At 42.5% G+C, this 121,896-nt stretch overlaps 1 protein-coding gene and 2 pseudogenes across 12 annotated transcripts; 1 reads left to right on the top strand and 2 right to left on the bottom strand.

Moving 5' to 3' along the window:
• Positions 1 to 381: 381 nt before the first annotated feature.
• On the top strand, positions 382 to 81,197 carry LOC130684014 (bromodomain-containing protein DDB_G0270170-like). 12 transcript variants are annotated; one of them, XM_057503305.1, is made up of 22 exons: positions 382 to 533; positions 11,942 to 13,121; positions 30,930 to 31,063; positions 31,475 to 31,596; positions 49,722 to 49,763; positions 51,094 to 51,225; positions 51,519 to 51,650; positions 53,150 to 53,281; positions 53,571 to 53,702; positions 53,996 to 54,127; positions 54,421 to 54,552; positions 62,990 to 63,121; positions 64,601 to 64,732; positions 65,026 to 65,157; positions 73,597 to 73,728; positions 75,208 to 75,357; positions 75,632 to 75,784; positions 76,062 to 76,217; positions 76,496 to 76,645; positions 76,897 to 77,040; positions 77,319 to 77,462; positions 80,659 to 81,197. In XM_057503305.1, exons 6-22 carry the CDS (start codon positions 51,110 to 51,112, stop codon positions 80,843 to 80,845), a joined length of 2,388 nt encoding a protein of 795 aa, XP_057359288.1. In that variant the 5' UTR covers positions 382 to 533; positions 11,942 to 13,121; positions 30,930 to 31,063; positions 31,475 to 31,596; positions 49,722 to 49,763; positions 51,094 to 51,109; the 3' UTR covers positions 80,846 to 81,197. The 12 variants fall into 12 exon arrangements, with proteins under 12 accessions (XP_057359288.1, XP_057359287.1, XP_057359286.1 ...); XM_057503304.1 differs by lacking the exon at positions 382 to 533 and adding an exon at positions 4,632 to 4,851 and having other exon boundaries at positions 11,947 to 13,121; XM_057503303.1 differs by lacking the exon at positions 382 to 533 and adding an exon at positions 4,632 to 4,851.
• Positions 4,867 to 7,121, bottom strand: LOC118920335 (cytochrome c oxidase subunit 1-like; annotated as a pseudogene).
• On the bottom strand, positions 25,465 to 27,405 carry LOC118920454 (calponin-3-like; annotated as a pseudogene).
• Positions 81,198 to 121,896: the final 40,699 nt, after the last annotated feature.

Genomic DNA, 121,896 nt, shown 5'->3' with positions numbered 1-121,896 from the left:
TGGCTGCGTATTAGCTGCAGGCGCCGCCGCCCGCCATATTCGTCAGTAGCATCGCGAGTGCCTGGTGGAGAGAGAGCCCTTGCGGCTCCCTCTGTGCTTCAGTCCGCTGGCCCTGTCCGGCGCGTCTGGCCCGCAGTTCCATTCGCTCAGGGGACCCCGCGGAGACCAGATGTTGATGGACCGTGAAGCTCTGGGCCCGCGCTTGTTTGGCTGCGCTGTCCTCCGGCGCGCATGTGGGGGCGGTACCGATCTCGCCCCGCCTTCTTCCGCCCACGCCCCCCAGGCCTCGGATCGACTCTTGGCGCCCGCTGGGCTCTCTTCGCCGGGCTCTCGGCGCCTCAATCGTCCCTTCTCGGCTCTCCCGCGGAGGGCGGCGGGCGGCGATCGGCTCGGACTTGGAGACGCTGGCCCGGCCGGACTTCAGAGACCTCGGCCGAGAAGCGGCTCCCGCTCCCGCGGATCTGCGGTGGAGGGTCCAGAGCGGGCCCCGCTTCAGGGGTGAAGGCGACAGCGACGGTTCTGCGGGCTGGAAGGTACGTGGCCGCGGGGCGCGGCGGGACCCGAACCGGGCGCGGGGACCCCTGCCCCCGCCTGAGGGCGCGGGGAGGCCGGACGAGGGGGAGACCGTGCGAGTGGCTCGGCGGGCAACACGTGGCCGGCGGGGCCGGGAAGCGGCCGACGCGGGTGCTGGGCTCGCGGGACCTGGCCGGGGGTCGGGAGTCGGCGCGCTCCGCCAGCGGGGCCTCCCGGGAAGGGAGGGAGCGGAGCGGGTGCGCCCGAGGCGGGCGTCTGAGCGGCCGGTGAAGTTTGCCGGGGCAGGTGGTGGAGGGGCCCGCCGGAGCCGCTGCTATTCCGTCCGGGTCCGGGTGGTGAGGGCGGCTGCTCTCCGCCCCTTGGCGCGCGTCCGCCCGGCCCGGGGCCGCCCCGCCGACTTGCTCCTGCCGCTCTGGCTGCGGCCGCAGGTGGAGGGGACGGGCCGGGTCGCGCAGACGGGGAGGCCGGTGGGCGTTTTGCCCTGTGTGGATTTTCTCGGCGGAGGCCTCGAGGGCGAGGGCCTGGTGGGCTAAGGTTCAAGTGTGACCCGCGGCGGGGCGGCGTGCGAGAAGCAGCTTGGAGGCAGCGCCTTCGAAATCAAAAATTTTTTCATGAGGCACTTCTCGTATTTTTAATTTGTGAATGAAGTTTCTTTACTTTGATTTGGGGACTGACAGTGCATGTTCTATATTTAGAAATTCATCTTTCTGTCTTTTCGATTTGTAATCTGCAGCTGAATAATTTATGACCAACCACAGATATTCTGAGACAGGGACCGTGGTTGTAGTCAGAGTAGGGTGAGGGCACCTGGAAAAAGACCCCTACCAAATCTCCGAATTAAACAATTCAGCAAAGTCAGTCACATTAATTCTCTAAAGTAGAATATCAAAGTGGGAGTATAAGCATTCTTCAGTGAAGATTAGTTAAAACTGAAAAGCCAGGAGTAACCTGGCCTGGAATGTTTAAACATCCCCTAGATAAGAAAATACCTCAGCATAGCCCGTGTCTTCATTGTGTCAATTAAATGAGACTATTGTAAAATTTACTTTAGCCTGCTAAAAGGCCCCGTTTATCTTTAACTTTGCCCACATGCTGCTTTTCCTCCTCCAGACCCTAATCAAGTAATGTATAACCTGGGCAATTAATACGGCAAGTAAGCCCAGCCATGAACAATGTAGTGAAAGGCAGGAAGGATCCCATCTTAAAGATAAGATTGCATTTTAACACCCAGGATGTTAAGAAGTAAGATTCTTAACTTATTCTTTAGCAAACAGACAATACCTCAGCCCACCTCGGGAGAACCGTCCGGAGGGGTGGAGGAGGGGGGGAGAGGGGTGGGTGGGGGGTGGGGGCTGAGCAGCGTTCAGAGGGGTCGTGAGATCAGGGTTTGGAAGGCCGGGTGCTGTCTTTACAGGTGCCTCCTGCTTAGGGCAGCCCGCGCGTGTGTGTCGGTCCCTCAGTCGCAGGACGGAGTCACCTGTGTGTAAAACCAGTTTTCATACTAGAGTCTTTACTTACGTACTTACTTACGTATCATTAATCTAGTTACATGAGGAATATTATGTTTACTAGACTCCCCCCTTCACTAAGTCCCGCCCCACATACCCCATTGGTCACTGTCCCATTGGCGTAGTAAGATGCTGTAAAATCACTTCTTTTTTCCTCTGTGTTGCACAGCCCTTTCCGAGCCCCCCCCCCCGCTACATTACGTCTAATAGTAATGCCCCCACCTTTTTCCCCTTACCCTCGCTTCCCACCCATCCTCCCCAGTCCCTTTCCCTTTGGTAACTGTTAGTCCATTCTTGGGTTCTGTGAGTACCGTCTTTTATTTTACATGGATGCTGCACAGAAAGGGGAGTGTGATGTTGATGCGCGCGCTCTCCGTCGTTGGGGCTTTGGGGGCAGCGCCAGAGGGGGGCGGGGTCCGCCCGCAACCGACACTGCGCACGCTCGTCCAACAGGCCAGCGCTGCCCACTTCCGGTGCCCGCCATCTTTCCTCCCCACTGCGCAGTCACCCCCCCCCCCCCCCCCCCCCCGCAGAGAAGGAAGTTTCCTGCTTGAGCTCCCCCGCCGCTCGCCTGTGCCTCACGCTCACACTGTCCCCGCCGGCTGCTGCCCCACTGCCGCCAAGGCCGCCTCCCGCTGATGTCGCCGTTGCCCGCCAAAGCCCTGCGCCGCTGCCGGAGCCCTCCAACAGCGGCCACCTCCCGCCAACTCCAGGGGCCCACCTTGCCAGGGACCCTGTGCCCTCTTCCTCGTGCAGGCCTGTCCTCGCAGCGGCAGCTCACAGTAAGCAGCCACCCCCTGGGGGCAGGCGGCGTCGGCTCGGAGAGGGATTGGGCGGGGAAGGAGTCCGCTGCGGGGAGCTGCGGGCTGGGGCGCCTCGGCGGCGGTGTCTGCGGCTGCGGGCGGGGTTTAACCCGTCGTCTGCAGGTGCGCCATGAGAGGTGGTGGAGGTAGAGGCAGCGGCAGGCGGCGGGGACCGGGGTCTGCAGTGGGCAGCAGCGTGGACGGGCTGCGCTCCATGGTGGGCCGTGGCGTCTGCAGCGGCGGGAGGCGCGGGTGTCTGTACCCGAGGCCGACCTCCGAAGCTGCTGTTGACAGGTGCGCAGCCAGAGGTGAGGGCAAGGCATCAGCGGCATTGGCAATGGGAGGGCAGCGTGCATGGCTGGCGATGGCGTCGTTTGGCGGTGGCGACTGGAGGTGGTGAGCGACAGTTGGTAGTGGCTGGCTGTGTCGGTTCCAGGGGCGGAGAGGCAGCAGCGTAACGGGCGGAGTCTGCCCGCAGCCGATGCCCAGCATGCTCTCCCCACCAGGCAAAGCCAACGGCTTCCGACGCCGCTTCCCTCCACCAAAGCGCAGCCACTTGTCCTAAAGCCCACCTCTCTCCTGTCCTGCCCGCCGGTGCCTCCCGCTGACACCTACCCCAGACGCCTGCCGCCACCGCCGCCCTCCAATGCCTTCTCCCGCTGACGCCGAAGTTGCTGCCTTCGCCGACGATGCTCACGGCCCTCAGACTCGTACTGCCGCCAACAGAGAACCCCCTTGCCAGGGACCCGGCTCCCTGGTTCCCACGCAGGCCTTGCCGCCTTGCAACAGCCTCAGGTCATAGTAAGTAGCCGTCCCCATGTTGGCTTTTTTATCAGGGAGTTTGGGGGTTTTGCATGGGGCCCGGGAGGAAAGTGGAAAGATGTGGGTGGGCAATGGAAAGCCGTGCGCAGTGCACGCACCTACCTGGCCAGGAAGGTGACTGGATCTCAGCCGGGAGCTCCCCAGGCCCGCCAGCTTCTCTGACTGCGGGTAATGGTTTGGATGTCTGGTTGGTGGGCACGCGGGCACGGCTGCTGCAAGGGTGCATCCGCGGGGGCGGGGGCGGGGCCTCCTGTGCTTCCAAATGGGTCAGCGCGGGAGTCCAGGGAGTGTGTCAAGGTCCCTGCGGCTGCGTGGTGGCGGCTTGGCCCACTGGTGAGTGTGTTGCTGTGGTGTCAGCTTCCCTCCTTCATGTGTGTGTGTTAGAGAACTGTGCGGTCTGGAACAGTGTATCTGGGTGCCTGTGCACTAGGAGAGCTTGAGGAATGCAGATGGCTTTCCATAACTGCCTGCCTATTGGAGAAGTCAGGTGGGGAGACTGGGGCGGGCTGCTGGGGAGATTGGCCTCAACAGGGAGGGAGGCCCCTGGAGCATGCATAGTCATAGGTGAGTGCATCCTTCCCCACCCCCTTCCACCTGGCAGGTTGCCTGCAAATCAGGGCTTCCCCTGTGACCCACTTTCTCTGCCTCAGAAAATCCATCTGCTAGTGGACTGTCCCTTCTTTGTGGGGAAGCCCAGTGGGTCAGGTTCACCCTCTTACTGACATTTTTGTTTTCCCTATAAGGTCTCCACAGGGAACAACTTCGTCTCTCTGAAGTCAACTCATGAAAAGTTCTACTTGATCCATTTCTGCAAACATCTGCTGTTCCCTTCCACCAGGGTCACACAAGGCAGATAGGTAATTCCTTTTAGCATCCTTAGCAAGCCACCATTCAGTGCCCTTCCTCATCCCATAGCATGGCAGAGAGCACAGCTGTTCTCTGAGAAATCTCCCTCCTGCTTTCCACAGTGGCTGCACCAACTTGGAGCCGTTGTCCTGCCAGCATTCCGTTGTCTCCACATCCTTGCCGACACCTGTTATTTTTTTTTTGTCTCTTGGATTTTGGACATTCTGACTGATGAGACGTGACATCTCATTGGGTTTAGTCTTGCATTTCCCTGATGATGAGTGATATTGAGCATCTGTTGGCCATCTGTATGCCTCCTTGGAAAAAATGTCTTTGAAGTAGGTGAGGGGTGAGAAAATGAGAATATTTGATATCTTGATCTAGGTGATGGTGGTGTGTGTACATATGTCAGAATTCATCGAACTTTACAATTTGTGCATTTTATTGTATGTATTTTGGTGTAAAGTTTCTTAAGAGCAAAAATTGTGGTCCTTTGACAAGGGTCAGTGTTAGACACACCGTGTATTCTGGCACTCTGGAGGTGAATGCGGGCTGCTCTAATATGCATCTGTGGGTGTAGGAATGGGTAGTTTCTGTCTTGCAGCCATCTAGGCAGGCTTAGTGAAGTGGTCATTCCTGCTTGCTGATGCAACTCGATCTAGTACATGCTATTAGAAAATTAATAAATATTGAAGTACAGTATGGGAGATAACATTTTGTTCCATGGTGCCATCAAAACAGAGGGTAGCTTTGGGACAGAGAAGGTGAGGAGTCCTGAAGTGCACAGAAACCCCAGGCCCCCTTCTCCTTGGTGTTACTTACAGACCCTGATGGGCACCGTGAAGCCCAGCCAGAGGGTCAGTTTCCTGGGGTAAACGTCAGGTAGCATCGAGTTCATTGTCCCTCTAGGCTTGTGGCTCCCAAGGCCTTAGCCTGAGTTGAAAGGGGCATACCATGGAAGTATAAAGGACTTAAACCTATAATTTAACTTTGACTAAGTTATGTAAATTTTGCTAATACTTCAAAAATTGAGAAAGAGGTTATGATACTGGCTTGAAACCATTTTTGGGTGGTTTGATTCCTTCCTTCCTTGTTTAAGTTTACAAAGGCAGGCTCCTCAAATGTATGGTAAGGTGGGGAGCGGCTGTGTAATCATTCAAGATCAGTATTAGTTCTACTTATGTGCATCTCTCATTTAAAAGCAAAAGTTTCTCATGTAATAAAATTATAATGGCACTTAGTGAAATAAAGGATCCTATGGATGACATAATATTTCATGTTGTGTAAGCATCTGGGTAATCAGAATAACATTGTGGTATTCCTGAAAGTCCGAGAAAATGTTGAGGGGAAAAAATTATATTAACACCCACAAATATAATTGTAAAGTGAATCTTTGCTCATGTAGGGTTGAGGGTGTATCCTGAAAATAGAGGAAATCAATGTACAAATCCCCCCATAATAGCAAAAACTGCACCTATGGAGAGCACATAATAAAATGGGCACTACTACATAGTAAGTATCATGAAGAACAATATCTAATGATGAATTAACTAGTACAATACCAGTTAAGCCACCTACTGTAAATAAGAAAATCAAGCTCAGGGCCCATAATATGGCCGGGGATCATTTTACATTTCTGCCATGCAGAGTTGCTAATCAACTGAATACTTTCACACCTGTTGGAATTGAAATAATTATAGTGGTGGATGTAAAACAGGCTTGTGTATCAACGTCTATGCCTACTGTAAATATATATGCTCACATAATGAAGCCTAGAAAGCCAATTGACATTACTGCCCAGACTATGCCCAAATACCCAAAAGGTTCTTTTTTCCCAGAATAGTAGGTTACAATATGAGAGATGATTCCAAAGCCAGGAAGGATTAAAACATATACTTTGGGGTAACCAAAAATCAGAATAAGTGTTGATATAAAATTTGATCCCCTTCCCCAGCAGGATCAAAAAATGTATTTAGTTTGCAGTCTGTTAAAAGCATAGTAATGCCGTCAACTAGAACAGGGTAGAGACAGTAGTAGGAGTATGACTGTAACTAGAACTGATCACACAAGTGGAGTTTGATATTGGCTTATAGTGGGAGGTTTTTTGTTAATAATAGTTGTGATGAAGTTAACAGCCCCTAGAATTGATAAGACACCTGCTAAGTGAAGAGAAAAAATAGTTAAATCCACCGAGGCCCTTGCATGTGCTAAATTACCTGCTAAGTAATTTATACGGTTCAACCGGTTCCAGCTCCTGCTTCGACTGTAGAGGATGCTAGGAGAAGAAGAGGGAGGGAGGAGTCAAAAGCTTATGTTATTTATATGGGGAAATGCTATGTCTTGGGCACTAATTATTAAAGGCACTAATCAGTTTCCAAAGCCCCCAATTATAATACTATCACCATAAAGAAAATTATTAAACAGTTGTGTGCTGTTACACTTACATTATAGATGTGATCACCACCTAAGAGGGTCCCAGGCTGGCCTAGTTCAGCACCATAAGAAGGCTTAGAGCGGGTCCCACTATTCCAGCTCAAGCGCCAATAAGAAGGTGTAATGTGCCGATGTCTTTGTGATTAGTTGAAACTAATCAACGATTGATGAACATGGGTAAGGTGGTTGAATAAGTATTAGACTGTGAATCTAAAGATATAGGTAAAGTCCTCTTCTTGCCAAGTCCTGAGGTGTTTTACATACTGAATTGCAAATTCAGAGAAGCAGCTTCAATTCGGTCCGGACTTCTTCCGCCACCTTTTTTTTTTTTTTTTTTTAATGGCAGGAGAAGTAGATTGAAGCTAGCTGATTAGGGTTTTTAGCTGTTAACTAAAGTTTCACGGGTTTGTATCCCATCAATCTAGTAAGAATTTGGCTTAATAAAAGTGTTTGATTTGCATTCACGTGATGTAGGATAGAGTCTTACAGTCCTTAGGATCAGAAATTAAGTGTTTTATACTTGCTTAGAGCTTTGAAGGGTCTTGGTCTGTGTAACCTAAATTTCTAGTTTAGAATTGATATGGTTGGAATTAGTGGAAGTATTATTGTGGATAGAATAATTAGGGGGGTTAATTTTATGTGTTTTATAGTTTCAAATTGTCACTTTTATGTTGTTGGTTATTGGGAATATTGTTAGTGTTGTGGAATAAGTCAGTGCATATAAAAATATAAGTTTAGTAGAGCTATCACTGCTATTATTGGTAATATTATATTGTTTCTGCTAAGTTCTTGAATGATCATTTAGGTAAAAATCTGGGTAATGGTGGAAAGGCCTCCAAGTATAGTTAGGATTGTGAGCATAATGGTTGTAATTAGCAGTGTCTTATTTGATAGGTGAGACAAAGATAAGGTGGTTGTTGATGAGTTGTGTACTAGCATTATAAATATTGATAGGGTCATTATAATATAAATTAGGAGATTTAGAATAGTAATAGTTGGATTATATGCTATTATTCAACCTACATGGGCAATTGAGGAGTAAGCTATAATTTTTTGTAATTGTGTTTGATTTAGACCTACTCAACCTCCAATTAAAATTGAGAGTGTTGCTCTAGGTATTATCAAGTTTATGTTAACTGTGGGTGAAATTTGACATAGAACTGAGATGGGTGTGATTTTTTGTCAGGTTAATAGTAGTATGCCCTATGACAGCAGGGTTCCTTGTGCTATTTCTGGAACTCAGAAGAGGAATGGGGCTATTCCCAGTTTTATGGCTATGGCTGTGGTAATGATTACAGATGCCATCACCTGGCATCCGGTGTCCACTTGATCTGCACGGCGTGAGAATTATATCCCTACAATCCCAGAATTTGGAGAGCCATGGAGCCCTGGATGGAGTGAGATTATGTTCTAAGAACTCCTTCCCCACTGGCCTTAAGTAAAACTGGGAGAGAGAAAAGGCTTGTAAAACTAGAAAGCTGAATTAAGTAGCAAAGTGACAGATGTTTACCTCTGGAGGTTGAGGTCACAGGGCTTTTGTCTCCATTAGGGTTAAGAGTTAATAGACAAGTCCAGTTGGCTTGTGCAACAAGAAGGTTCATTTACTGTCAGACAGTACACACCCAGACGGGAGTGCAGGTGACCTGAGAGAGGAGGCGCAGTTAAGGGCCTTTTGGGTAGCTGTGGGCGTACGGCATGCTGCATACAGGTGATTCCTAATTCCTTTGAAGTTTTGTCTTCAGAGTAGGGTTATTCAGGGGACTGTATTGATCCAGATCTCAGCATTTTTTATCCCCCTAGGTTCACTTACACTTTGGAGGTCTATCTCCGGTCCTGGTTATAAGGTTCCTTAATTGATAGAGGGGCTGGAAGAAGCAGAACAGCATGTCGATGAAGTTAAAGTATAAAGTGGGCTTTTCCTAGGCTGAGTATATTTCACAGTGTCATGACCCTCATCCCATTTCTGTGCTTTGTCTCACTGCGAATGCAGAGAGTAGATTGAGAAGGTGTCTCCAAAATTTGCACTTTTGTTTGACAGTCAAAACTTCCTAGTAACATCCAGCTAGTTCTCATCTTGGTCACCAGAGGCAGCAGCGAACAGGTAATGTGGGTGCTGTCACTCAGAAGTGGAACCTGCTGCTTAGACATTCTTTGTGCTCCAGTGTAGTCAGAGCAGCAGAAAGTCTACTCATACTCAGGAAATTAAAATTCTAGATTTGGGAAATTTCCCCCCTAACTACACCCTATCATGCTGTCTTGCAAGTGCTCAGACAGCCAGGAAGCATCTCCAGCGGAAGTGGAGCTTGCACTGCCCCATTCGACATGGCAACAGGGAGTCGCTGGACCACCTCATCTTCCCTGTTGGGTTTTTCCAATCTGAACCCCGAGAGGAGTGGAACCCCTTGCATTGCAAAGCTGAGCACACACGGCAGCTGTTCAGCTGCTCTGACTCCAGGATTTTCTTCGCAAGCCCCTGTATGTCAGGCTGGGTGGTGAGGTGACAGCTGAGGCTGGGTGAGTGGAGAGCGGCTGACAGGAAAACAGACTCCTGAAGCCATTTCTCCCATCTCTCTGCCCCATGTTCCTGGGGAGGAGGGCCTCCTTGGCCTTGGCATTATGCCAGAAGCCTTGACTTTATCCTCCTGAACGGGATCGTCCTCGGTGCAGATCAATGTCATGACTAGGAAGGAAATTATGGTGGAAGTGGGGAGCTCTATGCCTCGTCTTGGGGAGAGAGAGGTCCCTGCAGGCATTATGGGTATGTGGGGACACCTGTTGTGATATGATTGATGATAAGTAAATATTTGGTAATTCAGATGACCAAAATACATTTCCTAGGTATTTTTGCTCCTCATGCACAATTCCTGAAAATCCTTCTGAGCCATAACTGTCCAATGGGTGTCTTGTTAGGTTAATGCAGAGGCTTTGGGGCCCTATCCTAGGTTAGAGGCTGGTTGCCAGGGGCACCAAGCTTGTGATTAGAGGATGGGAATTATTAGCCCTCAGCCCCCAGGGAAGAGGAAAGGGATGAGGGCTGGAGGCTGAATCAGCAATGGCCAGTGATTTAGTCAGTCATGACTTTGCAGTGAAGCCCTCACAAAACCCTAAGAGAAGAGCACATCTCTCTCATCTCCTGTTTCTCTGTCAGAGCTTCCATGCCTGGGGAACCAGGTGGCCTGCACATACCACCATGCCAGGCCCCAAGCACCCCAGGAGGATAGAAGCTCTTTTATTTGGGACCTTGCCATATGTGTGTGTTCATCCGGCTGTTGTGTCCTTTATGGTACTCTTTATTAAACTGGTAAACGTGAGTGTTCTTCTGAGATTCTGAGGCGCCTTAGCAACTTGGGCAGACCTAAAGGGGAAGTTGTTGGAATCCCCACTCTTAGCCTGCAGGTGGGAAGCACAGGCTAATTGCATGGGGCTTGCAACCAGGCTCTGGAGCTGGGGTGGAGGGCAGTCTTGAGGATAGAAACCTTACCCTGTAGAATCTGGTGTTGTCTCCAGGCAGTTAGCCTCAGCACTGAGTTCTCAGACACCCTGCTGGTGTTCAAAAATTGCGTGGTGTTGTATGCATTGGAAACAGGTCCTGTATCCTGAAAGGAGTTACACTGCTGTGTATGAAAAAGAACGCTGGGTCATATGAAACCGCTATTAATATATTTAGGAACCTCCACACTGTTTTCCATAGTAGCTGCACCAATTTACATGGTCACCAACAGTGCACGACGGTTCCCTTTTGTCCACATCCTCATAAATACTTGTTATTTCTTGTTTTTTGGGAACTAGCCATTCTGACTGGTGTGAGGTGATAGCTCGTTGTGATTTTTTTTGTTGTTACCATTAGGGTACAATTACATGAGCAACATTGTGGTTACTAGACTCCCCCCCCATTATCAAGTCCCCACCCCATACCCCATTACAGTTGCTGTCCATCAATGTAGTATGATGCTATAGAATCACTACCTGTCTTCTGTGTGTTACACTGCAATCCCCGTGGCCCTCCACCCCTACATTATGTGTGCAGATCGTAATGCCCCCTTTACCCCCTTATCCCTCCCTTCCCACCCATCCTCCCAGGTCCCTTTCCCTTTGGTAACTGTTAGTCCATTCTTGGGTTCTGTGAGTCTGCTGCTGTTTCGTTCCTTCTGTTTTTGCTTTGTTCTCATACTTTACAGAGGAGTGAAATCCTTGGATACTTGTCTTTCTCCACCTGGCTTATTTCACTGAGCATAACACCCTCTAGCTCCATCCGTGTTGTTGCAAATGGTGGTAGTAGGATTTGTTTTCTTCTTATGGCTGAATGATATTCCATGCTGTGTATGTACCACCTCTTCTTTATCCATTCATCTCCTGATGGACACTTAGGTTGCTTCCATTTCTTGGGTATTGTAAATAGTGCTGCAATCAACATAGGGGTTCATCTGTCTCTTTCAAACTGGGCTCCTGCATTCTTAGGGTAAATTCCTAGGAGAGGAATTCCTGTGTCAAATGGTATTTCTGTTCTTTGCTTTTTTGGGGAACCTCCATACTGCTTTCCACAATGGTTGAGCTGACTGACATTCCCACCAGCAGTGTAGGAGGGTTCCCTTTTCTCCACACCCTCGCTGACATCTGTTGTCTGTCTTTGGGGTGGTGGCCATCCTAACTGGTGTGAGGTGATACCCCATTGTGGTTTTAATGTGCATTTCTCTGATGGTTAGCGATGTGGAGCGTCTTTTCATGTGCCTGTTGGCCACCTGAAATTGCTTCTGTGGAGAAGTGTCTGTTGAGAGAGCCTCTGCCCATTTTGTAATTGGATTTATTTGCTTTTTGTGTGTTGAGGTTCGTGAGCTCTTGATACATATTTTGGATGGCAACGCCTTATCAAATATGTCATCAGTGAATATATTCTCCCATACTGAAGGATGTCTTTTGGTTCTACTGATGGTGGTCAAACAGAATCTTATGCCCCCTACCATTTCATTCCAAATCTGACTAATTTTTTTTTTCCAGAACAGCAACCAGCCGAGAAAACTGGAACAAAGAGGAGAAGCTGTGATGCAGGAACATCTAGCGGAAAGCTGAGAGGTGAGATGGTGTGGAGACTGGTAGGTTGTATCTTTCCATGTGCTGCTTTCAAGGGTCATAGGGAAAAAAGGTTGCCAAGGAGATAAAGCCCGGGGTGTTGATGTCACCTGGTATCGGTGGAGCCACGTAGCCACTGGCCATTGATGGGAAGGCTAGCATGCGGCACTGTTGTCTTTCCTGCAGAGTTAGATGTGCGGCGTCCCCTGTTTGCAGTTCAGTCAGAGGCCGTGTGGGACTGTTCTGGCACTGGCCGGGGTGGACCCGAGAGCTGTGCCGTTCCTGCTGGGCTGTCGCAGCATCCCTCTCAGAACAGGGCCTCAGCAGCGCTCCCGGAAAAGAGAGAGAGAGAGAGAGAGAGAAGCGACAGGGGCAGGTTTTTCTGTAGGTCCATGAGCATGTTCCTGATGTTTATTTTGAGATCTCTTTCAGGAAGACTGATTTGAGTCCTGTTACCAGGTTCCTTTGACAGTTCATATTTGTAGGTAGCGCCCTCTAGCTCCCAGAAGCTTTACTCTCTGGAGCTGCTTAGCCCTTGTGGGGGATGGCAGGGGTCACAGGGGAGCCTCGCTGGTGCCCTCCCCTGCTGGGAGGAAAGAGGTCTTTCCTGCTTCCCAGCTGCAGTGCCTGTCTCCACTGCCAGGGCCAGTTTGTGGAGCACGCAGGGAGAAGCTGCCGTAGGTGGGGCCGTCCTCTCACTGGCCTGGCATGATGGTGGGGGCGGCCGGTTTGTAGGCCGGTGCCGGCAGGGAGGCAGGCCGTATATCAGTCACAGCATGGTAGGGGGCCTCGGAGTTGCGTAGCCAGCCAGGGGGATGGAGCGCCTGGAGCTCCTAAAAGTTCCCCCGCCTGCTGGGCAGAGTGCATCCGGGCAGTTTGGCGCACCTGTCCTTTCTCCTGAGTGGCAAGCTCTGTGGAAGCCTTGCCCCTTTAGCAGCTCTCTTGCTGTTAGGAAGTCTCTTAGACTGCCCGCCTTTCTTTTGTCCCACAGTGGCCGGATGTGGATCCCTGTGTTGTCCCACACGTGGCTGGAATCTCAAGTCTCTCGAAGTCTTCCTCCTGTCTTCGCTTTGCAGCCCCACCGACCCTCCAGAGTGCACCATGTACGGTAGGTTCGTGCTCCCAGAGCACATCTCCAGGGCTGGGTGTTCAGCAGTCCTAGGCCTCCCTCCCCCTCCCCAGTTCCGTTTCTCTTCCTCCCCCACGAGCTCGGGTGCAGGAAGGGCTTTGGGGTCCCTCTGGATCACGGCTTTGGTACGTCACCCTTCTCCTTGAGGTGACAGCCTGCCACAGCAGCCTTCTTCCCTGCTGCTCTTCCAGGATTTGGTGTAGTTGTTATATTTCCATATTGTATGTATGTATGTGGTTTTGGGAGGAGGTTTCTGCCTCCCCTCTCACGCTGCCGGTCTTTAATCCCATCAACCCATCTTCTTTTTTTTTTTTCCAGTTTCACTTGTGTAGGGTACCTTACCCCACCCCTTAGACTTGTAGTTTGTCTGTGTCTTTGGATCTCAAGCGAGTCTCCTGTAAGGGAGCATGTAGGTGGTACTGAGTTTTCATCCCTTGTTTTAACCCTGTGTCTTTTGATTGGAGCATTTAAAGTCTGTCCTTTTATTCTGATAATTGATAGCTATGTCCTTATTGCACTTTAAAAATTTTTTTTGTTTTTTTTTTTGTTATCATTAATCTACAATTACATGAAGAACATTACGTTTACTAGGCTTCCCCCTTCACCAAGTTCCCCCAACAAACCCCATTATAGTCACTCTCCATCAGCATAGTAAGGTGCTGTAGAACCACTACTTGTCTTCTCTGTGTTGTACAGCCCTCCCCATGGCACCCCCCCCCCCACATTATACATGCTAATTGTAATGCCCCCTTTCTTTTTCCCCACCCTTATCCCTCCCTTCTGACCCACCCTCCTCAGTCCCTTTCCCTTTGGTAACTGTTATTCCATTCTTGGGTTCTGTGATTCTTCTGCTGTTTTGTTCCTTAGGTTTTTCTTTGTTCTTATACTCCACATAGGAGGGAAATCATTTGGTACTTGTCTTTCTCTGCCTCGCTTATTTCACTGAGCATACTACCCTCTAGCTCCATCCATGTTGTTGCAAATGGTAGGATTTGTTTTCTTCTTATGGCTGCTTATTGCACTTTTTAAACTGGATTTCATTCTTTTTTGTTTGTAGTTTTGCTCTGCTTTCATCATTGCTCTCCTGGTTATGAGCAATATATATCTATATCTGTCATCTATCTATTTATCTATCATCTGTCTGTCTAATTATCTATCTGTCATCTTTCTATTATCTATCTCTCATCTATCATCTTTTTGTCTGCCCATCTATCCTTATGTACAGAACAGTTAACAACATATCCTATGTCACTTCCCTACATTATGTTTCCAAAAATCTTGCAAGGTAACTAGGCCGTAGAGAGAGCACTGGGTTCACCGAGACGCTTGCTGGTTGAGTCAGCTGCGTGTGCTTACAAAACCAGTAAATGGTGGTGCAGGGACTTCAACCTGTATCTCTGTCCTCTGTCCTCTTTTACCTCCTTATCACTTGCTGACTGTATTTAGCCACATTCATTGACTAAGTGCTCCCTGAAGACCACAAGTATCCTTCCTCTGGGCCTGTTGTAGACAGAAAAGTAAACTTGGTGCTTTGCTCACCACCATGTTTGAGGGACATCAGCGTGATCACCGCTGATAGGAGGAGGGACAAATAAAAAGGAACACCAATTTCTAGACAGGAGCAGTTGGGAGGAGAGAGTGTGTTGTGGAGTGACGTGTTTATTTGAGTGTCCAAACTTCCCTCTTTATCTGGTTGTTACTTCTTTACATTCATGAACATCATAAAATCCAGTGATTTCAAAAGCCCAAACATATATTACATCAATTCAGTTGTTGAGGTCAGAAAAAATGAGAAGGGCTTCGCTGTACCACTGAATCTATGACTGGATACTGCTAAAACCAAACAAAACGAATCCACCGTGGCTGGAAGGGCTGTTTTCTACTCACTGTCTCTCTGGGGATTCAAACAGAATCCCTTTTTTTTTTTCCAGTTTCACTTGTGTAGGGTACCTGTCCCCACCCCTTCAACTTGTAGTTTGTCTGTATCCTTGGATCTCAAGTGAGCCTCCTGTAAGGGAGCATGTAGATGATCTTGATGAGTGATAGCTTTGTTTAGTATTAATGATTTCCTATCTGCCTACTTATCTATCTATTTATCTATCCATCTATCTATATCTATCTATGTATCTATTTTCTCAGTTTTGTCAATGTTCTGTCACTAGGTGCACATTCATTCCTTAACCTTCCCAATTTAGCATGCAGTCTGTTTCCAGTGAGTCCCAGACTAAGACATATACATACACATACACAGTAATGGCATAGTGTCATGTCACATTTCCTCCTTATATTGACCTGCTTCACTGAAAGTCAGCATTTCTCTTGGATTTTTTATACAAGTTCACATATATGTAAATGGAAAATACACCACCAATATGCTGTGCTTGAGTGGACAAACTACCTGACTTTTATTTTCAACTAATTTTTGTGTCCAAAAATCCTATGATTAGCCACTCTAAAACAGTAATGAATTGAGAAAAATCTTTTGCAGCAAATATTTATTTAAATGCTTAGTATGTCCTTGGCACTGAGGTAACTGTATCAGTAGAAGACTCAGCAAGTATCATATATACTAGTGTAAGTGATGTATGTAAATTATTTCCTTTGATTCTCTCAACAACTCTGTGAAGTACATCGTGCACCAAATGAGTTTGAGGTTAGTGATTTTCCCCAAAGTTACCCAAAGCTGTTAAGTGAGAAATCTGGATTTGCACAGAGTGTTTGATTACAAATAGTCTACACTATTAACATCTTCAGCCTCTTGTACCTTCCTTCTTTGGAAATTCCAGCTTCAGAAGAGTGGCAGATATTGTTATGCCAATGATTATATCAAATATACCAACAGTTGATTTGGAACAAGGGTACAAGTGAGCTGAACAGGTGTTTTAGCAATTGTATAGCAGGAAGAAGCTAGCAGTTATGCAGTGATGGTACTTAAGCTAAAAAATGAAGATTATGAGGGAGTTAAACAGCAGAAGAGGGAGTGCAAGAGTATTTCTAATAGAGAAAATCAAGTGGCTAAAGGCCTTAGAGTAGGAAAGAGCCTGGGACATTTGAGGAAAAGATAGACTGGCCAGTTATAGCCTCAACACCTAGAAAGAGTGGGGAAAATAGGCCATAGATTGTAAGTTTAGATACAGATGGTTGTATGTGGGTGTCCATGTTGAAAATAGTGGAAACTTTTAGCAATTACCTGTGGCATGAAACAGCAGGATGGATTTAGGAGTAAGACTCCCAAAATGGGAAATTTTATTTAAAAAAAATAAGTAAATAGATACCTATGTTACTTTACAAGGCTCTGCTGTACCATAGTACTACACACTTGGTTTGTTTAAACCACAGACATGTATCCTCTCACAGTTTGGAGTCTAGCGGTCTGAGAGTGAAGTGTCACCAGATGGGTTCCTGCTGAGGGCTGTGGCTGGGGGTCTGCTCCATGCCTCTGCCCTAGCTTCTGGTGGGTTTTGGCAATATTTGGCTTATAGAAATGTTCCCCCAAACTGTCTTGACCTTCACATGCCATTTAGGCCTGTGTGCATATCTGTTCAAATTTCTTTGCTGTTGTTATCATTAATCTACAATTACATGAGGAACATTATGTTTACTAGGCTGCCCTCTTCACCAAGACCCCCCACACAGCCCATTACAGTCACTGTCCATCAGCGTAGTAAGATGCTGTGGAATCACTACTTGTCTTCACTGTGTTGCACAGCCCTCCCCATGCTACCCCCTACACGCTAGTTATACATGCTAATCGTAATACCCACTTTCTTTTTCCCCACCCTTATCCCTCCCTTCCCACCCATCCTCCCTAGTCCCTTTCCCTTTGGTAACTGTTAGTCCATTCTTGGGTTCTGTGATTCTGCTACTATTTTCTTCCTTCAGTTTTTCTTTATTCTTATACTCCACATATGAGTGAAATCATCTGATACTTGTCTTTCTCCGCCTGGCTTATTTCACTGAGCATAATACCCTCTAGCTCCATCCATGTTCTTGCAAGTGGTAGGATTTGTTTTCTTCTTATGGCTGAATAATATTCCATTGTGTATATGTACCACATTTCTTTATCCATTCATCTACTGATGGACACTTAGGTTGCTGCCATTTCTTGGCTACTGTAAATAGTACTATGATAAACATAGGGGTGCATCTGTCTTTTTCAAACTGGGCTGCTTCATTCTTAGGGTAAATTCCAAGAAGTAGAATTCCTCAGTCAAATGGTATGTCTATTTTGAGCTTTTTGAGGAACCTCCATACTGCTTTCCACAATGGTTGAACTAATTTACATTCCCACCAGCAGTGTAGGAGGGTTCCCCTTTCTCCACAACCTCACCAACATGTGTTGTTGTTTATCTTTTGGATGGTGGTAATCCTTACTGGTGTGTGGAGATATCTCATTGTGGTTTTAATTTGCATTTCTCTGATATCAGACTAGTGATGTGGAGCATTTTTCATGTGTCTGTTGGCCATCTAAATTTCTTCTTTGGAGAACTGTCTGTTCAGCTTCTCTGCCAATTTTTTAATTGGATTGTTTGCTTTTTGTTTGTTGAGGTGCATGAGCTCTTTATATATTTGGGATGTCAACCTTTTATCGGCTCTGTCATTTATGAATATATTCTCCCATACTGTAGGGTACCTTCTTGTTCTATTGATGGTGTCCTTTGCTGTACAGAAGCTTTTCAGCTTGATATAGTCCCACTTGTTCATTTTTGCTTTTGTTTCCCTTGACTTGGGATATATGTTCATGAAGAAGTTGCTCATGTTTATGTCCAAGAGATTTTTGCCTATGTTTTTTTCTAAGAGTTTTATGGTTTCATGACTTACATTCAGGTCTTTGATCCATTTCGAATTTACTTTTCTGTATGGGGTTAGACAGTGATCCAGTTTCATTCTCTTACATGTATAGCTGTCCAGTTTTGCCAGCACCATCTGTTAAAGAGACTGTCATTTCCCCATTGTATGTCCATGGCTCCTTTATCGTATATTAATTGACCATATATGTTTGGGTTAATGCCTGAGGTCTCTATTCTGTTCCACTGGTCTGTGGCTCTGTTCTTTTGCCAGTACCAAACTGTCTTGATTACTGTGGCTTTGTAGTAGAGCTTAAAGTTGGGGAGCGAGATCCCCCCCACTTTATTCTTCCTTCTCAGGATTGCTTTGGCTATTCGGGGTCTTTGGTGTTTCCATATGAATTTTTGAACTATTTGTTCCAGTTCGTTGAAGAATGTTGTTGGTAATTTGATAGGGATTGCATCAAATCTGTATATTGCTTTGGGCAGGATGGCCATTTTGGCGATACTAATTCTTCCTAGCCAAGAGCATGGGATGCATTTCCATTTGTTAGTGTCCTCTTTAATTTCTCTTAAGAGTGTCTTGTAGTTTTCAGGGTGTAGGTCTTTCACTTCTTTGGTTAGGTTTGTTCCTAGGTATTTTATTCTTTTTGATGCTATTGTGAATGCAGTTTTTTCCTGATTTCTCTATTAGTCATCGTTAGTGTATAGGAAAGCCACAGATTTCTGTGTGTTAATTTTGTATCCTGCAACTTTGCTGTATTCCGATATCAGTTCTAGTAGTTTTGGAGAGGAGTCTCTAGGGTTTTTATGTACAATATCATGTCATCTGCAAATAGTGACAGTTTAACAACTACTTCACCAATCTGGCTTCCTTGTATTTGTTTGTTTTGTCTGATTGCCGTGGGTAGGACCTCCATTACTATGTTGAATAACAGTGAGGAGAGTGGTCATCCCTGTCTTGTTCCCGATCTCAGAGGAAAAGCTTTCAACCTCTCGCTGTTCAGTATGATGTTGGCTGTGGGCTGATCATATATGGCCTTTATTATGTTGAGGTACTTGCCCTCTATACCCATTTTGCTGAGAGTTTTTATCATGAATGGATGTTGAATTTTATCAAATGCTTTTTCAGCATCTATGGAGATGATCATGTGGTTTTTGTCCTTTTTGTTTATGTGGTGAATGATTTTGATGGATTTTCAAATGTACCATCCTTGCTTCCCTAGGATGAATCCCACTTGGTCATGGTGTATGATCCTTTTGATGTATTTTTGAATTCGGCTTCCTAATATTTTGTTGAGTATTTTTGCATGTACGTTCATCAGGGATATTGCTCTGTAATTTTCTTTTTTTTGTGCGGTCTTTGCCTGGTTTTGGTATTAGGGAAATGTTGGCTTCATAGAATGAGTTTGGGAGTATTCCGTCCTCTTCTATTTCTTGGCAGACTTTAAGGAGAATGGGTATTATGTCTTCTCTGTATGTCTGATAAAATTCCACGGTAAATCCATCTGGCCTGGGGGTTTTGTTCCTGGGAAGGTTTTTGATTACTGCTTCAATTTCGTTGGTGGTGATTGGTTTGTTTAGATTCTGTGTTTCTCCCTTGGTTAGTCTTGGAAGGTTGTATTTTTCTAAGAAGTCCATTTCTTCTAGGTTTTCCAGCTTGTTAGCATATATTTTTTCATAGTATTCTCTAATAATTCTTTTTATTTCTTCAGAGTCCATCATAATTTTTCCTTTCTCCTTTCTTATTATGTTGATGTGTGTTGATTCTCTTTTTCTCTTAATAAGTCTGGCTAGAGGCTTATCTATTTTGTTTATTTTCTCAAAGAACCAGCTCTTGTTTTCACTGATTTTTTTTTTGCTATTGTTTTATTCTCAATTTTATTTAGTTCTTCTCTGATCTTTTTTATGTCCTTCCTTCTGCTGACTTTAGGCCTCATTTGTTCTTCTTTTTACAATTTCGATAATTGTGACGTTAGACTATTCATTTGGGATTGTTCTTCCTTCTTTAAATGTGCCTGGATTGCTATATACTTTCCTCTTAAGACTGCTTTCACTGCGTCCCACAGAAGTTGGGGCTTTGTGTTGTTGTCATTTGTTTCCATATATTGCTGGATCTCCATTTTAATTTGGTCATTGATCCATTGATTATTTAGGAGCATGTTGTTAAGCCTTCATGTGTTTGTGAGCCTTTTTGCTTTCTTGGTACAATTTATTTCTAGTTTTATACCTTTGTGGTCTGAAAATTTGGTTGGTAGGATTTCAATGTTTTTGAATTTACTGAGGCTCTTTTTGTGGTCTAGTATGTGGTCTATTCTGGAGAATGTTCCACGTGCAGTTGAGAAGAATGTGTATCCTGTTGCTTTTGGATGTAGAGTTCTATAGATGTCTGTTAGGTCCATCTGTTCTAGTGTGTTGTTCAGTGCCTCCGTGTGCTTACTTATTTTCTGTCCGGTGGATCTATCCTTTGGATTGAGTGGTGTGTTGAAGTCTCCCTAAATGAATGCATTGCATTCTATTTCCTCCTTTAGTTCTGTTAGTATTTGTTTCACATATGCTGGTGCTCCTGTGTTGGCTGCATATATATTTATAATGGTTATATCCTCTTGTTGGACTGAGACCTTTATCATTACGTAATGTCCTTTATCTCTTGTCACTTTCTTTGTTTTGAAGTCTATTTTGTCCGATACTAGTACTGCAACACCTACTTTTTTCCTCCCTGTTTGCATGGAATATGTTTTTCCATCCCTTGACTTTTAGTTTGTGCATGTCTTTGGGTTTGAGGTGAGTCTCTTGTAAGCTGCATATAGATGGTTCTTGCTTTTTTATCCATTCTATTACTTTGTGTCTTTGATTGGTACATTCAGTCCATTTACATTTAGAGTGATTATTGAAAGATATGTACTTATTGCCATTGCAGGCTTTAGATTCATGGTTACCAAAGGTTCAAGGTTAGCCTCTTTAGTATCTTACTGTCTAACTTAACTTGCTTATTGAGCTGTTATAAACACTGTCTGGTGATTCTTTATTTCTCTCCCTTCTTATTCCTCCTCCTCCATTCTTTATATGTTAGGTATTTTATTCTGTGCTCTTTTGTGTTTCCTTTAACTGCTTTTGTGGGTAGTTGATTTTATTTTTTGCCTTTAGTTAGTATTTGGTTGGTTTGCTTTCTTTGCTGTGATTTTATTTTCTCTGGTGATATCTGTTTAGCCTTAGGAGTGCTCCCATCTAGAGCAGTCCCTCTGAAATACCCTGTAGAGTTGGTTTTTGGGAGGCAAATTCCCTCAACTTTACTTGTCTGGGAATTGTTTAATCCCTCTTTCATATTTAAATGATAATTGTGCTGGATGCAGTATTCTTGGTTTAAGGCCCTTCTGTTTCATTGCATTAAATATATCATGCCATTCTCTTCTGGCCTGTAAGGTTTCTGTTGAGAAGTCTGATGATAGCCTGATGGATTTTCCTTTGTAGGTGACCTTTTTCCTCTCTGTAGCTGTCTTTAAAAAAACTCTTTCCTTGTCCTTGATCTTTGCCATTTTATCTATTATGTGTCTTGGTGTTGCCCTCCTTGGGTCTCTTCTGTTGGGATTTTTGTGTACTTCTGTGGTCTGATTGATTATTTCCTCCCCCAGTTTGGGGGAGTTTTCAGCAATTATTACTTCAAATACACTTTCTATCCCTTTTTCTCTTCTCTCTTCTTCTTCTGGTACCCGTATAATGTGGATATTGTTCCTTTTGGATTGGTCACATGGTTATCTTAATATTGTTTCATTCCTGGAGATCCTTTTATCTCTCTCTGCATCAGCTTCTATCGTTCCTGTTCTCTGGTTTCTATTTCATCAATGGCCTCTTGCATCTCATCCATTCTGCTTTTAAATCCTTCCAGAGATTGTTTTATTTCTGTAGTCTCCCTCCCTTCTTTGTTAGCTCTTGCATTTTTCTCTGCAGCTCCACCAGCATGGTTATGACCTTTATTTTGAATTATTTTTCAGGAATATTGGTTAGGTCCATCTCCCCAAGCTCCTTCTTAGTGGTTGTCTCTGTTAGTCTGGTCTGGATCAAATTCTTCTGCCTTTTCATGGTGATAGAGGTAGTTGTGGGGAGTTGGTGGGTGTGTCTGTTGGGAGAACATCCCTTCGTGTTAGTTTGTGGCATTCCTCTCCTGTGAGAGCGGCAACCACTACCGGCTTGTGCTGGGCAGCTGTGCACAGACGGGGCCTCTGAGTTTGGCCCGAGCGGTTTTAACTCGGTGTGGCCGGCCTCAGGTTGCTGCTCCACTATGGCAGAGCTGCCCTGGAGGGGGAATGGGCGAGAGGCTGTTCATTGTCGTGAGGGGCCTCCAAGCTGTGCTACTGCCCAGGGGGTTAGGGCGCCCAGAGTTATCCCGGATTCCCAGCTGCTGTGCTGAGCGCGTCGGGACACTTCTGTCCAGCTGTGAGGCTCCTGTCCCTTTAAGACTTTCAAAAAGCACTTGCTTTCTTTGTCCCAGGGGCGCCAGCTGCGGGGACCCGCTCGCAGGTTTTACTGTTCTGTTTCCCTACTATCCACACACCACGCACTGTGTGTCTGCGCTCAGTGTGGATGACTGGGGTTGGGTATTTAGCAGTCCTGGGCTCCCTCTCCCTCCCCACTCTGAATCCTCTCCTCCCGCCAAGGAGCTGGGGTGAGGGGCACTCTGGTCCCACCGGGCCGCGGTTTGTATCTTACCCCCTTCGTGAGGTGCTAGTGTCTCGCAGATGTAGATGTAGCCTGGCTGTTGTACTGTATCTTCTGGTCTCTCTTTTAGGAATAGTTGTATTTGTTGTATTTTCAAAAATATATATGGTTTTTAATGGAGATTTCTGATGCTCTACTCACGCCACCATCTTTGCTCCTCCTCTCTCTGTGTGTTTTGATTGGTGCATTTCCTACATTTACATTTAGTGTGATTATTGATAGATATGTACCTATTTCCATTGCAGGCTTTGGATTTGTGGTTACCGTAGGTCCAAGGGTAGCTTCTTTGCTATCTAACCATCTAACATTAACTCACTTATTATGCTGTTATAAACACAGTGTGATGATTCTTTATTTTCCTCCCTTCTTTTTCTACATCCTCCACTCTCTTTGTGTTAGGTGTTTAATTCTGTACTCTCGTGTTTCCCTGAACTACTTTTGTGGATAGCTGATTTTATTTTTTGCTGTTAGTTAGTATTTGGTGTGCCTTCTTTGGTGTGATTTTATTTTCTCTAGTGACATCTATTTAACAGTACTTCCATCAAAGCAGTTCCTTTAAAATACACTGTAGAGGTGGTTTGTGAAAGGTAAATTCCCTCAACTTCTGCTTATCTGGAAATTGTTTAATCCCTCCTTCAAATTTAAGTGATAATCTTGCTGGATACAGTATTCTTGGTTCAAGGCCCTTCTGTTTCATTGCATTGAATATATCATGCCATTCTCTTGTGGCGTGTAAGGTTTCTGTTTAGAAGTGTGATAATAGCCTGATGGGATTTCCTTTGTAGGTGATCTCTTTTCTCTGACTGGCTGCTTTTACTACCCTGTCCTTGTCTTTGATCTTTGCCATTTTAATTATTATGTGTCTTGGTGGTGTTCTCCTTGGGTTCCTTGTGTTGGGAAATCTGTGGGCTTCCATGGTCTGAGAGACTATTTCCTTCCCCACCTTGGGGAAGTTTTCTTCAGTTTTTTCTTCAAATACACTTTCTATCCCATTTTCTCTCTCTTCTTTTGGTACCCCTATAATGTGAATATTGTTCCATTTGCATTGGTCACACAATTCTCTTAAGTATTCTTTCATTCCTGTAGATCCTTTTATCTCTCTCTCTGCCTCAGCTTCTCTGTATTCCTGTTTTCTATTCCATCAACAGTCTCTTGCACCTCATCCAGTCTTCTCTTAAGTCCTTCCATTGTTTGTTTCATTTCTGTTGTCTCCCTCCAGAATTCATCCCTTAGCTCTTGCATATTTCTCTGCAACTCCATCAGCCTGGTTATGACTTTTATTTTGAATTCTTTTTTAGGAAGATTGGTTATATTGGTCTCACCAGGCCCTCTCTCTCTGGTGTTTGAGTGATTTTGGACTGAACCAGGTTCTTCCTTTTCATGGCGATAAAGTGATCGCCAGTGAGTGGCATGTTTGTCAGGTGGGAGGACCAAGCCCCTTCCTGTTTGCTGGTCGCCTTGCCCTTCTCTGCTTCCTGTGCTGGTTAACTGCACACAGCAAGCAGTCTCTGGGTTAATCCCTTGAGCTGCCGTTGGCAGGGCAGCCCTCAGGATAGCCTAAGGCACTGGCAGGGGTTGCAGGTGAGCCACACGTGTTCTGCGAGAACGGTGCCCCTTAGTTACTTCCGGACTTTGTGCTGGCTTCCTTAAGCCTGTGCCAGGTAGCTGCACACAGGGAGCAGTCTCTGGGTCTGGCTCGTTTAACTGTGCACTGGGAGAAGATTCTGTGTGGTTGCTGTGAGTGAGGCTTCTCCCTGGCTGGTCTGCAGCAATGGCGTGTCAGCAGTTTGCTTGCAGTGCCAGCTTGGGGGAATGAACAGCAGGCTGTTAATCACTGTGAGGGGCTTTGGAGCTGTGTTGGCACCGAGGGGGTTAGGGTGCCTGAAGTTCCTTCAGATTCCCAGCCTGCTTTTCTGAGTGTGCCAGGACAATTTTGTCCACCTGTTGAACCCTTGTCCCCTTATGACTTAAAGTGCATGTTTTTCTTTTGTTCCGGGGAAGCTGGCTGTGGGGACCTGTTCAGGGTCTCCGTCTCGGATTTTACTTTTCCGTTTCTCTAATACCCCGTATACCATGCAATGTGTGTCTGTGCTCCCAATGCAGAATACTAGGGCTGGTTATTTAGCAGTCCTGGGCTTCCACTCCCTCCCCAGTCAGATTCTTTTCCTCACGCCGGTGAGCTGGGGTTGGGGGAGTGCTCTGGTCCCGCCATGTTGCGGCATTATATCTTACCCTTTTCATGAGATGCTGGGTTCTCACAGATGTACATGTAGCCTGTCCGTTGTACTGTATCTTCTGGTCTCTCTCTTAGGAATAGTTGCATTTGCTGTATTTTCAAAATATATATGGTTTTGGGGGGATATTTTCGCCACCCTACTCACGTCGTCATCTTGAGTGGGTACCCTCTTGGTTTTAATTTGCATTTGCCTGATGATTAGTGATGTGTCACATCTTTTCATGTGACTGTAGGCCATCTGTACGCCCTCTGTGGAAAAATGTCTATTTAGATTCTCTGCCCATATTTTAATGGGTTCTTTGTTTTGGGGTATATTTATCCAATATGTATTGGATATCAGCCCCTTATCAGATATATCACTTTCAGATATTCCTTACAGTAAGTTGCCTTTTCATTTTGTTGATGTTGTCCTTCACAGAAACTTTTTAGATCGATGAAGCCCCTCTTGTTTATTCTTTCTTTTGTTTCCCTTGCCTGGGGAGATGTGTCCAGAAAAAATTTACTGTTGCTGATTTTCAAGAGATTCATGCCCATCTTTTCTTTCAAAAGTTTTGTGCTTTCATGCCTTTAGGTATTTAATCCATTTTTTTTTAATGTTCAAAAAAATATATTTATTTATAAAAAATACAATGGGATAAGTTTATGCTGAGAAATGCAGCAATAAATACAGTTGAAGGAAACAGAGCAACTCTACATTGAAACATTGGCACAAACAGGAAGAGCAAATGCACCGCCCAGACCTAACTGTCTGCGGGCCGATTTTATACACGCTACTTTAGAAACACCATTCTCAAAAGATCTTGTCAGCTTGGGTAAGAAGAAGTAAACATTTAATCACAAATGCACACTGATCATGACTTTATTTAAAAATCAGCATAACAATACTGTAAAAACATTGCTATGTAAATTTCTAAAATGCAGCATCTTAAATTTAGTTGGCAAAGACCACATTTAACTATAAGCATGAGTTTATTAGTCTTCCGTGTAGAAACCAGATACTAAACTGGAAAAAAAAAAACCCAAAAAACCAAAAACTTTCTATTGTTTGAAAATACCATTTTAAGTAGAAGATTGTAAAAATGCATAGATCTTCCATTACTGTACTGGCTGTCTCACAGTACTCCCCTTTCACAGTATTCCTTTTCACTGTGCATGCGAGTTAGTGGCTATGCTGTAAGATTTGACTGTTACAGCACTAAAAGGCAACTATTTAGGGAAGAGGCAGGAAAAGGAAGAGGGAATGTATGTAAGGCAATACTTCTTTTAGATACAATAAGCATAAGAGTGTGTGAGGAAGACAAGATAAAAATTACTCAAGGCTAGCTTGTTTCTCAGTGGATAAAAAACAATGGGCTAAATACTGAACTCTTTGTGTGACTAATAATCAATGCTTTGGTCACCATACTGGTAATCTCTGGGGTAGTCATCTTGGTATGCACCATGATACTCATCGGGGTATTCTGCCTGATAATCACTATCACTGATTTCCGACCTGTTTGTTCCTGTTCCTAGGCTTCCATTGTGAATGACAGGTTCTGTTGGAGCAGCACAGTATTTAGGGTCAGATACTTGCTGCCCAAGCCATACACACTCATTCCTTTCTGGGAGGCGACTTTGTTGGTACCCATCTGTAGGGAAATTGTTGAGTTGTCCACTGGTTGTAATGTTAGTTTCTGATCGTAGATGTCTCTTCTGGTACCTGGTGCTAACATCCCTGCCTGGCTGGCTCCTTTATTGGTGCCCGTCTGCAGGCTAATCGTGGACTGGTCAAAAGGTTTGTCAGTTTGCATTTTGGGATCATAAAGATGCCTCCTAGTCCCATAGGCTGTCATACCTGCCTGGCTGGTACATTTGTTGGTTCCCATCTGCAAACCAATCTCACTTTGGCCAGCTTTTAATTTTCATCAAAACTTGTTTTGTTTGCTTTTCTGCATACTTAACTCCAATGTCAATGGTTGTGTTGTTGTTTTAGCCAGACCTGCTAGAGCCACCAGTGTCGTCTGAACCTGGGTCATGTTTCCATTCTCAAAAAGATCATTTGCTTCAAATATATCATGTGGCTTCATACTGTAAGCCTGAATAGCTTTAATAAAGTTGCCAATATTCTCCAACTGAGGCCAGTTTAGTGAAGACTCATTAACCTTCTTCACTGAGCCTGGCTGTAGCTTGTTTATGAGTTCGCAGAGGATTATGCCATCTTTTAAGCCCAACTGAAAGTTGGTGCCATTGCTCATGCCTGTCACCTCTTCTATCGAGTTGCGAAGATCTTCTGCCTGATTGTCATACTTGGAAGCAATCTTGTTCTTGAGTTCGGCCGAGAGCCCATAGGATGGGCCCTTGTTGAAGTGGGTCATGGTGGTCCTGGTGGCGGGAAGAGGCTGCGCTTGGGTCTGATGGTTTCTTGCACTCAGCTTCCACGTTCCCAGAACCAAGGAGCGGCTGCAGTGGGAGATGCTCGGAGCTCGCTCTCCTGGGCAGTGCAAGAGACGCTGGGACGTGGCGGTGGAGTGCAGGCGGAGCCTAGGTGGCTCTGTGCATCTGGGTCCAGGGGAGCCTCCTGGTCAGTGCCAGATTCCCCCACCTAATCCATTTTGAATTGAATTTTGTGCATGATGTTAGAAAGTGATGTGATACCATTGTCCTGTATGTAGCTGTCTGGTTTTCCCAGCACCATTTATTGAAGAGACTGTCTTTTTCCCATTGTATATTCTTTCCTCTTTTGTCATATTTTAATTGACCATATTCGTGTGGGTTTGTTTATTAGTTATCTGTTCAGTTCCATTGATTCATATATTTGTTCTTGTGTCAGTACCATACTGTTTAATTCACTGCAGCTTTGTAGTATAGCTCTTTACCCCCAGCATTGTTCTTCATTGTCAAGATTTCTTTGGCTCTTCGGGGTCTTTTGAGGTTACATATAAATTTTAGGATTCTTTGCTCTAGTTGAGTGAAGAATTCCATTGGTTTTTTGATAGGGATTGCATTGAATCTATAGGTTGCTTTGGATAATATGGCCATTTAACAATATTCATTCATCCTATCCAGGGGCACAGGATAGCTTTTCATTTTATTTGTGTCTTCCTCAATTTCTTTCATCAGTGTCTTAGAGTTTTGAGAGTACAGGTCTTTATCTGCCTTGGTTGAATTTTCTTCCCAGTGATTTTATTCTTTTTGAGGCAATCATAAGTGGGATTCTTTCTTAAATCTCTTTCTGTTAGTTCATTTGTATGTGTAAATGCGGCAGGTTTTTGTGCATTGGTTTTGTTTGCTGTGACTTTTTCTGTGACATTTATTAATTTCAGTAGTTTTTTGATGCAGTTTTTAGGGTTTTCTCTATACAGTATCATGTCACCTGCAAATAGGGGAAATTTGACTTCTTCCTTACCAACTTGGATGCCTTTTACTTGTCTGGTTGCTGTGGCTAGGACTTTCAGGACTATGTTTAATAAAAGTGGTGACAGTGGGCATCCTTGTCTTGTTCCTGACCTTAGAGGAAAAGCTTTCAGCTTTTTTCAATTCAGTGTGATGGCAGCTGTGAGTTTGTCATATATGGCCTTTGTTATGTTGATGTATGTTCCCTCTATACACACTTTGTTGAGTTTTTAGCATAAAAGCATGTTGGGTTTTGTGATCCTTTTTAGTACCTATTGTGATGATAATTTTTATCCTTCCGTTTGTTAATGGGTGTGTCACATTGATTTGCAGATATTTCACCATCTTTGCATCCCTGGAATAAATCCTACTTGTTCCTTGTTAATGAGTCTTGTGTATTTTTTAATTCAATTTGCTGCTAGTTTTTTTTGAGGATTTTCACAAATGTGTTCCTTCAAGGATGGTGGTGTCTTAGTGTTCCTTTTTTGTACTGTTTTTGTTGGATTTGGTATTGGGGTGATGCCGAAGTAATGAAATGGCGTTAAGTTTTCCTTCCTTTTCAAGGTTTAGAAGTAGTTTGAGAAAGGGGAATATTAACTGTACTTTAAATGTTTGGTGGAAGTAATTTTGGAACCATCTGGTCCTTGTCTTTGTAAGGAGTGTTTTTTTGATTATCAGTGCAGTTCATTACTGTCAGTCTGTCAGTAGAGATTTTCTATTTCTTCTAGTTCAGTTTTGGAATATTGTGCATTTCTAGGAGCTTACCTTTTCTCCTATGTTTCCCAGTTTGATGGCATGATGTTTTTTATAACAGCCTCTTGCAGTCCTTTGTGTTTCTGTGGTGTCAGTTGTCACTTCTCTTTCATTTCTGACTTGAGTTGTCTGTGTTCATTTACATACACATGGCCGTCCTTTTGCCTTGTCTCCATTTGTTGATGGTGGTGAACTCTAAATAAGACAATGGAAGAATAAAGTCTAAAGGCCCTGTTTTCTGTATGGAAGTGCTTTTATTTCTTTGGCCAGGTTCAAGTTTCTGTAATTTGTTGGGTCCATTTGTGAACTCTCTGTTCTATTTCATTTATTTGTGTGTGTTCATATATATATTTATTTTATTAATCAGGAGAAAGAAGTGCAATTTATAGTGTGGCTTGACATTTAAATCATAAGTTTCATCTAAACACACCTGCCCAATAGAAGGCTGAATGACCTGTGGAAACCTCTGGTAGGTCTTTCTTCTAGACATCAACATCAAGGCAGCTGGGTTTTTTAAATGGAGGGTGTCAAGCACACATTTGGTTTTGACTGGTAAAGCAAATGATTAGAACTAGTTGAGTTTTAGGTGTTTGAAAATATTCAGGGTAATGAAGACAGGTTTACAGATCAGGATAATACTGTAGAATGGAAATACAGTTTGTTCACTTAATCTAGTGCAGTTTTATAACTATCTAATATGTAAGTCGCTTGCCTCCTGAAATTGGAGTAACATGCTTGGCAAGTCTGTTACCCACTTGCAGCCAGGAGGGTCCTTGTTGTTGGAGCACAGATAACAAACAGGGCAACTAGAAAGGCGTGTTCTGTTATTTTTTTCCTGAAGTTTGGTAGATTGATGATTTTTTAATAGGAAGGCAAAATCTAATTTCTCAGTCATCTTCTGGATCCATTAGGATGAAATTGCTGCTTTGGGCAATTACCATGAAGTCTCAATCAAGGGCTGTCAAGTTCTGTTTCTTCAGTGGTTTCTATCAGGGCAGAGAAGGTGTCAGTGCTTTTGTGGTTAGGAGACTTGTTGTTTTGGGTCACTCTGATGTCAGGGTTCTTGTTCACGAAGCCGAAGAATGAGCTTCATAAACACTCAAGGTAGGAGAGCGAGGTAGAGGCTTTTATTTAGAGATAAAGTGAATGGACAGAGCTCCTGGCTCACACAAGGAGGGGAAAAGAGAGTCCCTATGTGTATTCATTTTAAAAATTATGCTCCTTTAGTTATTGTAGCTGTGCAATTAAGCTTGAAATTTTAATGTTTGAGTTCAACTTTTTCTTTATCATTGATAGATGAACAGGTATTCAATTGAGTTGTCAATTTCTGCAATATAGTGTGGTAAGGTTATTATTGGGATTACTTGGGGTCTCTAAGTCAATTTGAGGAAAATGGACATCTTAGTAATGGAATTTTGATCATGGACAGTATATCTCAGTTGTTTTATTTTTTCTTTCATTGCTCTCAGAAATGTTTCACATGTTTTTCCCCAGAGATCTACAAGTATTTTGTTGCATTTATATTTGAGCATTTGTATTTTTGCATTTTTTATTTTTGGTGGATATAAATGATACTGTTTCTTACATATTCCAATCATATGTTAATGGTTGACTGAAAATCAGAAACTTTTATGTTCACTTTGAACTTAAGTTTATGGTATACGTGTAAAATCCCATCTGGGCACAGAACAACAGGCTCCATTTCTGTTTGAACTTAACCGTATATTTTCACTGAATAATCCATATATTGAATTTGAGCCCTTTACCAGGACTTCTAAGAAGGGGCCCAACCATCAGTAGTGACTATGTTTGAGCTATGGGATGCCTGAACCTGCCTTTTGTGGCACGCATTGAGCACGTGTGCTCCTCCTGTGCACTCTGGTACCTTTGCTAGAGTGAAGACTTAAGCTTTTGTATCTGCAGGACCCAGGAGTCTGGGCTGCAACTTTGGGATGACTTGGAGCCCAGTCCACCAGGAGGAAAATGCTTCCCGTGTGGGGTCCTGACACCTGCAGAGGGGGCTTTGCCATGATTTCTTCTGGATGTTTCTACAAGGAGTGAGTAGAGAACCTGCCATTTTCTATCATATTCCTAAATGCTTTCTTTATTAAATTCTCATATAGTATTGTAACTTTTTTTTTTACATGTGTTGTATAAAAATTTCTTAGAAAGGTAAATAGGGCTGGTGTTATCTATACAATAACACTGTTATGAAAGACCAGAATTAGATTATATAATAGCTCCAGGGTCTGAGGCATAGTGTGTGCCCAGAAAGAATAATATTTTGTGAATTTAAAATGCTTTATGGAAGCAGATAAGTGAGGAATGTGCCAGCTCTTAGAGCTTTGTGCTCTTCTGTGAATCATCTTTAAAGATCTGACCCTGTAATAATTAATGTGCAATGTTCCTCATTCACTGAGGGTTTCTAATGATTTAACTTTATATTATTCTGTATCATTTTGATTCAGGATTGTTTCTGTAGAGAAATCCCAATTCAGCATCATATTCACAGTCATAAAATTCATATCAAGAAATGGGACCAGCCAGTCTTCCCTACAACCTGAGGCAAAGAGAAAAAAGTCACACCCTAGTAAGTCCCTTCACTCACCTGTATTGTTACTTTTCCAACATTAAAGTAATTGAGATCCACTGAAAAGGGAAGTTTAAGTACATTAAAATTCAGAATATTATTTTGAGTTCTATTTTATTGAAGCCAAACCAGAATTTAGTACACTTTTATGTTCCTAGCTTTCAAAAAGCTAATTTATCAGTATGTTTATGTCCCCTGTAGCTTGTCATTTTCAAATGGGATTATCATTGTGCTTGATGATTTCTCCTGAATTAGTGTTGAACATAATTTTTAAAAATTATCTTCATCCACTAATATGTTCTTTACTAGACCTCTGTGTGAATGAATGTATTTGTTAAAACATACATAAATGAACCAAGGGAACATCTAACTGTTTTGATACATGATTAGAGTGAGCAAGTTTCATGAATCAGGTTTAGAAGATCAAAATATGATGATGTCTTTTCTCTTCATGCCACCTACTGCATGCTGCTTAAAACCATTTAAGGTTAACTTATTACCAAATGAAACAAACCTGTTTCCACTAAGCCAACATACAGCAAAGCCAAACACTGACATGAGCAGTGAAACCAAACCCTGACATTGGGATGTGGTGAAGGAAGGTGGGTGTTCCTCAAGCAAGGAGAGTGGATAGCTAAAGCTTAAAGCCCTGCACTCACTATTGGCTTATAAGCAAGGGCTTTTAAAGGTTATGGGAAAGGGTTGCAGGATGTGTGATGAGCTTGTGGCATTGTTCTGATGGGTCCATGGTGAGGTGACAGGGGACTGTTTCAGGAGTGTTAGCTGTCAGCCTTCTGACTCCACTGAGACTGGAGTCCATGTGCTCATTGTCAGGAGGTGGCATGTCTGGTGGGGCCTAAATTCCTGCAAAACAAGTCAAGGATGCACGAGTCAATAGTCTGTCTGTGGCCTTGAGGGGGAAATCAGAGTCCTGGGCCATTTTAGTTTGCTTTACCTTGGTTTGCAAACTCCCATTTTTTAAAATCTTAATTTACACATTCTGATTCCCATACTGTGGGTCATAATTGATGGACCCAGTCTTCTGTATCAATGAGATGTCTGAGGGCCTTTATCAGACAGGGAATGCCTGTGCAGTTACAAAACATCTTTAGGACTGAAATCATCGTAACGCTTAAGAGCCAAAACATTGGCTGCTTTTTCTAAATGAGATGCATTTATGGAAAACAGATTTTTCTCAGGTTCCAAGTAGAAAATCTGAAGGTACTTTACTTTTGTGTATCTTGGTTTCTGAGATGACAGTGAGATGTTTCTAGTCTTCCTTTCTTATGTGCTTCCTTCTTGTATCTCTTTAGCATGCTGATTCCTTTACTTTTTTGGTCTATTCTGAGCTTCAGAAAAAAATGTACATAAACCTTGCTTTAGCTTTACATTCCTCTAATATACTTTCACCTAATATTCTTTGTTGGTAAGCTACATGACAGGCATTCTAATAAGCATGAGGAATTACATATTGTCCTGGTTTTTCACTAGAGCTGTTTTTTAACCATTTGCTTATTCATATGATCATCTCATCATGATCAATTGCATTAAATTTGAGAGTCTGTCTGTGCCAGTGTGCTTCTGAGTCTAGCACTCTATTTTATGTGTTACAACTCCTGAGGAAGTTTTCTTAATTACTTAAGGAGTCTAAAATTTTCTGGACTATTAACACCGGTTTTGTTCTAGTCTCTCATAACTACTGCATATAATCTTTATTTTACAAGGGTGTCTATGTCTATAAAACCTATAGCATGCTGTAGGTTTTACTTCTTCTGAATTGTTTTCATGGAGGAAGCCCTACACAGATTCACACACAGGGGAAGTAGGTGTACATTCAGGAGATTGTCTGCTTGAATTGTGGACAGTATCTGACTGTGGAAATCAGATGCTTTTACCAGTGCTTCTATGAATTCTCACAATGGTTAATTTCCTATGACATTGGAATAATTGAAATTCTCTTAAATATTTAAAGAGTGTATGTATTATATCTCACAATTTAATATTTCAAGTTTACATATTTGTACTAAAACCAAAAATATTTTCTTTTTTTTTTTTTAAATAATTATTTTTTATTGAAGGATAGTTGACACACAGTATTACATTACCTGAGTTTCAAGTGTACAACACAGTGGTAGAACATTTATATACATAATTCTAGGTTCCAGCTATCACCCTACCAGGCTGTTACAATATCTTGACTATATTCCTTATGCTATACCTTACATCCCGGTTACTAATTTATTTTACCATTGGAAGTCTGTCCTTTTTTTTTTTTTTTGTGAGGGCATCTCTCATATTTATTGATCAAATGGTTGTTAACGACAATAAAATTCTGTATAGGGGAGTCAATGCTCAATGCACAATCATTATTCCACCCCAAGCCTAATTTTTGTCAGTCTCCAATCTTCTGAGGCATAACAAACAAGTTTTTACATGTAGAACAAATTCTTACATAATGAATAAGTTACATAGTGAACAGTACAAGGGCAGTCATCACAGAAACTTTCGGTTTTGCTCATGCATTATGAACTATAAACAGTCAGTTCAAATATGAATACTCAGTTGGTTTTTATACTTGATTTATATGTGGATACCACATTTCTCTCTTTATTATTATTATTTTTAATAAAATGCTGAAGTGGTAGGTAGATACAAGATAAAGGTAGAAAACATAGTTTAGTGTTGTAAGAGAGCACATGTAGATGATCAGGTGTGTGCCTGTAGACTATGTGTTAATCCAAGCTAGACCAGGGCAATAAAACATCCACGTATGCAGAAGATTTCTCTCAGAACGGGGGGGTGAGGTTCTAAGCCTCACCTCTGTTGATCCCCAATTTCTCACCTGATGGCCCCCCTGCGACTGTGCCTGTCTTAGGTTGTTCCTGACTTGAGGAATCTTACCCGTCTCTGGCTAACCAGTCATCTTCCGGGGCCATACAGGGAAATGTGAAGTTGGTAAGTGAGAGAGAAGCCTTATTGTTTGAAAAAGTTAGCTTTTTACTTCTTTGCATATTTATGCCCTGTGGCTTCTATGCCCAGCATTTGTCTTGAGGTATCTTTACCACTTGGAAGAATTATGATACTCGGTAAATTTGATATGAGGCACGAATTCTATTTAAGGGTTGTAATTAGGAAGGAAGAAGAAAAGCTATAGAAGTAGCAGGCGGAAGAAAACTTGGGAAGATTGATTATTTCTTTGATATATCTTCTTGTAGAGTAACTTCAGCATGTATAGGTTTTAAGCTACTACTTAAATTGCACACACACATTAACATAATAGGAGTATAGTTACATAACCAAAGCATATCTGTAATTACCAGCCATCTGCAGTGAAACCAAGAAAACCAGTTAGGCACCTTAGGCATTTGTGAAAACTTATCTATGATATGGTGGATATTGTCCAAATGAACTTGAACAGTCTGAGAGAAATCAGACAAATTAAAACAACCCATTCCTGGGGACTGTTCATATGCCATATGTTCTTTTAACAATAAATAGTTTGTAGTTGTAAGACTTTGGAGCGCTACAATTTGCACTTCTCCAAATTCTTGGTTGAGTTCCAACAGTATAGATCCAGTCCAATTTTGTTGTTTTACTATATGCACAGGCCAGCTTAGATATCTCCTTCCTCATTCCCATGGCAGGTCCAGGAACTGGTGGGATGAGTGCATCTACAGCTGTAGCAGTGCGTGGATCTTTGTTGGGGTTTTTTGATGATCATCTTCTGGCATGAGTCTTCCAGAGGGTGCAGATGTTGGAAGTTCTTTTTCATATCGTATCTTAGTTCATTTTCGGGGTAGCCCAATTAGGCTTTGATCCTCTGTATAAACACAAACAGACCCTTTGCCTACACTTTTATATGCCCTTTATACCCTTGTGTAGAACTCGTTGGAGGTTACCACACAGGAACTGCCCTTTTTTTTTTTTTTTTTTTTTTGCTATCACTAATCTACACTTACATGACGAATATTATGTTTACTAGGCTCTCCCCTATACCAGGTCTCCCCTATAAACCCCTTTACAGTCACTGTCCATCAGCATAGCTAAATGTTGTAGAATCACTACTTGCCTTCTCTGTGTTGTACAGCCCTCCCTTTTCTCCTACCCCCCCATGCATGTTAATCTTAATACCCCCCTACTTCTCCCCCCCTTATCCCTCCCTACCCACCCATCCTCCCCAGTCCCTTTCCCTTTGGTACCTGTTAGTCCATTCTTGAGTTCTGTGATTCTGCTGCTGTTTTGTTCCTTCAGTTTTTCCTTTGTTCTTATATTCCACAGATAAGTGAAATCATTTGGTATTTCTCTTTCTCCGCTTGGCTTGTTTCACTGAGCATAATACCCTCCAGCTCCATCCATGTTGCTGCAAATGATTGGATTTGCCCTTTTCTTATAGCTGAGTAGTATTCCATTGTGTATATGTACCACATCTTCTTTATCCATTCATCTATTGATGGACATTTAGGTTGCTTCCAATTCTTGGCTATTGTAAATAGTGCTGCAATAAACATAGGGGTGCATCTGTCTTTCTCAAACTTGATTGCTGCATTCTTAGGGTAAATTCCTAGGAGTGCAATTCCTGGGTCAAATGGTAAGTCTGTTTTGAGCATTTTGATGTACCTCCATACTGCTTTCCACAATGGTTGAACTAACTTACATTCCCACCAGCAGTGTAGGAGGGTTCCCCTTTCTCCACAGCCTCGCCAACATTTGTTGTTGTTTGTCTTTTGGATGGCAGCCATCCTTACTGGTGTGAGGTGATACCTCATTGTAGTTTTAATTTGCATTTCTCTGATAATTAGCGATGTGGAGCATCTTTTCATGTGTCTGTTGGCCATCTGTATTTCTTTTTTGGAGAACTGTCTGTTCAGTTCCTCTGCCCATTTTTTAATTGGGTTATTTGTTTTTTGTTTGTTGAGGCGTGAGAGCTCCTTATATATTCTGGACGTCAAGCCTTTATCGGATGTGTCATTTTCAAATATATTCTCCCATACTGTAGGGATCCTTCTTGTTCTATTGATGGTGTCTTTTGCTGTACAGAAGCTTTTCAGCTTAATATAGTCCCACTTACTCATTTTTGCTGTTGTTTTCCTTGCCCGGGGAGATATGTTCAAGAAGAGGTCACTCATGTTTATGTCTAAGAGGTTTTCGCCTATGTTTTCTTCCAAGAGTTTAATGGTTTCATGGCTTACATTCAGGTCTTTGATCCATTTTGAGTTTACTTTTGTATATGGGGTTAGACAATGGTCCAGTTTCATTCTCCTACATGTAGCTGTCCAGTTTTGCCAGCACCACCTGTTGAAGAGACTGTCATTTCGCCATTGTATGTCCATGGCTCCTTTATCAAATATTAATTGACCATATATGTCTGGGTTAATGTCTGGATTCTCTAGTCTGTTCCATTGGTCTGTGGCTCTGTTCTTGTGCCAGTACCAAATTGTCTTGATTACTATGGCTTTATAGTAGAGCTTGAAATTGGGGAGTGAGATCCCCCCTACTTTATTCTTCTTTCTCAGGATTGCTTTGGCTATTCGGGGTCTTTGGTGTTTCCATATGAATTTTTGAATTATTTGTTCCAGTTCATTGAAGAATGTTGCTGGTAGTTTCATAGGGATTGCATCAAATCTGTATATTGCTTTGGGCAGGATGGCCATTTTAACGATATTAATTCTTCCTAGCCACGAGCATGGGATGAGTTTCCATCTGTTAGTGTCCCCTTTAATTTCTCTTAAGAGTGACTTGTAGTTTTCAGAGTATAAGTCTTTCACTTCTTTGGTTAGGTTTATTCCTAGGTATTTTATTTTTTTTGATGCAATTGTGAATGGAGTTGTTTTCCTGATTTCTCTTTCTGTTGGTTCATTGTTAGTATATAGGAAAGCCACAGATTTCTGTGTGTTGATTTTGTATCCTGCAACTTTGCTGTATTCCGATATCAGTTCTAGTAGTTTTGGGGTGGAGTCTTTAGGGTTTTTTATGTACAGTATCATGTCATCTGCAAATAGTGACAGTTTAACTTCTTCTTTACCAATCTGGATTCCTTGTATTTCTTTATTTTGTCTGATTGCCGTGGCTAGGACCTCCAGTACTATGTTAAATAACAGTGGAGAGAGTGGGCATCCCTGTCTAGTTCCCGATCTCAGAGGAAATGCTTTCAGCTTCTCGCTGTTCAATATAATGTTGGCTGTGGGTTTATCATAGATGGCCTTTATTATGTTGAGGTACTTGCCCTCTATTCCCATTTTGCTGAGAGTTTTTAACATGAATGGATGTTGAACTTTGTCAAATGCTTTTTCAGCATCTATGGAGATGATCATGTGGTTTTTGTCTTTCTTTTTGTTGATGTGGTGGATGATGTTGATGGACTTTCGAATGTTGTACCATCCTTGCATCCCTGGGATGAAACCCACTTGGTCATGGTGTATGATCCTTTTGATGTATTTTTGAATTCGGTTTGCTAATATTTTGTTGAGTATTTTTGCATCTACGTTCATCAGGGATATTGGTCTGTAGTTTTCTTTTTTGGTGGGGTCTTTGCCTGGTTTTGGTATTAGGGTGATGTTAGCTTCATAGAATGAGTTTGGGAGTATCCCCTCCTCCTCTATTTTTTGGAAAACTTTAAGGAGAATGGGTATTATGTCTTCCCTGTATGTCTGATAAAATTCCGAGGTAAATCCATCTGGCCCGGGGGTTTTGTTCTTTGGTAGTTTTTTGATTACCGCTTCAATTTCGTTGCTGGTAATTGGTCTGTTTAGATTTTCTGTTTCTTCCTGGGTCAATCTTGGAAGGTTATATTTTTCTAGGAAGTTGTCCATTTCTCCTAGGTTTCCCAGCTTGTTAGCATATAGGTTTTCATAGTATTCTCCAATAATTCTTTGCATTTCCGTGGGGTCCGTCGTGATTTTTCCTTTCTCGTTTCTGATACTGTTGATTTGTGTTGACTCTCTTTTCTTCTTAATAAGTCTGGCTAGAGGCTTATCTATTTTGTTTATTTTCTCGAAGAACCAGCTCTTGGTTTCATTGATTTTTGCTATTGTTTTATTCTTCTCAATTTTATTTATTTCTTCTCTGATCTTTATTATGTCCCTCCTTCTGCTGACCTTAGGCCTCATCTGTTCTTCTTTTTCCAATTTCGATAATTGTGACATTAGACCATTCATTTGGGATTGCTCTTCCTTTTTTAAATATGCTTGGATTGCTATATACTTTCCTCTTAAGACTGCTTTTGCTGTGTCCCACAGAAGTTGGGGCTTAGTGTTGTTGTTGTCATTTGTTTCCATATATTGCTGGATCTCCATTTTGATTTGGTCATTGATCCATTGATTATTTAGGAGCGTGTTGTTAAGCCTCCATGTGTTCGTGAGCCTCTTTGCTTTCTTTGTACAGTTTATTTCTAGTTTTATGCCTTTGTGGTCTGAAAAGTTGGTTGGTAGGATTTCAATCTTTTGGAATTTTCTGAGGCTCTTTTTGTGGCCTAGTATGTGGTCTATTCTGGAGAATGTTCCATGTGCACTTGAGAAGAATGTATATCCCGCTGCTTTTGGATGTAGAGTTCTATAGATGTCTATTAGGTCCATCTGCTCTACTGTGTTGTTCAGTGCTTCCGTGTCCTTACTTATTTTCTGCCCAGTGGATCTATCCTTTGGGGTGAGTGGTGTGTTGAAGTCTCCTAGAATGAATGCATTGCAGTCTATATCCCCCTTTAGTTCTGTTAGTATTTGTTTCACATATGCTGGTGCTCCTGTGTTGGGTGCATATATATTTAGAATGGTTATATCCTCTTGTTTGACTGAGCCCTTTATCATTATGTAGTGTCCTTCTTTATCTCTTGTTACTTTCTTTGTTTTGAAGTCTATTTTGTCTGATATTAGTACTGCAACCCCTGCTTTCTTCTCACTGTTGTTTGCTTGAAATATGTTTTTCCATCCCTTGACTTTTAGTCTGTACATGTCTTTGGGTTTGAGGTGAGTTTCTTGTAAGCAGCATATAGATGGGTCTTGCTTTTTTATCCATTCTGTTACTCTGTGTCTTTTGATTGGTGCATTCAACCCATTAACATTTAGGGTGACTATTGAAAGATATGTACTTATTGCCATTGCAGGCTTTAAATTCGTGGTTACCAAAGGTTCAAGGTTAGCCTCTTTAGTATCTTACTGCCTAACTTAGCTCGCTTATTGAGCTGTTATATACACTGTCTGGAGATTCTTTTCTTCTCTCCCTTCTTGTTCCTCCTCCTCGATTCTTCATATGTTGGGTGTTTTGTGCTGTGCTCTTTCTAGGAGTGCTCCCATCTAGAGCAGTCCCTGTAAGATGTTCTGTAGAGGTGGTTTGTGGAAAGCAAATTCCCTCAGCTTTTGTTTGTCTGGGAATTGTTTAATCCCACCGTCATATTTGAATGATAGTCGTGCTGGATACAGTATCCTTGGTTCAAGGCCCTTCTGTTTCATTGTATTAAATATATCATGCCATTCTCTTCTGGCCTGTAGGGTTTCTGTTGAGAAATCTGACGTTAGCCTGATGGGTTTCCCTTTATAGGTGACCTTTTTCTCTCTAGCTGCCTTTAACACTCTTTCCTTGTCCTTGATCTTTGCCATTTTAATTATTATGTGTCTTGGTGTTGCCCTTCTTGGATCCTTTCTGTTGGGGGTTCTGTGTATTTCCGTGGTCTGTTTGATTACTTCCTCCCCCAGTGTGGGGAAGTTTTCAGCAATTATTTCTTCTAAGATACTTTCCATCTCTTTGCCTCTCTCTTCTTCTTCTGGGACCCCTATAATACGGATATTGCTCCTTTTAGATTGGTCACACAGTTCTCTTAATATTGTTTCATTCCTGGAGATCCTTTTGTCTCTCTCTATGTCAGCTTCTATGCGTTCCTGTTCTCTGATTTCAATTCCATCAATGGCTTCTTGCATTCTATCCATTCTGCTTATAAACCCTTCCAGAGTTTGTTTCATTTCTGCGATCTCCTTTCTGGCATCTGTGATCTCTTTCCGGACTTCATCCCATTTTTCTTGCGTGTTTCTCTGCATCTCTGTCAGCATGTTTATGATTCTTATTTTGAATTCTTTGTCAGGAAGACTGGTTAGGTCTGTCTCCTTCTCTGGTGTTGTCTCTGTGATCTTTGTCTGCCTGTAGCTTTGCCTTTTCATGGTGATAGGAATAGTCTGCAGAACTGGGACGAGTGACGGCTGGAAGGACTTCCTTTCTTGTTGGTTTGTGGCCCTCCTCTCCTGGGAGAACAGCGGCCTCTAGTGGCTTGTGCTGCGCAGCTGCGCGCAGACAGGGTTTCTGCTTCCTGCCCGGCTGCTATGGAGTTAATCTCCGCTGTTGCTGTGGGCGTGGCCTGGCTCGGGCAGCTACTCCAAAATGGTGGAGTCGCGTTGGAGCAGGAGCTGCTGGGAGGCTATTTATCTCCGTAAGGGGCCTCCCTGCTCCCTGCAGCCCAGGGGTTAGGGTGCCCAGAGATCCCGGATTCCCTACCTCTGGATTAAGTGGCCCGCCCTGCCCCTTTAAGACTTCCAAAAAGCACCCGCCAAAACAAAACAACGACCACAAAAAAAAACAAGAAAAAAAAATTTTTTTAATAAAAAAAAAAAAAAATTTTTAATTAAAAAAAAAAAGGTGGTCGTTCGTTTTTCTTTATTCTCCGGTGCCAGCCTCAGGCCTCTGCTCACCGGTCTTTCTGCCCTGTTTCCCTAATATTGGGGTCCCTGTCCCTTTAAGACTTCCAAAAAGCGCTCGCCAAAACAAAGCAGCAAAAAAGCAAAAAAAAAAATGGTCGCGCGCTTTTCTTATGTCCTCTGTCGCCCAGCCTCCAGTGCCTGCTCACTGTTCTTGCTGCCCTGTTTTCCCTGTATCGAGGGCCCTGCACTCTGTCCCGGATGGCGGGGGCTGGGTGTTCGGCAGTCCTGGGCTCCGTCTCCCTCCGCTCTGCCTGCTCTTCTCCCGCCGGGAGCTGGGGGGAGGGGCGCTCAGCTCCCGCGGGGCCGGGGCTTGTATCTTACCCCCTTCGCGAGGCGCTGGGTTCTCTCAGGTCCGGATGTGGTCTGGATATTGTCCTGTGTCCTCTGGTCTTTATTCTAGGAAGGGTTGTCTTTGTTATATTTTCATAGATATATGTTGTTTTGGGAGGAGATTTCCGCTGCTCTACTCACGCCGCCATCTTCCGCCCCACCCCAAGGACCCAAAAATATTTTCAATTTACTGTTTTTAATTTTCAAATTCATAAAGTATATCCATGTGCCTTATTAAAGTTTTACATTCATACAACATACTTCCAAATTTATATACTCTCATTGTTTATTTAAAAACGAGTGAACTAATAATTATGATGCTTGATTAAATTGTCAGTTTTCAGGAGAGTCTTAAAATTGTCAGGAGACACCTAAAATTTATTTCCAGTCAGTCAAAATATCATTCCACTGTGCTAATTTGCATACAATTTAATAATGATTTTGTATCAAGATTTGGATTCAGCGTAGTATATATTCTCCTTTGATATTCCATATATTAACTTTTGAGTCATGTTAATCTGTGTCAAAGTGCACCAATTACATGTAGTCCCCTACGGCAGCACAAAGGGGATAGTCTCTTCATCACATAGCCCACATACCTCTGCACCGTAAATTCCCCGCAAGGTCATGTCGTTCCTTCCTGCCGCTTACCTGGTAATTTGTCATAAGAGAATCCCACCTCAAGAGAGCCAGAGTGGTGATTCTCTCTCTCTAGTCCCCTCTCTTCTTGTTGCTGGGTCATACCTGTAGGGACAGACTCAGAGCAGCACCACACAAGAAGCAAAATGACAGCTGAGACCCCAGCTTCCGTCCTCTGCCAGCCTCGTGGAGAGGACAGGGTGCAGTGGTTCAGGGGCGCCATGGGCCTTAATTGGAGGAGCGGTGGTAAGAGGGAATGCCCTTGTCCCTGTCCTGTGTCCTGTGGCAAGGGTTAGAGAGTTTTCATAGTAGCCAGGTGAGGAAAGGCATCATGATAGAAAAAGGGGTTTAAAGTTCTCAGTGTTTCCCCAGGCTCCACAAATTATCCATCACACTGGAGGTACAGTAACATTAATACATTACTCATGTACTGCCTTCTAAATGTTCAGTTTCTTACAGGGTTGACCAGCTTTAGCTTTACAACTTGGTTCATCTGGGGTAAATCAAGCTCTTCATCCGTAACATATTTTGCGGTCAGATTGGCTTAATGGCATAGTATGAACACAGTCATTTAGAAGAGTGTTTCCAGATAATTTCAGACTTACAGAAAACCTGCAATATCCCTGATATTCCTTCATTCAGATTTTCCAGTGGTCAGTGCACCACTACATTTGCTCCATCATAGAAAATTGTCCACTGTATTTTTCCAATTAGAGGCATAATTTACCACAGAAATACAACATGACCCACATTAGGAAATCAAAATTGTTGATAATTCTTACCTGCAGAGCAGCTTTAAATATCAGCAGTGGCATCAACTATGAGAAAAATATGTCTGCATTCTGGTCCATAGACTTTCTGTCATTTTCATGACCTCAGTTGGGTTAGAGTCCAAAGTTCTCCAACATCATTATGTGCAGGCTCAAGAGTCCTTGTCTTCTTGGCCTTAGAGGGAAAGCTTTCAATGTTTCACTGCTGAGTATAGTGTTAACTATAGGTTTGTTGTATATGGACATTATCATGCTGAAGTTGTTCCTTCTCTGTTTCTTGTGGGTTTTTATGGTAAAAGTATATTGTATTTTGTAGCATGCTTATTCTGACTCTACTAAGATGATAAGATTTTTTTCATTTACTTCTAATCTCATGATTTGCATATGGAACCACTTGCCTCCTTGGGATAAGTGTCAGCTGGTCATGTGGGAAATCCCTTTAATGTGACCTTGAATTTGGTTTACTGATACTTTTAGAAAATGCTCATCTATTTTATTTTTTATTTTTTTTTATTAAGGTATCATTGATACATAATCTTATGAATGTTTCACATGAGCAACAGTGTGGTTACTACATTCGCCCTTATTGTCAAGTCCACAACACATACCCCATTACAGGTACTGTGCGTCAGCATAGTAAGAATCTTGCATCTATTTTCAATAAGAATATTGGTCTGCAGTTGTGTTTTTTCATGGCATCCTAATCTGGATAGATATCAGGGTAATGGTGGCCTCATAGAGTGAACTTGGAAGTGTTTTGTACTCTCCAATTTTTTGGAAGATTTTGAGAAAGATTGACATTAATTCTTTAAGAGTTTGGTAGAATTCTCCAGTGAAGCTCTCCGATTACCAGAATCTCTTGTACAGCAAGTGTTCTCTGTCTTTTTTTTTCATTCATTTATTCTTTCATCAAATACTTTATTATTTTTATTTTGGTATCATTAATATACAATCACATGAGCAACATTGTGCTTACTAGATTACCCCCATTATCATGTCCCCACCACATACCCCATTATAGTCACTGTCCATCAGTGTAGTAAGATGCTATAGAGTCACTACTTCTCTGTGCTATATTGTCTTCTCTGTCTCCAGAGAAGATCATAGCCTTTCACTGCTGCCTCTCAGCACAGGCCTGTCATTCGTACCGGGTCAGTGGGTTCTCCAACTGCGTTTTGTATATGGAAGATGCTTCTGATGATTCTGCAAAGTTGCAGTCTTCCGGCTGGGGAGCCGCAACCCGGGACGGGCGGCACGGGAGTGGCCGGGTGTGAGCCCTCCCCGCAAGCCCAGCCCAGTGTCTGCATCACCGCCGAGTTTGAAGCATCCAGTAAAAACGCAGGACGCCCGAGTTCACGCAGCCGGCCCGGCCTGGGCGGAGCGAGGATGCTGGGAGTGCCGCGCCGGGGGCGGGTTGAACCTCGCGTCCCGCGAGGCCCGCTGATCCCCGGGGGCGGAGTCCGCATTCCCACAGCCGGCCGTGCAGCCGCGCAGGGAGGCACCACCGCGTCGAGGGCAGCTGCGGGGACAGACGCGGGATGCGCGCGCCCCCCGGCGACTCCGCCTCCCCGGGCCTGCTGCTCAGGCCGGCCCATGGGCCCGGCTAGCCGCCCTCCGGCCAAATCGGTGGCAGAACACCTCCGTGGTCCTGGGGGCGCGCGTGCTGGGACACGGCTGCCAGCGCCTCGGCCCGCCCCAGGAGCCGGGCCCCCAGGTGGCAGGTCACCGGCCTGACAGCGCCCCCGCCCCGGGCTCTTCAGGCCCCGCGCAGCTGCCCAGCCAGCGCTCCCTGGCGGCCCCCAGGTGTCAGCTCCCACCCCCACCCCCCGCGGGAGCCGAGGGCACGCTGTCCCCGCGTCCGCCGCCACCGCCGCAGGCCTGGGGCGGCGGCTGAGCGCCCTCCCCACTGGCAGGGATGTCGGGCCTTTCTTAGGCTCTTAATCTACGATACTACTACTAAGCTTTTCCTTACACTTCTGAAAAAACGGAGTCATTTTTGTTCTATAGAATTTACTACGTTCTGGATTTTGTTTTGATCGTCATGGTGTCATTTTAACATGTACTCTATCCGTATTTTCTCCTTAAATGGGCAGTTGGCTCCTGAGGCTTGATTAGTTTCAAGTTCCGTGATTTGGGCAGAGTATTTCATAGGTGGTGCTGTGCACTTCTGCTGGCATCACATCGGGAGCATGTGCTGTGTGCCTTTTGCGGTGTTAATGTTGATCCCTGGACTCAGGTGTCAGTCTAGTCCTTCCATTTTTTGTTCCTATGAGCTTTTCAGCTGCTGATTTTAGTGGCCATTTATCACCTTTGTCTGTATCCATTGTGGCAAAGTGGTGATGTTCTAATTCTGTCCTTCCATCTGCATTTGTTAGTTGAAGGTCTGTGTAATTCTAGAGAGAAGAACATGCCCTACCTATAGGAATGGTAGGATAATAAGCAGGCACTGATGCCATAGCTAACTCCAAAGGTGACCGGTTAGGTTCTTGCTGTGTTATCTTTATGAACTGATGATATATTTTCTTATTCATAATTTAAAAAATTCATTTTGACATCATTAATCTACAATTACATGAAGAACATTATGTTTACTAGACTCCCCCCTTCACCAAGTACCCCCCACAAACCCCATTATAATCACTGTCCATCAGCGTAATAAGATGCTATAGAATCACTACATGTCTTCTCTGTGTTGCACAGCCCTCCCTGTGCACTCCCCCCCACATTATACCTGCTAATCGTAAGGCCCCCTTCCTTTTTCCCCACCCTTATCCCTCCCTTCCCATCCACCCTCCCCTTATTGTTTTATGGTGTAAAAATGCGGTTAGTACAACTGCTGTTCCTACTGTCTTCATTTGAAATCTCAGCCAAAATTCTCTCCTCAGGATTAATATTTAAAATGGGAATTACTGAAAAGGTTTAGTATAGATATTTTTTTGACATGTAGACACTGAGTTATGTGCATTGGTTTTTTTCCATAACCCTGCCGTAACATCATCTTGACTATGCTTTCATCCTGAATATCGTGATCAGTATCAAGTATAAAAATGTCTTTGTAATAGCAGTGAAGTACATGTAGTGGCTAAGACCCCAGGCTTTAGAGAGAGAGAGTCCTGGGTTCAGATCACACATTGCTGTTCCTTATTGCCAGTGCACCTCAGGAAATGATTTAACCTCAGTGGGCCTGTGGTTCCCTCAATGGTAATATAGGGACCGTGAAACCCACCTTCCTAGGTCAAATGATTATGAAGATTAAAGTAAACAACACATTCAAAATGCCTCAGACAGAGCATGGTGCTTGGACTGTGGGGTGTAACTGTCATCCGTGATGGGAGCAAGAGCAGTGCTTGTGTCCATGGCACCCATTGTGTGAGGTCATCATATGCCATCATTCCGAGCCTGGTGCCACAGCATAAAAAGGGCAGTCAGGACTGCTGGCTCTGGTTGCAGAAGTGCCCAGAGTGGTTCAGGCTGAATCCTGCTTTAAGGTTCTTTTAAGGAAAAAGGAACACTAAAAAAATTTTCTTAACCTTCACACCAAAGGAATTCTCTCTCAAAAAAGAAATATAAGGTAATTTAAAAATTGTTTTAGAAAGGTTATTTTGAAAGGATGCTTTTCTGTGTCTGGACATACTATTTGGGACTCTAAATAAGGACAGGTAACAGTGTATTTGTTTTGATTTCCTGATGGAGGACAACCAGCTCTTGATTATTACCTATGCACTAAGCAGGCTTATTCCTGTAGTACACTAGCTTTATGCTGGTGTATGTGTGTCCGTAAATCTTTTTTTCCTTCTCTCTCACGATAGTATTTATAGAAATGAATGTGTTACTGCTAAAGATTTAAATTAGTAGCTGTAGAAAGGAGAATTATAATGGTATAAAAGGCTTGATCTGTCACCATCTCTATCTTCTTAGTCATCTTTTTTCTCTGTTTCTTTTAAATCTTAAGAAAGATTATTTTCAGGAACCATTTACTATCTTAGTCTTGGAAACTAAGAAAAAAGAATAAACTCCTTTTTATGCATAATTTCTGAATGAAAAAAAATCATAGGAATCAAATGATATAAATTATATTTGCTTTTTCTAAGGAAAGTTTATTGAGAAAAATACTTCTTTTTTTCCTCACCCACAATTGATTTGACTGTTCAGTGAATTAAACTTTAATACAAGCTTCAGCTTTTCCTAACAATCCATTTCTCATTTTATGAAAAAGCCCAATACATGAATCGCCCTTAGAAAGTATTTATTTATAAATGCCTAAAGCAAAAATGTAAATGATGTCATTTTTCAGGTGAATTTTGGACACCAAGATAATCTGTTCCTTTTTTGTCACAGGTGTATTTTCCTAGCTGAATAAAATATAACTATGTAAAAATCATAACTGGATTAAAAAAAGCTTAATTGATTCAACCCTTGAAATTCAATCAAAAGCTCCCCATGCTGGTGAACATAAAACTGTTTTGCCGGATTCCTTATTAGTGTTTTATGGTGTAAAAATGCAGTTAGTACAACTGCTGTTCCTACTGTCTTCATTTGAAATCTCAGCCAAAATTCTCTCCTCAGGATTAATATTTAAAATGGGAATTACTGAAAAGGTTTAGTATAGATATTTTTTTGACATGTAGACACTGAGTTATGTGCATTGGTTTTTTTCCATAACCCTGCCGTAACATCATCTTGACTATGCTTTCATCCTGAATATCGTGATCAGTATCAAGTATAAAAATGTCTTTGTAATAGCAGTGAAGTACATGTAGTGGCTAAGACCCCAGGCTTTAGAGAGAGAGAGTCCTGGGTTCAGATCACACATTGCTGTTCCTTATTGCCAGTGCACCTCAGGAAATGATTTAACCTCAGTGGGCCTGTGGTTCCCTCAATGGTAATATAGGGACCGTGAAACCCACCTTCCTAGGTCAAATGATTATGAAGATTAAAGTAAACAACACATTCAAAATGCCTCAGACAGAGCATGGTGCTTGGACTGTGGGGTGTAACTGTCATCCGTGATGGGAGCAAGAGCAGTGCTTGTGTCCATGGCACCCATTGTGTGAGGTCATATGTCATGATTCCAAGCCTGGTGCCACAGCATAAAGGGCAGTCAGGACTGCTGGCTCTGGCTGCAGAAGTGTCCAGAGCTGTTCAGGCTGAATCCTGCTTTAAGGTTCTTTTAAGGAAAAAGGAACACTAAAAAAATTTTCTTAACCTTCACACCAAAGGAATTCTCTCTCAAAAAAGAAGTATAAGGTAATTTAAAAATTGTTTTAGAAAGGTTATTTTGAAAGAATGTTTTTCCTATGTCTGGACATACTACTTGGGACTCTAAATAAGGTCACATAACAGTGTATTTGTTTTGATTTCCTGATGGAGGACAACCAGCTCTTGATTATTACCTATGCACTAAGCAGGCTTATTCCTGTAGTACACTAGCGTTATGCTGGTGTATGTGTTTCCACGAGGAGACTTATAGTGGGAAATCTGAAATATCACAAAAGTAGGCAAAATAATGTACATCATGTACCTATCATCAGCTTTAAAAATTATCATATTCTAAATATCATATTCTAAATATAATATTGTTTTACATATATTCCCATCTACTACTCCTCTTCCATAATTTGTTGAAGCAAATTTTAGACATCATACTTCATCTATAAATCTAAAAGATAAGAATTCTTGTTTTCTACAAAAGTATCACAATACATTATCATACTTTAAAATGATAATTTCTTGATATCAAATATCAGACATTGTTCAAAATTTTCATTGTTTAAATTCTTAACTCTCAGAATTTCCTAAACAGTTTGTCTATTTGAATCAAAATCTAGGTAAGATCCAAACATTGGGCATGTTTGATACATCCTTTAAGGCCCCTTTAATCTTCTTGCAGTGTTTTCACTTCTTGAAATTTATTTGTTGAATAAACTGGGTAATTTGTAGAATTTCCTACAGACTGCGTTTTGCTATGTAGTTTATAAAGACAGGGAACTGTTTGTCACCTTTTTATATAGACCTTCTTACTTTGTTCTTTAGATTTCGACCCTTTTTCATGGCTTCCCTTAATATTAATTTCACCCAGATTTTACCTTTATAAAAATATTTAAATTATTAGCCTTCATAGAATAGCTTGCATCAAGCCCCACCCTTTGGAATGGTCCGCTGAGTCCTAGGCAGGCGTGAGAATCTCAAGCTGATCCCATTGCCTCTCATCACTCTCATTCACTTACAGTGTATAAAATGATATAGATGCTGTTAATTATAGACTGTTTGGCAATTTATATTCAGAGTGGAGAGAGTTCGAGTCAGTTAGATTTCAGGGTTGTGCCAAATCTACTTATTAGATTTATTTAATAAATATTTTATGGTTAAAATGATAAAAAATACATGTTCCATTTGTATCTGACATGTTCTGACAATCTAGGTCAGTCGGTTCAGTAAATGTGCTATTGAAATGTGGCATGAGGTCCTTGAATTTTAAGTTTAAATGGCTGCTGAATAAAGAGCCTTGATATTGTCATACAGTTTTTATGTGTTAGGTAGAACCGCATGAAATTGCCTATTTTGTAAGTAAAAAATGATTACATATTTACAATTTTATATAGTTCGACCTAATGGACAAGTATAGAACCTCAGAAAAGGAACTTGCAATACTTGTAACATGTTCTAAATCTTCCCTGAAATTATATATTAAAAGCTTTTTATTTTTTAGGGGAGAGAAATCAGAAGGCAACAAGCTGTTCTGAAGCATCAGGTCTGTAGACATAAAGTTGAACAATTGTTGAAATGTACATTTTATGATTTTTCTTAAATCTTAATTTGGGGAGCATCTTGAAAATATTTTCTTAAAAATTTCCATTATGATTCCCCCTTAAGTTTTCCCTTCATCTTACAGTTATTGCCTTGCTTTCGTATTGGTGTCTTTTGGGTGGTTAAAAATTGGTTTCATGACTATGTGATTTCTGTTTCATAATGTTGTGCCAACTCTTTCTACTGGAAGGTGGAGAGACATAGACTAGATATGGTATGGGTATGCTTATTTTTGTACATCTAACACCGCATTGTGATTTGGTTGTGATATGGTTGTCATAGCAATGCATAAAGTGTAGCACTGGCTGCTGTCATATTACATACTGCTGCATGGCTTTACGTCACAGTGCATTGCATACATCTGCTTGTCTGTCTATAAGTATGATCTGTCCCCAAGATTTTTAATTGAATTGTGTAAGCCTTATTGAAGGCCGCTGTCTGAAAATTTGTGTTACTGATGTTAAAATGAAAGTTGGATAACTGTACAAATCAGGTACAATTGTGACCCATATTCTCCCATCTTTCCTGATGCAAAACTGCCATTGAATACAATGGGAATTTTCAGTTAGGTTGATGAGAATATGAAATAGATTCGTGTTTTATAGGTAAATTTTAGAAGTGATATTAGAAATATCCCTTTGGGGATACTAAAAAGAATTGATTAGACGTTACAACTTTGATTTTTGAAGTTTGAAATAAAATGAGATGATCAAACTCTAAGCTACTGGTAGTGCTTATCTTATTTTCATACTGTGCCTTTTAGATGCCCTTATGGCCAATGGTACAGCTTTTATGGCTTTAAGTAGTGCATGAAGTGGCAGACATCAGTAAATAGGAGTATCCCGTTTTATTGGTATTGGTATATGGACCACATCTAAGCAAAGAGCAGAGAAAAGGAACAACGGAGGAAAACGATTCGGGTCACTTGTCAAAACAACCCAGTTGTACCTCTGTTAAGGAACCAAAATGAGAGGAGGCTGAGTACATGACTTTTTGCCGGTTTTATTTCTGTTCCCCTGTCCTGTATGTTCATAACATCCCATTGTATTTGTTTAGAAAGGTTCCACCATACTACAGGTGACTTTTTGACCGTTTGTGTAAATAGGAATTTTCCTATGTAATGTCAACTCTGTACTATAAGTAAATGTATTCTTTCATCTTTTTTATGAATTGATTTGCATTGTCTTTACTTGAAAGACAATGAAAGCTAAACTTTTACTAAAGATGGATAACTCTGAAGCATGGATGTTGATTTGAAACATTATTTTCTCTAGGACGATTCTTGCCGACATGGTAACTCGCCTCAGCGAAGAGTTGAGAAAAGGAAAAACGGAGAAGAACACTTATGACTTGTCCAAACTACCAACTTGTGGTTCCGTTAAGACACCGAAAAGAGAGGAGCCTGAGTACGTGACTTTTTGCCGGTATTATTTCTGTTCCCCTGTCCTGTATGTTCATAACATCCCATTGTATTTGTTTAGAAAGGTTCCACCATACTACAGGTGACTTTTTGACCGTTTGTGTAAATAGGAATTTTCCTATGTAATGTCAACTCTGTACTATAAGTAAATGTATTCTTTCATCTTTTTTATGAATTGATTTGCATTGTCTTTACTTGAAAGACAATGAAAGCTAAACTTTTACTAAAGATGGATAACTCTGAAGCATGGATGTTGATTTGAAACATTGTTTTCTCTAGGACGATCCTTGCCGACATGGTAACTCGCCTCAGCGAAGAGTTGAGAAAAGGAAAAACGGAGAAGAACACTTATGACTTGTCCAAACTACCAACTTGTGGTTCCGTTAAGACACCGAAACGAGAGGAGCCTGAGTAGGTGACTTTTTGCCGGTATTATTTCTGTTCCCCTGTCCTATGTGTTCATAACATCCCATTGTATTTGTTTAGGAAAGGTTCCACCATACTACAGGTGACTTTTTTTTTCTTTTTTTTTTTTGAGAGGGCATCTCTCATATTTATTGATCAAATGGTTGTTAACAACAATAAAATTCTGTATAGGGGACTCAATGCACAATCATTAATCAACCCCAAGCCTAATTCTCAGCAGTCTCCAATCTTCTGAAGCATGATGAACAAGTTCTTACATAGTGAATAAGTTCTTACATGGTGAACAGTGCAAGGGCAGTCATCACAGAAACTTTCGGTTTTGATCACGTATTATGAGCTATAAACAATCAGGTCAAATATGATTATTCGTTTGATTTTTATACTTGATTTATATGTGAATCCCACATTTCTCCCTTATTATTATTATTACTATTATTATTTTTAATAAAGTGCTGAAGTGGTAGGTAGATGCAAGATAAAGGTAGAAAACATAGTTTAGTGCTGTAAGAGGGCAGATGTAGATGATCAGGTGTGTGCCTATAGACTAAGTATTAATCCAAGCTAGAGAAGGGCAACAAAACATCCACGGATGCAGAAGATTTCTCTCAAAACAGGGGGGGTGAGGTTCTAAGCCTCACCTCTGTTGATCCCCAATTTCTCACCTGATGGCCCCCCTGCGACTGTGCCTGTCTTAGGTTGTTCCTCCCTTGAGGAATCTTACCCGTCTCTGGCTAACCAGTCATCTTCCGGGGCCATACAGGGAAATGTAAAGTTGGTAAGTGAGAGAGAAGCAATATTGTTTGAAAAGGTTAGCTTTTTACTTCTTTGCAGATTTATGCCCTGTGGCTTCTATCCCCAGCATTTGTCTTGAGGTATCTTTAGCACTTGGAAGAATTATGATGCTTGGTAATTTCGATATGAGGCACGAATTCTACTTAGGGGTTGTAATTATGAAGGAAGAAGAGAAGCTATAGAAGTAGCAGATGGAAGAAAACATGAGAAGATTGATTTTTTCTTTGACATATCATCTTGTAGAGTAACATAAGCATGATAGGTTTTAAACTACTAATTAAATTGCGTACACACATTAACATAATAGGAATACAGCTACATAACAAAAGCAGACCTACAATTACCAGCCATCTCCAGTGAAACCAAAGAAACCAGTTAGGCACCCTAGGCATTTGTGAAAACTTATCAGTGATATGATGAATATTATCTAACTGAATTTGAATAGTTTGAGAAAAATCAGACAAATTAAAACAACACATTCCTGGGAACCTACAGTTGACTTTTTGACTGTTTGTGTAAATAGGAATTTTCCTATGTAATGTCAACTCTGTACTATAAGTAAATGTATTCTTTCATCTTTTTTATGAATTGATTTGCATTGTCTTTACTTGAAAGACAATGAAAGCTAAACTTTTACTAAAGATGGATAACTCTGAAGCATGGATGTTGATTTGAAACATTATTTTCTCTAGGACGATCCTTGCCGACATGGTAACTCGCCTCAGTGAAGAGTTGAGAAAAGGAAAAACAGAGAAAAACACTTATGACTTGTCCAAACTACCAACTTGTGGTTCCGTTAAGACACCGAAAAGAGAGGAGGCTGAGTACGTGACTTTTTGCCGGTATTATTTCTGTTCCCCTGTCCTATATGTTCATAACATCCCATTGTATTTATTTAGAAAGGTCCACCGTTCTACAGGTGACTTTGACCGTTTGTGTAAATAGGATTTTCCTATGTAATGTCAACTCTGTACTATAAGTAAATGTATTCTTTCATCTTTTTTATGAATTGATTTGCATTGTCTTTACTTGAAAGACAATGAAAGCTAAACTTTTACTAAAGATGGATAACTGTGAAGCATGGATGTTGATTTGAAACATTATTTTCTCTAGAACGATCCTTGCCGACATGGTAACTCGCCTCAGCGAAGAGTTGAGAAAAGGAAAAACGGAGAAGAACACTTATGACTTGTCCAAACTACCAACTTGTGGTTCCGTTAAGACACCGAAAAGAGAGGAGCCTGAGTACGTGACTTTTTGCCGGTATTATTTCTGTTCCCCTGTCCTGTATGTTCATAACATCCCATTGTATTTGTTTAGAAAGGTTCCACCATACTACAGGTGACTTTTTGACCGTTTGTGTAAATAGGAATTTTCCTATGTAATGTCAACTCTGTACTATAAGTAAATGTATTCTTTCATCTTTTTTATGAATTGATTTGCATTGTCTTTACTTGAAAGACAATGAAAGCTAAACTTTTACTAAAGATGGATAACTGTGAAGCATGGATGTTGATTTGAAACATTATTTTCTCTAGGACGATTCTTGCCGACATGGTAACTCGCCTCAGCGAAGAGTTGAGAAAAGGAAAAACGGAGAAAAACACTTATGACTTGTCCAAACTACCAACTTGTGGTTCCGTTAAGACACCGAAAAGAGAGGAGCCTGAGTACGTGACTTTTTGCCGGTATTATTTCTGTTCCCCTGTCCTGTATGTTCATAACATCCCATTGTATTTGTTTAGAAAGGTTCCACCATACTACAGGTGACTTTTTGACCGTTTGTGTAAATAGGAATTTTCCTATGTAATGTCAACTCTGTACTATAAGTAAATGTATTCTTTCATCTTTTTTATGAATTGATTTGCATTGTCTTTACTTGAAAGACAATGAAAGCTAAACTTTTACTAAAGATGGATAACTCTGAAGCATGGATGTTGATTTGAAACATTGTTTTCTCTAGGACGATCCTTGCCGACATGGTAACTCGCCTCAGCGAAGAGTTGAGAAAAGGAAAAACGGAGAAGAACACTTATGACTTGTCCAAACTACCAACTTGTGGTTCCGTTAAGACACCGAAAAGAGAGGAGGCTGAGTACGTGACTTTTTGCCGGTATTATTTCTGTTCCCCTGTCCTATATGTTCATAACATCCCATTGTATTTGTTTAGAAAGGTTCCACCATACTACAGGTGACTTTGACCGTTTGTGTAAATAGGATTTTCCTATGTAATGTCAACTCTGTACTATAAGTAAATGTATTCTTTCATCTTTTTTTTTTTTTTTTTTTAATAATTATTTTTTATTGAAGGGTAGTTGACACACAGTATTACATTACATGAGTTTCAAGTGTACAGCACAGTGGTAGAACATTTATATACATAATTCTAGGTTCCAGCTATCACCCTACCAGGCTGTTACAATATCTTGACTATATTCCTTATGCTATACATTACATCCCGGTTACTAATTTATTTTACCATTGGAAGTCTGTCCTTTTTTTTTTTTTTTTTTTTTTTTTTTTTTTTGTGAGGGCATCTCTCTTATTTATTGATCAAATGGTTGTTAACGACAATAAAATTCTGTATAGGGGAGTCAATGCTCAATGCACAATCATTATTCCACCCCAAGCCTAATTTTTGTCAGTCTCCAATCTTCTGAGGCATAACAAACAAGTTTTTACATGTAGAACAAATTCTTACATAATGAATAAGTTACATAGTGAACAGTACAAGGGCAGTCATCACAGAAACTTTCGGTTTTGCTCATACATTATGAACTATAAACAGTCAGTTCAAATATGAATACTGATTTGGTTTTTATACTTGATTTATATGTGGATACCACATTTCTCTCTTTATTATTATTATTTTTAATAAAATGCTGAAGTGGTAGGTAGATACAAGATAAAGGTAGAAAACATAGTTTAGTGTTGTAAGAGAGCACATGTAGATGATCAGGTGTGTGCCTGTAGACTATGTGTTAATCCAAGCTAGACCAGGGCAATAAAACATCCACGTATGCAGAAGATTTCTCTCAGAACGGGGGGGTGAGGTTCTAAGCCTCACCTCTGTTGATCCCCAATTTCTCACCTGATGGCCCCCCTGCGACTGTGCCTGTCTTAGGTTGTTCCTCCCTTGAGGAATCTTACCCGTCTCTGGCTAACCAGTCATCTTCCGGGGCCATACAGGGAAATGTGAAGTTGGTAAGTGAGAGAGAAGCCTTATTGTTTGAAAAAGTTAGCTTTTTACTTCTTTGCATATTTATGCCCTGTGGCTTCTATGCCCAGCATTTGTCTTGAGGTATCTTTACCACTTGGAAGAATTATGATACTCGGTAAATTTGATATGAGGCACGAATTCTATTTAAGGGTTGTAATTAGGAAGGAAGAAGAAAAGCTATAGAAGTAGCAGGCGGAAGAAAACATGGGAAGATTGATTATTTCTTTGATATATCTTCTTGTAGAGTAACTTCAGCATGTATAGGTTTTAAGCTACTACTTAAATTGCACACACACATTAACATAATAGGAGTATAGTTACATAACCAAAGCATATCTGTAATTACCAGCCATCTGCAGTGAAACCAAGAAAACCAGTTAGGCACCTTAGGCATTTGTGAAAACTTATCTATGATATGGTGGATATTGTCCAAATGAACTTGAACAGTCTGAGAGAAATCAGACAAATTAAAACAACCCATTCCTGGGGACTGTTCACATGCCATATGTTCTTTTAACAATAAACAGTTTGTAGTTGTAAGACTTTGGAGCGCTACAATTTGCACTTCTCCAAATTCTTGGTTGAGTTCCAACAGTATAGATCCAGTCCAATTTTGTTGTTTTACTGTATGCACAGGCCAGCTTAGATATCTCCTTCCTCATTCCCATGGCAGGTCCAGGAACTGGTGGGATGAGTGCATCTACAGCTGTAGCAGTGCGTGGATCTTTGTTGGGGTTTTTTGATGATCATCTTCTGGCATGAGTCTTCCAGAGGGTGCAGATGTTGGAAGTTCTTTTTCATATCATATCTTAGTTCATTTTCAGGGTAGCCCAATTAGGCTTTGATCCTCTGTATAAACACAAACAGACCCTTTGCCTACACTTTTATATGCCCTTTATACCCTTGTGTAGAACTCGTTGGAGGTTACCACACAGGAACTGCCCTTTTTTTTTTTTTTTTTTTTTTTTTTTTGCTATCACTAATCTACACTTACATGACGAATATTATGTTTACTAGGCTCTCCCCTATACCAGGTCTCCCCTATAAACCCCTTTACAGTCAGTGTCCATCAGCATAGCAAAATGTTGTAGAATCACTACTTGCCTTCTCTGTGTTGTACAGCCCTCCCTTTTCTCCTACCCCCCCATGCATGTTAATCTTAATACCCCCCTACTTCTCCCCCCCTTATCCCTCCCTACCCATCCATCCTCCCCAGTCCCTTTCCCTTTGGTACCTGTTAGTCCATTCTTGAGTTCTGTGATTCTGCTGCTGTTTTGTTCCTTCAGTTTTTCCTTTGTTCTTATATTCCACAGATAAGTGAAATCATTTGGTATTTCTCTTTCTCCGCTTGGCTTGTTTCACTGAGCATAATACCCTCCAGCTCCATCCATGTTGCTGCAAATGATTGGATTTGCCCTTTTCTTATAGCTGAGTAGTATTCCATTGTGTATATGTACCACATCTTCTTTATCCATTCATCTATTGATGGACATTTAGGTTGCTTCCAATTCTTGGCTATTGTAAATAGTGCTGCAATAAACATAGGGGTGCATCTGTCTTTCTCAAACTTGATTGCTGCATTCTTAGGGTAAATTCCTAGGAGTGCAATTCCTGGGTCAAATGGTAAGTCTGTTTTGAGCATTTTGATGTACCTCCATACTGCTTTCCACAATGGTTGAACTAACTTACATTCCCACCAGCAGTGTAGGAGGGTTCCCCTTTCTCCACAGCCTCGCCAACATTTGTTGTTGTTTGTCTTTTGGATGGCAGCCATCCTTACTGGTGTGAGGTGATACCTCATTGTAGTTTTAATTTGCATTTCTCTGATAATTAGCGATGTGGAGCATCTTTTCATGTGTCTGTTGGCCATCTGTATTTCTTTTTTGGAGAACTGTCTGTTCAGTTCCTCTGCCCATTTTTTAATTGGGTTATTTGTTTTTTGTTTGTTGAGGCGTGTGAGCTCCTTATATATTCTGGACGTCAAGCCTTTATCGGATGTGTCATTTTCAAATATATTCTCCCATACTGTAGGGATCCTTCTTGTTCTATTGATGGTGTCTTTTGCTGTACAGAAGCTTTTCAGCTTAATATAGTCCCACTTACTCATTTTTGCTGTTGTTTTCCTTGCCCGGGGAGATATGTTCAAGAAGAGGTCACTCATGTTTATGTCTAAGAGGTTTTCGCCTATGTTTTCTTCCAGGATTTTAATGGTTTCATGGCTTACATTCAGGTCTTTGATCCATTTTGAGTTTACTTTTGTATATGGGGTTAGACAATGGTCCAGTTTCATTCTCCTACATGTAGCTGTCCAGTTTTGCCAGCACCACCTGTTGAAGAGACTGTCATTTCGCCATTGTATGTCCATGGCTCCTTTATCAAATATTAATTGACCATATATGTCTGGGTTAATGTCTGGATTCTCTAGTCTGTTCCATTGGTCTGTGGCTCTGTTCTTGTGCCAGTACCAAATTGTCTTGATTACTATGGCTTTATAGTAGAGCTTGAAGTTGGGGAGTGAGATCCCCCCTACTTTATTCTTCTTTCTCAGGATTGCTTTGGCTATTCGGGGTCTTTGGTGTTTCCATATGAATTTTTGAATTATTTGTTCCAGTTCATTGAAGAATGTTGCTGGTAGTTTCATAGGGATTGCATCAAATCTGTATATTGCTTTGGGCAGGATGGCCATTTTAACGATATTAATTCTTCCTAGCCACGAGCATGGGATGAGTTTCCATCTGTTAGTGTCCCCTTTAATTTCTCTTAAGAGTGACTTGTAGTTTTCAGAGTATAAGTCTTTCACTTCTTTGGTTAGGTTTATTCCTAGGTATTTTATTTTTTTTGATGCAATTGTGAATGGAGTTGTTTTCCTGATTTCTCTCTCTGTTGGTTCATTGTTAGTATATAGGAAAGCCACAGATTTCTGTGTGTTGATTTTGTATCCTGCAACTTTGCTGTATTCCGATATCAGTTCTAGTAGTTTTGGGGTGGAGTCTTTAGGGTTTTTTATGTACAGTATCATGTCATCTGCAAATAGTCACAGTTTAACTTCTTCTTTACCTATCTGGATTCCTTGTATTTCTTTATTTTGTCTGATTGCCGTGGCTAGGACCTCCAGTATTATGTTAAATAACAGTGGAGAGAGTGGGCATCCCTGTCTGGTTCCCGATCTCAGAGGAAATGCTTTCAGCTTCTCGCTGTTCAATATAATGTTGGCTGTGGGTTTATCATAGATGGCCTTTATTATGTTGAGGTAGTTGCCCTCTATTCCCATTTTGCTGAGAGTTTTTAACATGAATGGATGTTGAACTTTGTCAAATGCTTTTTCAGCATCTATGGAGATGATCATGTGGTTTTTGTCTTTCTTTTTGTTGATGTGGTGGATGATGTTGATGGACTTTCGAATGTTGTACCATCCTTGCATCCCTGGGATGAATCCCACTTGGTCATGGTGTATGATCCTTTTGATGTATTTTTGAATTCGGTTTGCTAATATTTTGTTGAGTATTTTTGCATCTACGTTCATCAGGGATATTGGTCTGTAGTTTTCTTTTTTGGTGGGGTCTTTGCCTGGTTTTGGTATTAGGGTGATGTTAGCTTCATAGAATGAGTTTGGGAGTATCCCCTCCTCCTCTATTTTTTGGAAAACTTTAAGGAGAATGGGTATTATGTCTTCCCTGTATGTCTGATAAAATTCCGAGGTAAATCCATCTGGCCCGGGGGTTTTGTTCTTTGGTAGTTTTTTGATTACCTCTTCAATTTCGTTGCTGGTAATTGGTCTGTTTAGATTTTCTGTTTCTTCCTGGGTCAATCTTGGAAGGTTATATTTTTCTAGGAAGTTGTCCATTTCTCCTAGGTTTCCCAGCTTGTTAGCATATAGGTTTTCATAGTATTCTCCAATAATTCTTTGCATTTCCGTGGGGTCCGTCGTGATTTTTCCTTTCTCGTTCCTGATACTGTTGATTTGTGTTGACTCTCTTTTCTTCTTAATAAGTCTGGCTAGAGGCTTATCTATTTTGTTTATTTTCTCGAAGAACCAGCTCTTGGTTTCATTGATTTTTGCTATTGTTTTATTCTTCTCAATTTTATTTATTTCTTCTCTGATCTTTATTATGTCCCTCCTTCTGCTGACCTTAGGCCTCATCTGTTCTTCTTTTTCCAATTTCGATAATTGTGACATTAGACCATTCATTTGGGATTGCTCTTCCTTTTTTAAATATGCTTGGATTGCTATATACTTTCCTCTTAAGACTGCTTTTGCTGTGTCCCACAGAAGTTGGGGCTTAGTGTTGTTGTTGTCATTTGTTTCCATATATTGCTGGATCTCCATTTTGATTTGGTCATTGATCCATTGATTATTTAGGAGCGTGTTGTTAAGCCTCCATGTGTTCGTGAGCCTCTTTGCTTTCTTTGTACAGTTTATTTCTAGTTTTATGCCTTTGTGGTCTGAAAAGTTGGTTGGTAGGATTTCAATCTTTTGGAATTTTCTGAGGCTCTTTTTGTGGCCTAGTATGTGGTCTATTCTGGAGAATGTTCCATGTGCACTTGAGAAGAATGTATATCCCGCTGCTTTTGGATGTAGAGTTCTATAGATGTCTATTAGGTCCATCTGCTCTACTGTGTTGTTCAGTGCTTCCGTGTCCTTACTTATTTTCTGCCCAGTGGATCTATCCTTTGGGGTGAGTGGTGTGTTGAAGTCTCCTAGAATGAATGCATTGCAGTCTATATCCCCCTTTAGTTCTGTTAGTATTTGTTTCACATATGCTGGTGCTCCTGTGTTGGGTGCATATATATTTAGAATGGTTATATCCTCTTGTTTGACTGAGCCCTTTATCATTATGTAGTGTCCTTCTTTATCTCTTGTTACTTTCTTTGTTTTGAAGTCTATTTTGTCTGATATTAGTACTGCAACCCCTGCTTTCTTCTCACTGTTGTTTGCTTGAAATATGTTTTTCCATCCCTTGACTTTTAGTCTGTACATGTCTTTGGGTTTGAGGTGAGGTTCTTGTAAGCAGCATATAGATGGGTCTTGCTTTTTTATCCATTCTGTTACTCTGTGTCTTTTGATTGGTGCATTCAACCCATTAACATTTAGGGTGACTATTGAAAGATATGTACTTATTGCCATTGCAGGCTTTAAATTCGTGGTTACCAAAGGTTCAAGGTTAGCCTCTTTAGTATCTTACTGCCTAACTTAGCTCGCTTATTGAGCTGTTATATACACTGTCTGGAGATTCTTTTCTTCTCTCCCTTCTTGTTCCTCCTCCTCGATTCTTCATATGTTGGGTGTTTTGTGCTGTGCTCTTTCTAGGAGTGTTCCCATCTAGAGCAGTCCCTGTAAGATGTTCTGTAGAGGTGGTTTGTGGAAAGCAAATTCCCTCAGCTTTTGTTTGTCTGGGAATTGTTTAATCCCACCGTCATATTTGAATGATAGTCGTGCTGGATACAGTATCCTTGGTTCAAGGCCCTTCTGTTTCATTGTATTAAATATATCATGCCATTCTCTTCTGGCCTGTAGGGTTTCTGTTGAGAAATCTGACGTTAGCCTGATGGGTTTCCCTTTATAGGTGACCTTTTTCTCTCTAGCTGCCTTTAACACTCTTTCCTTGTCCTTGATCTTTGCCATTTTAATTATTATGTGTCTTGGTGTTGCCGTTCTTGAATCCTTTCTGTTGGGGGTTCTGTGTATTTCCGTGGTCTGTTTGATTACTTCCTCCCCCAGTGTGGGGAAGTTTTCAGCAATTATTTCTTCTAAGATACTTTCCATCTCTTTGCCTCTCTCTTCTTCTTCTGGGACCCCTATAATACGGATATTGCTCCTTTTAGATTGGTCACACAGTTCTCTTAATATTGTTTCATTCCTGGAGATCCTTTTGTCTCTCTCTATGTCAGCTTCCATGCGTTCCTGTTCTCTGATTTCAATTCCATCAATGGCCTCTTGCATTCTATCCATTCTGCTTATAAACCCTTCCAGAGTTTGTTTCATTTCTGCGATCTCCTTTCTGGCATCTGTGATCTGTTTCCGGACTTCATCCCATTTTTCTTGCGTATTTCTCTGCATCTCTGTCAGCATGTTTATGATTCTTATTTTGAATTCTTTTTCAGGAAGACTGGTTAGGTCTGTCTCCTTCTCTGGTGTTGTCTCTGTGATCTTTGTCTGCCTGTAGCTTTGCCTTTTCATGGTGATAGGAATAGTCTGCAGAACTGGGACGAGTGACGGCTGGAAGGACTTCCTTTCTTGTTGGTTTGTGGCCCTCCTCTCCTGGGAGAACAGCGGCCTCTAGTGGCTTGTGCTGCGCAGCTGCGCGCAGACAGGGCTTCTGCTTCCTGCCCGGCTGCTATGGAGTTAATCTCCGCTGTTGCTGTGGGCGTGGCCTGGCTCGGGCAGCTACTCCAAAATGGTGGAGTCGCGTTGGAGCAGGAGCTGCTGGGGGGCTATTTATCTCCGTAAGGGGCCTCCCTGCTCCCTGCAGCCCAGGGGTTAGGGTGCCCAGAGATCCCGGATTCCCTACCTCTGGATTAAGTGGCCCGCCCTGCCCCTTTAAGACTTCCAAAAAGCACCCGCCAAAACAAAACAACGACCACAAAAAAAAAACAAGAAAAAAAATTTTTTTAATTAAAAAAAAAAAAAGGTGGTTGTTCGTTTTTCTTTATTCTCCGGTGCCAGCCTCAGGCCTCTGCTCACCGGTCTTTCTGCCCTGTTTCCCTAATATTGGGGTCACTGTCCCTTTAAGACTTCCAAAAAGCGCTCGCCACAACAAAGCAGCAAAAAAGCAAAAAAAAAAAAATGGTCGCGCGCTTTTCTTATGTCCTCTGTCGCCCAGCCTCCAGTGCCTGCTCACTGTTCTTGCTGCCCTGTTTTCCCAGTATCGAGGGCCCTGCACTCTGGCCCGGATGGCTGGGGCTGGGTGTTCGGCAGCCCTGGGCTCCGTCTCCCTCCCGCTCTGCCTGTTCTTCTCCCGCCGGGAGCTGGGGGGAGGGGCGCTCGGCTCCCGCGGGGCCGGGGCTTGTATCTTACCCCCTTCGCGAGGCGCTGGGTTCTCTCAGGTGTGGATGTGGTCTGGATATTGTCCTGTGTCCTCTGGTCTTTATTCTAGGAAGGGTTGTCTTTGTTATATTTTCATAGATATATGTTGTTTTGGGAGGAGATTTCCGCTGCTCTACTCACGCCGCCATCTTCCGCCCCACCTCTCTTTCATCTTTTTTATGAATTGATTTGCATTGTCTTTACTTGAAAGACAATGAAAGCTAAACTTTTACTAAAGATGGATAACTCTGAAGCATGGATGTTGATTTGAAACATTGTTTTCTCTAGGACGATCCTTGCCGACATGGTAACTCGCCTCAGCGAAGAGTTGAGAAAAGGAAAAACGGAGAAGAACACTTATGACTTGTCCAAACTACCAACTTGTGGTTCCGTTAAGACACCGAAAAGAGAGGAGGCTGAGTACGTGACTTTTTGCCGGTATTATTTCTGTTCCCCTGTCCTATATGTTCATAACATCCCATTGTATTTGTTTAGAAAGGTTCCACCATACTACAGGTGACTTTTTTTTTCTTTTTTTTTTTTGAGAGGGCATCTCTCATATTTATTGATCAAATGGTTGTTAACAACAATAAAATTCTGTATAGGGGACTCAATGCACAATCATTAATCAACCCCAAGCCTAATTCTCAGCAGTCTCCAATCTTCTGAAGCATGATGAACAAGTTCTTACATGGTGAACAGTGCAAGGGCAGTCATCACAGAAACTTTCGGTTTTGATCACGTATTATGAGCTATAAAGAATCAGGTCAAATATGATTATTCGTTTGATTTTTATACTTGATTTATATGTGAATCCCACATTTCTCCCTTATTATTATTATTACTATTATTATTTTTAATAAAGTGCTGAAGTGGTTGGTAGATGCAAGATAAAGGTAGAAAACATAGTTTAGTGCTGTAAGAGGGCAGATGTAGATGATCAGGTGTGTGCCTATAGACTAAGTATTAATCCAAGCTAGAGAAGGGCAACAAAACATCCACGGATGCAGAAGATTTCTCTCAAAACAGGGGGGGTGAGGTTCTAAGCCTCACCTCTGTTGATCCCCAATTTCTCACCTGATGGCCCCCCTGCGACTGTGCCTGTCTTAGGTTGTTCCTCCCTTGAGGAATCTTACCCGTCTCTGGCTCACCAGTCATCTTCCGGGGCCATACAGGGAAATGTAAAGTTGGTAAGTGAGAGAGAAGCAATATTGTTTGAAAAGGTTAGCTTTTTACTTCTTTGCAGATTTATGCCCTGTGGCTTCTATCCCCAGCATTTGTCTTGAGGTATCTTTAGCACTTGGAAGAATTATGATGCTTGGTAATTTCGATATGAGGCACGAATTCTACTTAGGGGTTGTAATTATGAAGGAAGAAGAGAAGCTATAGAAGTAGCAGATGGAAGAAAACATGAGAAGATTGATTTTTTCTTTGACATATCATCTTGTAGAGTAACATAAGCATGATAGGTTTTAAACTACTAATTAAATTGCGTACACACATTAACATAATAGGAATACAGCTACATAACAAAAGCAGACCTACAATTACCAGCCATCTCCAGTGAAACCAAAGAAACCAGTTAGGCACCCTAGGCATTTGTGAAAACTTATCAGTGATATGATGAATATTATCTAACTGAATTTGAATAGTTTGAGAAAAATCAGACAAATTAAAACAACACATTCCTGGGAACCTACAGTTGACTTTTTGACTGTTTGTGTAAATAGGAATTTTCCTATGTAATGTCAACTCTGTACTATAAGTAAATGTATTCTTTCATCTTTTTTATGAATTGATTTGCATTGTCTTTACTTGAAAGACAATGAAAGCTAAACTTTTACTAAAGATGGATAACTCTGAAGCATGGATGTTGATTTGAAACATTATTTTCTCTAGGACGATTCTTGCCGACATGGTAACTCGCCTCAGCGAAGAGTTGAGAAAAGGAAAAACGGAGAAAAACACTTATGACTTGTCCAAACTACCAACTTGTGGTTCCGTTAAGACACCGAAAAGAGAGGAGCCTGAGTACGTGACTTTTTGCCGGTATTATTTCTGTTCCCCTGTCCTGTATGTTCATAACATCCCATTGTATTTGTTTAGAAAGGTTCCACCATACTACAGGTGACTTTTTGACCGTTTGTGTAAATAGGAATTTTCCTATGTAATGTCAACTCTGTACTATAAGTAAATGTATTCTTTCATCTTTTTTATGAATTGATTTGCATTGTCTTTACTTGAAAGACAATGAAAGCTAAACTTTTACTAAAGATGGATAACTCTGAAGCATGGATGTTGATTTGAAACATTGTTTTCTCTAGGACGATCCTTGCCGACATGGTAACTCGCCTCAGCGAAGAGTTGAGAAAAGGAAAAACGGAGAAGAACACTTATGACTTGTCCAAACTACCAACTTGTGGTTCCGTTAAGACACCGAAAAGAGAGGAGGCTGAGTACGTGACTTTTTGCCGGTATTATTTCTGTTCCCCTGTCCTATATGTTCATAACATCCCATTGTATTTGTTTAGAAAGGTTCCACCATACTACAGGTGACTTTGACCGTTTGTGTAAATAGGATTTTCCTATGTAATGTCAACTCTGTACTATAAGTAAATGTATTCTTTCATCTTTTTTTTTTTTTTTTTTTTAATAATTATTTTTTATTGAAGGGTAGTTGACACACAGTATTACATTACATGAGTTTCAAGTGTACAGCACAGTGGTAGAACATTTATATACATAATTCTAGGTTCCAGCTATCACCCTACCAGGCTGTTACAATATCTTGACTATATTCCTTATGCTATACATTACATCCCGGTTACTAATTTATTTTACCATTGGAAGTCTGTCCTTTTTTTTTTTTTTTTTTTTTTTTTTTTTTTTGTGAGGGCATCTCTCTTATTTATTGATCAAATGGTTGTTAACGACAATAAAATTCTGTATAGGGGAGTCAATGCTCAATGCACAATCATTATTCCACCCCAAGCCTAATTTTTGTCAGTCTCCAATCTTCTGAGGCATAACAAACAAGTTTTTACATGTAGAACAAATTCTTACATAATGAATAAGTTACATAGTGAACAGTACAAGGGCAGTCATCACAGAAACTTTCGGTTTTGCTCATACATTATGAACTATAAACAGTCAGTTCAAATATGAATACTGATTTGGTTTTTATACTTGATTTATATGTGGATACCACATTTCTCTCTTTATTATTATTATTTTTAATAAAATGCTGAAGTGGTAGGTAGATACAAGATAAAGGTAGAAAACATAGTTTAGTGTTGTAAGAGAGCACATGTAGATGATCAGGTGTGTGCCTGTAGACTATGTGTTAATCCAAGCTAGACCAGGGCAATAAAACATCCACGTATGCAGAAGATTTCTCTCAGAACGGGGGGGTGAGGTTCTAAGCCTCACCTCTGTTGATCCCCAATTTCTCACCTGATGGCCCCCCTGCGACTGTGCCTGTCTTAGGTTGTTCCTCCCTTGAGGAATCTTACCCGTCTCTGGCTAACCAGTCATCTTCCGGGGCCATACAGGGAAATGTGAAGTTGGTAAGTGAGAGAGAAGCCTTATTGTTTGAAAAAGTTAGCTTTTTACTTCTTTGCATATTTATGCCCTGTGGCTTCTATGCCCAGCATTTGTCTTGAGGTATCTTTACCACTTGGAAGAATTATGATACTCGGTAAATTTGATATGAGGCACGAATTCTATTTAAGGGTTGTAATTAGGAAGGAAGAAGAAAAGCTATAGAAGTAGCAGGCGGAAGAAAACATGGGAAGATTGATTATTTCTTTGATATATCTTCTTGTAGAGTAACTTCAGCATGTATAGGTTTTAAGCTACTACTTAAATTGCACACACACATTAACATAATAGGAGTATAGTTACATAACCAAAGCATATCTGTAATTACCAGCCATCTGCAGTGAAACCAAGAAAACCAGTTAGGCACCTTAGGCATTTGTGAAAACTTATCTATGATATGGTGGATATTGTCCAAATGAACTTGAACAGTCTGAGAGAAATCAGACAAATTAAAACAACCCATTCCTGGGGACTGTTCACATGCCATATGTTCTTTTAACAATAAACAGTTTGTAGTTGTAAGACTTTGGAGCGCTACAATTTGCACTTCTCCAAATTCTTGGTTGAGTTCCAACAGTATAGATCCAGTCCAATTTTGTTGTTTTACTGTATGCACAGGCCAGCTTAGATATCTCCTTCCTCATTCCCATGGCAGGTCCAGGAACTGGTGGGATGAGTGCATCTACAGCTGTAGCAGTGCGTGGATCTTTGTTGGGGTTTTTTGATGATCATCTTCTGGCATGAGTCTTCCAGAGGGTGCAGATGTTGGAAGTTCTTTTTCATATCATATCTTAGTTCATTTTCGGGGTAGCCCAATTAGGCTTTGATCCTCTGTATAAACACAAACAGACCCTTTGCCTACACTTTTATATGCCCTTTATACCCTTGTGTAGAACTCGTTGGAGGTTACCACACAGGAACTGCCCTTTTTTTTTTTTTTTTTTTTTTTTTTTTTGCTATCACTAATCTACACTTACATGACGAATATTATGTTTACTAGGCTCTCCCCTATACCAGGTCTCCCCTATAAACCCCTTTACAGTCAGTGTCCATCAGCATAGCAAAATGTTGTAGAATCACTACTTGCCTTCTCTGTGTTGTACAGCCCTCCCTTTTCTCCTACCCCCCCATGCATGTTAATCTTAATACCCCCCTACTTCTCCCCCCCTTATCCCTCCCTACCCATCCATCCTCCCCAGTCCCTTTCCCTTTGGTACCTGTTAGTCCATTCTTGAGTTCTGTGATTCTGCTGCTGTTTTGTTCCTTCAGTTTTTCCTTTGTTCTTATATTCCACAGATAAGTGAAATCATTTGGTATTTCTCTTTCTCCGCTTGGCTTGTTTCACTGAGCATAATACCCTCCAGCTCCATCCATGTTGCTGCAAATGATTGGATTTGCCCTTTTCTTATAGCTGAGTAGTATTCCATTGTGTATATGTACCACATCTTCTTTATCCATTCATCTATTGATGGACATTTAGGTTGCTTCCAATTCTTGGCTATTGTAAATAGTGCTGCAATAAACATAGGGGTGCATCTGTCTTTCTCAAACTTGATTGCTGCATTCTTAGGGTAAATTCCTAGGAGTGCAATTCCTGGGTCAAATGGTAAGTCTGTTTTGAGCATTTTGATGTACCTCCATACTGCTTTCCACAATGGTTGAACTAACTTACATTCCCACCAGCAGTGTAGGAGGGTTCCCCTTTCTCCACAGCCTCGCCAACATTTGTTGTTGTTTGTCTTTTGGATGGCAGCCATCCTTACTGGTGTGAGGTGATACCTCATTGTAGTTTTAATTTGCATTTCTCTGATAATTAGCGATGTGGAGCATCTTTTCATGTGTCTGTTGGCCATCTGTATTTCTTTTTTGGAGAACTGTCTGTTCAGTTCCTCTGCCCATTTTTTAATTGGGTTATTTGTTTTTTGTTTGTTGAGGCGTGTGAGCTCCTTATATATTCTGGACGTCAAGCCTTTATCGGATGTGTCATTTTCAAATATATTCTCCCATACTGTAGGGATCCTTCTTGTTCTATTGATGGTGTCTTTTGCTGTACAGAAGCTTTTCAGCTTAATATAGTCCCACTTACTCATTTTTGCTGTTGTTTTCCTTGCCCGGGGAGATATGTTCAAGAAGAGGTCACTCATGTTTATGTCTAAGAGGTTTTCGCCTATGTTTTCTTCCAGGATTTTAATGGTTTCATGGCTTACATTCAGGTCTTTGATCCATTTTGAGTTTACTTTTGTATATGGGGTTAGACAATGGTCCAGTTTCATTCTCCTACATGTAGCTGTCCAGTTTTGCCAGCACCACCTGTTGAAGAGACTGTCATTTCGCCATTGTATGTCCATGGCTCCTTTATCAAATATTAATTGACCATATATGTCTGGGTTAATGTCTGGATTCTCTAGTCTGTTCCATTGGTCTGTGGCTCTGTTCTTGTGCCAGTACCAAATTGTCTTGATTACTATGGCTTTATAGTAGAGCTTGAAGTTGGGGAGTGAGATCCCCCCTACTTTATTCTTCTTTCTCAGGATTGCTTTGGCTATTCGGGGTCTTTGGTGTTTCCATATGAATTTTTGAATTATTTGTTCCAGTTCATTGAAGAATGTTGCTGGTAGTTTCATAGGGATTGCATCAAATCTGTATATTGCTTTGGGCAGGATGGCCATTTTAACGATATTAATTCTTCCTAGCCACGAGCATGGGATGAGTTTCCATCTGTTAGTGTCCCCTTTAATTTCTCTTAAGAGTGACTTGTAGTTTTCAGAGTATAAGTCTTTCACTTCTTTGGTTAGGTTTATTCCTAGGTATTTTATTTTTTTTGATGCAATTGTGAATGGAGTTGTTTTCCTGATTTCTCTCTCTGTTGGTTCATTGTTAGTATATAGGAAAGCCACAGATTTCTGTGTGTTGATTTTGTATCCTGCAACTTTGCTGTATTCCGATATCAGTTCTAGTAGTTTTGGGGTGGAGTCTTTAGGGTTTTTTATGTACAGTATCATGTCATCTGCAAATAGTCACAGTTTAACTTCTTCTTTACCTATCTGGATTCCTTGTATTTCTTTATTTTGTCTGATTGCCGTGGCTAGGACCTCCAGTATTATGTTAAATAACAGTGGAGAGAGTGGGCATCCCTGTCTGGTTCCCGATCTCAGAGGAAATGCTTTCAGCTTCTCGCTGTTCAATATAATGTTGGCTGTGGGTTTATCATAGATGGCCTTTATTATGTTGAGGTAGTTGCCCTCTATTCCCATTTTGCTGAGAGTTTTTAACATGAATGGATGTTGAACTTTGTCAAATGCTTTTTCAGCATCTATGGAGATGATCATGTGGTTTTTGTCTTTCTTTTTGTTGATGTGGTGGATGATGTTGATGGACTTTCGAATGTTGTACCATCCTTGCATCCCTGGGATGAATCCCACTTGGTCATGGTGTATGATCCTTTTGATGTATTTTTGAATTCGGTTTGCTAATATTTTGTTGAGTATTTTTGCATCTACGTTCATCAGGGATATTGGTCTGTAGTTTTCTTTTTTGGTGGGGTCTTTGCCTGGTTTTGGTATTAGGGTGATGTTAGCTTCATAGAATGAGTTTGGGAGTATCCCCTCCTCCTCTATTTTTTGGAAAACTTTAAGGAGAATGGGTATTATGTCTTCCCTGTATGTCTGATAAAATTCCGAGGTAAATCCATCTGGCCCGGGGGTTTTGTTCTTTGGTAGTTTTTTGATTACCTCTTCAATTTCGTTGCTGGTAATTGGTCTGTTTAGATTTTCTGTTTCTTCCTGGGTCAATCTTGGAAGGTTATATTTTTCTAGGAAGTTGTCCATTTCTCCTAGGTTTCCCAGCTTGTTAGCATATAGGTTTTCATAGTATTCTCCAATAATTCTTTGCATTTCCGTGGGGTCCGTCGTGATTTTTCCTTTCTCGTTCCTGATACTGTTGATTTGTGTTGACTCTCTTTTCTTCTTAATAAGTCTGGCTAGAGGCTTATCTATTTTGTTTATTTTCTCGAAGAACCAGCTCTTGGTTTCATTGATTTTTGCTATTGTTTTATTCTTCTCAATTTTATTTATTTCTTCTCTGATCTTTATTATGTCCCTCCTTCTGCTGACCTTAGGCCTCATCTGTTCTTCTTTTTCCAATTTCGATAATTGTGACATTAGACCATTCATTTGGGATTGCTCTTCCTTTTTTAAATATGCTTGGATTGCTATATACTTTCCTCTTAAGACTGCTTTTGCTGTGTCCCACAGAAGTTGGGGCTTAGTGTTGTTGTTGTCATTTGTTTCCATATATTGCTGGATCTCCATTTTGATTTGGTCATTGATCCATTGATTATTTAGGAGCGTGTTGTTAAGCCTCCATGTGTTCGTGAGCCTCTTTGCTTTCTTTGTACAGTTTATTTCTAGTTTTATGCCTTTGTGGTCTGAAAAGTTGGTTGGTAGGATTTCAATCTTTTGGAATTTTCTGAGGCTCTTTTTGTGGCCTAGTATGTGGTCTATTCTGGAGAATGTTCCATGTGCACTTGAGAAGAATGTATATCCCGCTGCTTTTGGATGTAGAGTTCTATAGATGTCTATTAGGTCCATCTGCTCTACTGTGTTGTTCAGTGCTTCCGTGTCCTTACTTATTTTCTGCCCAGTGGATCTATCCTTTGGGGTGAGTGGTGTGTTGAAGTCTCCTAGAATGAATGCATTGCAGTCTATATCCCCCTTTAGTTCTGTTAGTATTTGTTTCACATATGCTGGTGCTCCTGTGTTGGGTGCATATATATTTAGAATGGTTATATCCTCTTGTTTGACTGAGCCCTTTATCATTATGTAGTGTCCTTCTTTATCTCTTGTTACTTTCTTTGTTTTGAAGTCTATTTTGTCTGATATTAGTACTGCAACCCCTGCTTTCTTCTCACTGTTGTTTGCTTGAAATATGTTTTTCCATCCCTTGACTTTTAGTCTGTACATGTCTTTGGGTTTGAGGTGAGGTTCTTGTAAGCAGCATATAGATGGGTCTTGCTTTTTTATCCATTCTGTTACTCTGTGTCTTTTGATTGGTGCATTCAACCCATTAACATTTAGGGTGACTATTGAAAGATATGTACTTATTGCCATTGCAGGCTTTAAATTCGTGGTTACCAAAGGTTCAAGGTTAGCCTCTTTAGTATCTTACTGCCTAACTTAGCTCGCTTATTGAGCTGTTATATACACTGTCTGGAGATTCTTTTCTTCTCTCCCTTCTTGTTCCTCCTCCTCGATTCTTCATATGTTGGGTGTTTTGTGCTGTGCTCTTTCTAGGAGTGTTCCCATCTAGAGCAGTCCCTGTAAGATGTTCTGTAGAGGTGGTTTGTGGAAAGCAAATTCCCTCAGCTTTTGTTTGTCTGGGAATTGTTTAATCCCACCGTCATATTTGAATGATAGTCGTGCTGGATACAGTATCCTTGGTTCAAGGCCCTTCTGTTTCATTGTATTAAATATATCATGCCATTCTCTTCTGGCCTGTAGGGTTTCTGTTGAGAAATCTGACGTTAGCCTGATGGGTTTCCCTTTATAGGTGACCTTTTTCTCTCTAGCTGCCTTTAACACTCTTTCCTTGTCCTTGATCTTTGCCATTTTAATTATTATGTGTCTTGGTGTTGCCGTTCTTGAATCCTTTCTGTTGGGGGTTCTGTGTATTTCCGTGGTCTGTTTGATTACTTCCTCCCCCAGTGTGGGGAAGTTTTCAGCAATTATTTCTTCTAAGATACTTTCCATCTCTTTGCCTCTCTCTTCTTCTTCTGGGACCCCTATAATACGGATATTGCTCCTTTTAGATTGGTCACACAGTTCTCTTAATATTGTTTCATTCCTGGAGATCCTTTTGTCTCTCTCTATGTCAGCTTCCATGCGTTCCTGTTCTCTGATTTCAATTCCATCAATGGCCTCTTGCATTCTATCCATTCTGCTTATAAACCCTTCCAGAGTTTGTTTCATTTCTGCGATCTCCTTTCTGGCATCTGTGATCTGTTTCCGGACTTCATCCCATTTTTCTTGCGTATTTCTCTGCATCTCTGTCAGCATGTTTATGATTCTTATTTTGAATTCTTTTTCAGGAAGACTGGTTAGGTCTGTCTCCTTCTCTGGTGTTGTCTCTGTGATCTTTGTCTGCCTGTAGCTTTGCCTTTTCATGGTGATAGGAATAGTCTGCAGAACTGGGACGAGTGACGGCTGGAAGGACTTCCTTTCTTGTTGGTTTGTGGCCCTCCTCTCCTGGGAGAACAGCGGCCTCTAGTGGCTTGTGCTGCGCAGCTGCGCGCAGACAGGGCTTCTGCTTCCTGCCCGGCTGCTATGGAGTTAATCTCCGCTGTTGCTGTGGGCGTGGCCTGGCTCGGGCAGCTACTCCAAAATGGTGGAGTCGCGTTGGAGCAGGAGCTGCTGGGGGGCTATTTATCTCCGTAAGGGGCCTCCCTGCTCCCTGCAGCCCAGGGGTTAGGGTGCCCAGAGATCCCGGATTCCCTACCTCTGGATTAAGTGGCCCGCCCTGCCCCTTTAAGACTTCCAAAAAGCACCCGCCAAAACAAAACAACGACCACAAAAAAAAAACAAGAAAAAAAATTTTTTTAATTAAAAAAAAAAAAAGGTGGTTGTTCGTTTTTCTTTATTCTCCGGTGCCAGCCTCAGGCCTCTGCTCACCGGTCTTTCTGCCCTGTTTCCCTAATATTGGGGTCACTGTCCCTTTAAGACTTCCAAAAAGCGCTCGCCACAACAAAGCAGCAAAAAAGCAAAAAAAAAAAAATGGTCGCGCGCTTTTCTTATGTCCTCTGTCGCCCAGCCTCCAGTGCCTGCTCACTGTTCTTGCTGCCCTGTTTTCCCAGTATCGAGGGCCCTGCACTCTGGCCCGGATGGCTGGGGCTGGGTGTTCGGCAGCCCTGGGCTCCGTCTCCCTCCCGCTCTGCCTGTTCTTCTCCCGCCGGGAGCTGGGGGGAGGGGCGCTCGGCTCCCGCGGGGCCGGGGCTTGTATCTTACCCCCTTCGCGAGGCGCTGGGTTCTCTCAGGTGTGGATGTGGTCTGGATATTGTCCTGTGTCCTCTGGTCTTTATTCTAGGAAGGGTTGTCTTTGTTATATTTTCATAGATATATGTTGTTTTGGGAGGAGATTTCCGCTGCTCTACTCACGCCGCCATCTTCCGCCCCACCTCTCTTTCATCTTTTTTATGAATTGATTTGCATTGTCTTTACTTGAAAGACAATGAAAGCTAAACTTTTACTAAAGATGGATAACTCTGAAGCATGGATGTTGATTTGAAACATTGTTTTCTCTAGGACGATCCTTGCCGACATGGTAACTCGCCTCAGCGAAGAGTTGAGAAAAGGAAAAACGGAGAAGAACACTTATGACTTGTCCAAACTACCAACTTGTGGTTCCGTTAAGACACCGAAAAGAGAGGAGGCTGAGTACGTGACTTTTTGCCGGTATTATTTCTGTTCCCCTGTCCTATATGTTCATAACATCCCATTGTATTTGTTTAGAAAGGTTCCACCATACTACAGGTGACTTTTTTTTTCTTTTTTTTTTTTGAGAGGGCATCTCTCATATTTATTGATCAAATGGTTGTTAACAACAATAAAATTCTGTATAGGGGACTCAATGCACAATCATTAATCAACCCCAAGCCTAATTCTCAGCAGTCTCCAATCTTCTGAAGCATGATGAACAAGTTCTTACATGGTGAACAGTGCAAGGGCAGTCATCACAGAAACTTTCGGTTTTGATCACGTATTATGAGCTATAAAGAATCAGGTCAAATATGATTATTCGTTTGATTTTTATACTTGATTTATATGTGAATCCCACATTTCTCCCTTATTATTATTATTACTATTATTATTTTTAATAAAGTGCTGAAGTGGTTGGTAGATGCAAGATAAAGGTAGAAAACATAGTTTAGTGCTGTAAGAGGGCAGATGTAGATGATCAGGTGTGTGCCTATAGACTAAGTATTAATCCAAGCTAGAGAAGGGCAACAAAACATCCACGGATGCAGAAGATTTCTCTCAAAACAGGGGGGGTGAGGTTCTAAGCCTCACCTCTGTTGATCCCCAATTTCTCACCTGATGGCCCCCCTGCGACTGTGCCTGTCTTAGGTTGTTCCTCCCTTGAGGAATCTTACCCGTCTCTGGCTCACCAGTCATCTTCCGGGGCCATACAGGGAAATGTAAAGTTGGTAAGTGAGAGAGAAGCAATATTGTTTGAAAAGGTTAGCTTTTTACTTCTTTGCAGATTTATGCCCTGTGGCTTCTATCCCCAGCATTTGTCTTGAGGTATCTTTAGCACTTGGAAGAATTATGATGCTTGGTAATTTCGATATGAGGCACGAATTCTACTTAGGGGTTGTAATTATGAAGGAAGAAGAGAAGCTATAGAAGTAGCAGATGGAAGAAAACATGAGAAGATTGATTTTTTCTTTGACATATCATCTTGTAGAGTAACATAAGCATGATAGGTTTTAAACTACTAATTAAATTGCGTACACACATTAACATAATAGGAATACAGCTACATAACAAAAGCAGACCTACAATTACCAGCCATCTCCAGTGAAACCAAAGAAACCAGTTAGGCACCCTAGGCATTTGTGAAAACTTATCAGTGATATGATGAATATTATCTAACTGAATTTGAATAGTTTGAGAAAAATCAGACAAATTAAAACAACACATTCCTGGGAACCTACAGTTGACTTTTTGACTGTTTGTGTAAATAGGAATTTTCCTATGTAATGTCAACTCTGTACTATAAGTAAATGTATTCTTTCATCTTTTTTATGAATTGATTTGCATTGTCTTTACTTGAAAGACAATGAAAGCTAAACTTTTACTAAAGATGGATAACTCTGAAGCATGGATGTTGATTTGAAACATTATTTTCTCTAGGACGATCCTTGCCGACATGGTAACTCGCCTCAGTGAAGAGTTGAGAAAAGGAAAAACAGAGAAAAACACTTATGACTTGTCCAAACTACCAACTTGTGGTTCCGTTAAGACACCGAAAAGAGAGGAGGCTGAGTACGTGACTTTTTGCCGGTATTATTTCTGTTCCCCTGTCCTATATGTTCATAACATCCCATTGTATTTATTTAGAAAGGTCCACCGTTCTACAGGTGACTTTTTGACCGTTTGTGTAAATAGGAATTTTCCTATGTAATGTCAACTCTGTACTATAAGTAAATGTATTCTTTCATGTGTTTTTATGAATTAATTTGCATTGTCTTTACTTGGAAGAGAATGAAAGCTAAACTTTTACTAAAATAGATAACTCTAAAGCATGGATATTGATTTCAAACATTATTTTCTCTAGTACGAACCTTAATGAAATGGAAACTCATCTAAGCAAAGAGCAGAGAAAAGGAACAATGGAGGAAAATGATTTAGGTCGCTTGTCAAAACAACCCAGTTGTATCTCTGTTAAGGAACCGAAACAAAAGGAGTCTCTGTACCTGACTAATTGCCGGTATTATTTCTGTTCCCCTGTCCTGTATGTTCATAACATCCCATTGTATTTGTTTAGAAACCTTCCACTATATATTAAAGGTGACTTTTTGACAGTTTGCGTAAATAAGAATTTTCTTATGTAATGTCAACTCTGTACTCTAAGTAAATGTATTCTTTCATCCTTTCCATGAATTGATTTGCATTGTCTTTACTTGAAAGAGAATGAAAGCTAAACTTTTTCTAAAGATGGGTAACTCTGAAGCATGGATGTTGATTTGAAACATTATGTTGTCTAGTTTTGTCTTTGTTGAAATGGTAAATCGCCTCTGTGAAGAGTTGATAAAAGGAAAAATGGAGGCAAACACTTGTGACTTGAAAGAACTACCACCTTTTACTTATTCTAAGGAACTGATAGAGAACCCGGACCTCTACCAGGACATGACTTTTTCCCGGTATTATTTCTGTTCCCCTGTCCTATGTGTTCATAACATCTCCCATTGTATTTGTTTAGAAAACTTCCACCATATTACAGGTGACTTTTTGACAGTTTTTGTGAGTGGAAATTTTCCTATGTAATGTCAACTCTGTACTATAAGTAAATGTAGTCTTTTATCTTCTTTATGAATTAATTTGCATTGTCTTTACTTGAAAGAGAATGAAAGCTAAACTTTTAACTAAAGATGGATAACTCTGAAGCATGGATGTTGATTTGAAACATTATTTTCTCTAGGATGATCCTCACTGATATGCATACCCCCCTCAGCGAAGCATTGAGAAAAAAGAAAACAGAGGAAAACACCTGTGACTGGGCCAAACTACCAACTTTTAGTTCCGTTAAGACAACGAAACGAGAACACTCTAAGGACCTGACTCTTTGCGGGTATTATTTCTGTTCCCCTGTCCTGTATGTTCATAACATGCCCTTGTATTTGTTTAGAAACCTTCCACCATACTAAAGGTGACTTTGGGACCGTTTGTGTAAATAGGAATTTTCCTATGTAATGTCAACTCTGTACTATAAGTAAATGTATTCTTTCATGTGTTTTTATGAATTAATTTGCATTGGAAGAGAATGAAAGCTATAGATAACCCTAAAGCATGGATATTGATTTCAAACATTATTTTCTCTAGTAAGAACCTTAATGAAATAGAAACTCATCTCAGCAAAGAGCAGAGAAAAAGAAAAAGGGAGGAAAACACTTCTGGTAACTCGTCAGAACCAAGTTTTACTTGTGTTAAGAAAGCAAAACGAGATGACTGTAAGGACCTGTGCAGGTATTATTTCTCTTCCCCTGTCCTATATGTTCATAACATCCCACTGTATCTGTTTAGAAACCTTCCACTATATATTAAAGGTGACTTTTTGACAGTTTGCGTAAATAAGAATTTTCCTATATAATGTCAACTCTGTACTATAAGTAAATGTATTCATTCGTCTTTTTTTATGAATTAATTTGCATTGTGTTTACTTGAAAGAGAATAAAAGCTAAACTTTTACTAAAGATAGATAACTCTAAAGCATGGATATTGATTTCAAATATTATTTTCTCTAGTATGATCCTTACCGAAATAGAAAATCATGAGGATGCATGGCCTTTTCGTCTTCCTGTAAACTTGAACTTTGTTCCTGGTTATACCAAAGTTATTAAGAAGCCTATGGATTTTTCCACAATTAGAGAGAAATTAATTAGTGGACAGTAAGTACATCATTTCTGTTCAGTGTTATTGAATGTTATGTGCTCAGTACTCTTATAGTGAGCCAAGAATACATCAATTACAAGCCCTGTCTTTAGAGACAGGATATATATGTGTGGTTAAGGTAGTATGATACGGAAGACCAGTCAATTAAAATTATATCAGTAATTAGAAATAGTGTAATAAAGCTGTTTTGACTTTGGAAGGCCACCAAACCTAGCCTGGGAGTTAAGGAAAAGTATCAGGGAAGCCTCCCAAAGTGACTAAGTGACATGTAAGCTGGAGCTTATATTGTGCATCATTGGGATATCAATACCATTTCATGTGCATTTAACAAAAATTGATTTCATAATATTTTCAGATTATTGTAAGATGGATCATTGTTAATTTTAAGTAATGAAAGCTTTACAATGAATCATAGATTACAAAAAAGGCCTGTGTTAAAAGTAGAAGAAAATTATTTGCTCCTCTCTACCATATGGTCTTTGTGATCCTATCGAAGGGTAAAGTGGCTTCCTGGTCACAGTTAATGATTTTTGTTAAAACGACTTCAGACTCCTGCCAGGGAGTGACCACTGTCAGTGGGCTTTAGTTGGTTCTGGATACTGGACTCCTGTGGAACCACAGGAAGGAATGAGGCTGTTTGTTTACAGAACAAACCCACATAAAGCATTTCACGTGAGAATGGCCAGGAGCCATGGAGCTGCATGGGCCCTCTACTCCATTCTCCCCGCTCCCTTTATTCCTGTATACTGCTTTTGGTTAATGTAGCTTGTGCCCATAACTGCAGGCAAATTCACCAGTAATTCTGGAGAAAAAAGGAACTTTACATGAAAAAGAACCATAAAATATATTTTGATTACATTCTTACTGTGTTTTTTAAAAGCATTATTTAACAGTGTATTAATTGATCCCTCCTGGATATTCCTTGGGAGAAAATGACCGTGTTCGATAATTTATATTCAATTTAGAAGTGTTGATTAGAACTTAACTCATTAGTGACCAACATTCTTATATGTATCAAAGGATTTAAGAAGTTGACAAAATGACTAATTTATTTGTTTGTAGGCCGAAATGCCAGTCTTTCAAAATATTCTATTTACCTTTTAAAAAATTAAAATTCAGAAAACATTTAAGACTGTTAAAATATTGGTTCTAATATGAACCAAACAGCAGAAGCTGGTGTCTAGATAGGAACTAGTTCTTTTGCTCAGATGTTTAGGTGGGTAGCATACAGACTTACACAGGAAGACTTTACCAGTGTTTAAATTAACTCGACTTTATCTTCTGCGATTCTCCAGTCCCTGGGTGGAGGATGAACTCCAGCCTCAAAATCCCCAAAACACACAGGTTCAAACATTAAAACAGAGCTTAGACATTACCAAAAATTGGAGCTCCCTTTTGAGAACGAGTCCTGGTGAATGGAGGAGAAACATAGCAGAGGGAGGCAGGTGGAGGGGAGCAGTTCTGTATGATCCCGTTCATGACGCCAGCCATGTCTGAGGCAAAATTCAGTGGATTCAAGCTCCTCTAACTTCAAGTTGTTCGATTAAGCCCAAACTAATGAGCTGGAAACAAAACTCACAACAATATTTCAAATATTTAAATCAGAAATTTATAGAACAGAGGGGCGGAGGTGCCTAGTTTAATGAGTCTGGGTTCTGTCAGCTGCCCTGTCCTGTGAAGGGATGGCAGAGATGTGAGCACCACACTCACTGCACCTAGAATCTCACCGAGAATTCCTTCCTGGATTCCAGTCTTCCTGACATTAATCATTAACCTTTTCTTGTAGTAAGGAAGAGTCTATAAAGAGAGAAATATTTCTCAAAGTAACATTAAAATATTTTATAAAAGCTATTCTCATACATTGTATGATTCTATTTTTATGAAATCCCCAGAATAGGTAAATCCATAGAGACAGAAAAACAGATTAGTTGTTTCTGGGGACTGGGATAGGGAGGAATGGAGAGTAACTGTTTAATTGGTTGGGTATGAGGTTTCACTTTAGGGTAATGACAATGTTTTGAAACTAAATAGAGGTGGTGGTAGTAGAATGTGTGTAATATACTAAGTGCCACTGAATTAGCTACCTTAAAATGACCAATTTTATGTTATGTGAATGTCACCTGAATAAAAATAATAATTCCCAGAAGAATAGGAAAATGGGTGAGGTTACATTAGTACTGACTTAATTCTCTTATTATTGCATATATCATAATGAGAGAGTGAAAAAGACTATATACAAGGCATTTGATGAAAGAAACAGTTCCACTTTTACCAGGTCTCAGAGCTCCAGTGTGTACTTCATAGGTATTTTAAAAGGTAGATTAGTGTTCAGCTTATCATACGTCATATATTAGAATTAATTTAAATTAGGATATCCAAGAGCCCTCCTTCAAAATGTATTGACTTGAAATGCTTGAGTTGGATTGAAACAAGGCAGTCCTTTTTTACCAAAAAGCTTAGGCAGGTGCATTCACCATTCTGTCTTCTCTGTGCTCTTACAGAGAAAGAGAATCAGGTTTATCGCACCAAAACACAGACGCCACAGTGCTTCCAATGGAAGGGCAGATCCTCGTAGTGTTTCTCTGTGAAGGGATAACGTGCTGTTTTGTTGTTGGGATCATCATAATCCATTGCTTGAGAAAAGAGCACTGTTGAAAAGAGAAGAGAAAGAGGATATGGGGAAGATTTAACACAGAGTGGCCTGTCCTGGGATGTATGTGAAGGCTCCAGGGCAGCTGTAATGTGTATCGTGCATAGGAGGCATTGACATTATTTCTAATGAAACTAAGTTGTTTTGAATGTGGGTCATAGGGTACTACAAGTGCTACAATTGGTCAGAAAAGTTAAACTAGTCAAGTGGGATGAGTCCTGGGATGGAATTGTGGTTCAAGTCAAACTGAAAATTGGATGGGGGGAGAAATGCTAGTTAGTTGAAATATATCTTGGTCTTCTGAGAAATCTGTTTTTCCATTTAACCTGTCTATATCCTTTAAAGTCCAGAACACATGGAAGTTTTAAAATGTTCCATTTGTAAGAGGATATAAGGTGTTTTATTTCTGCTTAAATGCAATTATCTTTTTTTCTCTTACCTTTTCTGTTTTACTTTTTATTCTACCTTTTATTATCATTTCATTTGTTTACAAAACAAAGCCACCCTACAAAATAACCTCTAAATCATGTGTTTTCTTTCAGGTATCCAAACCTGGAAGCCTTTGCTGTCGATGTCAGGCTTGTTTTTGACAACTGTGAAGCATTTAATCAAGACGATTCTGATACAGGCAGAGCTGGCCACAGTATGAGGAAGTATTTTGAGAAAAAGTGGACAGATACTCTCAAAGTGAGCCGAAGCTACAATAATCTCTTTTCTCCTTTTCAATAAGGACGAATAAGACCAGCAATGTCAACTGTATTTTACATAAATGTGCAAGGCACACGCATAATGACTTTCTTTCTTAGTAAAAGTATCACACACGAAAACAATATCAGAAGAATGAAACCATTTTTAAAGGCTTCACTCCTGCAACAACCAAGGCCCTTGGTTATTGGTTTGTGTGATTTATCAGCTAATTTAGGTAGAACAGGGAAGCACACCCAAAGAATTTTCAAAGGTAAGGGTGTTACAGAGTAACAGCAATTAAAATATATCAAATCGCACTGAATATTCAACACCAGAGCTCTAATGTGGGAGGTGGTTCTCCTTTCCCTCTCAATAAATATCTACTTTTCCTTTTTTTATTTTGTAGTTTATTTTTTAGTGAATGTATTTAATTTTATGAATTATTCATAATTAAACCACATTCAGAATCTTCGTTTTCTGTGAAAAGGAGGAACTAGAAGATTGCTTTAAATCTTGAAAATACAAGGAATGTTTTAGGAGGAATGTCTCTGAGCAGGACGGACCGCTCGTGGCCAGACCTTTCCTCAGGTGTCTGGCCCTCCTAGTGCTTAGTGGCCCTGGGCCTGCCCTGGTGGTGGCCCCACAGTGGGTGGGCGTGGATTCTTGGGGCAGGAGCGCACCTACCCAGGGCACCAGGAGCCAGGCTGGCTGTTTCCCGCCCCCCTCCCAGTCTTCTCCCTGGGATGTCCATGGGGCAACTAGCCCTGTCACTGTGCCCCCCCATGCCTGCTGAGTCCCCCAGACCAGACAGGTCTTCGGGGTTGCCAGTGGGTTGAGGTCTCCACACCTCTCTGGGGCCTTGTCTCACTGTGTCTGCAGGAGTTCTGGGATAGGCTGAGGTCAATCACTCCTGCCCAGCCGCCACCTGCTTCTCTGCCCCCTCCACTTAGGCCCATCAGCTCCCACCTTCATCCCACCCAGTCCCCTTCCCCTCCCCCTTCCCTCCATTCACCCTCCATTCCCCCTGTGCCCATGGGGGTCCTGTGCTCATGGGGAGTCCTGCCCATGGGCCTCTGTTCTCATGGGAGACCCTCTGCTCATGGGGCCCTGTGCTCACGAGCCTTGTTTTCATGGGGGGCTCATGTGCCTCAGCAGCTTGTTTGGGGAGTGAAGCTTTGTCTTTTGGTCAGGCTTTAATCCCCCTAGTTGCCTGACCTGGGGTTGGGGAGGCATGTGTCCCACTCCAGTCCCCATCTGCAGCCACACATCCCTGCGTTGTTTGTCCCTCTGTCCCAGGTCTGAGGCCTTGATTTGGGGAGCAGCTCTGTTGCGGTGAACAGTGGGAAGATCTCTGGGCCCTTGGTACACCTCTGTGCGAGTTGGGACCATTGCAGGCTCATCAGAGCCTGGTGGGGACCCGCTGGTGTGCAGAGCCTTGGGGTCACCCATGTCAAGCAGCTGGTTCATTTTGGGGTTTTTAGCATCTCTTCCAGGTCGGGTCCCCTCCAACTCAGCCAAGCCCCTCTCCTGCATTTGCCTTGATTTGGGGCTGGGTCACACATGACAGTGGGCTCCTGGCAAAGACACTCTCTCCGGGTACACCTTCCACGTGTCCTGCTTTCCCCACTCCAGGTGCTGGCGTTTAGCAAAATCCACAGCCCTTTCCTCTGAAAGCCTTAGAGCTTCTGCCCCAGACAGTAAAGCCACGTTACAGTAAGGTTTGTTTCCACATTTACTAGGAAGAAAAAGTACAGTGTGAACTTGGCCATAAAGAAAGAGTATTTTTAATTGTAGTAAAAAGCGTAGAACACAAAATGTACCCTCCCAGCAGTATTTAAGCACATTTTAGGACCATTGACTGTATCCCACTGTTGGGGAACAGATCTCCAGAACATTGTCATCTAGTAGAGCTGAACTCTGTCCCTGTGGAACGGCTCCCCACTCCCCTCCCCAGACCCTGGCAACTGGCCCCTGCTTTTGTTTCTGTGATTTTGATGATGGCAGGTATCCCCTATGAATGGAATCATACAGGACTTGTCCCTCTGTGTCCGGCTTGTTACACTCAGCATCATGTCCTCATGTTGTGACATGTGATGGGATTTCTTTCTTTAAGGCTGAACAGTGTTCCACTGTCTGGTTGGACCGTGTTTCCTTTGCCCATTTGCCAGCAGACACTTGTGTTGCTTCCATCGCTTGGCCAGCACTGTGAATAATGCTACAGTGAACATGGCTGTGCAGATGTCTCTGAGAACCTGCTTCCAGTTCTTTTGGACATGTACCCAGAAGTCTCATTGCTGGGTGATGATGGTAATTGTATGTTCAGTGTTTTGAGGAATCGCCGTACTGTCTTCCACAGCAGCTGCACCATTTTACATTCCTGCCAGCAGTGCACATGGTCTCCAGTTTCTCCACCTCCATTTGTCTTTTGGTTTTTGATAGTGGTTGTCCTACTGGGAGGAAGACGGCATCTCACTGTGGTTTTGGTTTGCTTTTCTGTCATGATGACAGGTGTCAGCACCTTTTCATACATCTCTTGGCCAACCGTGCTTCTCATTGGAGAAATGTCTCTTCTGGTCCTTTGTCCACATTACAGGTAGGCTGCCTGGGATCCCCTCATCTCCTGCGGGTCTCCTTCCCACTGAGCGGCTTGTTTCCACTGTGCAGAGCTTCTCAGTACGCTGTGACCTCCTTTGTCTAGTGTTGCTGTTGTTAACTTGTGCTTTAATGTCCTTTTGATCACCTGAGATAAAGGCAGGGATGACTGCACCAAGTTCATCACATTCATCCCAAAGGAATCGACACCATTAGTTAGCTAAGAATGCCTTATCAAGCATGAACATACAATGTTTGCTGAGAATTTTTGTTGATGTTTATTTTGACATAATGATAGCCTTTTAGAAGGGCAACAATAGGTTGCCGACAGATCTTATGCATCATCCATTTACAGTCCCCAAGTCTCAGCATTTTATGTTACCTTTATGCTGCTTCAGAGCACAGAGGAGGGCATGCTGTTTCCCTGGCTATGTTTTCATGTCTGCAATAACATATTATGTAAACCAGATGGCTTCTAACAGCAGGGATTTATCTTCTTTCGGTTCTGGAGACGACACGTCCAAACTCGAGGTGTGGGCAGGGCCATGCTCCCTCCTCAGGCTCCAGGGCAGGCTCCTTCTGGCTTCTTCTAGCTCCTGGGGGGCTCCAGGTGGCCCTGTGAGTGTGGCCACATCCCTCTCATCTCTGCCTCTGTGTCCACATGGCTTCTCTGTGTCTGGGTCTCTCCTCTTCTGACTCCTATAAGGGTACCAGTCACTAGATTACTGGCCACCCTCATCCAGGGTGACCTCATATCAGATTTTTCAGTTAATCTCATCTGCAAACACCCTTTTCCCAAATAAGGTCCCATTCACATGTTCTGGGGTAATATCATTTTTGGGCCCAGAAAATCACCCTTTATTTTAGGAGATGACCAGGGCCCTATATTGACTGGCACTGCCAGCAACTGTGTGGGATGGGGGTGGGGGCAGAATGAGGACCCTGGCAGCGCCTTTGATGGGAGGGATCAAGGCTGGGCTCAGTCAAAAAGTGACTTTCTGCTTTGAGGCTCATGAAAGCACTTAGGCCACCCTTTCTCTCAGCAAAAGGGACCCAGCACTGAGTCCAGAGTAGTTACCTCAGAAAGCATCTTCTGGAATCTTGCCATTAATAGCATTATGGCACCAGTAATTACAGGTATAGAAGAATCAGTCGCTGGACAAAATGACAGCACTGTCACTTTAGGCTCAGCAAGGCTAAAGCAGGAGTGTTTGAAGCAGGAAAGCTTGGACAATTGAGAAAGTTGGTTGTCAAGGAAATGGAGCAGGCCTGTTAAGGTTGTCAAGGAAACTTCTCAGAGCAGAAGGCAGGAATTGGGGAGCTGGACTCCCTGTGGTCCTCCTAAAGGTGCCACTGCTTTTAAGCAACATTATCTGAATAATGAGCTGAGAGTCATCTTTTCAGTGTGATTCAGTCATCTTCTCTGGTTTCAGAACTGTGGGTTAAATCAAGCCTTATTTTCTGTTACAGTTGGAGACAGGCTTGCAAAGCACCTTTCTTTTTAGGGCCAAAGGCTGCTACTGCAACAGAGCGTGCCAGCACATGAGGGGCTGAGAGGTCAAGGACCACTCCCTGCACACAAGCGCCTGGGGCAGGTGGGTCTCAGAGTCCTGCTGTGTCCATTTTGTTTTTCCTTCTTCCTCCAGGCTGGAGGGTCACGGCCAGCAGGGGTTATAGGGCTGCCAGTGTGACCATGTGGGAACTGCATCCTTCATCCTAAGACCTGAGCTGGCAGAGGCCCTCATCAAGCCCACCCACTTCCTCATATGAAACCTAGAGACATGGTGCCCACTCTGCTGGTGGGGATGGGCTGGGAAGTGCAGTGTAGACACCAGCAGAAAAATGGAAACAGGCTTTGGCCAGCAGCTGCAAGGCTCCCCCACAACGGGATCACCAGGATGCATGTGCAGTCTTGGGGCCTGTGAGCTACACACTACTATGGACTCCAATATTCATTGCTCTGGAAATCCAGTTTTCCAGGACACTTGCAAAACAAAGTCATGAATTTTTGGGTTCGTGCAGATCCAAGCAGACACTGGATGCCAGGTGGCACAGGCTTCAGGAGTTAGCAGGGGATGTTCCATATGCTGAGCAGCAGTTCAATGAGCTCCCCTTTATGTCTCTGTTCTTCCTTACTCTCTGCTGCTGCAAGGCAGCTGTCATTCCATGATACTCAGGTTTTAAAGAATTCCTTCCTCACCTCGTACTCTTGACTTCACTGCATCTGCAAACCAAATTCCTCCCCAACAGGAGTGACAGAGATAGCTTGCATTAGCATCCAGGAGTTGGTGTAACAAAGTACCACAAACGTAGGAAATCAGTGCCTCACTAAAGCGTGAACTGGGGGCATTGGCAAGATGGGGCTTTCTAAGGGCTTGCAGGGAGAAGTGTGGGTGCCTCTGTGCTCCCTGTGGGACCCCCGGGTGTCCTGGGCCTATAGAGGATCATCTCATTGAGTCCCCCCATTATCCTCCCCCTGTATTTGCCCGTGTGTGATGGGTGGAGGCCAGACTGCAGCAAGGCTGGGACTAGAGCACCCAGGCTCCGAGCACTTGGTTGCCATTCCCTGGAGTACCGGGCAGAGCACACTGGGGCGCACCCTCCGGTATTGTGGTGTAGCTGCAAAGATGGCTCTCGAGTAGCTTAAGCAAGGCGTGAATGTGCTGGAGGGGCCACGGACACCTGGAGAAGCAGGGAACCGTGCAGAGCTGAAAGGAAGGGCCGATCTAGGCCTGGAGCTGGGGGCACGGGCTGGGGCACCGGGCCGCCTCCGCCTGCTCCTTTTCTGCTTGGTCCTCACTGCAGAGCATGAGCACACCGTTCGTGCAGCCGCTGCAGGGACTGCGCACCTGGGGCTGTCTTGCAGAACGCGGAGGGTTTGGCGTGGCCGGGCGGGGCATCATCTTGCAGAGTCGGGTTTGGGGGATGGAGAGTGAGGGGCTGGTGGTGGGTGCCAAACGCCGAAAGTGCTTATGCCGCCGAACGGAGCCACTAGACAACGGTCAGCAGGGTAGACGGTTGAATGTCAGCACCATAAGCAGAAACTGCTCCTTGCTAGCTCTGAAGAATGACGGTACCTTAATGTCAGGCTCGGGCGCGAAGTTTGAGGGGTAGGACATGGGGCCCCAACCCACCCAGGCTGGGGAGGCGTCAGGTCCCTGGAGCCACGCCTGTGGGGTCGAGATGCGCTTGCGGGCCTGTGAATGGACGAGCGCGAACCTGCACGTCAGGTCTCTAGTGAGCCGCCAGCCCTTCTCCGTCTTTTTCCGTTACTTCCCGTCTCTCTCCGCCATTCTCCGTCTCTTTCCGTCAGTCTTCGTCGTCCCTCGCCTCTCCCGTCAATCTCCGCCTCTCTCCGTCAGTTTCCGTCCCTGTCCGTCATTCCCCGTCTCTCTTCGCTATTCTCCGTCTCTTTCCGTCAGTCTTCGTCATTCCCCGGCTCTCCCCGTCAATCTCCGTCTCTCTCCGTCAATTTCCGCCCCTGTCCGTCATTCCCCGTCTCTCTCCGCCACTCTCCGTCTCTTTCCGTCAGTCTTCGTCATCCCCCGCCTCTCCTCGCCAATCTCCCGTCTCCGTCAATTTCCGCCTCTGTCCGTGATTCCCCGCCTCTGTCCGTCTCTCCCCGCGCTGGGCTGCTCGTGGCCGTGGCTCTCCGTAGATTCCTGTGTTCACAGGCGCACGGTTCGCTCTGCTCCTGGCGCGTCCTACCTCTGTGCTGAGGCGCAGAAGCTCGTAGCTGGGTCAGGCGCCCGTTGCTGTCTGCGTGTCTGTCCCTTCTGCACTGCAGCCTCCCCCCGGGGGCTCCCTTCCGGTCCGTACCCGCGCCGCGCGGGTCTCCGTTACCTGCTGGCACCCGGGAGGGGCTCGGCTCGCTCCCTGTCCCCCATTTCTGGGATCCCTCCTGTCGTTGGTGGGCGGTTTCCCGTCCTGTCGCTGTGCCGCCTCCCCGCCCACACCGCCTGGACTCAGAACAACTCCTGCCTCCTCCTGCGGCTCCCTCACCCTCAGCCCAATGCTCTTCGCCGGGCTCCTGGACTGCGGGCGGCGGCGGAGCTACCGTCACCAGGGCCGCGGGGAGGGAATTCTAGGGGTCAGGGTTAGGGTGCGGGTTTGGGAGGGGTGGTAGGGTTAGGGTGCGGGTCAGGGAACAGGTACTGTTCAGGGTACGGATTAGGGTATCTGTGGGAGCTGCATGTGCTCAGTGGACCACGCAGGGGAATGTGTGTGTGTGTGTGTGTGTGTGTGTGTGTGTGTGTGTGTGTGTGTGTGTGTGTGTGTGTGTGTGTGTGTGTGTGTGTGAGCTGCATGTGCTCAGTGGACCACGCAGGGGAATGTGTGTGTGTGTGTGTGTGTGTGTGTGTGTGTGTGTGTGTGTGAGCTGCATGTGCTCAGTGGACCACGCAGGGGAATGTGTGTGTGTGTGTGTGTGTGTGTGTGTGTGTGTGTGTGTGTGTGTGTGTGTGAGCTGCATGTGCTCAGTGGACCACGCAGGGGAATGTGTGTGTGTGTGTGTGTGTGTGTGTGTGTGTGTGTGTGTGTGTGTGAGCTGCATGTGCTCAGTGGACCACGCAGGGGAATGTGTGTGTGTGTGTGTGTGTGTGTGTGTGTGTGTGTGTGTGTGTCACAGTCTGTGTTGCCAATCTGAAAAGAAACACCTGCAGAGAGGCAACCTAGAGTTTAGTTGGGATTACATAATTTCAGTTTGGAGAGCACAGATTCAGGCAGGTACCCAAATAGTGTTCCCAGTTGTAGGGTGAAACAAGGGGTCCTATGAGAAAAAGGAAGATGGGCAATTAGATGAACTAAAAAGATAAAAGAACTTTCTATGGGTGTTAAGACAAGCCGATCTACTCTGTGTTACATATTGGCCACTGAGTCTATCTTGTGGAAGTCCACATCCATCACACTTGTCATCAGATGCCTGTCCTCCTGCTGGCCACTCAAACAATGGCTGTTTTGCGCATTCCAAACGTTTTGGCCCAGTTCAGACAAAGGTGGGTGAGGCGGCTTCTCGCCAGCTGCCGCTCCACCTCCGTTCTGACACGGCTCCAGTAGTGCCCGTCTTTCACAATGTTCACGCACCTAGCTATAAAGATTTGTGTGTGTAGCTTCCGACAACCACACCAAGCTGCAGGTCTCCAACTTGTTCCATCATCGCATAGATCTTGTAACCTTCTCCCCTTGTTTACCTGTAACTTCTGCCTCCAACAGGGAGAAACCTGGCTCCAACTATGTGTCACTTACATAATCCACTGCTCATCCCAGATTACAGATGTAGTGTTTTCAGGGTTGTCAGCAAGGACCTGCATCGAAATAGCTGATAAAACACAGTCCCCTATCTGTGTACAGTACATTTTTCCTTTAGTCAACAGATTCTGTTCATTTCCCAGTTTTCTTAGATCTCACCACCAACAGTGAGCTTTCCCCCAGACATTTCTAATACAGTTAGATTCTTTGTTAAATTTTGTATTCCACCCTTGGACACTCTAACATCCTAACTGACTTAATTTGAATAGATTATGATTTAACTGTTGGGCTCTAAGGATCTATGGGTTTAGACAAACACATAGTGGCCAGTGTCCCTCACTGGAGGGTCCCATGGGACACTCCAGACTCCCCACCATGATCCGTTTACCGCCTCCGTAGCTGTGCCTTGTCCAGAGCGTCATGTACACTGGGTTCCACAGTGTGTGGCCTCTTCAGGTTGGCTCCTGTCACTTAGCTTTATGCACACAGATTCACCCACGTCTCTGCATGGGTTGGCAGTTCCTTTCTGTTGCTGAATAGTTTCCATTCCTTGTGTAAGGGAGGCAGAATATCCCCCCTGCCCTTCTCGGTTCCTGCCTGAGACAGCTGCTCCTCCTGCCCACAATAAAGAATGCTCAACAGGAGAAAAGCAGACTGAAATGTAATGACATGTGTACTTCCCGTGTGCATGGGAGATACCCAGGAACACTGAGTAGCTCCCCAAAACGACCCAAGTTACCACCTTAAAAGCTATCTTCAGCTAAAAACCAGAAAGGTGTTAGGGAAGGAGGGAAGCTAGGTTACTGGGAGGTTATCAGGCAAAATAGGATAAACACAAGTGCATGGTTGTCATGCAAATTTGAACCGAGGCCAAACTCCACTGATAAAAGTTTCTAGAGATTTGGTTATCTTTCCATTCCTAGTACAGAGGGAGGCACCCTTACACATGTGGATTTCCTGCATAAAAGCAAATGCTCCTCATAACAGGGCAGCTTTTCAATTTCCAGAGATTATCCTCTGCTTTTAAAAATAGTTAATCAGCTGAACATAATCCTGTTCCAAAGAGGCATAGTCTGCTCCCCTTCCCGTGGGTGTACCACAATTTGCGTACCCATTCATCTACCGGAGAACATTCTGACATCTCTTAAGTTTTTAGCCATTGTGCTGCTGCATAAAATTGCATGATGGTTATGGCTGGGATAGTGTCTCAAAGCAGTTGTTTAAATATGGGAGGTGCACCTCTGGGATCCTAAGGTGAGAATCTTTTTCTAATGGTAAAATTTTTTTAAATGGTTCTTTTTTGTTTTATGGATTTCTGTATATCTTGAGTACGAATCCTTTATCAAATACATATTTTGTAAATATTTTCTCCCAGTTTCCGTCTTGTCTTTGGGTTCTCCGAACAAGGTTTTTAGAGTAGACGATTTTAATTATATAAAGCCCACGTGATTAGTTATTTTTCTTTTGTGGATAGACTTTTGGTGTTGACTGTTAAAAGTCATCAGCAAGATTGTGTAGGTTTTCTAGCTTTTAACTAAAATTTTTATAATTTTACATCTAAAATTTGTCTATGGACAATTCTGAGTGAGTTTTGGTGTAAGCTGTAAAGCCTGTGTCTACCTTTATTTCAGTCCGTACGGTCTCCAACGAATTGGAGAAGACACGGAACAGTCCTGCCCATTGGGAGTTTGAATTAACAAAGATTTGTGGTTCATCCGTTTAACCACGAGGTGGCGCCTCTGCTCTTATCAGGCCCCGGGACTGCCGCTCTCCTAATGGGAGCCGGGATTCCTTGGGCTCTGCTGCGGCCCCGGGACCCCGCCAGCCGCGTCCGCAGTGACAGCTTGGTTTCCTCCGGAGCCGCGGGACAGAAAGGTGAGGAGAGGCTTCTCGTGCACTGCCTGCCAAGCGCTCCCCTACAGGGGCCGGGGGAGGAAAGGCCTGCAGCGGGGAACGGGGTCTTCGCGGAGTTTGGGGGCACGGGGGGCGCGGGTGATTTCGGGCTGCAGGCGTGATGGGCGGTGCTCGGGGCGAGTTCGGGGCGCGGGTGAGTTCGGGCCGGGGCACGGCGGGGCCGAGGCGGGTGCGCGGCGCCCAGCGCGTCCCCAGGAGCCTGTGTCTCTGCGCCACGCGCCCCGGGCCCCGTGCGGCGGGTGGATTGGCTGCACCTGCGGGACACCCTCCGGCTCCAGGCGTCCTTCCTAACGAGGCTCTGAGACGGGAGTGGGGTCAGGGAACTTGGCTGCTGAGGCGGCCTGTTTACCGGGGCTGCAGCTCTTGCTGTGCGCCGAGCACACCAGACGGTTTCCTGGGAAGGGCCCCCGGGGAGGGGGCCGCCTGGGAGACCCCCGAGGCGCATTGAGGCGCTGACCCAGCCTGGCTCCCCAAGGGCGGCCCCTACCCACGGCCTGGGACCAGGGCTTCGTGGTCGGCTCCTCAGGCAGAGCGGGTTTTGGGGGGCTGAGGGTGCCCGGTGCCTGTTTCTACACCCGCATCTGCCTCGGCGCCACGCGGGGTCTCAGTTGCTGCAGCACCGCAGTGTAGTGGGAAGTCTGGGCGCGACGCCCCAGCTCTGCTTTCCAAGGATGGTTGTGGGGATGGGGTCCTGTGGGGTTCCATCCAGCCTGTAAGGTGGCTGCTTCTGTGAGAAGTGCGATGGAATTTCGGTGGGGGTGGCACGGATTCTGCACGTTGCTGTGGGCAGAGGAGACTTGTCTTAATCTAACTCTTCCCGTCCATGTCCGCAGCGTCCACAGTTTTCAGAGCTCAGGCTTCCCACGTCCTTGGTTAAGTTTCTTCTTAAGTACTTGTAACTCCAGGTGGAAAATTCTGGGGCAAAGTATCTTTGAACCGAAATCAGTCAAAGGGAGAAATAAAGTGGGAGAAACCAGTTTATTACTTACTAGCAGCCATACACTACTGCTCGCCAGTGTCTCTCCAACCTGGCTGCAGAAGAAGGGGCCCCGCCCAACTTCTCCAGTCCAGATATGCCCTCGCTCACCCTTGTAATTACCTGTTGATATAGAGATTGACTACTTCTCTCCACCCCATGGAAACCACCTACTGATGAGATGCACTGAGGCCAGGCAAGAGATTCTGGAAATACTGCAATTTTACCCATAACACTTTATACTTTATGATGCAGTTTTAAAGGGCATTGCTTTCTTAATCTCTCTGATTGTTGGTTATTAGTGAATACAAGCAACCGATTTTTTTATGTTGGTTTCGTATCTTAGAAGTTTATTGAATTCATTTTTAGTTCTAACAAGGTCTTTGGTGGAGTGGTGTGGGAAACTGGAATTCTAAAATCCCACTGTTTGTGCAGCAGGTCATCCCAATGCCTAAGGCCCAGTGGCTACAGGGGATCCTCTAATGACTCCTGGACCCATGTAAGGTGAGTAGCGCCCCCTTCGGGTGAACTGGATGGGGAGGGCTTAGCCCCTGTTGATGCAGTGTGATGCTTTTCTCATGGTTGTTTTGCAAAGTAAATTAATTTCCAGCAATTTCAAGCATACAGAAAACTTGCAGTGTCAGTACAAATTATCTTTATACTGAATTCCCCAGCGCCTCACTTTACCACAGTTGCCACTTCACACAAAATGCTGGAGCGCCTACCCCAAACAGGGACACATTCCCAGGGAACCGCCACCTGACCCCAAAAGAGGGAAGTCTTAGGGTCTCCACATGATAATCCAATGCACAGACCCGCCGCAGCTGTCACCATGCGCCCCAGCTGTGTGCACACGTCTTTCTATCCTGAGGCAGTTTCCTTTTTCTGGAACTGTTCCTGAGACTTTACCTCAGTTGGGCTTTCCAGGACCTCACATAAGTGGTATCACATAATATTGTTCTTCTTTGAGGGGTGCATTTCACTGAGCATAATGGTTTTAGGGTCCATCTGTGTAGCATGTTCTAGGACTCCTTGTTTACTTTGCTGTGTAGAGACCGTATTTTTTTCATGTGTCTCTGGACACCCAGGTCTTCTCCACCTTTTGGCTGTTGTGAGTCATGCAGCTGTGAACATGGGTGTGCAAATATCTAAGTCCCTGCTTTCATGTCATTTGAGCAAATGCCGAGAAATGGAATTGCTAATCATATGTTAATTCTGTGCTCGAGTTTCTGGGGATGCCCCCCACACACTGTTTTAATTAATTAATTAATTAATTTTTATTAAGGCATGATTGATATACACTCTTATGAAGGCATGAAAAACCAATGTGGTTACTACATTTACCCATATTATCAAGTCCCCACCCATACCCCAATGCAGTCACTGTCCATCAGTGTAGTAAGACGCCACAGATCCACTCTGTGCCTTCTCTGTGCTACATTGTTCTCCCCGTGACCCCCACACCATGTGTACTAAACATAATACTCCTCAATCCCATTCTCCCTCCCTCCCCACCCGCCCTCCCACACCCCTCCCCTTTGGTAACCACTAGTTCATTCTTGGAGTTCCGAGTCTGCTGCTATTTTGTCCCTTCAGTTTTGCTTCATTGTTTTACTCCATAAATGAGGGAAATCATTTGGCATTTGTCTTTCTCCGACTGACTTATTTCACTGAGCATAATGTCCTCCAGCTCCATCCATGTTGTTGCAAATGGTACCCACACACCGTTTTCAAAGCAGCCTTGGACCATTTTTCTTTATTTCTATATTTGGCAGAATAATGCAGTTAATGGATCAACCCTGTTTTGTTCATCCATTCACCCCATGAAGGGCATTTGAGTTGTTTCTACCTTTTTGCTGTGGTGAGCAGTGCTGCCAAGAACTCATGGGCCAGTTTCTGTTTGAATAGTTTTTTCATTTCTTTGGGGTATTTATCTAGGAGTGGGTGTTTACCCACAATTAGGTAATTGTATTATATATTATCAGGAAATGCCAAGCTGTTGTACACAAGCTGCATGTTTTATATTTCCACAAGTAAGGGTTAGGGGCTCCAATTCTTCTACATTCTTGGCAACATGTGATTTTGAAGATTCCTGAGTACGGCCACTGCTGTGTGCTTGCAGGGGGTGGTCACTGTGGTTTAATTTGCATTTCCATAGCAAGTAATGCTGTGTTCATGTGCTTGTTGAACGTTTGTATGTCTTGCTTGGAATTTTTCATCCGCTTTAAACATTTGGGTGTTGTCCTGTTGTCTTGTACAAGTTTGTGGTGTTTTCTGGGTTACAGGCTCTTGTCAGATGTACAATGTGGAGATATTTTCTTCCATTCTGTGGCTGTTTTTCACTTTCTGGTTGGTGACTTTTGATGCAGAAAAGTTTTTAATTTGGGGGAACTCTAATGTATGCTTTCTTCCATTGCTTGTCCTTTGGTGTCAGATCTGAGAAACCATGGCTAAATCCAAGGTCATGAACATTTATACTCATGTTTTCTTCTAGAGTCTATACTTTTACCTATTACGTAAGCCCTTTGTTTTGAGTTAATTTTTGTATGTGACATGAGTTAAGGGTTCAGTTTCATCCCTCTGTACATGGACAGCTATTTGCCCAGCACTGTTTGCTGAAAAGACCATTCTTTCCCTAATTTAATGTTGTCCACCCTTGTTAGAAAGCAATTTGCTGTAGATGGTTGGGGTCACTTCTGGGCTTTCCACTCAGTTTTGTTGATCTATACATACAGTTGACCTTTGACAACATGGGGTTTTGTGTAGCTGACATCCCACAGAGTCAGAATCCACATAAAATATCTCACTCCCCCAAACTTAAGTATTATCCTAAATCTGATTGCCTATTTTGACTGAAAGAGTTACCAATAATATAAACAGTCAATTAACACATATTTTGTACATGATACATGTTTTGTGCTGTATTCTAACAGTAAGGTAAGCTAGAAAAAAAGCAAATGTTTCAAATCATCTTAAGCCTTTAAACATTTTTTCTACATATTTGTTGAAAAAAATCCACTCAAGTGGACCTGGGCAGTTCACACCCCTGCTGTCCATGGGCCAGCTGTGTATGTTTATGCCAGTGTCACAGTGTTTTATTTACTGTTACTTTGTACTAAGATTTGATCTTGGGGGCCATGAGCCTTCAGCTTCGATTTTCTTTGTCAAGATTGTTTTCAAGGGCTCTTTGGGTTCCCTTGAAATTCCACGTGTCAGGATCAGCTGGTACATTAAACCCTGTGAATTTTCAAAGAAATCACGTTGACTCTGTAGGTTGCATTTGTGTCATTGCCACCTTAACAGTATTTAAGTCTTTCCATCAACACAAGTAGACTTTACATGTATTAAATCTTTCTTAGTTTTTAAATTATCAGTGTTTTATAATTTTCAATATACAACATTTGCACCTTAAGTCTATTCTTAGTATTTTATTAATGTTCACATTATTTAATGTGGAATTTTAAAAAAGACAGGCTTCTCCTCTGAGCACAAGGCTCTTTCCATCACCCTGGGGGAGGGGCCTTCACTCCCCACCCAGAGCTGCAAACAGACAGTTAGAGACACAGCCTGTCAGACCCTCAAATAGCCGTGGAAGCTGATACTTGTCACTATAGCTAAATTGGCCTTGTAGTTGGAATCTCAGTCTGTACATCTTGTGGTCACACATTATACGTTGTATTTTTTGTATAACTCAATTTAGTTTCTGTTTTAAATCCTCCTCCTCCTGGGATAGTGGAAACACAACTTGCCAACCCTCTCCCTGGGATGTGCTACCATGAACATGGAAGTACAGTAGAAAAAACGTATGTTGGTCTGTGCCTCAATCCTGACACTGGGCTCCTAAAGCTCTGGGGATTTCCTGAATAATAGAGGCATCTTTTGTTCTAAGTAGGTGTTTCTGGGTGGGTTCTGCTGGGTGTCTGACAGGCAGAAAGCCCAAGCCATGATTAGAAGCTTGAGATTTTCAGTCTCACCCCTCCATTCTCCAGAGAAAGGGGAGGGGATAAAAATGGAGTTAATAATACGTCATACCAGTGTCTCAAAATATGAATTTTGGAGAGCTTCCAGGTTGGTGAACGCATCCATGTTGTGTACTGGGAGGGCGATGCATTCCAACCCCACAGGGAAGAATGAAGCCTTCTGCTGGCCCTAGGCCGATGCCTTCATAATCCCAACGAAGCTGTTGGAAACCATTTCTCACGTGGGGTAGACCTGTAACCTCCAGTGATGAAGGCACCAGCTTCACTGGGCAAATCACTGTACAGTTCACTGTAAAAGTTGTAGTGAAATGTAGTGGATGTACCCCAATTTGCCAAAGCATTCATCTGCTGAAACACATCCTGATTTCTTTAAGTTTTTAGCCTTTATGAACAGAGCTATTGTGTATAATTGCATGGTGACATTTTTGGGGCATAGTTTTTCAAAGCAGTCGTCTAAATACTGGTGATGTAATTCTTGGATGTTAAGGTGAGACTTTTTTTTAAATTGTAAAATATTATTTTATTTTATTTTATTTACTTTTATTATTATTTTTTTGAGAGTGCATCTCTCATATTTATTGATCAATGGTTGTTAACAACAATAAAATTCTGTATAGGGGACTCAATGCACAATCATTAATCAACCCCAAGCCTAATTCTCAACAGTCTCCAATCTTCTGAAGCATAACGAACAAGTTCTTACATGGTAAACAAGTTCTTACATAGTGAATAAGTTCTTACATGGTGAACAGTGCAAGGGCAGTGATATCATAGAAACTTTCGGTTTTGATCACACATCATGAACTATAAACAATCAGGTCAAATATGATTATTCGTTTGATTTTTATACTTGATTTAAATGTGAATCCCACATTTCTCCCTTATTATTATTGTTAATAAAATGCTGAAGTGGTAGGTAGATGCAAGATAAAGGTAGAAAACATAATTTAGTGCTGTAAGAGGGCAAATGTAGATGATCAGGTGTGTGCCTATAGACTAAGTATTAATCCAAGCTAGACAAAACATCCACGGATGCAGAAGATTTCTCTCAAAACAGGGGGGTGAGGTTCTAAGCCTCACCTCTGTTGATCCCCAATTTCTCACCTGATGGCCCCCCCTGCGACTGTCTTAGGTTGTTCCTCCCTTGAGGAATCTTACCCGTCTCTGGCTATCCAGTCATCTTCCGGGGCTATAGAGGGAAATGTAAAGTTTGTAACTGAGAGAGAAGCAATATTCTTTGAAAAGGTTAGCTTTTTACTTCTTTGCAGATTTATGCCCTGTGGCTTTTATGCCCAGCATTTGTCTTGAGGTATCTTTACCACTTGGAAGAATTATCATACTCGGTAATTTCGATATGAGGCACGAATTCTACTAAAGGGTTGTAATTAGGAAGGAAGAAGAAAAGCTATAGAAGTAGCAGGCGGAAGAAAACATGGGAAGATTGATTATTTCTTTGTCATATCTTCTTGTAGAGTAACATAAGCATGTACAGGTTTTAAGCTACTAATTAAATTGTGTACACACATTAACATAATAGGAATACAGCTACATAACCAAAGCAGACCTACAATTACCAGCCATATCCAGTGAAACCAAAAAAACCAGTTAGGCACCCTAGGCATTTGTGAAAACTTATCAATGATATGATGGATATCGTCTAACTGAATTTGAATAGTTTGAGAAAAATCAGACAAATTAAAACAACACATTCCTGGGGACTGTTCACATCTCATATGTACTTTTAACAGTAGATAGTCTGTAGTTGCACGATTTTGGAGTGCTTCAACTTGCACTTCTCCTAATTCTTGGTTGAGTTCCAACCGTATAGATCCAGTCAAATTTGTTGTTTTACTGTATGCACAGGCCAGCTTAGATATCTCCTTCTTCATTCCCATGGCAAGTCCAGGAACCGGTCGGATGAATGCAGCTACAACTGCAACAAGGCCAGGATCTTTGCTGAAGTTTTTTGATGATCATCTTCTGGAATGACTCTTCCAGAGAATGTCGATGTTGGAAGTTCTTCTTCATATCGTATCTTAATTCATTTTCTGGTTTGCCAAGTTAGGCTTTGATCCTCTGTATAAACACAAACAAACCCCCTGCCCACACTTTGATATGCCCTTTATACCATTGTGAAGAACCTATTGGAGATCACCACACAGGAACTGCCTTTTTTTCTTCTTTTTAAGAAAAAGGAATATTATCATAAAAATGTACTTCCATAGCTGATCATCTGACACCCTTTAAATGATCAAAATTAAGGATATTTAAAGCATGCATTAATTGGTGATTTGCAGTTAGTTTTATCCTATCAGGGAGTAATCCCCCTTTTCTTTCTTCTTTTTATCATTAATCTACAATTACATGAAGAACATTATGTTTACTAGACTCTCCCCTATACCAGGTCCCCCCACAAACCCCCTTAGAGTCACTGTCCATCAGCATAGCAAAATGTTGTATAATCACTACTTGTCTTCTCTGTGTTGTACAGCCCTCCCGTTTCTCCCACCCCCCCATTATGCATGCTAATCATAATATCCCCTTTCTTCTCCCCCCCTTCTCCCTCCCTACCCACTCATCCTCCCCAGTCACTTTCGTTTGGTACCTGTTAGTCCATTCTTGGGTTCTGTGATTCTGCTTCTGTTTTGTTCCTTCAGTTTTTCCTTTGTTCTTATACTCCACAGATGAGTGAAATCATTTGGTATTTCTCTTTCTCCACTTGGCTTATTTCACTGAGCATAATACCCTCTAGCTCCATCCATGTTGTTGCAAATGGTATGATTTGTTTTCTTCTTATGGCTGAATAATATTCCATTGTGTATATGTACCACATCTTCTTTATCCATTCATCTACTGATGGACACTTAGGTTGCTTCCAATTATTGGGTATTGTAAATAGTGCTGCGATAAACATAGGGGTGCATCTGTCTTTTTCAAACTTGAGTGCTACATTCTTAGGGTAAATTCCTAGGAGTGGAATTCCTGGGTCGAATGGTAAGTCTATTTTGAGTGTTTTGAGGAACCTCCATACTGCTTTCCACAATGGTTGAACTAATTTACATTCCCACCAGCAGTGTAGGAGGGTTCCCCTTTCTCCACAACCTCACCAACATTTGTTGTTTGTCTTTTGGATGGTAGCCATCCTTACTGGTGTGAGGTGATACCTCATTGTGGTTTTAATTTACATTTCTCTGATAATTAGCGATTTGGAGCATGTTTTCATGTGTCTGTTGGCCATCTGTATTTCTTTTTTGGAGAACTGTCTGTTCAGTTCCTCTGCCCATTTTTTAATTGGATTATTTGTTTTTTGTTTGTTTAGGTGGGTGAGCTCTTTATATATTTTTGATGTGAAGCCTTTATCGGATCTGTCATTTACAAATATATTCTCCCATACTGTAGGGTACCTTTTTGTTCTGTTGATGGTGTCTTTTGCTGTACAGAAGCTTTTCAGCTTTATATAGTCCCACTTGTTCATTTTGCTGTTGTTTTCCTTGCCCAGGGAGATATGTTCAAGAAGAGGTCACTCATGTTTATGTCTAAGAGGTTTTTGCCTATGTTTTTCCCTAAGAGTTTTATGGTTTCATGACTTACATTCAGGTCTTTGATCCATTTTGAATTTACTTTTGTGTAGGGGGTTAGACAATGGTCCAGTTTCATTCTCCTACATGTAGCCGTCCAGTTTTGCCAGCACCATCTGTTGAAGAGACTATCGTTTCACCATTGTATATCCATGGCTCCTTTATAAAATATTAATTGACCATATATGTTTGGGTTAATGTCTGGAGTCTCTAATCTGTTACACTGATCTGTGGCTCTGTTCTTGTGCCAGTACCAAATTGTCTTGATTACTATGGCTTTGTAGTAGAGCTTGAATTTGGGGAGTGAGATCCCCCCTACTTTATTCTTCTTTCTCAGGATTGCTTTGGCTATTCGGGGTCTTTGGTGTTTCCATATGAATTTTTGAACTATTTGTTCCAGTTCATTGGAGAATGTTGCTGGTAATTTGATAGGGATTGCATCAAATCTGTATATTGCTTTGGGCAGGATGGCCATTTTGACGATATTAATTCTTCCTAGCCACAAGCATGGGATGAGTTTCCATTTGTTAGTGTCCTCTTTAATTTCTCTTAAGAGTGACTTTTAGTTTTCAGGGTATAGGTCTTTCACTTCTTTGGTTAGGTTTATTCCTAGGTATTTTATTCTTTTTGATGCAATTGTGAATGGAGTTGTTTTCCTGATTTCTCTTTCTATTGGTTCATTGTTAGTGTATAGGAAAGTCACAGATTTCTGTGTGTTAGTTTTGTATCCTGCAACTTTTCTGTATTCTGATATCAGTTCTAGTAGTTTTGGAGTGGGGTCTTTAGGGTTTTTTATGTACAATATCATGTCATCTGCAAATAGTGACAGTTTAACTTCTTCTTTACCAATCTGGATTCCTTGTATTTCTTAGTTTTGTCTGATTGCCATGGCTAGGACCTCCTGTACTATGTTAAATAACAGTGGGGAGAGGGGCTTCCCTGTCTTGTTCCCAATCTCAGAGGAAAAGCTTTCAGCTTCTCGCTCTTCAATATAATGTTGGCTGTGGGTTTATCATATATGGCCTTTATTATGTTGAGGTACTTGCCCTCTATACCCATATTGCTGAGAGTTTTTATCATGAATGGATGTCGAGTTTTGTCAAATGCTTTTTAGCATCTATGGGGGTGATCATGTGGTTTTTGTCTTTCTTTTTGTTGATGTGGTAGATGATGTTGATTGATTTTTGAATGTTGTACCATCCTTGCATCCCTGGGATGAATCCCACTTGGTCATGGTGTATGATCCTTTTGATATATTTTTGAATTCGGTTTGCTAATATTTTATTGAGTATTTTTGCATCTACATTCATCAGGGATATTGGTCTGTAATTTTCTTTTTTTGTGGTGTCTTTGCCTGGTTTTGGTATTAGGGTGATGTTGGCTTCATAGAATGAGTTTGGGAGTATTCCCTCCTTTTCTATTTTTTGGAAAACTTTAAGGAGAATGGGTATTATGTATTCTCTGTGTGTCTGATAAAATTCCGAGGTAAATCTGTCCAGCCCGGGGGTTTTGTTCTTGGGTAGTTTTTTGATTACCTTTTCAATTTCTTTGCTCGTAATTGGTTTGTTTAACTTTTGTGTTTCTTCCTTGGTCAGTCTTGGAAGGTTGTATTTTTCTAGGAAGTTGTCCATTTCTTCTAGGTTTTCCAGCTTGTTGGCATATAGGTTTTCATAGTAGTCTTTAATAATTCTTTGTATTTCTGTGGAGTCTGTCGTGATTTTTCTGTTCTCATTTCTGATTCTGTTGATTTGTGTTGATTCTCTTTTTCTCTTAATAAGTTTGGCTAGAGGCTTATCTATTTTGTTTATTTTCTCAAAGAACCAGCTCTTGGTTTCATTGATTTTTGCTATTGTTTTATTCTTCTCAATTTTGTTTATTTCTTCTCTGACCTTTATTATGTCCCTCCTTCTGCTGACTTTAGGCCTCATTTGTTCTTCTTTTTCCAGTTTTGATAATTGTGATGTTAGACTGTTCATTTGGGATTGTTCTTCCTTCTTCAAGTGTGCCTGGATCGCTATATACTTTCCTCTTAAGACTGCTTTCGCTGCGTCCCACAGAAGTTAGGGCTTTGTGTTGTTGTTGTCATTTGTTTCCATATATTCCTTGATCTCTATTTTAATTTGTTCATTGATCCATTGATTATTTAGGAGCATGTTGTTAAGCCTCCATGTGTTTGTGAGCCCTTTTGTTTTCTTTGTAGAATTTATTTCTAGTTTTATACCTTTGTGGTCTGAAAAGTAGATTGGTAGAATTTCAATATTTTTGAATTTACTGAGGCTCTTTTTGTGGGATAGTATGTGGTCTATTCTGGAGAATGTTCCATGTGCACTTGAGAAGAATATATATCCTGTTGCTTTTGGATGTAGAGTTCTATAGATGTCTATTAGGTCCATCTGCTCTACTGTGTTGTTCAGTGCCTCCGTGTCCTTACTTATTTTCTGCCCAGTGGATCTATCCTTTGGGGTGAGTGGCATGTTGAAGTCTCCTAAAATGAATGCATTGCAGTCTGTTTCCCCCTTTAGTTCTGTTAGTATGTGTTTCACATATGCTGGTGCTCCTGTGTTGGGTGCATATATATTTATAATGGTTATATCCTCTTGTTGGACTGAGCCCTTTATCATTATATGGTGTCCTTCTTTATCTCTTGTTACTTTCTTTGTTTTGAATTCTATTTTGTCTGATATTAGTACTGCAACCCCTGCTTTCTTCTCTCTGTTGTTTGCCTGAAATATGTTTTTCCATCCCTTGACTTTTAGTCTGTACATGTCTTTGGGTTTGAGGTGAGTTTCTTGTAAGCAGAGTATAGATGGGTCTTGCTTTTTTATCCATTCTATTACTCTGTGTCTTTTGATTGTTGCATTCAGTCCATTTACATTTAGGGTAACTATTGAAAGATATGTACTTATTGCCATTGCAGGCTTTAGATTCGTGGTTACCAAAGGTTTAAGGTTAGCCTCTTTAGTACCTTCCTGCCTAACTTAGCTCGCTTATTGAGCTGTTATATACACTGTCTGGAGATTCTTTTCTTCTCTCCCTTCTTATTCCTCCTTCTCCATTCTTCATATGTTGAGTGTTTTGTTCTGTGCTCTTTTTAGGAGTGCTCCCATCTAGAGCAGTCCCTGTAAGATGCCCTGTAGAGGTGGTTTGTGGGAGGCAAATTCCCTCAACTTTAGCTTTTCTGGGAATTGCTTAATCCCTCCATCATATTTAAATGATAATCGTGCTGGGTACAGTATCCTTGGTTCAAGGCCCTTCTGTTTCATTGCATTAAATATATCATGCCATTCTCTTCTGGCCTGTAAGGTTTCTGTCGAGAAGTCTGATGGTAGCCTGATGAGTTTTCCTTTATAGGTGACCTTTTTCTCTCTAGCTGCCTTTAAAACTCTTTCCTTGTCCTTGATCTTTGCCATTTTAATTATTATGTGTCTTGGTGTTGTCCTCCTTGGGTCCTTTCTGTTGGGAGTTCTGTCTATTTCCATGATCTGTTCGATTATTTCGGGAGGAATGGCATTTTAATCCACACACCAGTAAGGGTCCTCTACCAATGGAAATAGATAATTTGTTCTGTGTTTTATAACCTTCTTCCAAAGGGAGAGAAAGAAGCTAAATAAATTTCACTCTTAGAAGTTAATTAGAAATGTCAGATCAGGACAATGGTAAAGCACAGTTTACTGTTTGGTGCCAGCTCTCATAAATACAATTGAGAAGCATAGTCTGGATGATTTTAAGCAGAATTCAATTTATTCTGTTTTCTGTTTGGAGCCTGGTATTTCTTGTAACTAATTACATTTACATGATCTGTTTGTTAATTGTTCAGAGGCAGCTCGTCCAAAATAAATGGAGAAAATGATAGTAATTTGTATTTTTTTATTATAATTAAAGTTACAGTAACAAGTTTGAGTCCTTACAATGTAGGGCAGTTATGTAACACTCTATTTCGCTTAATGTGTTCATGGAAAGTAAAGAATGTTGACACATTGGATTTGTTCAATTGTCTAGAACTCTGAAGTTAGCTGGAGTTGTCAACACTTCATTGTGGAAAAAAAAGGAAATCATTAGAAAAGATTGACAACTGACTTATTAAAACCCAAACAAAACTTCTTTTTTGAAGCAGTACACATTCAGTTTTAATCTCTTAGAATTAAAGAGGCACTTGGGCCTGTAAATCAAAAAAATGTTCAGTTTTAATAGTATAAGGATGGACGAGTCATGTTTAAAAGATTTCAGCATCAGAATGGAAACAAAATGTCCTCTGGCATTGAGTTAACTAGAGAAATCAGTCTTGATAGCCTTAAAATCCAATTATGCAAATAAGTTGGGGTTTGTTTTTATTTAAAGTAAAGCCAATTGTATTGTTACTGACAATATGAGCCACCACACATTGAATATTATCACATGCTTTGGTCATTGTGTAAATTCTTCAGTCCTCACAATGACACTGTGGGCTAGTTCCCTAGGGCTGCCATAACCAAGTACCACAGACTGGGCAGCTCGAGCAGCAGGCTTGTTCTTTGACAGTTCTGGGGTCGAATGCCCAGGTCAAGGTGTTGACAGTGATGGTTGGCTCTTCCTGAGGGCTGTGAGGGAGGCGCCACCCCAGGCCCCTTTCCTTGGCTTGTAGATGCCGTCTTCCCCCTGTGTGTTCGTACCAGCTTCCTCTGTCCATGCCTGTGTCCACATTTCCCTCTTATAAGACACCAGTCCCATTACCTAAGGCACATCCTAATGAGTTACATAAAGTTAATCATCTCTTTAGAGATCCTATCTCCAAATATGGTCACATTCTGGAGATCCTAACTCTATGGATTGGAGGGTTAGGACTTCAACATGGGAATTTTGAGAGAGGACCATGGAAGTCAACCAATGGAAGATCTATATTTCCCATTTTACAGCTGAGAAAATAGGCCTCAAAAGATTGCAACTCATCCTCCACCTCCAGATAGTGGTGGCAGAGTCTAGACTAATCAGATGTGTTGCCCAGAATCACAGTCAGATGGGTCTTTTCCTGTCATTGTCCCACCCAATTTCAGGCTTCCACACTCCCAGGGGGTTTATTACCTTACACCCACTACTCCTCCCGTTAGAGTAGGTAGACAGCACACGTAAGCAGGCAGGGGGAGGGGATGTCTCTCCAGTGCTTACATTCTGCACATTTCCTTGTGAGCTGTTCTTGTGGGATGAGGGCAGTGAGGGTATAGATAACAGACCAGCTGAAAATGGCTGGTTCCAACATGGAGAAGTTGACCTAAACCTCACCCAAAAATCATGCCCTCATTAACGGTAAAAATTGCACCTACCTGTACCATGACAGTCCCAGTATGAACCAAATATAACCAAAACTCCTCTGGATGTGAGGGTAGAGCAAGTTCAAACCCCAAAAAGAACTCACCTGTTCCCTCTGAAACCTGAGCCCACTTAGTGAATGTTCATCTTCCTTTACATAACAAAGGCCCTTATTGTTTCCTCAGTGCTACTTCCTCTGATATGCCCTCACCACCTCCCAGGTCTGTATGTTCTCCTTTCTCTAAACTCCTAGTGCTCAGCTGCCTTTTGTGTCTGTTCTTGAGTTCTTCCTCACAGGAGGCCAAGGACCCATCTCTGGTAACACTCTGGTCTCTAGTTTTCTCCCCATCTGCAGCCTCCACCTCCCCTTTTTCCATCACACTGATCCCCACCTTCCAAAACTCACATGAAACACCACTGGCTTCTTCTGAATCATTTACACTGTATCTCATAAAGGCTCTTGGAGCTTCCTGGGTATTGACCCACCACCCAATAAGTTAGACCAAGCAATGAGCTCGGGGGGAGCCTTGAAGAGGCCTCCAGGGTGATGTGTGCTCATGCCTGCCTGCGTCTGCCTCACAGCTCACCTCCTTGGCGAGTGTTTCCCAGCCCCTCAGAGCCCCCAGCAGCTCACAGCCCCACAGGCCCAGGTGGACTTTTATCAGACACCAGAAATGCCTTATCATGGGCATTTATTGTCATATCTGCATCCCCACTAGATGGTAAGGTAGAAACAGTGTTTTATCATCTCTGAATCCCCAGGGCTTAGCATTTTGCATCGTAGTTACTGGTGAGTATTTATTAATTGCCTGAATGAATGAATGATTTCCTGCCCTGTACATAAAAATACTTTCTCCACCCAGCTGAACGGTGCATACAATTATAATAGATATAATATGATATTTTTTTCTTTTGGTTCAAGAATTGGTGCTTATTAATGGTTGAAGGCTCTTCAGATGTTTAAGCCTTAGGGGAGATGTATGGATTCTAGGAGAGATGATTGCTTAGGGGCCTAATAATGGGTAAAGGAAGGGAAAGGTGCAGAAAGGTAATCAGAAGATGAAAGGCACTTTCCTCCACTTTCTTCTGAGCAGCAGCTCGTTGCCATAGCAGCAGCAGCAATTTGTGGTACTTCCTCCAGCTTCCTTCCTGCTGGTGAGGAGGAACTGAGAGCCACAACCTCTTCACACAGCAGGGCATTGTCCTGGCATCTCAGAATGGAGCTGGGGTCAGACTCGGGGAGACGCAGCTAGAGCTGGACTAGCACGGGCGGCCAAGTGAAAAAGCTGAGCTGCCAGGAGGTGAAGTGAAGGCTGCTGGGAGGTGGAGGCTGCCAGAAGGTGGAGGCCGACTCTCAGCCCGAGTTTCACAGGAGTTGGGGAGTCAGCTGCCATGTTGGCAAATAATCACAGTTGGGCAACAGCCCTCAGAGGAGATTCCCCAGAGATCTTCTGACTTAATTGATTCTATATGACCTCCTGACTGCAAAATTGGGAGCTTCCAACAGCAATGGCAGTTTTCAAAGGGGAGCTGCTGACTCCAGTGGACACCCCACACAGCATTGTTTGCCAGAGCTTCCAATGACTTATTCTTGTCAACAGGGCCAGAGAATACTGTTCTAAACAGGAAATGAGAAGAACGCCAGATCTGTGAATAGGAAATTGTACATGAGGAGGAGTCTTTGTCTCTATAGTGTGGAATTTGTAGTTCTCCTAATCACATCAACAGCTTTATTGCAAGATATGGCAATTTCTGTAGCAGAAATATGACTTAAAAATGCCAAAAACCGGTTATCATCTTTTTATTGTGTCATTTCTGCTTATTCTAAACCATCTCGAACCAACAGTCCTTTATTTGCAAGGATTGAGGACAGACAGGAATTGGGGTAATCCTGAATTACGTTTGATAGATTTATTAATCAATTTTACTTATTTATTGAAGTGTAACAAACAACTGGAATTGAAGACATAAGGAAATTGTGAATTCACAAAAATATTGGAACTTATAAAAGTTTTCTGTTAAAGAGAGTTATCTGTTCTATTAACACCAAAGGAAAACTTCTCCAAACAATTCCTGGAGCTGATCATGGCTCCCTGAGGAGCAGCACAGCAGGAACCTGTAATTCCATGGCAGCTCCCACCAAGTGCAGCCTCTCATTTTCAGCAGCAAGCCAAGGAATCTACTGAGCAGCCTGCTGTTGGCATTTATCCTTTGTCATTCTCACATCTGCTTCTCCAAGTATGATGCATTTAATAAACATGTTTATAAGCCAGTAATTTGTTTCTGGCACTATTTTTGCTTCTTTTTACACCAAAATTCATTCTTGGGGAGGAGATATGTTAATTGTCTCATTGTTAAGTGACCTTTCTTTCTATGTTGTTACGAGATTTTACAGAGCATGCGAAAAAGCATGGTCTAAGAAATCAAGCTGTAGGGTGGCATTTTAAACCACAACAGTCAGAAGTGAAGCATCCAGCCGAGGGGGTGGGAGGGAGACCCCCCTCAGAGCATTCCCTAAGGACATCCCAGAGTTAAATAGCATCAGGAAATTGCTCTGGGTGTCTCATGACCTCTAGATGACAATGTGGTGTTTCATTTTAAGGCTATGTATTAAGGTGGAAAACCAAATAGAGCTAGTTCAATTTGGTTTATAAAATAGTCTATGAGTGAGGGGGAAGAAAAAGGAGGGAGGGTGAGAGGGAGACAGGTAGAGAGGACGCAGTCTCTCGAGACCAGGCTGGAGCACCCCTCTGGCTCACCCACCACACTCTCTCACCTGCCCTTTTCATGGGGTGTCTTGAGTAATAGATGAGGTGGTCTCTGTGTAGAATTCATACAACAGCTCATGAAATGTCCTGAAGCAGATAGACAATGTAATAAGCAGTCTGCCGCCAAGCCCTGTCTTGGTGCTGTCCTTCATAAGATGCAGACTCATACCCTCCTTAGAGAGGAAGCCAGTACTGACACGGGGAGCAGGGAGTGTCACTTGAGATATTTGAGGTATTTACATTCTGTGCCATGTTCCACACAGCTTGCTACAAGAAAGCATACACAAAAATGCCAACATACTCTAGTAAGAACAAAGAATGAGGGCTAGGACAAAAAACCTGATAGGAGATGAACACCCAGGGTTAGAGACTTATGTAAGGGACAAGCCAGAAGGATGAGGCTATGGCTACACTCGAGTCTTGTTTGGTTCTGTATTTCCTGTATGGCCTGTGAGAGCTTCTTGACGGTGGCATTTCAGCAGTGGCCTATTGGAGGCAATGGCTAGGGACAGAGCTTCAGGCCAGGGGCAAAGAAGGTCTTCAGGCATGCAAGGGTCTTCTGGTGCTCCAGGAGCAGCCTGACTCCCTCTGGTCCTGGCCTGCACCCTGTGTTCCCATGAGCACATGAGGAGAGAAAACATAGGGCTGCTTGAGAACATAGCCCAGCAGCCTTGTGATAAAACAGGCCCTTTAAGAAGCTTCCAGAAAGAAATGGCCTGTGCCTTTGGCTCCTGGTGGGACCCCACCCCTTAGTGACTCAGGGGCCAGGAGGGACCCCACCCCCCAGTGACTCAGGGGCCTGGAAGCTTATACCCTGAAACCCAGAGCCAAGGATAAATCCCATTGCTCCGCTGCTGACACTCCATTCTGTCTGAGTTTTAATTTAATGTTCAGCCCAAGACTGACATAACACCTTTCTATTTTTCATCCGGAGAGCAAATATAAGGCTTTGAACAAGAGTAAAAAAGAGCCAAATGTGGCTATTCTTCGTTAAAACTTAGAGTGCCAAGGTCTAAACCCCAAGGAAGATGCTGAGGCCATAGCGGAAGACTCACTGCCCAGGAAAGGCAGAGAGAGGCGGAGAGAAGCGGAGAGCGACCGCCCCTGACCGTCTCTCTCTCTGACATTTTCCAGGTCTGGCTATGGGGATCCTGGGCTGCGGCAGGAGTTCGCATCATGTCCCGGAGGCCACGTCTGTCACCCTGCAGCCCCCGCTGCTGTGTCTCAAGGCCCGCTGTCTCAGCCACGTTCATGCCAGGAGGGATGATGTGGGTCCTGTCTGCGCAGGGGACCTGGGGAAACATCGCAGACTCACCACTAACAGAAACAAAAGTTCCCTATATCATTTACTCTTCACTCAGACCCCTTGTAAGGACCTCTCCATCCCCATTTTGTACATGAGGACATTGAGATTTAGAGAGATTATGTAGCTTGAAAGTGATTACAACCATTAAAAGATGTCTCAGGACGCAATCACGGTGCCTCCTGTCTGGGTGACGGTGGAAATGGCAAAAGCGCCCCCTTTAAAAAGACATGCATTTCCTACATATTCTAGTTGCTCCTGAGTAGCAAGGGGGTAGAAACCTCGAGGATGTGCAAGGTAGTGGATGGAGGCAGAGTGGCCCTGGGGGCGCCAGGTGGATGGGAGTTGCCATCAGTCCTCACAGCATCCCTGGGAGGCATCGGCATCTTCCCCATTCGCTCACAAGGGGCTGAGGCTTCTGCTCTGCATGGGCCTTAGGCCGCATCAGCAGGAAATGGAGTTGCTGGAAGGGGAGACCTGCCCACTCTCATCAGCTGCCTCTGAACTCTCCCTCTCCTGGGATATGCCCCAAGCTGCACTGTGTGCCTATTATTTACTTAATGCTCATGGCAGCCTGCCTACGTGGTGTGTCACTGTGCATTTACAGTCACCTAGTGTCAGAGCTTTGAGACTGCTGCATGAAATGCAGTCTCTTTACTTTTCCATCCTTGCATCGTTTCCAAGGTTTGGGCATTTTGAGAACAGTCAGGCAGGGGACACATTGTCCATTTTCACAGTATTTCAGTTCTGGGTCTGAAAGACCTAGATTAGAGGAGGAAAAAAAGTCATATAAAATGCAGAGAAGATTAAAGTTCTCTTTTTTTTAAAAAAAGAAAAAATGGAGAAAAGCTTATTTCTCATTTGATTCAACTAGCCTAGGTAACAAGCAACACCTCAGGTCACCTCTTAACATCACTCCACATGACTGCAGACAGCCTCCCCGCTGTTACCATTTGAGGCTGACACTGAGGTTATTCTAAATAATACTTTTGTTTCTTCACCCCACCATGATAGAATTATGCGTCTGTACCTTTTATGACTTCATGTTCTTGAAATTAGCTGTGAATCAGGTATATGCTTGCCTGGAGCTGCTGCATTTACTTGATATTATAAAGTGAAAGTCACGTGTGTAATACACATGTCTGAGTTGTGCTGTTCTGTAAAAGTTTGCAAATAGGTCCTTTTGAACCAAAGGGAAAGAAAATGTAGGATCTTCCTTTTGTGGGGCAAGGTAATGCTCAGAAGAATGTTGGCGACCGGGTTCTGAACTCTGCCTCTGCTCCTCATAGTGGCATTCTGAGGCCCTGCTCTTGGGGAGGGTGAACTGGTGAGCATGGGCCTGAGAGACTCCCCACTGATTGACAGGGTTCTGGGTTCTGTGGGAGGTGGGGGTGTTACTGCCTAACAATTCATTAATCTGTCCATCTGTTTTAGGCAGTTTTCTAGGTTTGTGTTATATTTAACAGTTTAAAAAAGTTGGTTTGCTTTAAAGAGGTGCCTCCTGACCAGGTGAGGGTGAGTTCATATTGAAATTTTCTATTCAGATTTAACAATACTGAAGTTTTACTTTATCTTAAAAAGAGGCCTACTGTGGACAAGGCTGGGTGCCAAGCTCCACAGGTTTATGATCCTTTGTGTATGTTTTGTTCAGAGTTGAATCTTCAGCACCTAGAAAAGTTCCTGGCCTGTAGTAGGGGCCTGATAAATATTTGTTGAAAAAGGTTACAATGGATGAAAAAGTCATTCATTCACTCATTCCTTCATCAAGATGGGATATTTGATAAAATACAGATGCCAGCAAGGCTTTAGGTTCATTCGGTAGGTCTGGTTTGGGGCCTAGGAATCAGAATTACTTTTAACTTTTTATCATAAATATTTTCAAACACACAGGAAAATAGAGTATAGTGATTGCCTGTATATTCGTTACCTAGATGAATAGTTATCAACAGTTTTGCCATGTTTACATCATCAATTTTTTAGCCAAAATATTTTAAATTAAATGAACACCATGAAAATCAGAACTTTTTTCTTCTTAAAATCAATACCATTGTATAGCTAACATAATTAATGATAATTTTCTATTATCATCATCTAATACCTGATCCATATTCAAAATTTGCCAATTGCTCCAAAAAATGTATGTTACTCCTATTTTAGTCATACCAGGATCCACTCCTCTCTGTGTTTGGTTGTTACATGTCTTAAGTCACTTATGATCTATAATGGTGCTCCCCTGCCCCTTTCTCTGGAATGACATTAACTTGGTGAAGTGACTAGGCCAGCAGTCCCACAGAATGGCCTAGTTTCTGAATTTGTCCAGCTTCTGAATTTTTGGTGGCATTTACATTATTTCACTTACCCATGAATTCTCTGTAACCTGGAGTGTGGATACAGAGGCTGGATTACATTCAGGTTAAACATTTCAGGCAAGACATCATCATTGACGCTGTATGATTTTACATTACCTCATGAGGTACCTCTAACTGACTCTTTATCAGTAGCAAACACAGCCTCATCTCTCCCTCATAAAGTTCTATTTCTCTTTTTAAACCATCAGATAATCTGTGGAATCAGACTTGAGCAGTACTGGGGGATCCAGCTCTCAGTCAGTGTATCACCTAATGGCTTAATCATCCATTGATGATTCTTGCCTCCAGCAGTGACTTCACCAGGGGTTGCAAAATGTTGATTTCTCTATTTTTATCATTCCTTTTATGTTTATTAGTTGGCAGTCTTTGTTGGAGAGAAAGAGTGAGGGAGAGATTTATCTCATCAACTGCTTCTTCTGGAAAGGCAAGGTATATAGTTATGTATTTGAATTGTCCCTTTAATAGTAAGGAGTAGACCTCAAATGTGTTTTGCCTGTTTTATCTTTGTTTTTCTCTTTTCTGAATATCATTTTATTGATTTACAGGTTTGCATATAGTCAGTGTATTTCATTCATTTTGAAGCTGCAATTTCCCATCTTTGGCCAGTAAGAGCCCCTTCAAACTGCCTCTTTTCCTGGCACAGAAAGGTGTCCCCGACTCACCAAGTGCACTCCCTCTCCCAGACCCAGAACCAGCCACTTCTCTAAAGAGCCCTGGTTCCTTTCATGGGAAAACTAGTTAAGAGACAGAACTCTGGCTGTTGAGGGTGCTCACTGCCACTGGGTCATCAGTGCTTCTAGGTCCTTCAGTGGGCAAAAGTAGAGGAAAACACGCATGTATGTATTTTTAAATTCTTTGTTCATATTGAAATTTTCTATTCAAATTTAACAATACTGAAGTTTTACTTTAACTTAAAAAATTTTATACTTACATTGCTTTTCTCTTACACTGAAAACAGTTGTTAATATTAACATATTTATTTCTATATCTTTTAATACATATATTCTAAAACAACAATATCAGTATTATTGCTTTTAACTCCTGAGTTAAACTTTAGATCTCTTTTATCCTGAGAACACATCCCTCTGAGCATGTTAAAATAATTGCCTTAAAGCATTGCAACAATCATTTTCTTGATGTATTTGTTACCAATTAAGGATGTAAGTATACTTACTTTTGATTTTAGGGACTCTTGTTTTAAATATTTAAGGATTTACTTGGTCAAAAAATCAACATTAAATAAAAACACTCAAGTCTTGCTTCCATCTCTGTCAACTCCATTTTCTGATTAAAAAAAATTTTGTGTGTTTCAACTTTTTGTCTTGCCCTTGTTCTTTCCCACTTCTCATCTGGAATGGTGTTGTTGTAGAGCTCCTCAAGAGGTCTGAGTGAGGTAGGTGGCTGTGGGAGAGTGCAGGAATGCTGCGGTGACTGAGGCAGGGCCCAGAGCCCAGGCAGGGTAAAGAGGGCAGCCTCAGGAGGTGGTGGCATGGCATGGGACAGGTAGTCAGAGCCTGAGCAGGGTGTGGAGGGAATTCCAAGGGGGGGGGCTACCTTGGAGCCCCGGCAAGGTGTGGGCTTCCACACGGTGATTCCACCTGATGCAAGTATTGGAGTACAGGTGGGGAGAGGAGAACATCTGCAGTGGGGAAAGGGACAGAGACAGTGGGGGAGCTTGTGTACACACAGGTGTAGCAGAGTTAACAAAATATATCTATGCACATAGACATAAATATATATGTGTCTGTGTACACACAGACATGTACATGTATTCCTCTGTACCCAGCACTGTCTAATAACACAGGGTAACATTTTAAGTTTTAGATTTTTCTGTGAGGGTATATACACAAAATTTTAAAAGTAAAAATGTACACAAACCGGAAGGACTGGACTGGGTTAGGGAAACACATTCTGCCCATTTTCTGCCTGAAACCTGGAAGGAGGGGCAAGCCCCCTGTGTGCACTGCACCCGCTCACATTTCCACCCCTCCAACCATGGCTCCTACTTTACACCGAGGCTATTCACACAGCCTTATAATCAGTCTCCCTGCAGCCACACCTGGAGTCTTTCCGTCACAAGCCAGGGACCTTCCATAATTCACAGCTTTGCCCATTCCTCTTGCTGGTACCTGTTAATGCACTAAGGCTACTTCCAGGCTGGTCTTTTCCATCTTCTCCAGTCTCATCGTCTCATCATTTCTCACTTCCTTTTTCCGCACTTTCAACATTCACCCTTTGCTCCAGCCCTGCTTACAGCTATGTGGTTCTTCCACCCAACATGCTGCTTGATGTTTGGAGTTGTGTACTTAGTTGGTTCTGTGTGGTTTGTCTCCTTCCACTAGAATATTGGGTTAGGAGAGTGGAGCCCTTGTCTGTTCTGTGTACAGCAGCATTCCCAGCATTTTTAATTATTTCTGTCACTTCAAAGACACTTTTTTAGGATTTGTTGTATAAATGATGGAATGAATTCTCCAGTACCTTTACATATGCTGTTCCTTCTATTTAAACTGTCTTCTCTTAATTCCCTTTATGAGTTAAATACTATTTCTCTTGTAAAACTTGGTTAAAATATCAATTATTCCATGGAGCCATTGCTAGGATCTATCCCTCACTCCAGAAATACACACACACACACACACACACACACACACACATATGCACGTTTGGGTTCTCTCTCTCTTCTGAGCTTCCCTCACATACTCCTACATGTATAAGTCCCATGAACAGCTGGCTGTTCAGAAAATACTAATTCTCCCTCTTCATTCTGTAGAATTGTTAACAGGAAGTGGCTGCCCAGGTACTGCATTATGTTGGGCCAATGTGACTAACTCTGACAAATGGCTTGTGGGCACCACTTCCAAACCTAGCCCAAAAAATATTCCTGTGACACCCTCTAGTTTCCTTTTTCTTCTACCTGTTGACTGGATGTGAAGTATCCAAAAGAGAACTCTAAGGCCATGGGAATAGTTAGAGCCACATGAGGACTATCTTGCAAAGTCCTCACTATTCTGCAATACCAGTGGGAAATGCCATCTATTGTGGCTAGCGACAGGGCTTGGGGCCCTTTGTTACTGAGGTTACCCTTCCCAACTTACACAGCATGCCTTTCCACAGTACAGAGTGCTGTCATTGCCATGTGTCTCTCCTTTTCTGTAGTCTGAGCTACTTGAGGCAGGGACTGTGTGTCACATCCCACATGACCAGGGTGTAGTTCAGGGTCTGGCACATAACTTTGAGCAGTTAATCAGTCCGGCAGTGGGTTTATGACTCAGAAAAACAAAGACAAGGCCAATTATTGGTTTTCTCCCTAACAGAGGTTTTCCTGTGGATTTGTCTGCTATTTCCACTATAGATGATGTTTTACCTTGAGCATCACTGGAGCTTGCTTCTCTCTGCTGAGATGCCTCACCCATCTTCCCAAGGCCCTGTGCTGGCAGGCTGTTCATCTCAGGCTCTACCCACAGAGCTCACTGAGGAGAACTACTTTTGGAAAAGCCATCTATGCCTGAGATTTATTCTACCCTGCTCTGAAATGCTTTATTTGTTTTGTTTTTGCTTTAAATGTCACTTTTTTTTTCCTGTTCACAATGAAATTGTGCCCAATTTCCCTTCTCCTTTCCAGCCTAAACTGGTCATTACCACTTCTTGTTTTGGTTACTTTATTCTGGTGAGCCCTACATTCAGTTGAGATCATAAAAAAATTAGTTGGGTGTTAATTGTTTCTAAAACAAAGTCCAAAAACAAAATGGACTTTTCTAAGCTCACATCCAGCTCACCACATCAAGTAATCCACTGAGATCTGGTGGGAGGATCACTTCAAATCATTATGAATAACAGCAGAAGTTACCATATCAAGGAACTATGTACTAGGCACTATAGTAGACATCTAAAATGCCTCATTTTTACAGTCTATTCAGGGTACTTGAGACATTGAACAGAGGCAATATTAATGAGTATGTCAGGACACAAAGCATACACCTAGACTGGCCCAGAAAAAGCAGGGCAAATGGTGACCCTGGCCACATGTCAAGTGAAGAAACACTGACGTGGTGGAGGAGGCAGCTTATCAGGTCACACAGCTTGGGAGGTGGGAGGGTTCAAAGACAGGTGTGCCTGACCCCAAAGCTCATGTTCTATTGCCTTTGTCTAAAGTGCTGTTAACAGTGGGAGGAGGTGGGAAGGCAGAGGGTGGAAGTGAGGAGAAGGGGAGATGAGGGTGACAGACTGGTTCTATTAGCCTGCTCAGCTGGTCAGCCCCCCAGGCTGCCACTCCCACTGCCTAGCTGCCCCCTTTTGGGATGCAAAGCCACATGGAGAGTATGGTGGGAAACAGTGAACACATGTTCAGTAATGATGACTTTCTGAATTTTTCTGGGAGAAAGAAAGAGAAAATGAGAAAAAAAGAACCAAAACAGAGGCTTGGAAACCACAAGGTAATCTAAAGAGGTTCATGGGAAATCAAACCCCTGAGGCCTCACAGAAGACCCTAGGTTTTACCAGAAAATGTAACTTATTTTTCAGCTTTAAGACTATTTCATGACTCAACCAATGTTGTCAGGGAATTGTGTACCATTGCATATGCAGGTGGGTTTACACAATGAAGCTAGACATTAGCAAATGCTTACCATGGAATAAGAAACTGTATCTGACTTGTGAATGCTATACTGTTTCAAGGCTGTTGCTTTTTAAATAAATGTTTTACTTGTGCATTTTACATTCACTACAATGACTCCGTTGCATCTGAAGAAATATGAAATTTAAAGAAATGACAAGCACTTCAACTGAACAAAAAAGCAAAAAATCACTCCCAAGGGGTATCTTACATGTCAGTTCATACTGAGTCACTTGATTGACGTGAGTCTTCCTATTGCCCTTGAAGTGCTATAAACAGATACTTCTCCGCTCCACACTCAGCACATCAGTTCAAGGAAAGGCACAATTATTTCTGCAAGTACACCTACCAAATGTTAGAAATGAGTTAGGAGGCAGCAACATGGAGATTGGGTTGTGAAAGTTTTAGGATGGAGAAAGTTGATAAAGGAAACAGCAGAGAGAATGAGAGAAAAGAGTGTAAAATCTGCAACCCAAATCAGGATGGGCTCAGGGCTGGGGAGGAAAGCTGGGTTTTCCATTTGTCTGATAGCTGCTGGGTCTGATGCTGTCATTTGCATATCAGCTCACTTTTCCATTAAATCTCTGAGGTCCCTGATGTGTCAGCACTGACGGTACAGGAGATGCAGCTGAACAAATATCCATGTTTTTTAAACAAGCTCAAGAAATGTTAAAAATGGAAACTGCTGCCACTAATATCTAGCTGTGTTTCTGCCTTTCTGTGTGGTTACATGTTAATGCTTTCCTCTATTAAGAGCCTTTCCTGAAATCCCCTGATGGGCTGTTTGGTGAATTCATTCTTCTCTGCCATCAGGGATTTAGGGAAATCCTGCAAGGCCAGCTTTCCATTCGATGATGCTGTGACCAAGACTGGGTCAGCTTCATTTGATAAGCAGGAAGAGTCTTAGCTTCTGCCGGTAGTACACCTTAGACTGCAGTAAACCCACCGTTTGCTGATGAGGCATGCTTTTGCCTCTGGTAAAATGCAGGCATCCGCTGTCAATTCCTTCTGAGTTTAAAGAATGGGCTAAGATTCAGGAAATTTTTTTATATCCTTTGAAAAGTATCACAAAGGTGTCATCTTTGTCTCTTACATACTCAGGAAGATTTGTAAATGTCTTCCCCATCTAAACTTGGCCATTTCTGTCCCTCTCTGATAACCAATGGGAAGGACAAGTATTGCCCATCAGCACTTAGTGCTGAAATATGACTCAGTAAATCATCCTCAGTTGAATGATTCATTTCAAAGTCTACTCAATTCATTTGGATGATATTACATCATATTTGCACAACTGCAGGGGTAACTAGGTATTATTCATTAAGCATTTATAATGTACCATGCTCAGGACTAAACATTTTACATTCATTGACTCATTTAAATCTCATAAATATAATTTGAGGTAGATACTATTATTACCTCACTTTATGGATATCCAAGAACAATATCTATTAAGTAGAAAAATGAAAACATAAATTTGTGTTACTCCACACAGACATAACTATTGCAGAACTATTCTAGGAGTGCCTAAGACTACAGATTGTAGGTCATTTCAACCACTGTAAGGATGGGGTCCAGGATATGCTACCACAAACTATGGTAACTTGGAATACTGAATATTTAAAGCTGAAGGAGTTTGGTAAAAATCAAAGAAGCAAGAAGCTCACTCTGACCTTCTTCACATCCTTTTCCCCTGAAAGAGATCATACACCCCTTATGTGAGAGGTACCCTCCTTATATCCAGAAGAGAGGAGAATCCTTTTCTTTGAAGACAAAGGGACAAGAAGAATCCTAATGAACAGGTCTGGATAAGTTCCCCCTATTTACTACACTACCTCATACTCCTTAACCTGTCCTATTTCTCCACAACTGCCCACTTCTTATCAAACCCTGCACAAAAATGCTCAGGGCCAAATGCTTCTCTGGGTCTTCACTTCCTTTTGAAGTCTCCTCTATCACATAAAAGTTATGAATAAATGGGTGCACTTTTCTCTGGTTAATCTGTCTTTGTCAGTTTAGTTTTAAAATCCAGCAACCCTAAGAGGGTCAAGAACTCCCCCACCCCCTGCAGTGGTCCCAGTTGATACTAAGTACAGCACTCTACAGTGGGCATCATTCTATCATTCAGATGAGGAAATTGAAGCTCCAAGCATTTACATGACTGGCCTAAGGTAGGGCTGCCAGACTTGGGGTAAAAACACAGGATATAGTTCAGATGATAGCAAAAAATATTTATATAGGTATGTCCAAAAAATTATTTGTTCTCTGAAATTCAAATTTAACTTGTGTTTGTCTGGCAACTTTAGACCAAAGTCCCAGTTCTGGTGTAAGACGGGCTTCTTCTCTGAGCCCAGGGCTCTTTCCACCACCCTGGGGTGGGGGTGCCCACACTCCCCACCCAGAGCTGTGAATGGACAGTTATAGAAACAGCCTCGGTCAGACACTCAGATAGCTGTGGAAGCTAATACTTGTCACTACAGCCATATCAGCCTTTTAGTTGGAATCTAATCCATACACCTTGGGGTCAAACATTATAACATTCTTAATAAGTCAACTTAGTTTTTGTTCTAAATCCTCCTTATCCTAGGATAGTGGAAGCAGAACTTCCTGACCCTATTCCTGTGATGTGCCACCATGAACACAGAAATGCAATAGAAAACATATATTGGTCTAGGCCTCATTCCTGACCCTGGGCTCCTAAAGCCCTGGGAATTTCCTGGGTAAGAGGGTCTTTTATACTAAGTAGGTGGTTCTGGGAGGGTTCTGCTCGGGTGTCTGACAGGCAGAAAGCCCATGCCATGATTAGAACCTTGGAATTTTCAGCCTCACCCCTCCATTCTCCAGAGAAAGGGGAAGTGATAAAAACGGAGTTAATAATAGGTCATACCAGTGTCTCCAAATACGGATTTTGGAGAGCACAAGTTTTTAGTCTTTATGAATAGAGTTACTGTGAAAAATTGCATGGTGGAATTTTTTTGGGGACAGTTTTTCAGAGCAGTTGTCTAAATACTGGTGACAAAATTCTTGGATCCTAAGATGAGACTTACCTTTTCAATGGTAAAATATTTTTTAATGGTTCTTTTCTGTTTTATGGATTTTTGTGTATCTTGAGTACAAAGCTTTTATCAAATTCTGTATTTTGCAAATATTTTTTTACCATTGTGTGTCTTGTGTTTGGGTTCTCTGAACAAGATCTTTTAGAGTAGAAAATTTAATTCTATAAAGACCAAGAAATTTATTATTTTTCTTTTGTGGATAGGCTTTTGGTGTTGGGTGTTAAAAGTCATCAGCAAGGTTGTGTAGATTTTCTTGCTTTTACCTAGAATTTTATAATTTTGCATTTAATATTTGCTTATGGAGAATTGTGAGTGAATTTTGGTGTAAGTTGTAAAGCTGTGTCTACCTTTAATTTCATTGTGTATGGTCTCTAACAAATTGGAGAAGACGTAGGAAATTCGTGCCCACTGCTGTTTGAATTCCCAGTGTTGTGGTTCATCATTTTAGCCACGAGGCGGCGCCACCTCCTCTGAGCTGTGGCCGCTCCTCCCGTACCGCCCCCCGTGGCCCGCAGGCAGAGCCTGGGCTCTCATTGTGGACCCGCGCAGCGCACGTGCGTTCAGGCCGCGGGACTTTGCTTCTCTCGCTGAGGGGAGCCAGGATTTGTCCGGCTCCGTGGCGTCCCCGGGACCCCGCAGGCCGCGTCCGCAGTGACAGCTCGGTTTCCTCGGGACCCACGGGAAGGAAAGGAGAGGAGAGGCTCCCCGTGCGCCGCGTGCCGAGCGCTCCCCTCCAGGGGCCAGGGAAGGAAGGCCTGCGGCGGTGAACGGGGTATTCTCGGAGTTTTGGGGCGAGGCGGGCGCGGGTGATTTCGGGCCGCGGGTGCGGCGGGCGGCGCGGCGGGGCCGTGGCGGGTGCGCGGCTTCCAGCGTGTCCCAGGAGCCCGTGTCTCCGCGCTGCGCGCCCAGGACCCCGTGCCCCGTGCAGCGGGTGGATTGGCCGCACCTGCAGGACGCCCGGCAGGCTCCAGGCCTCCTTCCAAACAAGGCTCTGAGACGGGAGTGTGGTCAAGGAACTTGGCTGCTGAGGCGGCCCGCTTACCGGGGCGCAGCCCTTGCTGTGAGCCGAGCACACAGGTTTCTTGGGAAGGCTCCTCGGGGTGGCGGCCGCCTGGGAGGCCCCTGGGATGCAGCGCGGCACTGACCCAGCCTGACGACCGAGGGCGGCCCCCACCCGCGGCCTGGGTCCGGGGTCTCGTGAGCCGGCTCCTTGGGCAGAGTGGGTTTGGGGTGCAGAGGGCGTGGGCACCCACGTCTGCTCTGGTGCCACGTGGCGTCTCAGTTGCTGCAGATCCGCAGTGTAGTGGGAGGTCAGGGTGCGGCGCCCCGGCTCTGCTTTCCCAGGATGGCTGTGTGGGGATTAGATCCAGACTGTAGGGCGTTTGCTCTGCTTCTGTGAGGGGTGCGACGGAGTTTCGGTGGGGGTCGCCCGGAGTCTGCACGTTGCTGTGGGCCGAGGGGACTTGTAATAACCTAACTCTTCCCGTCCATGTCTGCAGTGTCCACAGTTTTCGGAGCTCGGGCCTCCCACCGCCTTGGTTAAGTTTGTTCTTAGGTACCTGTAACTTCTGGGGAAAATTCCGGGGCAAAATACTTTTGAACCGAGATCAGTCCACTTCTGCTCGCCAGTGTCTCTCAAAACCTGGCTGCAGAAGAAGGGGTCCTGCTGAACTTATCCAGGCCAGATATGCACTCGCTAGTCCTTATAATTACCTGTTGATATAGAGATGGACTACTTCTCTCCACCCCTTGGAAACACCTACTGATCTGGAGATTTACTAAGGCCAGGTGAGAGATTCTGGAAATACTGCAATTTTACCCACAGCACTTTATTTTTTATGATGCACTTGTAAAGGGCATTGTTTCCTTAATCTCTCTGATGTTAGTTTTTAGTGAATACAAGCAACCGACTTTTGTATGTTGGTTTGGTATCTTACAAGTTCATTGAATTCATTTTTAGTTCTAACTGGTCTTTGGTGGAGTAGGGTGGGAAACTGGAATTCTAAAATCCCACTGTTTGTACCCCAGGTCGTCCCAACGCCCAAGGCCCAGTGGCTACAGGGAATCGTCCCACATGCCTTCTAAAGATCCCTGGACCCCTGCAAGGTGAGTAGCGCCCCCTTCGTGTGAACTGGATGGGGAGGGCTTGGCCTCTCTTGACAGGGTATTATGTCTCCTCTGCTTTTCTTATGGTTGTTTTGCAAAGTAATTTACTTTCTAGCAATTTCAAACATACAGAAATCTTGCAGTATCAGTACATATTCTCTTTATACTGAATTTCCTAGCGTCTCACTTCACCACAGTTGCCACTAAACACAAAATGCTGGAGAGTTTACCCCAAACGGGGACATGCTTCCAGGAAACCACCACCTGACTCCAAATTTAGGGAAGTATTAGGGTCTCCACATGATAATCCAATGCACAGACCCACCGCAGCTGTCACCACTCTCCCCAGCTGTGTGCACACATCTTTCTGTCCTGATGCAGTTTCCTTTTCCTGGAACTGTTCCCGAGACTTTACCTCAGTTGGGCTCTCCAGGACCTCACATAAGTGTGATCACATAATATTTGTCCTTCTTTGAGGGGCACATTTCACTGAGCATAATGGCTTTGGTGTCCATGTGTGTAGCAGGTTCTAGAACTCCTTGTTTACTCCACTGTGTAGAGACCACATTTTTTTCATCTGTGGACACCCGGGTCATCTCCACCTTTTGGCTGTTGTGAATCATGCAGCTGTGAACATGGGTGTGCAATGTCTAAGTCCCTGCTTTCATGTCATTTGGGTAAATGCCCTGAAATGGAATTGCTAATCATATGTTAATTCTGTGCTCGAGTTTCTGGGGACGCCCTCAATACACACAGTTTTCAAAGCAGCTTTGGACCATTTTTCTTTATTTCTGCATTTGGCAGAATAATGCAGTTCATGGGTCTACCCTGTTTTGTTCATCCGTTCACCCCGTTAAGGGCATTTGAGTTGTTTCTACGTTTTTGCTGTGGTGAGCAGTGCTGCCAAGAACTCATGGGCCAGTTTCTGTTTGAACAGCTTTTTCATTTCTTTGGTATATGTATCTAGGAGTGGGTGTTTACCCACAATTAGGTAATTGTATTATATATTACGAGGAAATGCCAAGCTGTTGCACAAAAGCTGCATATTTTATATTTCCACAAGCAAAAATTAGGGGCTCCAATTACTCTACATCCTTGGCCACACGTGATTTTGAATTTTCCTGAAGAAGGCCATTGCTGTGTGCTTGCAGGGGGTGGTCACTGTGGTTTAATTTGCATTTCCATAGCAAGTAATGCTGTGTTCATGTGCTTGTTGAATGTTTGTATGTCTTCCTTGGAATCTTTCATCCACTTTAAACATTTGGGTGTTGTCTTGTTGCCTTGTACAAGTTTGTGGTGTTTTCTGGGTTAC

The sequence above is a fragment of the Manis pentadactyla genome, chromosome 6 (genome assembly GCF_030020395.1).
Source record: "Manis pentadactyla isolate mManPen7 chromosome 6, mManPen7.hap1, whole genome shotgun sequence".
Taxonomy (NCBI): Eukaryota; Metazoa; Chordata; class Mammalia; order Pholidota; family Manidae; genus Manis; species Manis pentadactyla.
Note: the sequence above shows the minus strand (reverse complement) of the source record. Positions and strands in the feature narration are given on the sequence as shown.

Bases quoted from the DNA above. Each gene is read 5' to 3' on its own strand.
- LOC130684014 (XM_057503305.1), top strand. From the start codon at position 51,110: ATGGTAACTCGCCTCAGCGAAGAGTTGAGAAAAGGAAAAACGGAGAAG. The intron at 51,226-51,518 runs GTACGTGACTTT...TGTTTTCTCTAG, and splicing joins CCGAAAAGAGAGGAGCCTGA to GACGATCCTTGCCGACATGG. The intron at 76,646-76,896 runs GTATTATTTCTG...TATTTTCTCTAG, and splicing joins AAGGACCTGACTCTTTGCGG to TAAGAACCTTAATGAAATAG.